This window comes from Strix aluco, chromosome 9 (genome assembly GCF_031877795.1).
Source record: "Strix aluco isolate bStrAlu1 chromosome 9, bStrAlu1.hap1, whole genome shotgun sequence".
NCBI classification, from domain to species: domain Eukaryota; kingdom Metazoa; phylum Chordata; class Aves; order Strigiformes; family Strigidae; genus Strix; species Strix aluco.
This window is the reverse complement of record NC_133939.1, coordinates 25,109,696-25,219,360: the sequence shown is the minus strand read 5'-3', so window position 1 is coordinate 25,219,360 and position 109,665 is coordinate 25,109,696. Positions and strand designations below refer to the sequence as shown.

At 40.4% G+C, this 109,665-nt stretch overlaps 1 protein-coding gene across 1 annotated transcript; it reads right to left on the bottom strand.

Moving 5' to 3' along the window:
• Positions 1-14,554: 14,554 nt before the first annotated feature.
• On the bottom strand, positions 14,555-95,866 carry SPATA16 (spermatogenesis associated 16). The gene is made up of 10 exons (XM_074834596.1): positions 95,279-95,866; positions 81,177-81,322; positions 69,504-69,593; positions 57,370-57,454; positions 44,163-44,310; positions 41,031-41,177; positions 40,680-40,792; positions 33,393-33,557; positions 28,837-28,920; positions 14,555-15,437 (listed from the first exon to the last, which is right to left on the bottom strand). The coding sequence occupies exons 1-10, from the start codon at positions 95,849-95,851 to the stop codon at positions 15,321-15,323; spliced, it is 1,668 nt and encodes a 555-aa protein (XP_074690697.1). The 5' UTR covers positions 95,852-95,866; the 3' UTR covers positions 14,555-15,320.
• Positions 95,867-109,665: the final 13,799 nt, after the last annotated feature.

Here is a 109,665-nt window from a genome sequence, read left to right as displayed (position 1 = left end):
TATCAGTAAAATTATAGGATCTGTTCTGCAACTCTTTAAGGAACAAACTGGGATAAAAAGGACATTTTTTTCTAACCTAACTCTTACCACTGTCCCATAGCCAGCACATATTCAGCATCCAGAAGATTCGTTTTCATTCAGAAAGACTGGAACTCTGAAGAGGAGGTCAAAAGATGATCTTTGTTTAAAACAATCTTCTCTCCTTGTAGGCTGTACAAAATCAAACAGTTCAATGAGCTCGTGCTCATTGCTACAAGAATTGTTACTCTTAACCATTATTCTAAATTGGTGCCTCATGAAATTGAAGAACAGCTATCAAAGGAAAGGGTCTTCTGTTGGGTGGGTGTTAGGTGGGGATGTCTCACTGTTCTGCTCCAAACTTTTAAGGATAATGCAGCTTTCTAGCAGCATGCTTCCTCGCTTCCCTTGTTAGTATGTGTATCATGAAGCTTTGGGTGGTAGTACTCCAAGAAGAAAACTCCTTTGAGTAGGTGTGCTATATGTACATTGCCATGGAGTTTATTTAAGTATGCCCTTCAACACTTTGAGAAAATTATGCATTGTGTTCCCAACCTATCTTTATTGAAATATGGAATAGCGCTCAGAAGTTTATACGATAAATATTGTTTAAGGAGCCTGTATAGTTAACAGGTGGTAGTTTGGAGGGAGTATATAGACTAAAGCTTCTACTGAGACAGGGTGATGTATAAGGAAGCAATAGTTTGCTTGCTTAAAAAAATTAGAAAAAAACCCACCGAGATATTAAAGAAACCAGCAGTTGGCCAAGAGATAGGACAAAGTCTGGGACACAGCTTGGAGCTGAACTCTTCCCCTTTTATTGATATCTGAATCATGTGAACTTCCTCATGGACCTTAGTCTGGGCTTGAGCAGTCCAGCCATTCATAAACCTATACCTAGAATTCATAAACATCCATTCACGGCAAGCTATTAAAGCATTTATGGACTAAGATGATTAATCTTTTATAGGTTTTTGTTCAAAGAGAAAAGGTGGAGAGATTACAGCTGCTTGAGAGCACCTGTTTGTGAATCTGTTGTAGATTCAACAGGACGGCTTGACCTGTGTGTTGCAGAAAAATAGTTGCTGTTTCAAAAATAGGAACTGAAAACTCCACTGTGAGATGGATGTTTACAACCTCTGAAAGCCAGCCATCAGAGACGAAACAGGGGCTAGCTTGAATGTACTTTAAAAACACAAAAGCTGTTGAGAGCTTAAAATGTTGGCTGAGTGCTCTATGCAGCTGACATTGGAAGGGTGAAGGCAAACTGGTGCCACGTTCTTTGCCTTGGGACTGGTGTTAAGTGCAGAGCCAGAAACCTGCTCTCTCCCATCACTAACGAAAGCTAAAATGGAAATGCGAACACCATGAAAACAAACTAATTAAACATCTAGTGAAATAGATGTAACTCTGTCAGACATTAGGCAAACAAAAGTCATTTTTAGGCAAGAACATTACCACTATTTAGGGCTGAATTTTCAGCTGGCACAGGGAATTCTGTCAGCCTCTATACAAATGCAACCATGCATTTGTATGCCTAATTTAGGCAGTTAGAAGTGCAATTACCACCCTACCTGCAAATTGTAATTAGTTTAAGCTGTCTTGGTGCCTTTATCAGCTGATCCATACGCTGACACTGACTTTAAGTATAGAGTCTAACTATAGTGGGAGCTACCCTCTGTTGTTGAAGCAAGTTATTATATATAAAAATGCATATATGTATGAAGTAGTGAAAAAAAAGTACTTTCAAAGAGATGTGAAGCATCCCTTTTATGTTTACTCTATGTAGGGAGGCCTAGTGCAGGTACTTTATATTGGTGAAATTAAGCAATTAAAGTTCTGATATTTATATTAATATGGGTAAAAAAAGAAGAACCACTATACCTCTCATTCCTCTTCTCCCTCCAGCACCTCAATTTCTTTGAGGGCTGAAGAAGGAGGAAGTGGCTTTTGGCCTAATGCTGGAAAGCCCAGCTTTGCTGCTCAGCTTACTAGGAACACTGTAGAGCCCATCCTGTTTTGGGTGAAGCAAGATCTGACACCAATCAAAGCTCAGAAGCAGGCAGTGTTCTGCCTCTCCCTCAGGCAGCTCAGGTTTCCTTGGCACCTGTGAAGATTGGGTAAAGGATGACTTTTTGCACTTCTCTTCCACCATCTCCTTCTCCATCCAGAGATAGAGGAAAGCACAACAGCCTGGTAAGCACACTATCAATTTATTAATGGATTCTTTAAAATAGGATTGACTGCAATATAAGTTGTATTACCTGAGCTCTTGGAGATTTTGTTTCATGTACAGTTAAAACCAGTAATGTTTGTTTGTTGGTGTTTGGAGATACTAACTACCCCTCATAAACACTCCACTTCTGTCTTAACCCAAACAGTCAGGAATTCATTGGCTGTGTTGGACTGTAAGCTCCTACATGCTTTCTGCTGCTGTGTGATGGCAAAGATGATATTTCAGTAGTTTCTCCAATGTTTCAGCCTGGAGGGAATGTAAATATAAGCATAAATGATTTTGAAAATGTGCCTTTTTTCTCTGTTTCAATGGCTCGTGCATTAGACTTGGTATGGCTGACAAATCGGCACTGATTGCTAATTAAAAAGCTGAATGTATTAAGGAGTTTCACACTTCCATTTCTTTCTCAGGTTGAAACCCTAGCTGTATGAGTGAGTGCTAGTGAAGCTCTAGTGGATACAGTCTAATTACTTGCCATTTTTGCTTTGACTTAACAGTTCATGAATTACAGTAACTCTGACTGACAGATCATTGCTGATTACTAATTAAATGGCAGAATTTGGTTTTGGGCACCTCCAGCTTTTACTCCCACCCGTCAAAAGTGACACTCCATATCTTAACAGAAAAAGTTTTCTCTCTGCTTGTTTGTTGATATGTAAAAGCTGATGGTCTCATCCCTCCAGAAAATTAAGGCACGTTTAACAACAGTGGTGGATAAATATGTTTCAAAAATAAAGTTACTGCAGTGTTGCTTATAAAGAGGCTTTGGAGAGAAACGTTCAAGGCAGTATAACAACTCGGTATGTTTCCTGGTGCTCTCGTTCTCTTATGGATCACCTCAACCCTCATTTAGTGAGCACAAAGAACAATAACATTTTTAGTCCTTTTTCTGTGGGAAGAGACAGTTCATTCACTGCCATAGGTACTCCCTAGGTCACCCAGACACTAGAACAAATGCAGGAATGGATTGTCTGTCTCTTTCTTTCTCTTCATTTGCCTTTTCTATTCAGCATACCAAGAATTTAATGTGGGTCTTGACAGGATTACTACTCTTCTAATCTGTCATATATTTTAATTTGTGATAGTGATCTGTAGAAATGAGCTGTTGAGGTTGGGAGTTGTTCTCGTGATGATGACGTCCCTCTAGTCCTGAACGGCGATGGGTAGAGTTATGGGCAGACGGTAAATGGTATAACTGATATAACTTTTCTCACTAAATACCCAGAAATACTCAGTTCAATTCCAGACTTTAAATCAAGAATAAAGGCTCATTAAAATTGCTACAGATCTTTTCAAATCAACACATTAAAGATAGTGCAGCCTGATAAAATTTTATTTGTGTTTATTTCATTGCAAATGTTACAAACACAAAGCAAAACTTTTATTCTAAAAAGAATGACTGCTCCTCTGAAAGGAAATTATGCTTCTCTAGTCTCTTTCAGTTTGTGAGCATGCCCCTAAGTGTGTGAATAGTTTGTAAAAATCCATCAGAGAGAATGCTCAAGAGCAAGGGTCAAAAGAAATGGTATGTTGCTTGAGATCCCATATATCAAAAAGCACAGTGTAAAAATCCTTGGCATATAGGTGATCTTAATGGTCCCTTCTGGACTTAAAGTGTATTACAGAGAGAAACCATGAAGTCATAATTTAAAACTTTATCTTTTCTTTGTTAGTAGTTCTTCCTGTCTGAATATCACTCTTCACCTTAAGCAAAATAGAGATTATATTATTGCTGTGAGATAATAAAAAAGACTCTTCATCACTGCAGTCAATACCCATCATAAATGTAAAATTTGGCATTCTAATGAGTAGCAGAAAGGTCCCTTTCTCTTCGCTCATACTGCTTTCATCTGAAGTATTTCATATCATTGCTACTAATGGCAACTCAGAGTAACGCATCTGTACAAAGACAATAACATGGCAGCATCTGAAAAACAAACTATCCCAAGTCATCATAACTGAACCAGCAGAGTAATGTTCAGAAAATATGAGCAAAAGCTCATGTGAAGTCTTGAAATTAGGTCTTTTGACTACGAGGCTTCAGAAAACATTTTCTGATACTTGCCTGTGTATTCATGATGGTGTGATCTTACAAAAAAAAAAAAAAAAAAAAGGAAGATTTTACAAAGATATGTGGAAACCCAGGGAAACAGGGCAGTTGCTTTCACCAGGCACTTCTGAAACTCCATCGAGACCTATTGTGCCTCATTTTCTACATGTGCCTGAGACATGTGAGAGCCGCCTGCCCTGGTATTCTTGGTGAATACTGAGATCAAGCTTTCTGCAGCTGACAGCCTACAGGATGCAAAAATTCCACCATTTCCTCTCTTTGAGTAGGAAATGAATGGAATGACTCAGCTCGCGTAGTTAGCGTGGCAAGTGTGACCTTTTGGAAGAAGACTACCGTATGGAGTTTTTTTCGCCTCTACTTTCTCCAGTTTTGCTTTACTCAAGAATGACCAGCTTCAAAGAAAAAGTTCACCACTGTAATTGAATATTCCCCATATTGAGAGGGGTAAAAATAAACATTCTTCTCAGTTTATTCACGCATAGACTAGAATCATCCAACTGTGACATCTGAAAGGAACTACATGATTATAATCTGAAATGAGAATAAAGTTCATCTTGTGCGATTTCTTATTTTTTCCCTGCAGACTTTGAAAGAGGAAAGAGATTGCAGAATCTTAATACCCATTAAAGCTCAAGAAAGCCAGGGCTGTGTACTCCTGTGTTAACCTTTTTACTATTCTGTTGGCTAATTGTCTGTCCGTTCCACCTTCTCCTCCCAGGTTAATGGGGTGGTTAACAGGGGAGGACAGGAATGCTTGGCCAATCACACTACAAAGCAAACTGAAAAGGTCAAAGCAATGTGCTGTATTATTCATGGACTATGCCTTGCCATGTTATCTTAGATCTCGTGTCTTCACGTGATGAATTGCTATAAGAACAAGAAACAGCCCAACGTGAAATTGGCTCCTGTGACAATGATTGTAGTTCAAATGGAAAAATGTAAAACTGTGGCCTGCTGTTGTACTGTCTTTTGAGATTAAAGATGTGTGATCACAACTAGCCACTGAATAAGCAACAGGTTACATTTGTATGACTTCTCAGCTGGGTTGTAAGTATAATACAGTTTATATCCATATAGATTCTTCTAATTTTAGCCATGGACTTTGTTTTGGAAGTACTGTGTGGTGCCTAATATCCCTCCTATGTCTTCTGTGTCAATCAACTCACGATTAGTTTATAGATTTCTTAATATGAGACTCCTTTTAAGTGGTGTTTTGTTTAGAAGTATTAATATGCTAATTCCTAAGAGGCCATCTAAAGTGCACTGTAAGGAAGTCCTTGTTCTCAGGAATTTGCAATCTGTATAGTCAAATTTGAAGGAAAACTTGATGTAACCATTCTTTTCTCCTTCACCTTTGATGTGAAACAGGTGGAGGGAGATACTTGCAGAGGCAGGAGTGTGACTGAGGTGCTCCAAATTATTTTCTGAGTACTGTCCCTCTTGTTGACTACAGAGGGAGATTAGCAACAGCAGACTACTGATTTAATTCCTGGCAGTGGATGCCATTAATGCATGTTCTCATTTAGTCCCTACATGAGTGCATCTCATCTTCTTTCTCTGGTGATGTGTTTAATTTAATACTTTTGCTGTAGACCCATTCTCCATCACTTTGAATCACAACCTTGTATTTTTCAAGTGTTTTTACCATACCCCTTTGACAGAAGAGACTTCACAAATAGTGAAAGTGAAAAATGCTCTTTAAGATCAACCACTGTCTGGCCTACCTTCTCTGAATTGTAATTAGTGTTGTAACCCAACAGTAAACACATACCTAACACCTGAAGGAGCTGACTCTGTTTGTGCTCGATGTCCCTTCCAGGGCTTAGTATGGAAGTTCTGGCATTTACAAGGAAACAAGGATTGCAACAGCAAGCAGAAGAGTTACGAGGCAGGCTTAGGGGAGAGGGTATTTATACCTTTTCTTTTTTCCCATTTCTTTAAATTGGTATAGTGTTCTTTGCTTTCATTGAGTGGTTTCAACTGACATCAGTTGCCTGAGGCCAGTGAACCTGGCTGTCAACAGATAAATCATTTTTGTGACAAAAAAATTATGTGATGGAGGGAAACAAACCCCCATCATTCATCTGGAAACTAGTCTTTGAAAGAGAAGTGACCTGAAAGTGTAACTCTTGGGGAGTGGTCTCAGATGTGTCCTTGTGTACAGGACTAAAATAGCCACAACAACCATGGGCCAGACTGTTTTTAATGTGCCCTTAACAGAAAGGAGGTTGTGGAATGAAGTCCAACTTGTAATAGTATTTCCTGAATGAGAGGAGTCATGGTATATGTCATCACCCTATAGGAATTGCCAGCTGAGAGGCCAGAGAATCATAACAGTCTGCAATTTCTTCAAAAGGCAAGCTAATTATTAATATATGTTTTAATTTTTGTAGGTAGTTCTATTGACTCTCATGCTTTAGAAACTATACTGCATGCAGCAAGCATCAGAAATCCTTCCCCCTCCTCCTCCTTCCCCATTGTCGAGCCAAAATGTATTATATTCATGGAGTAAAGTTGACTCTCAAAGAGTCCTGAATAAAATACTATGCAGATTTGGGCCTGGGAATGTATGTATTACAGATGGATATTTTTGGAAAAAGCAGTGCCCTTTTCCCTGACAGAAGCTCCTTTCGTGTTTGCTTTGTGTTGTTTCATAGCTGACTTCATCTCCTGACAACTGCTTTAGTCTGTGGCTTTCTGGAGGCTAAAGGGCACTGTAGCCAAGTGTTGGCCTAGATGTTTCTGACACCTTACAGATTGATTTGGGCTATGGCCTCTCTCTCTCAGTGATGTATTGATCTGCAGCATAAGACAGTTTCTGCCCTACCTGATACCTAAAAAGTGAAATGTCACATCTTGTCTCGGATCTGGGTGTCTCACAAAGCTCCACGATGAGACTGGTATGTCTTTCTCGGTGTGCTCAGATCAACTTGTTCATGTTGCACAGACGCCTCTTTTTCACTGGCAGTGTTGCTTTTCTGTTCCCAAAGATCACCTGTTTTCAGTGCACTTTATTATTTTTCATCATTCTAGGTAGAAATACCTGATTTTGCATTAAATATTGCAGAATTGTAAGCCAGCTTGCATCCAATTAAGAGTATTTGCTGAAGAGCCTCATGATTTACCAAACTGTGTGTTGACTGTGACTTGATGATCCGTGGGGAGCAGTCTTTCTGATTTAGTGTGTGTCTGCTTGTGGTGGTTTGACCTTGGCTAAATGCCAGGTACCCACCAAGTCGCTCTATCACTTCCCCCCCCTTCCCCTTTTTTTCTCAATAGGGCAAAGAAGGGAAAGAAAATAAGATAGGAAAACAAAACAACCCTTGTGGGTAAAACAACAGCAGTTTTAATATAAGCAAAGCGAAGCAAAGGTCCGCGCGCGGAAGCAAAAAAAAGAAAACAGATTTATTCTCTACTTCCCATTAACAGGCGATGTCGGGCCTTCTCAGGAAGCAGGGCTCTGATATGCGTAGCGGTTGCCTCGGAGGACCAAGGGTGACCCCACCCCCTTCCTCCTTTCTCCCAGCTTTATACTGAGCAGACGTCATATGGTATGGAATATCCCTTTGGTCAGTTCGGGTCAGCTGTCCTGGTTGTGTCCCCTCCCAAGATCTTGCCCACCCCGTCCCACTGTGGGGGGGGAAATGTCAGAAAGAGCCTTGGTGCTGTGTAAGCACTACTCAGCAGTAGCCACAACACCAGTGTGCTATCAACACCCTGCCAGCTCCCAGCATAAAACACAGCACCATGAGGGCTGCTACAGGGGAAAACCAATTCTGGCTCAGCCAGACCCGATACAGTCTCCACCCCTTATTCCATACCATTTACGTCATGCCCAGGTCCCACATAACACTCATTTATTCATTCCGTAAGCTTTCTTCACTCCTCTAGATGTTCAGTGACTTGGCTGCCATCTGTCAAGGTGGATGTTCAGGACAGGAGCAGTATGTTTGACTGTTGGACTCCAGCACCGGCTAGGTTTGGGTCATCATCGCATGTATCTGGTTCACTCTTCGTCGTTCCTACTTCCTCCATCACTTCCTGCAACATACAACTCAGCTCACAGATTATTTCCCCCCCAAGGTTAAATCTCCTTGAGGCACACACTGAGTAGCCCCATTCTCCCGCATTACCCACCAAGTACATCCAGGTCCCTGAGCAAAAACAATCCCACGAGTGGGCTTGCCTTTTCCCAAGGGAGGAGCAATCCACACTGCCTTCCCCAGCCATTTCCCTGTGTGTACTACAGGGACCTTATCTCCTCCCACAGTATGAAGGGGTTTTGTTTGGGCAGGACCAGGACGGTTAACAGATCCTCTGGTATTAATTAGCCAAGTGGCTTCTGCTAAATTTATATCCCAGTGTTTCCATCCCCCATTGTCCAATGCTCTCAACATAGTCTTCAACAGTCCATTGTATCTTTCAATCTTTCCAGACGCTTGTGGGTAATAAGGGATGTGATACACCCACTCAATGCCATGTTTCTTTGCCCAGGAGTTTATGAGATTATTTCGAAAATGGGTTCCATTGTCTGATTCGATTCTTTCAGGAGTACCATGTCGCCATAAAATTTGCCTTTCAAGACCTAAGATGGTATTTCGGGCAGTGGCATGATTTACAGGGTACGTCTCAAGCCAACCAGTAGTTGCTTCCACCATAGTGAGTATGTAGCGCTTGCCTTGGCGTGTTCGTGGCAATGGTCCAATATAGTCAATTTGCCAGGCCTCACCATATCGAAAACTCAGCCATCGCCCTCTGTTCCAGGGAGACTTTACTCGTGTGGCTCGCTTAATTGCAGCACATGTTTCGCATTCATGAGTGACCTGTGAGATGGCCTCCATGGTCAGGTCCACCCCTCGATCACGAGCCCATCTGTACGTTGCATCTCTCCCGAGATGCCCGGATGTTTCATGGGCCCATCGAGCTACAAATAGCTCACCCTTGCGCTCCCAGTCCAGGTCCAGCTGAGCTACTTCAATTTTAGCAGCCTTGTCTACTTGCTCATTGTTTTGATGTTCTTCGGTGGCACGGCTTTTGGGCACGTGGGCATCTACATGACGTACCTTTAGAGCCACGTTTTCCACTCGGGCAGCGATGTCCTGCCACAGTGCAGCAGCCCAGATGGGTTTACCTCTGCGCTGCCAATTGGTCTTCTTCCACTCCTGTAGCCACCCCCACAGAGCATTAGCCACCATCCAGGAGTCAGTGTAGAGATACAGTACTGGCCACTTTTCTCGTTCAGCAATCTTTAGGGCTAGTTGGATCGCTTTTACTTCTGCAAACTGACTTGACTCGCCCTCTCCTTCAGTGGCCTCAACGACTTGTCTTGTGGGGCTCCACACAGCAGCTTTCCACTTTCGATGGTTTCCTACCACACGACAGGATCCATCAGTAAACAAAGCATACCGCCTTTCATCTTCTGGTAATTCGTTATATGGTGGTGCTTCTTGGGCACGAGCCACCTCCTCAGGCAGTGCTCCAAAATCTCTACCTTCTGGCCAGTCCATGATCTCTTCCAGGATTCCTGGACGGTTGGGTTTTCCCAGTCGAGCTCGTTGCGTGATTAACGCTACCCATTTACTCCAGGTAGCACTGGTTGCATGGTGTGTAGAAGGGATGTTTCCTTTGAACATCCAATGTAGTACAGGCAATCGCGGTGCCAAGAGGAGCTGTGCTTCTGTACCAACAACTTCGGAAGCGGCTCGAATCCCCTCATATGCTGCCAGAATCTCCTTTTCAGTTGGAGTGTAGTGGGCTTCTGATCCTCGATATCCCCGGCTCCAAAATCCTAATGGTCGACCCCGAGTTTCACCTGCTACCTTCTGCCAGAGGCTCCATGTGAGGCCATGCTCCCCAGTTGATGTGTAAAGTACATTTTGCACATCTGGTCCTGTCCGAACAGGCCCAAGAGCTACCGCCCGAGCTATCTCCTGTTTGATGTGCTCAAAGGCTTGTTGTTGCTCAAGACCCCACTCAAAATTGTTCTTCTTTCGGGTTACTTGATAGAGAGGGCTCACCAGCTGACTGTAACCTGGAATGTGCATCCTCCAAAATCCCACAAGTCCTAAGAAAGCTTGTGTTTCCTTCTTGTTGGTCGGTGGAGACATAGCTGCTATCTTGTTGACAACCTCCATAGGCACATGGCGGCGTCCATCTTGCCATTTTATTCCCAAGAACTGAATCTCCTGTGCTGGTCCCTTGACCTTGCTTTTCTTTATGGCAAACCCAGCTCTCAGAAGAATCTCAATTACTTTTTGTCCTTTCTTGAACACTTCTTCTGCCTTGTTGCCCCACACAATGATGTCATCGATGTACTGTAGATGTTCAGGGGCATCACCCTTTTCCAGTGCAGTTTGAATTAGTCCATGACAAATAGTGGGGCTGTGCTTCCACCCCTGGGGTAGTCGATTCCAGGTATATTGGACACCCCTCCACGTGAAAGCAAACTGTGGCCTGCACTCTTCTGCCAAAGGAATTGAAAAGAATGCATTGGCGATGTCGATTGTGGCGTACCACTTGGCTGCCTTTGACTCTAGCTCATACTGGAGCTCTAACATATCTGGTACAGCAGCACTCAGTGGTGGCGTCACTTCGTTCAGGCCACGATAGTCTACTGTCAACCTCCACCCTCCGTCAGACTTTCGCACTGGCCATATTGGGCTATTAAAAGGCGAATGTGTCTTACTGATGACACCTTGGGTCTCCAGTTGACGGATCAGTTCTTGGATGGGAGCCAGAGAGTCTCGGTTCGTGCGATACTGCCGTCGGTGCACGGTCCTCATGGCAATTGGCACCTGTTGTTCTTTAACTCGCAACAGTCCTACAACAAAAGGATCTCCTGAGAGGCCAGGCAGATTAGACAACTGTTTGACCTTCTCTGTGTTCACACTGGCCACACCAAAAGCCCATCGGTATCCTTTTGGGTCTTTGAAATACCCCCTCTTGAGGTAGTCAATGCCCAAGATACAAGGGGCTTCTGGGCCAGTTACAATGGGATGTTTTTCCCACTTATCCCCGGTCAAGCTAACCTCGGCCTCCAGTACTGACAGTTCTTGACATCCGCCTGTCACTCCTGAGATCCAGATAGGTTCTGCCCCTCTATAACTTGATGGCATTAATGTACACTGTGCCCCGGTATCGATTAAAGCCTGGTACTTCTGTGGATTTGATGTGCCAGGCCATCGAATCCACACTGTCCAATACACCCGATCATCCCTTTCCTCCTCCTGGCTGGAGGCAGGGGCCCTCTATTCCTGTTCTTGGTCAGAGTATTCACTGTCTGACCCTTGCTGTGCCAGGCCGGAAACTCCTTCATCAGGGCCAAGGGAGGTGATCTCATTCTTCCTGTATCTGGGAGATCGCTGATTACTTTCTTGCGGTTTCACGCCAGCTACATTAACAACCTTCTTGGATGTTGTCTTCTTGGCAGGGGTCTTTCCTCGCAATTCATGTACACGAGCTTCCAATTTGAAGGTGGGTTGACCATCCCACTTCCTCATGTCCTCCCCCTGGTCACGCAGGAAGAACCAAAGTTCGCCACGTGTCATGCGCCTAGGTTTCCCTTTCCCTCTGACTGGGGTGGAAGAGAACCGATTTCTTGGGGTGCTCCTGACATCTAAGGCACTCGCCCGTAGAGATGAGGAGGTTCCAAGACTCTCTTCAAAGTTCTGAAGCCAGGAAGAGACTGCCTCCACAGTTGGCGTACATCTTAATCCTTCTCCCATATCCATTTCTGGATAGTACATCGCAGCCAAGCCCGCAGAATACGAGGATGGTGCACCTTTAATCACCTTCCTCCACATGGCCCGTGTGCACAGGACATCCTCTGGATTTTTAGGGGCTTCATCATTATTTGGATCACTATAGATGACTTCCAGCACTGCTAGTTCTCTCAGGTACTGGACACCTTCATCCGCAGTAGCCCACTTCCCTGGGGAGTTATCCGTAAGATCTTCCTTGAAAGGATATCTTGCTTTAACACTTGAAAGGAGCCGTCTCCACAGACTGCAAATTCCTGTTTCTTTTCCAATTCCCCTTTCAATTCCTCGATCTCTAGCAAGGGAACCCAGCTGTTGGGCTTCCTTACCTTCCAGCTGCTGAGCATCAGCCCCATTATCCCAGCATCGAAGCAGCCAGGCAGCAATCCGCTCACCCGGCTGGCGGCTATAGTCTTTCCGCAGATCTCGCAGTTCTGATGATGTCAGGGACCGGGTAGTTTCTGCCTCCTGTTTGAGTTCTGTTATTCCCTCTTCTGACCCCTTTGCTGAAGGACCCGCTTCTTCCTCCTCTTTTTCGTCCCTTATTAATCGAGGGTATGGACCTGTTGTTCTCCTTGTCCACTGTTTCTTTTTTACTACTGGGGCAATCTCTGCTGTTATTGTTTTTGTTTGAGTTCCCGTTTCCACCACAGTCCTTTGAGAGCACTGAACTGCAGCTCGATAAGCATAGGCCAGGCCCCAGTACAGCGCTAGGAGTTGCTGATTTTCATCGGGATAGACAAGGCACCCTTCTATCAGGTGTTGTGTCAGTTTTGCGGGGTTGCTTGCCTGTTCAGGGGTAAGATCCCAGGCTACAGGAGGTGATAACCGTCCTAGGAATCTGCCCAAATCCTTCCACTCCCCCTGCCACCCAGGGACAGGCCGCCTCAGGGCACATTTTGGTATTCTCTCACCCAAAATTTGCTTTCTCTTACACCAAAAACCTAACGAGCTCCACACAGCCCACAATAGGCGAATAGCATTAATGAACAGTATCAAAGAGCTAACATAAGGATTAATAAGTACTTCGGGAGCTTGCAGAATAAAACCACTCATGATGTTCCCAATTTCTTCCAGCATGTTCCCGAGCTTAGCAAAATAAAGATAAGCAGAGCAATAAACAAACCCGTGACCAGCACAAGAGCTTGTCGCTTACTAACTGCTATAGCTATAGCACAATTAATATAAAACTGCCGTTGTCCCGCCCCACGTTGGGCGCCAAAATAGACTGTGGTGGTTTGACCTTGGCTAAATGCCAGGTACCCACCAAGTCGCTCTATCACTTCCCCCCCCTTCCCCTTTTTTTCTCAATAGGGCAAAGAAGGGAAAGAAAATAAGATAGGAAAACAAAACAACCCTTGTGGGTAAAACAACAGCAGTTTTAATATAAGCAAAGCGAAGCAAAGGTCCGCGCGCGGAAGCAAAAAAAAGAAAACAGATTTATTCTCTACTTCCCATTAACAGGCGATGTCGGGCCTTCTCAGGAAGCAGGGCTCTGATATGCGTAGCGGTTGCCTCGGAGGACCAAGGGTGACCCCACCCCCTTCCTCCTTTCTCCCAGCTTTATACTGAGCAGACGTCATATGGTATGGAATATCCCTTTGGTCAGTTCGGGTCAGCTGTCCTGGTTGTGTCCCCTCCCAAGATCTTGCCCACCCCGTCCCACTGTGGGGGGGGAAATGTCAGAAAGAGCCTTGGTGCTGTGTAAGCACTACTCAGCAGTAGCCACAACACCAGTGTGCTATCAACACCCTGCCAGCTCCCAGCATAAAACACAGCACCATGAGGGCTGCTACAGGGGAAAACCAATTCTGGCTCAGCCAGACCCGATACACTGCTCATCAAAGATGGATGATTGCCACTATGTGTCATAAAACTTCATCTGACAAAACCAACTCCATAGCAAAATAATGCCATCTCCAAAGGGCAATAATTCTTTGCTTCTCTGTCCCACATGTTTAAGGAGCTCAGACTAGCTCAGATTTTCTCAAAAAGATTTCTTTATACTTATTCTGTTAACAATGAACAAAGGGCGATCAAAGCTTTTTTGCTAGTTCTTTCTTAGTTTTCAAAAATCTTTTATGAGAGCCTAGGAAGATGGTCTCTAGCAGCTAAAAATCTGTAGGATTTAGACTCCTATCTGTGATAAATAGATGATGGGAATTAAGTGGCTAAATACCTTTGAGGTCCTGGATTTTTAATTAAATCTTAGGGCTGGGGGGTGGATTTTTCCTTTCTATCTTTTTGTTTTAAAGTCACCCTTGAGTGAGAAAATATAATGAACTGAATGCTGTTTTCATAGGGTGAGGTTATTTTCTTACAAAGTAAACACAGTGAACAAAAAGGAGATGCAGCCTTAGAAGAGACTGCACACATCAGCTGGGGTTGCCTGTCAAACATCATCTGATAAGGTGATCTCTATTGAAAAGTAGGTGCGTTGCTTCGCTCACTGGTGACAGGTGTCAGGGGATTTGGGAGCCTGTGCTGCCACGAAGACCAAAGCGATGTAAGATGTGCCTACGCGACAAACTGCTGCCGTGGGAGCACAAATGTGTCACTGATCCTTAACCAACAGATTTGCACTGGAGAAGGCAGGTGCTGTTATTCTCTTTCCTGGAGTGTTTGTGCATTTTTAAAAAAACAATTACCATATAATGAGGGAAAAAATCACCCTTAGGGCACAGACGAGAGTGAAGGACTTCACACTCTTAACCATGGGGCAACAGCTGGGGTCCTTTATTTTTTCTTTCTTTTTTTGTAGTGTTGTGTTTCTTGCAGGATGCCAATTTTCATCTATAGATTGTACCAGTATCTGTAGTGTAAGGCATTAGATTGGAAAGAACGCAATATGAGGCTGAATTTTTCTTAGCTAAGGATGGAGGGATCTCTGTTTTCAGTGCTTCTTGGGTGATAATCAAGCCAGCAGGATTTTATAGAGTTTGGATGCAGAATATTCTCAGAGCAGAAAAATACAGGCCCCGTTTTGACTGGGTGTTACTATTTAAATAAACAAGACAATTTAAAATAAGCCTTTCATAGACTTTTTATCCAGCCCGTTAAGACTAATGAAGTACAGAAGTGTCTTGCTAAAGTTATTCCATAGTGAGGAGAAGGCTCATTAAGTGGAAAGGTGGCTTTTGTTGACCTGTCTATCAAATATCTACAGTGTTAATTTTCTCGTTTGCTGTGTGGCCATGTCTTTAATGCTGGTGAGGGACAGTTTTGTATTTCCTAGTCTCTAATGTTGTTGTGTACTTTGAGTACTCTTCATTTTTTCCTTCTTAGCTGCTCTCAGCCTTTTGTTCTTTAAGTAATTGTCTTCTACTTGGTATAAGTAGTCTTCAATTAGTCCAATCTGCAATTATAAAGAAGCGGTGTCAGAAGCATGTCCCTTCCCCTCTATAAAAACTTTAAAAACTTTTGCAATTAGTTTATTTCAAAACTAATTGTCATTAGAAAGAAAAATACATGAAGGCACCTCTCATACAATTGGCTGGAGTAGCAGTACCTGATTTCATAAATTTTTTTTTCCTCCTTTTCTATTTGGATTCAATTACTTTACTGCTGCGGAATAGACCTTTCATTGAAATCTGTACATTGAAAACAGGAATTTATCACAACTCTGTCTTTAAATGGCATTGAAAAACAGCCACTTTAAAAGGAAGGGATGATGAGGAAATTAATCTCAGGCAAGTTTTTCTTGATAAGGAAAGAGAACAGAGGCTTCTGGCATTTATACGCCAAAAATCAACACATGGAGAAAAATGAGTATTCCACATTGTTGTGGCAAGAACCATTTTTCTATTAAATCAAAATGAAGTTCTGAATAAATATGTTTTCCCATGAATATAATACACTAGTGAATACAGTAGAAGAATAGATGACTTCAGTCTCCCCCCCCAAAATAAAAATGTAATTATTCTAATAAAGAGTACGTTCAGATAGTCACATCTTCCTTGCAGGGGTGACTTCAAAACAACCAAAAATATAGATTAATAGTACTGTGTACAGGTATTCTGTAAATACCAGGCATTCATAATTTTATGGCTATGTCTCCCCATACCTTACCTTTATTCATAACCTTTGTCATCTTTTGCGATATGCAGCGTTTCTGTGAGGTGAAGATGAGAATCATCTCCCTTCACACTGAGTTATACTCAAGACCTAGACCCTATATAATGTGGGGATCTAAAGAATCAATCTTCCAATTGCATTTTAAGCTGAAATATTTTTTTTTTTTAAAAAGTCTGAATCTATCATCCTGACATGCATTCAGCGGAGCATTGCTTCTTTAGGCACAATACAGAACAGCTGACTGTGAATTAATCTGAGTGTGGCTTCCTATTGTATTTATTCATATATTGAGCTGTTACTAAAGTGCTCTTCAGCCCTGAAGTTGAAGCTGTGCTGTCTGCCCTGGCCATGGTTTGTGTTGGTGAGGGGTTTGCATGTGTGGGAGAGAGAAAAGGAGGCAAGCAGAAAAGTTTATGGACAATTACATCTGCCTCCCTGGGGTGTCGAGGGCACAGGGAGCGCGTTTGGGAGAGGAGCTCTGCTACCTCCTCCCCACGAAGCTTGCAGGGGTGACATTTTCAGCTGATGGACTTCACGTAGCACTGTGCATGATGCTATGGAAAAGAGTTTTCTACCATGCTGGTGAACCTTGATGGGCACTTGCTCATGGGCTTTTGCTCCTTTGTGGCAGAGAGGTCCGTTGCAACAGGAGCACGGGAAGGTTGGGGCTCTCTGAAGACAGCCTCACAGGCTGGCTCTGCTGTGACGTGCTCACCATATAAACATGCGGAGGATTAGAGAAAGGAGTCATTATGCTAGGCTCATTTTTAAGAAGCTGAAATAAAAGCTTAGGAAGTCATTGATCTGGCCAAAAACACACAGGAAGTCTCAGAAAGACTAATCACTTAGTGCCGAGCTCCAGTCCAGGGGCTTAGTCATATTAAAAACAACCACCAAACCCCCCAAACTCTTCTGCAACAGACCAAATTAAAATGTCTACATAACTTTCTTCTGTGGTTAGAAGTAATCTTTTCTATTTTGCTTGCGTTTGGATGAGCACAAAGGGTGTTAAGAAGAAGGGAAAAGGGTCCCAGGTGATGGGTAGGTTGTGGGATGAGGGCAAAGGGGGCACCAGAAAAGCCACAGTTTTTACAGCGGCTGCTTTAGGACCATCCCACAGTGGCTGCACTGCTGGTGATACCACCAGAAAGCCCCGGTGGAATGATGTTCCTACCTTGAACCATGGCTTGGCTGCTGTTGTGTGCTTTTCATATTTGTAGAATCCCTGTCAGCTCCAGCCCCCAAAATAAGTTGTAATATGGCATATCAGGGGTGGAAATAATAGTTGCTTACATAATTGCAATGTTACTGACACAGCTGATGAGCTGATGATGTTATTTGCACAGCAGTGATGGCATTCAGACCCTTGCTGACTTACAATTACACTGTATGCTCTGAGCCCTAGCATGATTTAAATTACCATACAAACACAATGAAAATACAGTCTCTTGACAAGATAAGGTGGGGGGGGGGGGGCGAGGAATGGCTTAAAAATCTCTTTTCAGTGGATGCAGTGTTCAGTAGTGCTTATTCATGGCTTTTTAGCTTGCACATTTCATTTTAAGAAAGTAAATTGGAAGCATTATGTTCTGCCTTTTTGCCTTGATTTAAAACCTCCTTGTGCCCGCTCTTCTGCTGTTGGACTGCGGTGAGCCACCTTCAGGGCTCTCATTGGGAAATGCAAATTTTGTAAATCAATAGCTTCACTTTTTTTTTTTTTTTTTTTTTCCCTCCCAATAACTGTTTAAATAAGAATCCATGTGGATGGGAGTAGGCAGAAAGACAGTTTGTAGCCAGCCCCAACATGATTAGTGTTAGACCAAGAGCTGTTGTAGGAAAATGGATTTTGGAAAAGACTTGTGACTTACTACCAAGCAGAGCAATAACTGGCTACAGACTGATGCTAATCCTGAATCCCAGGGTTATATAGCTGAACCCTGCAGCTACGATATAGGCTAAAGCAGCACTGAAGCCCAAGTAGAGAGCTCTGCAGGACCTGGTTCGCAGCAGAGCATTCGCTCCTGGTGTTGCCAGTGATTCACGGGAGTCATTTTCGGCCTGATCCCAACCCACACAGAGATCAACAACGTTGGGTCAGACCTTGGCACTATATGTACTTGGATTATGTTTCCCCACCTCTAACCCCCCCAGTCCACATCGTGTCCGTGTGTGCTACAGTCTGTGGCTGGGAGCTGGTCAGCAGCATCGCATTCCATCTGCAGGGGCTGTGCTCAGCTCTTGGTAGCTGAACTTGCTGCTTGACATCCTTGGAGTGAAGTCTCTTAAATACTCTCCTGAACATATGAAACCATGCTTCTCCCATCTACCCAGCTATACAGTGTCTTAATAGTCTTGTCTCAAGTGCCTGGTGACCTGAGAACTTATGAAGACAAATTGGGCTTCAACCTATTTTTAATCCTCCACTGCTATGACATTTTACTTTCAAGATATCCTGAGCGTTTGCCCCCCGTTACTCCCAGCAGTGCAGTGGCAGCATTTCTACTTTGGATCAATGTCTACAGCCCTGGCACAGCTCGAGGCTCCTCGGTGCACGACTGCCCATGTATTCAAGTTCCTCCCATTTCTTCCTCATTAGTTTCTGATTTCAGGCTGCCCCTGACCCTATTTCTTTCACTGGATTTTTCTCTCTCTATTTAGTCTGGCCCCTGTGATCAGCTGCAGGAAGCAGAAAAAAAAGGGAATGGACAGAATGAAGATCAAATGGAAAGAGGGAAGAAATAGAAACAAAAGATGCCTTTAAAGGAAATTACATGCTTATTCTACAGCATATCTGTGTGGTACCTATAGGTCCTTTGGGATCAAGCTAAGCAGAGAAGTGTAGGGGTCTGGGGACAGAAATTTGAAAATGAATCAGGTACTCAGTAGAGTTTATTTTGTGCTCTTTATGTTAATATTGCATTTATTTCACATTGTCCCAAAATTCTCCTTTGTGCTTCAAATTCTTGCATTGATAATATTTTGTGGAAATTGTTGATTTGGGGAGGGACAGAACAAAAAGCAAGGGAATTAACTTTGAGAAAACACCTAGGTTTATGCAAGAGTACAGATATGTACTGTTGGTGTTTCAACTGTCTGCCTTCAGTTTTACACCCATGTGTCCAGGAAGGTACCTGGGGAATCAGAGCAATGGGTTAATGCTGGGTCTGCTTGCCTGTGCTTAGGGGAATTAAGTTAGGACAGAGAGATCTCTAGGCTGGTAGCTGAATGAAAACAAGAAACAGGACAAGAAAAGCAAACTTGTTTGGCCCACCTGGAGGAAGTGACACTGTTTTTTAAGCCGGAGGAATGAATGGGAAGGACAAAACCTCTGTGTGTGCCCTCAGACCAAGAAGCTGCTGGCCTCGATGGCACAACCTTTGCTGTGTTGTTGAGACACCAGCACAGAGCTGCAGCACCGACAGGCCATGTCTCAAAAGTATTTCTGTTCTTTTATTCTTGGGGAAAATCAGCTGAATGAGTGAGGTTGTGTCTGCCTTTCCTCAGTGCCACACATCAAGGTGTTTTTATTCTGACATGGAGTGAGAAAGTGAAAAGCATAATTAGTGCACCAGAAGTACCTGGATGGACTGTAGGTCAATTAGTCTGCTCTGAATCCTGGTTCTGAGTTTGCTGGGAGAAGAAAATGATCTGTGGTCCATGTGGATACCGAGGTGATCACCTCATTCTTAACTGAAATGGTTTGCCATCATTCTCTAAGTTTGGGCAGAATCATGAACACATGGTTTTGGTGCACTTATCTAATGGAGTTTATGAAAACAGAGAGCAACAAGCAATGCAACAGGATTAGCTGGAGGGGTGAACCGCAGAGGGTCTAATCAGGTGAGGCAAAATATGTTTTCCCTTCGGTTTAGGATTTGATTTGGACCTACAGGAGTTTTTGAAAATGACATTATATAGATCCACACAAAGATAAGGAACAATACAGGCCTTGTTTGGAGCATGTAAAAATACTTCTAATCTCGCCCTTTTGTACATGTTGTCTGGTGATAGATAAAGGGGAGAGACTTGCTGCTGTGAGCATTCAGCCCTGCTCTCTGGATGCCATCCTGATTGATTCACTCGTGGTGTGGAGGGATATGTAAGCAGCACTTGCTGGCTGAGCTCAATTACAATCATCGAAAGATTTCAGTGTAAGGGACCTCTGGCGGTCATCTAGACCAACCTCCTCTTCAAAGCAGGGCTTCATGGGAAATTCACATCTCCTTTTCTGAAAAACTTACTGCATTTCTGGTTGCAGTAACTTGCCTGGATACATCTGGTTTTGCCCTGAAATACCACAATATAAGTATATTCTTTGCCCTTCCTATGCACTCATTGGGATAAGACATCCCACATACTGTTCCTAATTACATGATGTGTACCAACTACGATGGGGGAACACTGTGATACTATCCATCATTCAGCATGGTTTTGTCCAAGTCCTGATGGGCCACAGATGTCATGAAACTTGTCAACCTTTGCTGCAAGGGGGCTGTTCCAAGGAACAGATGTCCATGTTCAATGGCTTACTAACTGTAAGACAAAGGAAGCTTCGCAGCTTATCCAAAAATGGGGGAGCTATTCTCATCACAAGTTAACTTGAAAACACATGTGTCTTTCTTAAAAGATCAGCATGAATTTAAATACAAATGCAAAATGTCTGTTATAGTACCTGCTAAAGAGTTTAGAACAAAATGAGAAACAGCCAAGATCCCACAAGGACAAACTCCTGTAGGAAAATAACTTTGTTTAGAAAAAAATGTAGATGGATAAGCAGAAAGCAGACCCTGTAAACTGTAAAACTGTAAAAGTATGTCTTGCATGGGTGCATGTGTATGCATTCTCTATAATGCCTAAACATCCGAAATCCCAGTACAGATCAGGGGAGTCACTCTCAAATAAGAAACAGGTCCTTTTGAAAATATATGCAGGAGCTATAAATAACATGTAATGGCAAAAAGGATCTTCTGGCATACAGAATCTATTTTTATTACTTGAGAGCTATTAGTAATAGAAGGCAAATGAGCTGCCTTTAAACATGAAGTACCTCTCAACATTTTCTTTTGTCTCCCAGAGCTACTTGCTAAAGCACTCTTTGGAGTGAATATACCAAAGAAACAGTACTTGAAGGGTCTATGAGTAAGTAGGGATGGCTGTATAGAGCACAGAGGAAAAGCTTGAGAAAAGCTACTCATATTTTAATAAAAATTAAATCCCAGTCTGTACCTTCCATTAAGGTCAGTTAGAACAAAGGTTTCTCAGTATTGGGGGAAAAAAAAAAATCACGATTTTACTGTTTGTGTGTTAAGTGAAGAGCATTTGAGCTGCTATGGCTGCTTTTGGAAGGGGTTTGCAGAGTAACGCATGATCCGAAATGCCACGGGCAGGCCAGAGTCACTTCCCTACGTTTGTTTGGCAATGTAACCCCACTGACTGCACAACTCTGGCCCTGGACCCACCCACTTCTAGAAATGCTCATAGCTTCACATGCTGATGCCAAAGATAAATACGTTGTCCCTCATGCTCCATTTCTGTGTTTTCACATGCCTCGTTTGTACTCACTGCCTTTCTTTAAAGAAACAAGTCTGACAGACAGCTCCGTAGTGCATTTCCATTGTAAAGGAGTAAGTTCAGTGAAACACTGAAAGGCAGTGTTTGCCAGTAGGTTCTTAGCACTCTAACAAAGCTTCAATGCTAAAAGCAGATAGAAAAAAGAGTGTTTGTTGATGAGGAACTGAATAAGAATAATATTGATGCCAGTAATGAATTACATTTATTAACTACCTTACAACTCAGACAGTCCTTTTGGACTTTATAAGCTCTCTTGAAATCACTGTCCAGTGCAGTGTTTGCTATGAGCAGTCTTATTGACTCATGCTATTTTTCACAGCAGTAACAATACCTGGTAGCAAGTGTTTATAGGGCTGGAGACCTCCTCTGGTAGAGGGCAGCAGGTAAGCAGACTGCTCATTTATAACTGACAGCATGATTAGCAAGGGCTGGGGAAATGTTTATCTAAATCCTTACGTGGGGATTATTAATGTCCAGAATTGCCTGTGATTTAACTGCCAGGCAGCTACAACCAGCTACATTATTCCAATGTTTAGGACATTTACTGCTCAGTTGCTAGATTTGCTGTATTTAAAATTATTCCAGTGACTTATCATACCATATAGCTTGGTGGAATAGACCAAAGCCTTTCTCATCACAAAACACTAGTTCCCAATAGCATTAGCAGCGTTTTGTTGTAGCTGTGATGGCCTAAGCATTTATGGGTATAGATGATAACTGTTATTAGACCAACTGATTTAGCTGGAAAAAAACATGCTTTTACGTACAGAAACTTTCCTTCTGGTGTGGAACAGCAAACTTGAAACTTCCCAAGTCTGCTTCAGACTTGAATAAAACCTTGTATGCCCAAAAGCTCACTGTTTCTTAGTAGTGAGAATCTTTGTTTTTATATTGCAATACTGGTCTAGCTGTGATGCGGAGGTATAGCTGTTTAGTGTGTGGTCGCTAAATAGCTCAGCTTTATATTAAATGCTGGTGTCTGGAGGGTGGGAAACGGGTAGGATACAATTGCTTCTTCCACTGTAGCTGAGGGCTATGTAGACATCTTGCTGGGGCATCTTTTCTTCTCTTGTATGCAAGACACAAAGAACCAGAGACTCATGAGGGCAGAAATTGATTTTAGGGACCAGGAGTATTGATAACTGCTGAAATCCCACTGTCACCTCTCTCTTTCACAAAGAGCTCTGTGAATGCTGTCACACTTTTATTGTCCCTACAGTGGGGCTGAATTTATTAATGGCACTTTTTGGTTCCTACATTTCTTTTGTATTGCTTCAGATTCAGTGGGGCAGATCTCATTTTCTACTCGTGTACTCTCCTAACTTCCTCTGCCTGCTCTGAAAACTTCATTCAGTGCCAGGTTAGAAATCTGCCACAGTTACTTCCTGTCCCTCTCGAGGCTGTTGCTGATTCTGAGTTAATCCTTTCCAGAATGTCTTAATATGTTTTTTCTAATCTTAGCATGAAGCCAATCTTTGGTCAACTCGAACAAAAATTTTTGTAGTTTTACCTGGTTGCTCTGCTCTTAGTTTCCTTCATTCTCAGTCTGCCTGAATCAGTGCCACTAATACTATTTTCCTTTTGCATTTTCACTTTTCTGACTTCATTACACATTATATGTTACACATTAGACTTCCACTTCTGTTTCAGAAAATGTGCTTTCCCATCCCTTGCTTTCCCTTTTCACAATGGGTCCATGCGTTCATGAAACGTGTGGCTGCATCACAGTCCTCAGAAGAGAACAAACCAGGAACCAGTTTCCTTTTTATTAATTCAGGAATAGCCAAGTTTGAGTCAAAAGAGTGCACCAAAACGCAACAACTTTTGAAGCTTGTGTGCTTTGAGAACAAGTGCAGTTCCCGGTGGCTGTGGCATGGGCTTGGATGACTTTACAAGACGTTACAAAGTCACATACATCAAATAACTGTCGTACTAGCCAGAACAATACTATTCAGCAACACGTCCACTTTCCATCAACATACTATGAATCTACCTCCTTGCTCCTCTGGCTGACCAAAACCCTAGCAAGTGTATGGCCCTTTTCCATGGCTTGATTTTCAATTAAGAGATAATGTCAGTGGAAGAGCACAGTTCATCAGATAGTGTTCCCCTGCTGTTGCAGGAGGCAGAGATGTAGTAAACAGAGGTCAACTGCTGAAAATCTGTGTGCCTGACTAAAAGATTATATAATACTTTAGGCTAATTTTACTTCATTTCATATTCACATATATTAGTGCAGCTTTTGTTATATACTTATCCTTATGTAAGTTACATCTGTTCTTTTATTCACTCATCCATGTTTGCTCTGCTTTCAGATTTATGAAACAGGCATTCCACTGAGCTCAGCAAATGATGGGCATAATAACTTATCTAAATTGCAAAGTATGTGATGCCCTTGAGGTAAACTCAGATGTGAAGGTTTTATGAAGTGTCTCACATGTGGAAGCGTAGGAAAGTGTTTATTTGCCAACTCCTGTCTCTCCTTTGACTGTTCAAATGATGTTAAGAGGATCCTATGAAACTGCTATGAAAGCCTAGGGGCTAAATGGAGGAGAGAGTTAGAACTACATTATTATCTTCATAGGGGAAGCAGAGCCATACTGGCACTTGCACTTATATGGCTCTCCTCTCTTTGGATGTCAAAAGTTTCTGGTTGATAGGCTCTAAAGTATCTATTTATTTAACAAAATGCCTCTCACTGTAACAAGATTGTGAGCTTTATTAATGAATTTATTCTTATGGGATAGGGAAGTCATCTCTTTTTATTTCTTTTTCTCTTACAAGACTGCAGGAAACAAAGGCCCTATAAAGGAAAGGGGGAGCCTTCCTGCCATTTCATGTATCTGAGATACTCTAAACCCCAATGCCTCTGTGCAGCTGCTATAAAGTCCTGTAATGGCCATGCAGAGACCTGGTTCCCTGAGTTACTCAGGATCAAACTTTACTGCTAGTCCCGGGATTCATGTTCATGTCAGGTCTCAACAAAGAAGCTAGTCGATAATGGCCAGACCTCGCTATTATGGTAGTGTCCCCATCTGCTTAAGACCCAGTAGCTGGACCAAGTCTTGTGGGACTGAGCTGAATTATTAGATTAGTTCCCCTCAATCTATTTTGGAAGTTTCCTGTTCATTACTGCTGAGCCTTGTGCATCAGAGATCATTGATTAAACCACTGAGCTAAATCAGTTTTGTTAAAATAATAAATTGAAATCTAATTTGAATTGAGAAGAGAATTTACACTTTAAAATCCAGTAAGCAAAAATACATTTCTACCTCTGTTCACTGGTGAAGACTTAAGCCTCTTTAAAAGAGAGGGTTTGATGCTCTTTCCCATAATGTTTCCTATTGATGACTTTAGGTGGGCTTCCCATTCATAAGGGTGGCTTCAGAGAAGTCCATTCTCATGTAATGCTGATGGCGTGATATTTAAGTACCTTCACAACTCAAACTATAACACAATTTAGACAGAGACAATAATAATAAAAAAAAATTCCTAAGCCCTAGTATGATGTCTTGATTCCTCTGTAAACCCAGCAGTCTAGTCACCAGCAAGTTCTGTTTGGGAATTTCTGACAACTATAAAAGGAAGGGAGGAGGTAAAAATTTTTTTAGGAATGCCCATGTTCCTGAGGTAGACTGGGACTCAGTGCATCTGTTAATTGCTTGAAAGGTCTTAGACCCCAGGTGTCTGTTTCCCCACATCACTAATACAAAGCTCACATTTTATCCAGGGGACTGCAAGGAAAAGTGTCAGTAAAATCCTGAAGAATAGGGATTTTGGGAGACTGACCCAGCCTGTTTTTCCTGCCTCTGAGGCATTCTTCAGGGATATCTAGTACGTGGGTAAAGCCTCTGTAGAAGGATAGTTCTTAATCTCCCAAAGTAATCTAGGCTGCCCTGGGTCAGCTCTCCTTGGGACTGGAGAGTCCGTAGCCTGGTAAGACTGAGAAAGGTATCTTCTCTGCAGTGATGTTCTCTTTTCTCCAGCTAATTACGAGGTCATTTTTCATCTCTTTGTATTTAAAGCTTCCAAAAATAATTAGCCTATTTGATAAATCAGTTTGCTTAAAAACATAAATTTGTCAGTGAATTGGATGAGCAGCATAGCACCCAAAACACTTGAAGCTACACATATATTACTACTTTGTCAGTCCTGTGAATTCAAAATTGCCCAGATTAATTTCAAACTAATTTGATAAGCCCTCCACTGTGACAAAAGGAAAAGTGTTTGTGTGTCAGGCTTTGTGCCCTTCTATGTCAGATTTCAGCCTGAATGAATTTTTTATGGCTGACTCTAGAATATAAAACTCTGAAAACAGTGGTTTGTAATGGCAATTCTGACAGACCCTTTAACCATTTGGAAAATAGGCACTGCTATAATTCTGCTGCATTAGAGAAAATTTTTGAGTGCTTTCATTAGGTGCAACAGCTGTTTCTATTGCAAAAGCCAAACTTCATTGGTGGTAGTGTAGCTGTCAGCTTTCCAGAGTTTTGCGTTTATAGCTGATTCTATAAACTCCTTTATGTTCTTTTTCGCTTTCCAATATATGTAAATTAATTCAATAGCAAAAATACAAATAACTACCTTGTAACTAGATGTGTGTGAAGGTTCTTTGTAGGCTCCTACAATCAGTGTCATGTGATGAGCGTACTGAGAAATACGGAGCTTTTCAAAATAGTTCTAGCACAATTGACAGGCAGTAATCCACACCACATCAATTTTTAATCATCAGATTTAATCCTCCTTCTTAGTAATGTGTTTTGTAACCTAGCGTAACATTCTTAATTAGAGCTGATTTAAAAAAAACTCACTCCACAAACGAACAAAAAAATCGAACAAAAAAACTTCCAAGCTTCCCGAGTGTTTTCCTGTCTCCTCTATTTAAAGAGAATTTTTTCCTAAGAACATACTGAATATGCTGAAATTAAATTTTGGAAAAAAGTAAAGCAGAAAAGAAATATTTGATGATGCTTTTCATTTCTTTGCTCGGATATATATAGAAAAATATTCTTGTATTATGAAAGAAACAGTAAGTTCTGCTTGGAACAAGATACCTCAAAGCAAATAGTTATCTGAGTTGTCAAAAATGAAATGCAAAACTATGTTCAGAATGCAAACAAATTTTGAAGCACCAAATTTTAAAATGGCAGAGAGCAGATTTTCATGGATTCAGTAAATTTTATTCCCTAATACTGAATTATGCACAGATTTGTGTGGCATAATATGGGATACCAGTCCACTTTTAAATGTTAGCTTGATTTCTGTTAAGATTATACTGAAAGTAAATTATTCAAAGAAATATAAAGGATGTATGTACATACATACATATGAATACACTGAAAGAAGATACTTTATTTTACTGAATTTGTAATGAAATTTTAGCCACTGTCTGTTGAAATATGTGGAATCTTTTTGGTACCACCAACAAACTTCTAATGAGCCTTTAATAAATATTTAGGTATCTGTGTCTTGGTACTTGGTCTAACTTTTAGCTGCGATCCTTTCTCAGCAGCCTCTGAACTGTGGTCATTCAGAGTTGTGAAAATTGCACTGGTAATTCAAGCACCTAACTGTGGATTAAAATCCTGACTTTTGAAAAAACTTTGGAAAACTCTCTTTGATATTTAAGTCTATTATCTGAAAATGGGGAGGATAAGTGCTGGAGAAGTACAGAGAAAAGGTTAGTTGTAAATACATCATTAATGCTTTGCCTTCATCTAGTTATCAATGTTTACTAAATGTGGCAGGAAATATGTATGTAATTGTGTAAATATATATCATTCGTATCATACGTAGAGTTTGTATTGCAAAAGACTCTCATACGATCTGTAGGCAGGTGTGAGAGATTTAGAGACTATTCTGGCACAACATAAAAGTGGTATGAATATTTATCTTTTGTTTTGCCTCGCAAGCGTTTGAAAGAGATGAAACCTAGTCTGTCTATAATTTTGGGCATTTTGGTTACTTTCTGAAAGCATTCTGTACTTGGAAAACTTTATTAAGAGCCACTGATCTGACAGCTAACTGAGGCAATACTCAGACTTTCTCTCAGAGGAGATGCCTTCTGAAATTTTAATTCAAATCACTTGGAAATACAGACTCTGAAAATACCTTGACCCTCCACCCCTGTGATTTCTTTCAGACATCTCTGTCTTATTTGCTTATCCTGGTTACACTGACTCAGTGCAGCCAGGGTTTGGATTTTCAGTATCTTCCCTGAGATCTGTCTGTAAACTCTAAATCCCAAAGATGGACAATTTCAAGTCCCAACAGTGCAGAAATTCAAACCCTCTGTTCTCCAGCCTCCCACCACAGCTGCAGCCCAGAGCGAGTATGTGTCTGTCTGGGATCTGACAGAGTCATAAGACAGAGTAAGACCAATGCTTTGAACCATTAGTAACATTTTCCCTTCCTGGTGATGCATTGCTATCCTTTTCCTCAGAAGTGGTTGAATGTTGATGGTGTTGAATGCCCAGAGCTGTGATTTGCTCTGGTTTGAAAGACTTTATAAAAATGTAAGATACTCCTATTAAATCCCAGCCTGACCTATTATTCATTACATCGGGTCAGATTCATCTGTACAGAGAACCAATACAAGACTCCCTGTATTTCACAAATCCTTTAAGAATTAAATTGACCAGTTGCTGTGCAGAGACTCCAGAAAGGCATTTACATGTCTTTTACATCTCACATCACCAAAGCCTCATCTGAGCTCCACTAAGGGACCTAATTTGTTGAACTGAATTTTATTCCCTAACAACTCCCCCCCCCCCCCCCCCCAATTAGCACACTACCCCATATGACCAAGATGGAAGTAGAGTTATCAGCCAAAATAAAGCTATTCAGGGTTTTGGTGTTGTTTTTTTTTTTTTGTCAATTAGATAACCACATGATACTATTAACATGGACAAAGATCAGCCATAGGGGCTAAAGCAAATAATGAATATGTATTTGTGGCTAGTGCCTGAGCTCTAATAGAGTTCAAGGCACACAGTCAGGTTTCAAATGGCACCTACTTTCTTTTCTACCTTTTGAACAGATATGACTCAGGTGGACATTTACTCCCCAAGGAACAATATACTCTCCTGCCCTTTGCCGCAGGTTTTTACCTTCTGAATTTTATTCCACACACGTCCTTTATCACTACTTCTTCCTTCAAGGGTGTCCATGGCATCTGCCATTAGCGACTGCAGCTGTGGCACCAAGATAAAAATTATCAGTGTGGAATTCACACAGAAATAACTTCTCTAAATACACAGATTAAAACCTAATTAAAAAATCATTTGTACGCTGATGATTTTATTACTCATCTTTCACACAATGAGCACTGCCACCTCATCTTTGCTTCAGCCATTACACTGTATTATTGTGGATATAAAATACTTAACAATGGGAAAAAATCCTCCGGAAAATTTGTATTTAAACCTATACGTTTTAATGCAGTAAATGTTTATACTTAGTAAAGGAAGACTTGGGTTGTAAAGAATAAAGGCTCCATATTTCATTCTTTAGCTGTCTGGGATATTCTGTGTCGTACATGAATGCTTTTTAGTATTTTCTCCCAAGGCTAATGTATCATAATTTAAGGCAGCATGTAAAACCTCACAAGAGGACAACACTAAAGCTGAGATGTTTTTACTGTAGCTGGAAGTATCTAGCTCATTTTCTCTGCTTTTACTATCCTTTTTCTTTGGCAAACCCTTCCTTCTCCCCATCATTCAGCATAACAGAGCATAAAAACAAGGCTGACAATTTCTAGTGTAAACTATAAAAAGGAGCTGTAGGAAAATACTTGCTAATCAGTCCTTAGTGTTACAGGGAAGGCTAAAATTCAGGTTGGTTGCAGTATTGCCTCACTCCAGTACCCTTCCAGGTTAGTTATAGCATTGCCTCACCCTGCACCCTTCCCAAACACTTGAAAATGTTTCAGTTGCTCTTAATTCAGTAACAGAGAGATAGGGTTGGATCCAGGGTGTCCTCCCACGAGCAGCCATTAGCATCAGTGTTTAGGAACAAACTGGGAGAAACCTGTATTTAATACCTGTGATATTGGTGTGCTCTATTAGGTCTGTTCCAAAATGTTTAGTGGTTAAAGTGAACCCAAACAATAGTTTTTGGTGCTTTTCCCAAATTTGTTACTCATCGCAAGTAGTTGGACAGTATAAGCATAAGCATTCATAGAGAAATTGTCTCTTCTTTCTGTACGTAGATGGGCAGCAGTGTGAGTACATAAGGTGATGAAACGTAAACCATCAGGGTTTAGGTTCATCTGCGCAAGATATAAAAATGCTGCCTTGAGGTTCAAGGAGCAGATCTGTATTTCCTTGTGTTCACTTTTGCATTCAGGTATTTGAAGTTAAAATTCTTTGTCCCAACACTGGATAAAGGATGCAGGAATCTTCTTTTGATTCTCTAAATAAATTTGCTATGGTCGGTTCCAGCCTGCTTTCTCTGTGCTTGTGCAGCCATTAAGTTGAATCTTATTGGTCCCAACATTTGATGAAAACTTTTATTTTTTTTAAGTCATGCATCAGTATTCATGAAAAACAAAACTGCAAATTTCTGGCTCTGACTTTAATGTGAAAAGAGTCAAGAACCTGTCAGAAATTTTCCATCACAATACTTTTATGACAGATAATCTCCTTCTATGAATCCAGAATAGACACAGTCCAGAGATTAAGGGTATTAAGGGCAGAATGGGCAAAGCACAAATCCTACATCAAATCAGGCAAAGGAGGAACTGGTCAGGGGAAGGGGAGGATTTCTCCATCTCTTTTCTTGGAGTGATTCTCTCTGAAAAACTGGTTGAACAGCACCTACCAGGACTGGGACCAGGACCAGGGTCTGTCACCCCTAAGGGGTTGCTCTGACAGATCAACCAGGCTGGAGGTTTCACTGCTTTGGGTGAAAAGTTAAAACAAGAAACCTTTCCAATTAAAATTTCACTGATATTGGTACATGCCAGTGAAAAGCGTCCAGTGTGTGCTCTGGTTTTAATTTTTATCACCCAAAGTTTTTCACCAGCTCCATTGGCAGACAAAATGTGCATGCTACAAGAGTGGGCAGTTGGCAAACCACAGTAATTCTCCCAAAGCTGATTTTTTTTTTTTTTTTTTTTTGAAAATTCCCTCCAAGGAAAAATGTGGCATTTTTTAAAATATCTTGTCCTCATTTGATTTTAAATTGAAATAGATTTCTGCTTTTTTAACAAGCTTTCATCTTGATTTATGAGGTACAAATATGGTGACATTGAAATCATAAACCTTGGAAAGATTTTCTTCAGGGTTTTTCCCCACTTATATTACACTGTTCAAGCTAATTGAAATCTTTATTTTGCCAGGGTCTATGAATAAATACTGATCTAAAAAGGCCTCAGCTGAAGTTCTCTGTGCCATAGATTAGAACTCTATTTATTTAGTTACAGGAAGACATTTCCACAGAAGAGTTTATAACTGAAGTGCCTTTGGGATCCTTGCTGTATCAGTGTAAATTGCACTATTATAAATTCAGTGTGTTTTAAACTTTATACAACTTATACTGTATGTGATAATAAACATCTGGCATGTTTAGCATTTTCTAACTCACACAATTTAACTGCCTTCCTTGGTCATAAAGCCTTATCTCAGTTTTACCAATGTAAATTCGGAATGACCTCAGAGGAATTACTTTAAATCTTTATTAGTACAAGTGAGATTAGAATTTGGCCAGCTCAGTTTTCTTCATGGAAAAATTTAGCTATGTCTTAAAAACGTTGCTGAAGAGTGAGAAGCGCATGGGGTCAGCATGGGTGCTGTGATTCTGACCCCATGGACATGGTGGGGCTGCCTCCATAGCATCCACTGAGAGCCACTGAATCACACCAGTACAGCCCAGTCCTGCAAATGTTTCATGCTGCCTGGGCTCCAGTGAAATGAGGAGGATGACAGGGAGGCTGAGCATTCATTTGCTCCTTGGATGGTTTGGGCGTGCAGACCCAACGATGGGCAGCAATGTTCTGCTCTTGATGCACTCACGATGTGGTGGGGAAACGGTCCCTACTGGCGTAAGAGGAGCCTCTGCCATGTGGGCTGGTGCCACCAGGAAAGATAAAGCCCATTTATCACTCCCTGGTGAAGTCACTCTGCAAGTTCTTGCTTGCCGTCATGTGCCTTAAGACTGTGGTGTCTGAAGTTTACTAAAATATTTTAGCTGCAAAGCATCTGAGCCTCCATTTGCTCTCACAGACTAGATATATTTTACAGCAGGATGACAGAACAAAGAAAAATAAATGAATGCTGAATTAATACATTTTAATGCTCTGGGCAGGGTAGCTGGTAGAGATTCTCTGCCTTTATTCTTTTAAAAAACATTTTTACCTTGGGCTCAGTAAACAAAGCATATGTGTTTCGTTGAAAGATTTACAACCTGTCACTTCAAGTGCGGACCCTTGTCCTGCCCAGTCCTACCCCTAAGAGACTGAAGACCTTTGTCTTGGGTGGCCTAGAGCCTCCCCCAAAAAGCTTTCCAGGGAGGTCAGGCTTATGATTACTACATGACAAGATACAGACAACAGTGTAATAGCCTGTGCCTAACGTGTGATGTACTGAAAATATTGTACCCTGGAGAAAAACCTATCACCGAGATATCTACCAATAACTCAAGACCCTTTAGTCAGCCTTGAAACGTGGGCCTGCTGAAGTTTAATACTAGAAAACTTGCATCAAAAGGAGAATGTCTTTTAATAACACAGTTTCTTTGCAATGTCGTTTCCCCTTATCTCGAGCCCAGACTTCAAAGTCTGGCAACCACCTCCTGCAGTTGCAGGCCGCTGCTCATCTTCCCTAAAGCAAGCTGCTGTGAAGCTTTAATTCTACAGAGCTTAGGAGCTTTGCGGGACTGCAAACAAATGTCAAGGGACCAGCTTTGGGAAAACCAAGAGTTTTTAGTGAACTGAAGTTGGATCACCAAAATTGGACTGTATTTAAATGCAGAGACTGTGGAGGGACTTTTTTTTTTTTTTATTTTCCCCTAGAATTAAATGGTTAAATTTTGCATGTACGTGAGCTCCCTCCTCCCTCCCCTATCAGAAAACCCGACAGCCTCATGGAAGAATAACCATATGGTACTTTCTGATTGCAGCTTATTGATATACTATCAAGCTATTAATGACTCTGGTTTTGCAACAGCCCTTCTAGCATCACTGCCCTCATTTTACAGAGGGAAAACAAAAGCATAGCAGGTAGACGAGTTTGTTCAGAGACAGGGACCAAGTCATACATGGAACCAGGAAAGAAAATATTTTCTTTCCTTTCCTCCCTCTCCTCAGCTTTAACTAGATTTGGCCTGTTTTGCTGCAGGTGGCTTCTGATGTTAGATATCTTAAAGTAGCATGATCTGAATAATTGCAATCATTTTCCCAGACTGATCTGGGGAGGTTTGGGGGAAAAGAAGAGGTTTTAAAAATATGCCTACAGATGAGTCATGCTGGTTCTATAAAAGTCATCCTTGCAGGTGATTAGCACCTCCTCTGACAAGGCACTGCAGTAGGATTTTAAAACTACTTCAGGTCCGCACATTTGAAAAATTACTTCCAGAGCAAATTGCAGTGCAGTGCTCTGCCCCAGTCCTTCCCTCCCTGGCTCACTGCCTCTAAAGGCCAAAATAAGTATTAGAAATAAATACTTACCAGTTTGGCATCCTGCTGACTGACGTCCTGCAGGTAGGGAATCGTTGCTAGCTCAGCCATCGCTTGATTAATCACTTGGGACTGTTCCTCGACTCTCTGCAAACGGCCGAGGAAGCTGGCGTAATGCAACTTCTCTATCCCACGTGAACACGCACAGTGATTGTCCTGTTTTCTCAGCAAAAGCAAGTAGGTTAGAAGAGAGTCACAGAAAACACACTTATCCTTTGAGTCCTATGCCTTGAGGCTTGTCATATATTTGTAAAGGTAATACTATAAGCAATGTGGCATCCAGTGCCTTTAAGATAATGCTGCTGACGATCTTTATAGAGGGAAGAAAAAAAGACTTTCTTGCCACAATCTCTCTAGTAGTACTAGAAAAAATAAATATGTAGTCATAATATATGTGAAGGGGAGTCAGCAGATAACAAACATGAATGCAATTTTCTCATTTGGAAATGGCTTTTCCATAATCCCCTCTGTTAAATATCACCTGACTTTTATGGATTGCTTTTAAAGTTTCAGTGAAGAGGTTGAGGAAACTGTGCAGTGTGTCAGCTTATGGTTTGTTTGCAGACTAGGCAAATCCATAGTTTTCAAATATATAACCCTGAGGGACTGAAACCTGCAGAGGTGGTCTCTGATCACCCAGGCAGCTAGGCACATGGTAAATTTTAAGCATGTGAATATAGAAACTCAGCCAAATGCTTGCATAAAATCTCAGCACCTGCTGAAGTGTTTGATGGATGGCAGCCTTACCACCATATTTTCAAAAGTATTCTGATGCCAAAAATGCAAATAAGCACCCTAGTGAGATTTTCAAAAGCAATTTGGCCTAGATTCCTGACGAGATGTAGCCATTGCATATCTGAATGCTCAGCCCGTCAGAGTAAAATTTCCATTCATCTAATCAGGGTTTTGAATGTATTTAAGTGTTTGAAATTCCAAGAATTGGCATCAATTTTCAAAACCACTTCCAGTATTTTTAGCAGACCTTTGTTCCGGCGGTTACATATGTGGCATGCTGATGCTGCCATTTACATAAACTTCCAGGTAGGTGATTCCAGGTCCAATTGTATATTGAACAAGGTGAAGGGAAAGTTTTGAATGACACTTTTTTTTTTTTTCCCCCCAATAAATTGTGTCCCATTTTTAAAATGAACTTCTCTTGGCAAAGAATCTTGATCATTTGGTTTGATCTTGATCTTGGTTTTGCAGAAATTTGCATTAGGCAAGCATCTAGTGTTATCAAAATGATTATCAACATAGCTCTTGTATCAAGTCTAACAACATAATGACAATGCTGTTCTTGCTTTCGATATGTCTTACAAGAATAATAATGGAAAAAAAGCTTAGTTTTAACTCTAGAAAAATATAAATACCCCTTTTAATACAATACCTAATATAATTGTAAAATAGTCTGAAATAAAAGACCATGCACTAGAGAGCAACGGCAGGAATGAAGCTATAATCTGGGAGCTCCAGATATGAAAGCAACTGAAAAAGAAAGAGCTGAGCCAATGAACTGGTGTTTCCATTGGCTGAAGGAGAAAATCAAGCACTGCAGAGGGAAAAGGCGCTCTGGTCAGCAGTTCTCTGGAGTATTGCAGATAGCTCCAGTCAGCTGTGTTTGGAGAGGTTAATTTAAACCCAAGCATCATGGAGCAGAGAAGCCAGCACGGTAGGGGATACCTCTTTTGAGAGAAGTGTGGTTTGATTAGTCTATTAATGAAAATGCCAAGAGCTTATTATTCTTCTCAATAAACATATTGCAGGGCTAAATTCCAAAGAGCGCAAACAACTGAAAAGGGAAGGAGAGAGAAAAGACAACGATAACAGAAGGATCGTTGTGTATAAATAGGTACAAATAAGACTGGGGTGGCAATTAAGCTTCTTATAATTCAGGTTGAAGGTCTGCAGTGTGTTTCACCAAGAGTAGAAAAGGTAGAAGGCTTAACTAGTGAGGACCCACCTCTGTAGCCCCCTTCCCTACTACCACAACCCTGACTCACACAAACCCAACAGACTAGTTCGAAGATGGATTTCACTCAATTTATGAATAGGATATTAAGTGACACAAAGGTGTATAATAGCAGGTGGTTTGAGCTGAGGAGCCAGGAGAGCCCTTCCAGGCCTACCTTCTCATGAACTTCTGTTGACCCACCTCTAAGAAGGGAGACCAGGGCAACCTTCTTACAAACTATTTTTATCACTTGAAGAGTCCTTTTCTGAGGTCCTGACCTAGTAGTAGTAGGAGATATCAGCAAGAAAAAAAAATTTCTGTGATCTCCAGTACATGAAGCTATAAACGTGATACAGTGTAGTTAGCATGGCACTAAAGGAAGGAACAAATTGGAGCCCCATCTCCACCTGATCATTGACGTTTGAAAGCCAGATAGCTGTGTCCCCAGGTAGAGCTGTGAGCACTAAAATAAGGAGAAGCAATCAGTTAATGAGAGAGAAAGAGGGCTCTTATCATCATGAAATATTCTCACAACACTTTAGTTGCAGCAAAAGGTTTTTCCCTGCTATTCTTGAAATCCACCCAAAACCTTTTTGTGTAAGCACTAAGAAATGAGTATATTGAGTCATCAGTTAAGAAAGCAGGTAAAAATCCTCTCTCATCATGCTGTGTCTGTTGGGGGCTTCTCCAATGATTAAGAAAGTAAAGGCAAAAAGAAAACAATTTTTTCACTGCTTGACTCTCCAGAAAAATACGAGACCATGCCATGTAGCTATGGGAAACAAATTGGGCATCTGTGCCAACATGCACTCTGTGGACATAGCAATGCTATTTAAGTTTATAGTAGGTTGGAAGTAAATAAATAAATAACTGACAGTGGGGTTTTTTTGAAGGGATTAGAGGAGTTTGAACATTGTCGGAGGTGGCGTTTCAGTGACAGTGAAAAATGCAGAAAGAGAAAGTAAATAACTGCTGCTGGCAGGAGAAAAAATTCTACAGGGAGCTGAACCACATGATGAGAATTACATGAACTAGAGCAGAATTCAAGGCGCTACTAAGCTGCAGTAAAAAACATAATAAAGTGGCCAAGCAATCAGATAAAGATGAAACCAGCTCAGGTAGGTACAGTGAAGGTTAAGTAAAGAGCAAACTTAAATGAAGACTTCAGTGAAAAAGAGTTGGCTCCTTTAACAAAGAGAAGAGATACACATTTGAGGAATCAGGTAGCAAAGGAACCAACAAATGTAATATATGGAGTCACAGTTGCATCCTGGTTACAAATGCAGTAACATATGAAGACAATATATTATTAAATTATTACTTTCAGAATGGGCCTCACCCCTATTGTCTGGTATTCCAAGGAGAACTTAAAGAAAAAAGTGAAAATGATCAATTGATGGACTTTCTCCTGAGGACTTTATTCATAATGGGCAGTCTAGCCTGAGGTGGGTGTCCTCCCAAGAGACAGCTTTCCCCAGAAAACTTTTTGCTGCACAAATTCCCTTTAAACAAACAAACAAAAAAAAATGAAGGGGTGTTTATCCCCAGAGGTGTCTTTAAAGACCTTCCTTCTAGGAGAGAAATAAGGTCCTGATGCCCAAGGATCAGCCCTGTGACATCCTCATTCCTCTGACCTTGGGATGAAAAAGCACCTACAAAAAAAGCAGATCAGCCTGTTCTGGATGGAGTTTACCTGCTATTGCTAAATACCCAGCACTAACCACGAGTAAAGATAAGACAGGCTTTCATTGCAAAAAGGAGCTGGAGAGCACGTGAGAGGAGTGAATCATGTGTCCTTTCATGTATTGAGAATTTTGGGATGATACCCCCATTTTTTGCTTTTCTCTATACTCAAGAAAGGAGTCATCCCTTATGCAACTTCTATTTATAAATAAAGTTTAATTGCTGAGTGCTAAAGAAAAAGAAAAGCAAAGTGGTTGGTCAGCCTGGATTTAAAGCAGGATCTGTCATATCCAACACGTGTGGCATGTTTAACTATCAGCTTTAAGAGCACCACTTTGCAAAAGTCTGGAATGCCCCCCAGTAGTTCTTCTTTTCTATGGTGGAGTCTTTACCACAATTTTTCAGCTCAAAATCTGAATGAAGTTATGCCTTGCGAGCAGCTCTGTAGTGTATTGCAATAACAAGTGGAAAAAATCCATCATAATGTTTCTTTAATGCCCTTGGTATCCTCCAGAAAATGTGTATGCTGAAATCTGTATGTAGTAAACACTTTCCCTCTACTTAAAAAAATAGACAACAAAGCAGTGAGATCTGTAAATGTACGCATCATGCTGTGAATCATATGGTAAGTTTTGTTCACCTTTATAATATGAGGAGTCTAATAAGCCCCTCTAGCCACTGTTTCTCCTGTTAAGTAGCATCATCTGCCATTGACACGGGACTACAGCAGGAGAAAGGCAAATCTGGTGTGTACAAAGCAGCAGAAATCACCCCAGTGAAATCACTTGATAGAATAACCACTTGTCAGTGCTGGTAATCTTGGCTGGAATATGAGAGTTGAAGGTCTGAGTGATATATATTTTTTAAGGCAAATAAAATAACCTTTGTGTCATGGTATGTGTTTATGGCATTTCCCCACCAGCAGCAGATGATGCTGTGTGGGGACCAGACTGTGACATTCTTTTTCAGATGTTTCTTGCTTTACAATACACAAATGTCCCCTTGATTTAAATGGGACTGGCTGTTCTTTATGAAGAAGTGGGGCCAATAGAAAATGTTCCGCTTTTTTAATCTTTAACTGCACGTCTTACCAACAGTGGTGTGTGTATAAATCATATAATTAGGTTGTGTAGCTGCAAAACTGAGGTGGCAGAATTGACTTATATTAAGTGTTGCCATGGCTTAATAAGCTCTGCTTTAGCACTGAGATGTTTTGTCAGAAAAAATCTGATTAGGACAAGCATTTTGGATTGTATGCTTGCATCTGCAAATGAAGAAGAGGGCAAAAAAGTATGTTTGTTCTATTAAAAACCAAGTATATTCTTTTGTCTTCTCAAAGTAAGCTGTAAAGCTAGAGTCTGTATCTGAAGTTTGTCCTGTAGAAGCTTTTTATTTAGTTTGTGTGTGATGGAAATATGATGGAATCGTATTTCTAGCTTGAAGAAAATTTTGGAATACTTTCAAGGAAGCAAAAGTGGCCAAATCTCTGCCAGGTCCATAAAGAGATTTTAATCACCAGTAGCAGAGCAGTTCTGGCTCAGTGCCTATCTGTATTATCAGGTATAAATGGCTTTGTCATTTGCTTTTTGGGTCAGAGGTTCTGTCTTGCCTGGATCATTCAACGTTATGAAAAGTGAAGGAAAAGTGAATATGTTTTCACCGATAACGTATGTGGAATTGGCATCAGTTTATTCTAACTCAGTGATAATTTCTTCTACCTTGGGGCTTTGCTCCTGTCCATTAAAGCTCCCATACTGATGCCCTGGTGGCTGGTTCTAAATATATAGGTCCATGTTCAGACCTGTTATCCCATTCCTGCTGCTGCTGGAGGTGGCACTGGGCTAGACCTTGCCTGAACCACGGGGATGTTATGCTGACCTCCTTGAAGAAAAGGCGAGTTTGCTGCTGTCTTCAGTGGTGCTGGGATTTCACCCTATATTTTTGGGAGCCCTCTTCTGTTTCAGCAAGAATATTTAAATGTGTGAGGTGAGGTCTAGAGCTGGTAGAAAATATTACTGTATAGGAGTAGTGTAAATTCATACAGGTAGTGAGGACTGGCTTGAGCAATCCTAACACAGGCTTGAGCAAGCCTAACACACCAGTCTGCTCTCCTCTCTTACATGATGACTCTGTTTTCTTTTCCCTGTACCCTGGATACCAGACACTACGTATCTCTGCTTGAACTGTGTGGTCCCATTCCTCCAAATTAATTTCCAGAATAGGGTAGTTATATGGAATCCAAAAGATACCTGATTTCAAAGTTTTTTCTCTTCCTTATACTCTTTAAAGACTGAATAATGGCAACAGAGGAATCTCACCTCTAAAAGCTCTATGTTATACCCAAAGAGAGAATTGCGGGGTCAAAAAAAAAGTTTAAAAATTGGAGTTTTACTGGGGCTTCCAGGAAGACCAGGGTTTTATTCTGTTTCCAGCACCCAGCCAACTGTCTGTTAATACTTCTAGCTTCTTAAATGTTTGAAGTGCAATGCACATAGCAATAACAGATATTTCACATTCCTAGAGATGCCACTTCTATTAGCCTGCACATCAATAACTTGGGCTTTTGGTCATCTGAAGCCAAGAGCACATGGCTTCAGGAAAGAACTGGAAAGAAGCAGCAGTGTGTTTCCTCGGGGGTGTCTGCCCTCAGCCTGCTCCATCTGCCTCACACCGATGCAGATGCTTTATGAGCGCCCATTTTGGCGAAGCACTAAGCACCTTTACCTCCCACTAAGCATGTGAGTTCAAGCACTCACTGTTGTTTCAGCAGCTGCTCTCTGAGAGTAAAGGAGATATAGCTTCCCCAAATATCTAGCTAATGTTTCTTTCTTGCTAGGGGTTGCTAAGTAGCAGTTTTTGTCAACCTCCTATCTGGTATCAAAACCTAAGAATATAAATCCTGTGATTTGCTAAGACACCCCTGACGAGGAAATGGCTCTGATTCCTTCAACATACAGAAAACTAAAAAACCGTTATCGCTAGGGAAAAAGCGTTAACATTAGCATTTACAATCTGGGGAGGAGAGGCTTCTTCCACTTATTTTCAGGAGAATAATTTAAGAATTGCATTAAAACAGTCTAGTCTACATGCAAATTTGATTTTTGACCTTTTGTGCTAATCAAAAGCCATGGTGCTAAAAAGCTGTGTACATTATTGCAGAAAGTATGGAGCAGAATTAACTAATATACCTTCAATATGGTTGTAACAGATTTGAAGGTTATTTCACATACTTCACTACACAGGGATCGGGATCTAAATCACTAGAAATGCTTCAAGTAGCAATTATTAACTCTTGATGGAGATCCTGGTGATATGTGTAGTATACTATGGGTATCAAATATAGCGGGTAGTTTTGGTGGTTATGTGAAGTAGGGATATAATATAATAGGCCATAAAGATTTGAGAAAATTGCAAGCAAAGGGATTTTAAATAAACTGGGTACACTGTTAAATAATTAGGGCTACTTTAAAAAAGTATCTAAACCCCATTTGAACTCTGTTCCTAATGCATTTCACTGAGCATTTCTGGACACAGGAGGAGCATGTGCAAAATGAATTACCTACCAAAAACCACATGTCATTCACACATGTACAGGCTTCTGCCACCATACACACTACACGGCAGAAAGTGCATTTTATACTCACAGTTAATTTGGTGCTTCTTATAAAATCCATTACTGGCAGGATCTTTTTCCCAGTGCTATCCCAATATGTTTTTGTTTCTTCTTTCGTGAGAGGACTGAAAGGTGTTTTCCGGTCTAGGAAAGGAAATCACAAAGCCATATACTGTGTTTTTTATATATGTTTTCTGTAGAGTATCCAGCAAGATGACAGGTAAAGTGGAGGAGGAAAGAGGAGGATGGGGATAGCTGTCTGGACAGTCAAGGCTGCCAGCACAGAGAAATGGGTCCCAAGAAACCCCTCAAACCCTCTCATTTAGCAAGGATCATGGAGGTTACTTCTGAGCTATCCCAGCTATTAGGCAAGTTGGCGTACCTGAAAAGATTGGCAGTTTTCTGCTTGACAGCCTTTCCAAGATTTTTCCAATACGTTTGTTTCTGAAACCCAGAGTCAGTGAGTACTTCTGGGGAGGCAGAGACAGCCACTCAGTCGTCTGTGGCAAGATGTGAAGTCCATGAGGTTCTGGAATACAGAAATAAAAATAATTTCCACTGTCACATTTCAGTTATAAGAGATTTCCTTTTTTTTTTAGAAAAAAAAAAGGAATTCTAAGGAGGAGTGAAAAGTGATCTAGAAAGCTTGCCAAAACAAAGGTGGCTAAACCAACCCATCCAGCTATAACTGGGTTTTGAAATTCCAGACTTTGCAACCTTTTGCATCAACAGCTTAGATTTTGCTGATGCATTAGATAAACATGTTCTTTCCATTTAGGCACTTTGCAGTGCTGATCATCTAAAGCATTAATAACTCAACACTTCGGTAACATAACATCCTGATCTTTTAACTGCAAAGGAAGCTGTTTTATTGTTCCCTGAATTTGTGAGGTTTGATTTCCTACAGATTTGTGCATTTGCCATCACCACCACCATAATCCCAGGCTTCCTGCATGTCCCTTCTGATCCACCCAGCTGGCATGTGACAGCCTGTGCTGTAGCTTGTCCAGAGTTTGTAACTGCTTCTGCCAAAAAACCTGTGTATCCACTGAGTCGGTCTGCCCTGACCTCGTCGAGGACAGATGCTCAGAGCAATTGTATAAACCACCTTTGCTTAGGGAACCAGACCAGTTCTTTCCTCCCTCACCTTCCCCTGCAAAAAATAAACCTAGATTGAATGTCAGTGTCACTTTTCACAAAGGAGTGCTCTGTTTTCAGTGAGCTCTGCTTTTAAGATGCCAGGCTGTGCGATCACAGTGACAAATGGAGAACCCCACTCAGAGCTCTCTGGACTTACCCCTCTATAAATCAAAGCGAGTGGACCTGATATTTCCCTTGCAGCATATTCTGCTTCTGATGGATTCTCAATTTTTCAACAAACTGCATTGTACACTTGGATTTAAATGTGTATCTGCTCCTTTTCCTTGGCAATAAGGAAAACTTTGAAATCAGTTCAGTCCTTACACTCTAGCAGAACTTGGACAAAAATGGATGGATGATTGCTACAGAATAGGAAGGTTATTTAAAATAACATGTTCGTGAGACATCTGGTATTTCACACCCACTGTTAAAATGGGGCTTAGCTCATATTTTTAATTTCACCTATGTGAGATACAGGCCTCCGGGTTGAATGCTCAGTGGTACCACACTGACAATGAGCTAAACTTGTTTCTTGTGATTTTTCTTTTTGGTGGGCAGTGTGATTTTAGGTCAGATATGAATAGATAAGTTGAGTAACCCTTACTGCTTCGGTTGACTTCACCTAACACTGTTGTGAGTAATCTCAGCATCAAGTCTAGGAAAAAAGCTGTTTCTGCTCTGTCTGAGAGGGTTTCCAGTACAGAAGGGAGGGAGGTTGGAAGAGGTCCTGCCTGCGTGAGACCTCTCACACCACTGCACTCTCAAAACCCTGATACCCGTATTATTTTCTTTTGTCTATCTATCCCATTTAATTCCTAGAAACTTCAGCGATCCCAGAACCTGCACTCAGAGAAACTTGTGTAAAATTGAAGCAATTATTTAACCAATAGATTTTTATAAACAAACATATCTGAAGGCAGAACTGGCTCTATTAAATCCATTTTATAATTGACTAAAGTACTACAGGACTGAGATCTTTTACCCCCCCTTGTTTTTCTCCTTCTTCCTTTTCCTTATTGGGAGGAGTAAGAAAATGACTGGTGATACTTTCAGAGTCATTCAGTGATTTATGAACACAAGCTGAGTTTTGGTGCAACACTTGCACAGGTTTGCTCCTTACGTGCTCCTCTCACCCTTGCTGTAAATTGACGGGGTTATGTAAAATATGAATTTGTCTTCTTAAAAATCAGATTCTGGGAGTTTTATTTTATGCTCCTTTTAATGCTGATACTTTTGTCCCAGGAAATTGTCCACAAAGTCACATCAGCAAGTAAATGGTAGACAGGGATTTTACAGCCTCTGTGATAGATAAGTCCTCATTTTCCCTCTTTGAACAACCCCAAAGCTACTGCCAGAAGCCCAATACATGGATGGTCTGCAACTTGCAAACACAATCTAGTTTTATACTGGTTTCCTAAGCAAAACAAAAATGAACAAACCAAGTTTTCTTGTGTTAAATATTTGCACAGTTTTGTGGTAAACACTTGGTTTCCTAATTCCTATTTGTGTTTTTCAAATAGATTTGCTTTTCCTCCCCAAAGACGCAATGTGTATCCTTTGGCAGCCTTATTTATCTGCAGGATGCTGGAGCTCAGCGGTGGTGTGAGGACTAAGCCATCATCTCTGACCTGAGCATAACTCTGGCAGGGAGTGGGCAGCACCTCAGCCTTTTCGACCACCCTGCTGGAAGTGGCAGTGAGGGGTGAGCTACACATCTAGTTTGTGTGATGAAGATAGAGGCTTTCCAGAGTTCAACTTGAGCAATGTATTTTCCCCTTTATGTTTCTCAATCACGAACTCAAAGCCAAGTGTTATCAGGGTCAACTGTGTTCCAAGTCACCAGGTTAATGACAGTAAGAAATGACTTTTATCCCCCTGTCTCTCTTTTGCCAAAATGTCATGCCCATTCCTCTTGAAATAAGGCTGTGGTCACCAGAATTTAAGCATCTGTTTACTCCAGGAGATGCTATTTGAGTCCACTCTGCCAGGATCTGCAGGGATGAGCATTGGTGACCAATGGAAATCCATCGAGGTGGAATGAGCTTGGGTCTCACTGTCACCACAATACACTGAAAATCTACCTTTGAACAAAAGTTTAGTTGCAATAATGAAATTCAACAATGGAAACGTGGGGCTTCATGGATACAAATTGTCTATAGAGATTTGCAGTGTGAAGTCTTTACTTTGCCTAAGCACTGATTTGATTACCTAAATCATGTACAATCATAGATCAAATCTCAGAAGTTAATTTCCCCCCCCAGAACTGTAGAAATGTCTGGAGTTTAAGCCCCAGACTCTCTCAAACTCTCTTCAAGTCAGCCACACACATACAAGCAGTATACAGTGCTTAAGAGCATGTGAAATCTGCTGTTACCTGTATATATGTGCTCCACGTAATCAGGGTGCATTTTAGCAAACATGTCCTTTATCTTCTTTATTTTGTCAGCCTTGAGTTCTGTCACAAATGGTGTGTACATAACTGAAAAAGATACTTCTCTAGTGATGGCTTCTTCAATCATAGCCTAAAAAAGGCAAAGAAATGATACATTTCATGTCAGTTAACGGCTAGTTAAAAAAAAATATAAAGAAAAATAATTACTTTCTCAGATTATATTTTCCCTTTAATAATTGCACAGTCATGTAAAGATAACATATTTTGGTCCTGAATATTAATTAGAGGGGAATTTAAATTAGTTCCAGAAAACACTGCCTATCTATACTCAGAAAATCAATTTAATGGAGAAAGAACATTTGTAAACAGTTTTCAGTGCAGCGAGCCTATGTCTTCAATGAGGAGAAAAGTATTAGATAAATTATCTTTTAGATGAAAAGAAAAAAGGGATTCCATGCTCTCTGAAGGTCACATCTTTCATCTGAGGGTTTTATTCAGTCCTTGGGAGCTGGTTAAACAATACTAAGCATTCATATTACCCCTTGAGTTGGCATGAATCAGACACTGTGCCTATATGGAATATTAGTCTTAAAATATTGCATTTAAACACCATTTGCATTAAGAGTAAAATTCACTCCTGTGCAGAGGGCAACACGAAGCTTATGAACCTTGTCATCCCTTAAAAATGACTCAAATGATGCATTGTGCTGGTCTTATGCAGAGAGGTGGATTTCACACTCGGTGGACCCAAAGAACAGGTTGGTGCTGGAACTGCCAGGAGGAGCTACCAGCCTGGAAACAGCCTTGCTCAGTACCCTTATCGATCAGGGCAAGGGAGGTTGAGCTGCAGTTGAGCTGGGGTTTGGGAAAGACCATGTTCAGCACTGCTTTGGATGCATCTGTTGCTAACAAAGATTTTGTCTTCCTGATGTGGGTGGTCCTTTCTGGAAACTGGTGGAACAGCAAAGCTTCATTAATGTATCATGGAAAAAGTGTAAACATGGTTAAGAGAGACAATCTGAACACAAAGTTAATAGAGATGGTCAGAAAAGCATGAGAGGGAAACATACATATATTTTTAACAGGGTGTACGAATCTCCCAGATCACCTTATACACTGAAGTGATTCACAGAAGGTATTGTTATGGGAATAGCTTGGCATTTTATTGACATGTCCTCACTTCTGTTCTCCAGTCTATCCTCCACCTATGTAAAATTATCCAAGACATAGTGTGTCTCCGTGAGTCATTTGTTTAGCTGATGACTGCTCCCACCAACCCAGAATGGAAGGCTGAGAGTGCCAACTAGTTAAGTATCTATGTCCTTCTCTTTAATGGCTTTAGACAAGAGGTTCTCTGGTATGGTCTTATGTCAATTTATTTTCATCCTGTTTATTGGTATGGGGTGTGCAGAAATACCATAGATGTGCTATAATTATTTTGAGCAGATATTGGGACAGGCTGCCATACATGCACCCTGAGTGCTCTTATGCTGAATACTCTGCCTGGATGTTGAGGGTATCGCTGGGGATTTGTTTATGTTTTAGATTACTATATTTAAACAGCCCATTATCCTGCGTTTACTGGAATGGAAGCAGCCTGGAGTGGCCAGCATTTAGCCTTGGAAAATTAACAAGCTTCAAATGTGTGTAATAGTATCATGACCACCCGGGGCAGTAATAACTTTCCTCCCCGGTGAGGAGTTCCAGCTTTCCATGGGCACAGCCGTGTTATCCATGGTTAATGCCACAGATCTGGAGGTATCAGACCAGAAAATAGCAAGTGTGTCCTCCTGCCAAGAGCTTGGGGGCCCACAAATGGATCTGTGCCCGTTCCTCCCTGTAGGAATACTTACCAGTCTGCACTGATTTATAGGAAAGTGATTTTAGGATTTCATATTTCTATGGCCTTTAATTATCTTGTCGTTTAGGGCCCTTAGAGTATCAGCAGCAAAACAATGGTACCAATCTAGCTTTTCAATGAACATTTTAAAAAAAACGGAGGCCTACTTGTTCAAGTTTTATTGAATTTCATGTGTAAACATAGGCACAGAATTAGTTTATCCTTATTTTGTGTGAGATATTGGACATTCTGCTTATTTTCTATAGCTTGGCAGCCATTTCCTAGTCTGGATTAATATGAGCATGAGAATGTGGTTTTGGGTGTATCCATACACTTCAGATTTAAAATACATGGAGTAAGGCAGTGAGATGAAAATGTGAGCAGCTGGACCAGACAAGCTCTGTATTCTGCCTGCAAAGTTCACTTTTGGCTTTCTCATTCTCAAGAACAGTTCAAAGTCATGCCTATAATATCTCTGCATTGCCATGTACCCATGGCTACTCTGCACAGCATGCAAATAGTGACTAGCTCAGAGGGCAATAACGGTAAAATGTCAGCCAACAGGGAAAAGAATAGATCCGTAGTCTCTGGTCAATACTGCTACTGAAGGTATTATTATTACCCAAGAGCATTTTTTTTCCCCAAGCTACTGACCCTGGACATAGATGCTATTTGTTTTATTATCCTCTTGGATTTTTATGGGGTAAAGTCTTTAAGGATATAAAACTTCAGCCCATAAAAACTTTGGAGGAGAAAACTTTATACGATGAAATCCGTAAGGATTTCTCTGCCTAAGCCTTTATGCACTGAAGTCCATACCCATGGATGGATATCTGAGAACGTGTCCAGGAAACAGGGATGCCTACAGAACATCATCTGTCGTGCTGTACACTGTGCAGCTACTCAAGATATAGTCACACTGTGGAGAGGATTGCAGGAGCTCCAGTGGACCTTCAAAAGAGTCCTTGCAGAGAGGATAGGACAACTGTTTTTCCATTTGCATGTGTTTTGGTGTCTTTGCATCTGAAGGGTCCTTTCTGCAATGTCCGCTCAGATACATCAGGGAGGATGTGGAAGACATGTCAGGCTCTTTCATGAGTATGGAGGTAGCTGTTAAACTGATAAAGATGATAAAGAAAGATGATTTTTTTTTTTTTTTGCGTATCTTGCAAGTGAACTCTGCAGCAATATCTCATCACATGGTGCTACACTCCAGCTTTCAATTCCAGCAGTTAGAAAAAGTGAAGTTGAGATGACCTTAAACTATAAGAAAGAGCTCCTCTAGCAATGTACAATAATGTAAGGACTATGATTGACACAAGTTCACTGAATCTGGTGGTTTACCTCAGCAGTGGACAAAATCTATTGTTTCAGCAAGGATGGAAGAACTTGCTCAAGAAGAGGATGGAGAGTAATTTGATTATAGGGAAGATTTCTTTTTGTAGTTATGGGACTGACTCATGCTCTGCTATGTCAGGAGGTTTATATCCCTGTTTTGGATGTGTGGGGAATCAGAGAAAGTCTGCAGAGAAACCATCTGGAGACAAAGTGTCTCAAGGAGTATTTATATTGTCAGCACTTCTATTAATATACCAATTAATTCCTTCACGAAACACAAGCATTCACAAGGTTTAAGGGATGTACATTGCTATCATGACAATTAAAAAGGCAAAAGACATTCCTAAACAACAAACTTTGTTTTGATCAAGTGTTTAAACATATATTTGATCAAACACCACATACTCTTCTTCTCTGAGCACCTTGGCTCTACAATATCCTTGCATTCTACTGTATCTAGTAATATTACATTTCACAAACCTTTTAATAAAACTTAAACTTTAGCCTAAACACTCTTATACTGTCCCTTCAACACCCACTAAAATTCTGTTAAGAGCTCATAAAATGAATAGGTAGATGCACAAGAAACAAAGCTTTCCTGTGCCAACTTTTGATGGCAAATGATATAACTACTTCAATATTTTTATGAAGCTCTTGCCATTTTGGCTGCTTAGAGCAGACATAGAAGAAGAAAAATGGCACTGTAGCAGAATATTCTTCATAACAGTGACAGTAGCTTTCCCTGCTACAGTCCCTAACCTTAATCCTCTTTAACTACAGAAAGGTTTAATTTGGAAAATCCAATTATCTTGACATCTAGAATTAGCCAAAAATTTAGATATCTTTCTAGTGCCTTATCTTGGAGCTGCAGTGCACGCTCAGCCACTGTCTCATTTACAGTACAGCAGGAATTGATGCTTTTATTGATGATTTTTATTAATGTAATGATATCAGTCAGGGTAAAGCCATTAGCCTTTTCTATGAACTGCTTCCACTCTTAGGCTGGTAGTTAGAATTATGGGTGCACTGCGGTGCAACCTATGTGCTTTTCTCTATATCTTTCCAACCATAAAGAAGTATCTGGCAGCCCTGCCACTAAGCCTGTTGCTGTTGTGATATGAATATCTTCTCACCAGCATGATCTTCTTACATCATTTTTATTTTTTTTTTCTGTGGGAAAAATAAGTAGACAGAGTGCCAGAGCATATCCTTTTCTCAATATGTTTATGGTATGAATAAATCATGTATTGTACAGTAGATGAGAACTTTTTGCTTATCTGCCATGTAATGCCTCCCCATTAATGTAGGTCACATCAAATATCAGCTTATTTAGGTTCTTAAGTTATTAACGTATTTAAGTCTCTGCGAGTTATTTTGTATGCAGTATATTTTGAAAGCCGATTTGCAGAGCGCCACAGCGATAGATCCATGTATTCCGCTGACTTCTGAAAGGCAGAGTCAGATGCAGATGGGTTACCTTAGGCTTCAAGATCTGTTTGATGCTCTAATAAGTATCGCTTTATGTTTTTGGAGAAAAGAAATCCATGCTTTATATCCTTCCAAAGACATCACTATTCATTAAAGAAAAACCCCAGAATACATAGAGTATGGAAAAGGCTGGAGGCTGCTCTTGAAACTCTGTCCATGATGCCGGCAGGTCGGAAAGCAGGGACTGAGCACAAATGTGGAAATGCAATTCTAGTTTGGGGAAGATCTCTGCCCACAAGCCTGTCCTCTGGTCTCACAAACTCCTGTGCCTGGAGAGTGTCATGGGAGTCCTCAGCTCTTATATCACTTGTTACCAACTGAGGACCTTACCCTTTCATCTCAGCACAGGGGTAAATGGAAAGGATTTCAGTGTTTCTTTGCTATGGTGGAGTGACTCTGAGACCAGTGAAACAGAGGCTATATTTGCTTTGCAAGGCTGATCCAGAGCATTAACCAGAGCCCCTGTTACTGCTCAGATTATGGTTTGTTGCCATCGGTATCTACCGTGCATATCTGTACCAGGTGGCAGCTCTCACTCCAAGCATCCCTGCAGAGGTGGCTCCTGGCCTGGGCCACCTACCCCTGCCCCAGCTGGGGCCTCATGATACCCTGGGACACTGCGATGGGAGCAGAGCTGGTCCAGCAGAATGAGCTGGGCTCCCTTGGCTAGTCAGCGTAGTTGACGTGCTGTGCTTGTAGGCTCTGGGCCACCCAGCTACCTGCGGTGCAGATGTGCTTCCTTGGTGTGGTAACAGAGGCAGACAGAAATCTGCAGTGGGGTAGTGGATGCAAACATCAAAGAACCACCCCTGTGAATGGGCTGATTATCCTCTATGTGAAGCTATTGGCCAAAACCACAGCTTCTAACCAGTTTTGTTAATATTGCCCCTTTCTTAAAGATAAGAGAGTTTTCCTGGTGAGAGATACCCTAATTTCAATATGGCAATCCACTGTGACTGTTCTGAGTGGCAGGATGCCCTTCCAGTGCTGGGAGAAGCCTTTTGCAATCACAAGTCCTCAGCAGGTGTTGGGTCAGCTCCTCATGGCTCCTGCTATGTCAGGAGCAGGTCACAGTTTAAACAGCAGGGTTTTTTTGGTGGAAGCGGCTTATAAACTGTGCTTAGCTGAACAGCTTTGGTAGCGCGGACTCAGAGAGACATCTTAACTCAGACAGGCAGAGCTAAAGGTTGAGCAACGCTGAGTGCTTTACGGGACTGTAGTCAGAATCCACTGGCCAACACCTGGATGCTGCATCCATCTGGTGATTCAGACAAGTGCTTGAGGGAGAGGGAGTGACCCTGGCTAGGAAATGCTACTGGGAGAAATGTGGGATACTTGCTGTAGGGGGTTTTTAGGGCTTTTAGCCCAAAAAGAGAAAAAAAAAAAAAAAAAAGAAAAAAAAGAAAAAGGAAACTAAATTGCAGAAACTAACTGGAGGAGATGTCAGTCCTTCCTAGCACTGAGCTCAACATCTTTTGGGAACTTGACTTAAATGTGAAGAGATGAATCAGACAGCCAGAGTTGGTGACTGATGTGGTTAGCCTGTAAAATGGACAGCACTGTTCAAAGGGGCAGCAAAAAATCATGCCTGAGTCATTGCAATAGCAAACTACTTTATGTGGCTGAATGGTTGCTAATTTAGTAGAAGACAAGTTGACTGTATATAGAGATGTTTCTGAAAAGTGAGTTTATCTCTTTTTGTGTGATGTCCTCTGTAGTTCTTCCAGAGCAGATGTGCAGACGGAAAGCCACATAACCAGTAATGATCCTGGGAACAGCACAAACTCCTGCCTGTAGCTTCATCTCCCCAAAGAAAAGAGATGGTATACAAAGAAAGGGAAGGTAATAATGAATGTGTAACTTCTTAAGGACCTTTGCAACTCAAGGGAACAATAAGGGCCTGAGAACAGCACAAAATGGCTGGTTTCCTATGCTGATTTATCAGGTTTCTTTTGTAAATCTTAAAGCTCCGCTTTGAGACCCAGTAAAAGCCAGAATGAATTGAAAATTCTACTTGTGAAATATGCACATTACTTTTGAGCTGCCCTGTAGGGTTTTTTTAATGGTCTGAAGCTTTGCTGTCCAGGTTGTTCCTGTTGAACATCTTTGAGACATGATTTATGGGCCTCTGTTAACAGTTAAAACCCTAATTGGGTCGGTATTTTGCTTCATATTGGGATTTCAACAGCTACCAACTACAGCAAGGTATGTGTTGCCTGTTAAATTCAGCTGGTATTAAATAAATCCATCTTTCCTGAAATTAGAGACAATTAATCCATTTGTTTTAATAATTGTGACATTTAAACTAATAACTTATCTTAGCATGTAAATATAAGCATGATTCAAGCAACGATTACTCTATCATGAATGAACTGGTACCAGAAAAATAGAAGTAGCTAGAAAATATGTGGAGGCAGATATTATTAAAGAAGAAAGAATACAAGAAAAATGTTAAATTCCTTGGTTTTGTACATGTAGAATTGTTTCTGGAATGGAAATATCAGCAATAACAACAGCAATAAAAAGCTCCCAAATCAGTATCAACATGATAGAAACTCTCTGTTATGTTATTTTATTTGCCTTCTCAATCCAGTTTTCAATTACTCCATATTTTTACTAGTGTACCTGAGAGCGGAATGAAGCTGATTTTTTTCAGCTGAGAGTTATGTCTTACAAATAGTGTATTCCAAAGCCAGACTGGTCTGAATACCTAAAATGGCATACATAGGAAGAGACCCATTTTGCCCTGAAAAAGTGTTGATAATTAATTTTAACAAGTTGCTTCAGCCATGATGCAATGAGAACATAGGAAACCCCTGAACTGGACAGAAGCTGCACTGAGATCATCTGGATACCAGTGCAGTGTCTTAAGAATGAACTGATCTTCCCGCTTATGGGTCAAAATCTTTTTGTTCTTCTAATGTGCAGGGTGAGGAAAATCATTGCATCCCAATTTTCCACCACAAAATGAAAAGCTCAGTGCTTCAGGGCAAGTGTTTCCTTCGAAATGGCCATAGATACAGAAGAGGGAGGATTATGTATTGGTTTCTATGAAGGGGGATAAGAGAAATATTATCTCTTTTCTGACGTGAGAAAATTCAAAATTAATTCTTAAAGCAGCAACAAGCTCCACAGACCTCTGAGACAACATAGACTCGCGCATATTAGGCATATTCTGCCTGTACACGCAACAGTCATTGACCTCAATGGGATTTTCCCCCAGATTTGATTAAAGAAGGGACTTTTCTGCAGTGAAGTGTGGCACAGCGTGATCTGCTAAAATAGCCTCAAGAATTAATGAGAAATACATTTTCTCAGCGATATGGTGGCCAGGCTGCCCAGAGAGGCTGCCTGTCAGCTCCTATCAGTCATTCCATTAGGAGGATTGCAAAACATCCCTGCCGTTGCCAGCTTGGAAACGTCACGCTGCATAGCAGGACGCGGGTCAAGCGTGAGCATGCAGGACTGCTGATGGGCCTCGTCACCAGCTGAGACTGCGGAAGAGGTTTTGGCTACCAAGAGCTTTTTCCTTTTAACTTTCTTGCTTTTGATCGTCACTCCACAAGGTGTGAGATAAAGCTGAGCTCTAAAGGAGTTGACAGCGTTCATCGCTGCACCGTAGGTGTTCAGCCACCTTGCAGGGCTGGGTTATCATTTGCTTTATTGTGTGATGTGTGTATTGCTCTGTGCTTGCAGCAGCCCAGATTTTTGAAATGGAAATACCTGATGTTCATAACAGCTACGAGAGAGCAAAACAAATGTCTGAATACCCAAACCTCCATGTCAGCCAATGCCTGTACTACTGGAAGCTTTCTCTGTGACGTTGAGTTTAGCTGACAGAAATATTCTCAGAAACACAAGTTTGTGAGCTCTGTGCGCAGCAGTCACAGAGCCAGAATTTTCAATGTGCTAAGAGCATCTCTGTGATAGCTGCAATCTTGGCCAAAACACTGGGGCTGAACTGGAACTAAAGCTAAAAGCCCAGTTTACTCCAATGCAAATTAAAGGTCTCCATTTGAGCTGTAGCAAGTACACACTGGCTACCTGTAATTAAGGCTTTTGGTACAGATGGTCATGGAAGCATAGAAATATGAACCTACGAGTTTGAAATGCCTTCCTGGGGTTCTTTTAGTTTCTGCAACATATGTGTTGCTGGTGCAATGGCACTTAGTGTAAGACTTTGCCTAGATGGGTTTGACTTTGGATATAAATGCATAACGGATGCTAGAGCCAAACCTTTAGTATAAAATAGGCCACATGGTTTTCACAATGGAATAATAAAAGCAATTAAATTTGTAGCGTGCTAATGAGTTAAGCCTGAGATGTTTATAAATTAGGTAACAAAGGCACTTTATACTAAGTTGTCTGTGCCAGATATCGGTAAAATCAGGCTATGACTTTCAAGATATTTACAAAGTTCATGTTTGACAATGTTGGGCATTTTTGACATTGTAGTATAGGTGTGATATATTTTTACTCATGAAATGAAACATCCAGCTTATATTGCACAGTTTTTATCCAGTGGAAATATTTACAAAGGTGTGAGTAAAACTGGACAGTTTGGAGAGGGACTCTTTCTATGGGATGAAATATCTCAAGTCTATTGTTTGTTTTGCTATTACCAGCTGAGAAATTGCATTGCTGACAATAAATGCCAGGGAGCTTACCTGACTATAGTAATAAGTAAGTTTAAACTTTGCATTGCTGCTACCACTCTGAAGATATCTACCATTATACATTTAATAACTTTCACATTATTTTTTATTGTGATGAACTCTATTTAACTCACCTATTTTTAATCTAACAGCCAATATGCAAATCATCCAGTGCATATTCTGTAGTGGGTTATGAAAAAAAGCCTATCCATTTGATTATGTGTTAACTTGGCACGTATATTTTTAATCCATGGAATAAAATATTTGAATAGAGAAAAAGGCCCAACTTACTGAATAATATTATCCATTGCAAATTACTTTTTTCACCTCTCATCAGCATTATACCTTTATCTCAGAGTGGAATGGAAGGCGGGTATTAATATTCAAAACCAACACAGGGCATTAGATATTACTTATCACTGTACAGAAGATCCAGAAATAGATGATTTACTTTAAAGGGGATAATCAAAGAAAGCTAATCAAAAAGCTAATCAAAAAGAATATTTAAAGTTGCCTTGATCATGATCCATAGGTACATATATAGAGAGAAGATAACAAGTACTAAAGGGCCTTTAAGCGTTCAGAGATGAATGCATAATATAGATTGCTGGAAGTTTGGACCGGACAAGATCGATCCCAATTTGTAAACTGGGGGAGAAACAGGGGACAACCATGCAACAAATCACCTATTATATGAGTTATGGCAAAATATTCTTGTTATTAAACTGTTTAAATGGGGATTGGGTAACTTTCTCAAAACCAGTCTCTTCTTTCCTCTTTTGGCACCAATGCAGGAAGGTCAGGGTGCAATTCCGTGGTATTTTTATGCAGGAAGTCAGATAATTCATCAATATGAGCCCATCTGGCCTTAAAAATCTGACAGTACAAACCTTGCAGTATGCCTAAGAGGAGCTACACAGTCACATGGAACAGATTACTGCTGAAGAAGAAGAAATACTAAAAGTTAATAATGAGGAGGGGAGTGATTTGAGGATGTTTTAAGAAGAATTTTGAAGAAAGAGGGCTCCTGGCAGTTGATGTCAGGGGTAGAAGAAGTTCAAAGGAAAGTATAAAACCAAAATCAGGAGAAGAAAACCAAAGGAGATACAAGATAAAGACTGCTCTGAGCATGAGGAATATATCAGGAGAGAGAAAACAGTGATTTAGAAGTAGGATAAATAATAAAGAGCTTTGCAGTTGTGAATTAAGAGCCTGAATCTTTTGCAGTAAAGACATCATTGAAGGATTCGAGTGGTCTGTACAATGTTTTGAAGCCATGAAAGAAGTAGAAGAGAGGCTGTGGGGAGGAAAAGCCTCTTCCAGCAGTTAAAAGAATCATGAAAAGAAGAAACAACAGTAGTCAATGACACACCAGAAGATTATATCATGCCCCACTGATCAAAGCAGAGTGACGTATCTAATCTAAAAATCTTTCTTCAGAAAAGTAAAAAACAAACCGTCCTGTTCACCATCTATTCCCTTCCTCCTCAAAAAATTTTGCTCACGGTTGTGAGCCAACGTGAGCAAGTTCTGGGGCAGAGGAGTAGTTAGCAAGAAAAGCGTGCATCAATAGCTGTTGCTTTGGTTACAAAGGCACATGAGCATGTATAGTCGTGACAAGTTATTTTCAGCTTTACACCGTGAAAGAGGGAGAATATTAATAAAAAAGATTATGTTACCTCTGCTTGGTCTCTCTGTCGTGGAAAGTCCCAGTGCAGTGTCACATGCTACATCATCCTGCATAATTGTTGCTGTGTGCTCTAATGACATTGAAGTCACCCCTGATGCTGAGTGCACAGAACTCATCAGCTCGGGAAGGAAAAGGTAACTGGTGCTGGGGATATATCTTCATGAACAGCGTTTCTTAAGTGATAGCTATTAACTTGAGTGGGAGCAGTACTGGGCACCCAACTGCCTCTACTGCGTGTGTGTCAGCATATAGATACCGCTGAATCCTTAGCCTAGCCCACGCTAAGGCATACGCACAAAAGGCACAAAATTGCAGAGCAATCTCTGTCTCCCAGTGAAAATCAAGCATGGTGGGGGATCAAACAAATGGTTAGATCTCTACTGACATTTCAAAGCTTCTGCAGACAAAGATGACATCAATTCAAGTTCAGGAGAAAGGCAGAGAAGGAGTGGGAACGGGACACAAACAGCATGGTGGTGCCTCTTGGTGCTACAGGGGTCCAGAAAGGCCCACACATCAACTCTCCATCAGGAAGAGAAATGAACTGTGAGCTCTGGAGTGAAGCAGAGGTGAATGATTCCTACCACTACCAAAATCCTTTGGCCCTTGCTATCTAAAAGGTGATGGTAATAGCTGGAAGCGATTCAGTAGTCCCACTTCTGTTCTGGTTCATTCCACCTTAGTCCAACCACAGCTTCTGGTTTAGACTCTACAAGGAGGCACCGTGATGAATCTTGTCCTTCGTGCCACTTTTTCGGCCCCGTTACATAGCAAGACAGTCGGAACCCCTGGGGAAGAGGACAGCTATGACAGCTTCTCCTTTAAAGGTTTATTCTTTGAAGCTTCATGTCCATGACATCAAGAAGGGAAGTCAAAGGATGCCAGTGTTAAGAGACAAAAAAAGACATTCCATTCAAAGAAATGACCCCTTCATAAAACCTGTTTGTGAACTCAAGATTTTAAACGAGTCTGACCCACTGGGGGAAAAAATCAAACTGTTCTGTACAGAAGAAATTCTCTGCTGGAAAACATATAAGAAAGTTCACAGGCCCTGCAAACACTAGCCCAGTGGGTAATTCTCTGAATGAGATGCACTTTGCACTCACAGCAGTACTGAAATTCAGCAGCTCCCAGGACTGAGATTTATTCCATTTTACCAATAAGAATGCAACTAATAATAGTTTTAAAAAGGAAGAATTTACCGTGTAAGTGAAGATAAAAGACCAGATTATGATCTTTATTACTCTGGCTTATGTCACACATATTTTGCACAGATGTTGTCACAGAATAAGCCCAAAATAAACAGGATCAGAATCAGACTTCGAAATTTTATTGCAAGGGACATATATGGTTCTTAGCATAGTTAAATTCCCTGGACGGACAAGGAGGACCTGAGGGCCAGATCCACTCTGCAAGGCAGAAGGGTCTTCCACTGCCTGAGGCCCAAATGCTGCTCTCCCTCTGAAATGCACTTTGGTCCCACTGAAACCGGGGGGTGAAGGCTGGGAAACCACTGGCAGTGATAAGCTCCTGCAGCAATAAACTTCTCCCAGCAAAGGATCTAGCAACCATTCACTCCAAGTTTGTGAGAGCTCTCTTCAGAGCAGAAGGGGGAACCCTTAAACTTAAATTTGTGCTGATGTGGCTGAACAGCCACCTCAAATAAGTATCACTCAAGAGACGAGTCTCATTGAAGTCAATGGTCTACTCCCCACATAAGTCGTCTTTGTAGACTGGGGTCTTACCTAGCCATCCTTCACAGAGCACTTTAGACTCCTCTGAGACCATTCGTTACAGTCATTTTTTCCTCCCCTTCCGGTTGAAGAGTTTGGAAAGGTGTCAGAGGATTAGTATCATGCAAATTGCAAAAGGAAAGTGTCACTAAGGTAGGAAGTCTTTACAAAAAATAGCTTAGGGGACTATACAATATCCAGAATTAAATTTTACAGCAGTCCATAAAATTGAAGTATGAGCCAAGGGTTAACAACCTTGAATTTTGCCCTTAAAATTAGTCCAAGAAAATCTACTTCATTATAAATACGGTAGTACTATATAGTGTCCTGTTGATTGATATGCCCAAGAGCTACCTTTGTCGGCAGCCTTTTAAGCAGTAATCCTTCATTTTAGTCTTAATAGTGAGATGGGCACCTCCTTCCTCATTGGGCTGTCAATTTTTACCTGCCAATACAGTTTGATGAGCTTGCTTGTATGCTGCTCAGTGCCTCCTGTCAGACAGTACATATAGTCAGCAATCATGGCGCTCCTGATGACAAAAGCAGAATAAATGAGTGTACAGGGAGAGAAGGATGTATGTAGCAATATTTAAAGGAGGTAATATTAAAAGAGCGTAACATGAGGTTTGTATCCAAAGATTACACATAACTCTCAGTCTTTGTCCAACTTTAAGACAAGCCTTAGTAAATATTTTTAGCTAGTTAAACTATCTGCAAGCAAACAACCCTACATTTTTTTTTAACAGCTTTTCCATATTTTACTCTGAGCAAATATATAATGACTGCTATACAATATTTTAATCTGGATTTTCTTTTTTTGCTTTAAAGTATTTGTGGGTGAAATATATGTAAGTACTTTTCTTCTAGGACAGCAACATGTAGCTTGGCAGTCTGAGAATATCACTTGTCTATGGCAAACTCAGACATAGTTCACCTTTGATTAAACTATATCTTTAAAAAAAAACCCCCAAACTAAAAGAAATCAGCTATCTTGCTACCTAATTGAGTATGCTTTAGTACTCCCACTGTCTGTGACAATCATTGCATTACTCTTTCTAGACTGAGGGATATTAAAAAACTATTGTGAAATGGATATTAATGCAGAGTCTTAACAGACTTTAGAAAATCAGTTTGCTTTTATGGCTGTCTCTCCACACTGCTCTCTGTTTCCTTTCCTCTAGAGATTCCAAATCCAATTAAATGTGACTAGATGTAATTCCAAATTGTCACTTTAGTCAATTAAACATATAATAATCTTGTGTACCTAATTACTAGCACCAAAAGTTTATTTGTTGATGTAGTGCTATCAATGTGTACTTCTGCATGTTCCCCTTATCATTGCCTATATATTAATTGTGCTTTGACATTACTGTAAATTGAATTTGAAATTTCCCCCTAGTTAAAAGTGTCTCACAAACAGTAATCCCAATCCTGTTGTAATACCCTTTCAGAATGTACTTTCCAAGGCTGTATTATATTCTTAATGAGATATAACCAAAAATACACAGATTTAACAATAAACATTTCAAAGCAGGCCCAGTATCTGGGGGTAACATATTGTTACAAACAGGAACTAAATCTTCCCTTAGATGTTCTCATACAGCTCCCATTAATTTCACTGGGAGAAAAGCAATTCAGTAGGATCCATGGATTTCTGCATAAGGACTGGATTTATCCATAAGCTTTATCCAATGCTCTTTCAAATCATTGGCAAAAATCCTCTTGACTGCACTAAAACAAAGAGCAATTTCTAATTGAACATTGTTAGCCCAGCTGGCACAGGATGAACAAAGGCTAAAATCCTCATTGCCTCAGAAATCATTGGCAAAACTCTCATTGACTCTAAATGGTGCCAGGGTTTAATCCCAGGAATGACCTATGGATCCTGTGGATGAAGCAGAGAAGGTGAGCGAAGTATTCAGCTTTGCCTGCTTGACCTGGTGATGGTTTTGAGGAAAGACCTTCACTGTGTCCTGAGGTGCAAAAGGGAAATAACAATGTAGCTCAAAACTGAGGGGAATCTGTCAAGTTATTCTGTACCTTTGGTCTCCTGGAGGTGGTCTACAAAGCTTCCAGCTCCCCTGGCAATAGCTAGTCCCTAGCAGTGTATGTGAGCAGCGGTGACCTTGTCAGAAAGAGGGAACTTTCAATCTAAATTTAGAGGAATTCTCAAGCACTAAAGCCTTGTCCTTTCTGGAATCAAAGGACATTTGCAAGTGGCCATTTACAATTTGGGATCCTAAAGATATATCCTATAGATACATCGCTCCCCAACTGCTGTCATTTCAAAGATTAAAAGTGGCAAATCCTTAACCTCGAGCGTTACCCTGCTGCTGCAGGAGCACTGCCACGGGTCGAATGCAATCAGTTGATACAGAGACACCCGCAGCGTGCTTTGCCATCCCTATGTCAGGCCGCAGACTGGCAAAGCGAGGATCCATCCCACCCACAGCACAACACACCATCCAGTTTGTGACCTCCCACTCCCTGGTGGCAGCCGGCATGGCACTGCTTTCAAAAGTGGAGATGTGCGCAGAGCCCTGGACAAATCTGGAATCAGTTCTCAGAAAGTCACTTCATCTTTTTCTGTTTCTCAGCATCAGCTGTAAAATGCAGATGATAATATTTGACTGATTTACTTATTTGGTGTGCAAGTCCTCCTGGCGCAACCTTTTGCTAATTTTTCTCAGCGTGCTCAGCACAATGTCGCTCTGATCGTGGCAGAGGTCTCCAGGCATTGCTGTACTCCAGACAAGCGTCTTTCCTCTTTATTCTTCCTTCTTAATTTGTTCTTATTTAAATAATCAGAAGCACACTTACATTTCCAGCATTCGTGTTTAGTTTTTCAACATCTGCCTTTATCCCCGCTAGATTTCTCCCGTACTGCCATGCATTACATCAGGAATGGTGAGGCACATACATAAAACCCCTCCGAGCCTTTTGAGTACCTCCATCCCAATTTTACTCAGTTCCTCAGCCATCAGAGAGCACACACAGGTCAGGACTGATGCTTGCTACTGTGACCTCGGGGCTTATGAGAAACTTTAAAAAATTCCACTTTCAAAAGAAACAAAAGCATTAAGCATTAAGACCATGTGTATGGTCTGTGTCCAACCTCAAATGTGCCCAAGCCAAAGAATTTTCTTTGAAAGCCTCCAAGGCTCAATTCACAGAACCAAAGTGACAAACACAATAGGGAACCATGAATTTCCAGATGCAGGGACACAGGTGAAATTACACTGTCTGGTCACAGGGATGGGCACTGAAAAATATTTAGGGACCAAAACACTCAGAAACCAAAGGACTGAGTGAGATATTTGTGCCCATTAAAAGCCTGGCTACCATTGCAAATCATGAAGGCATAAAGCCCTGAGCTGGGTTCCTAACTCCCAGTAAGTACCTATCCATGTGGCCCATAGAAATCCAGGTAACAAGGACTTTCAGTAAGAGACTAAGCCTTTGAGACACTCTGAAATGAGAGTTAAGTGAAATATTATCCAAGGAGATACTATTTATGAAATTATTATTTAAGATCCTCAGCCAGTGGCCCAACTCATTAACTTCATTTTCTCCCTCCTTATCAAAGTAAAAGCCTATCACATGCACATGTCTCAAGACACCATACTTGCTTTTGGGTTTTTTTTGATGGTTTCATGTCTAACAGCATTTCAGCAAAGCTGACCAACCTTCCTTCAATGATACAGCTATCAGGAAGTTTTCTTCTTTATTTGGAGGGTCCTTCCTTATTTTAAAATAGACTCATTTGCAATATTCTTTTTCCACGGTACAGTGCAATGCTTCCATTTCCTTCAGTGTACTAATGAAGAAGAGAGAAATTTGCTTCCCCCAAACTGAGATGAAAATATTAAAAAATGGGGCATGGAACTCAAACTGTCTGAGTTTGAAGCTTCTCTCTTTATGTCTGATTAAATTGTCCAGGAACAGGTAAAGAATTTAGCTGAAATAGTCACTCTCACAGGTAACTCCACAATTCAGATTATTGTTGCCATTTCTGTTTGTATGTGTACATTAATCTCTTCTTGTTTGGGTCAGCCCAGTATTACTTACACTTTTACACTATTATACTAAATACTTTCTGTGTCTATTTTTAAAAAATGTTTGCAAATTAGTTACAGAACCAGCTGTAACCTTCTTTTCTACTTGCACATTGAAAACATTGATCCAATCTGCAGGCTGATAAAATACTAAATACAGGTCAACAGGGGAATCTGTAACGACCAAACTAGCCATCCATTGTGAACTATAGTTAATTTTATATGTAAAATTATAGGTGGAATGCAGCATACAAAAGTCTAGAACATACTGTAGTACTGCATTTTTATTAAAGGTTTATGGGGATAATATATATCTTGGGAATGAAGCTGAGCTGCTTCAGTGTTCACTTGAACTCCATGGATAAAAAGCAGCTCTATGGTGAGTAGAGTACAGCAGGGATGGCTGGGATTAACAGGGATTTGGGAAGAGCAGAAAGAAGAAGTCCTTGAAAGAAGAAATTTCCTGATACATTAACTGATATTCCCAGTAACGGAATGAGGGACCACTCCCTGCCCTGTTATGGTATCAGTATTGTACAGTAAATGTGATATGTGATGTTATCAGTTGGGATCAGCTGTTATATCCCTTGGAGATTTTGAACAATAACGTTGGCCAGCAACAGACCTCGCTCTGATTTGTAGAGTGACTACATAAGAGTTCAGCTTTGAACCCTCCTGAGCACAAGGAACATAAGGTACAAAAGAATGGGAAAATACCCCCCATTTAGACCACGTAATCCATTTTTCTGGATGAAATGCCAGCTTTTTTTTTTTTTTACAGTTTTTAAAGATAGTGGTATTAAACTCTAATGGTAAAGAACAAAGATACATGCATTCTCTCCCTACTTCTTACACAAGCACTTCATTGATATTCAGAAATATGGGCCTCATATTGACAGAGCCATCCACCAGTTTTGAGTTACTGATTTGACATAGTTAAAACATGCCTGAGTTTCAGGTGTGCAGCCCACCAAAGAGCTCTGATTGACATGAGACCTGAAGTAGTTCTGACAATACACCTTCAGAAACAACTTAGGGGATGTTGGAGAAGAAGTGACACTTCATTCTTTCAAAACAGGAGGCTTTACAGTCAAATGTTTTTTTTTTTTTTCCTAGTTGCTGGTTAGGGCCAGTATGACCTTCCATAACAACCAAACCCATCTGGGTTAACGTGGTAAGCCTGGATCCAAAGGTGTCTTGCAATATCTGCTCAATCTGGCCACTTGGTGGTGCAGAATAATAAGATATATTTCTATATGTGCCAGCAAAGAGCACACCACAGATCCTAAACTGTCTCCCTCAGCCCATCTCCAGACATGCATAGGACTTGTAATAAAAGAGTCAAAGGCAGCTTTTGCTGCATGACAGCTGCTGACACTAACAGCCCAGTGTACAGCCAAATCCTTTGCAGCAGCCACGCAGGTCTGTGACAAGAAAATGGATGTATGGGTATAAGAAATATGCAGAGTTTACTGGAATGCACCAAAGTGTTACATTTCCAAACAAGACAAGAAATTAGCATTGTTGCTAAATACTTGTGTGCTCATTTACCACTGTAAATACTAGAAAAAATATGAGAGCAATCCTCAAGGTCAGCTCCTTAAGCCTTGACTGCTCCCCTTGAGCTGCAAGAAAGGTAAGAAGCCCTGAAGGGGAGAGAAGGATTTCTTTGCAAATGGCAGAGCCTTAGAAATAATCACAGCCTATGCACATTAGAGTAACTTTCACTTTTCTATGCTATTCAGCCCCAATTGCTGCTAAGATCAGGAGGCTGATAAGTGGCAGAAAATTACCTTTGCTCCCTACTTCAAGTGATCTCACCTGGATCTGCAGTAAGTGGTACTGCAGGAAGGCCTTAGCCACTGCCATGTGATGTTAGTCCTGTGCAGACATGCTGTTCGGAAAGGGTAAGTATATCTCTATTTTTTCAGTTTAACAGGAACTTTAATATTGCTATTTAGATCAGCTCTGATATAGGCACCTGGGTATCTGAGATCTCTAATGCAGTAGTGCTGAGTCCGAGATACAAGATGCAAAATAAACTACTGCTCTCTTCTGGATGACCTTTCTTATTCTGAGATTAGAAAAGGAAAGTGATGTTTATAACTGGAATAAGTAGGAGGTAGTAATTTGAATGTAATTATCCTATTTGGAAAGTGAACAAAATAATAACAGTTAATTTTTAAACATTTCCATATATCCTAAATAAATGTCAACTCATTATTTTGATGTTATGGAGACACCTGGAAAGCATTAGATGATGAGAGATAAACAGAACTCCAGAATATTTGAGCAGGAATGAAATTACTAATGTCAGGATTTACCTATATGTACACTAGCCCCAAAATGGGGCAAAAACTTGTGTTATCTATGCATAGCACCTTGATGTTGCTGATTCCTGCAGAGGACTGGCTAAAACTTCCTTTTAAACATTTCACCAGTGAGCCTGAAATGCACTGGGAAGCTGCTATAAAGCTCTTCTGTCCTGCCAAAACCTTCCAGGTTGGTGGTGGGGTATGCTTGCTGTCTTTGCTGAAGTTTCTGGGTCATTAGTCCATTGTTAGAAAGCAGAAGCAAGCTTCCTGCAAGGAACATAGCACCTGTACTTAGAATACATTTATTATATTTATTATTATCTGTCCTATGGTTGCATGCAGGTAACAACTTTCTGCATTGTATTGAGATTGCTGTGCGGTGATAACAAATGTTTCTCATTTAGTGGCAACTGCCCTGTAAGGACATAGAAATTGCTTTACAAATGTGAGCTGAGCAATGCATGGGGAAAAGGCAAGTCTTTTAAAATGACAGGGGATGTTCAAGGAAACAGGTTGCTAAGCCCAGTGAGATCTTGGGCTCCCCGTGACCTGTCTGAAGCAAGCAGCAGTCCAAATGGATGTGCTGTGCAAATCCCAGGCGGTGTGGGAGAGCCCAGTGCCTGTGTTAGCTTCACGGCCGAGCCATCTGGAGAAGAGATGGGATAGCTGGGATGAACAAGCAATAGGACAAGAGGGAATGGCCTCAAGTTGTACCAGTGAAGTTTTAGAGTAGATATTGGGAAGCATTTCTTTCCAGAAGGGGTTGTTGGGCGTTGGAATGGGCTGCCCAGGGCAGTGGTGGAGTCCCCATCCCTGGAGGGGTTGAAGAGTCGGGTTGACCCAGCACTGAGGGATCTGGTGGAGTTGAGAACGGTCAGTGGGAGGTTAATGGTTGGACTGGAGGATCTTCAAGGTCTTTTCCAACCTGGATGACTCTGTGATTCTGTGAACTACTCGTACCAGAGAGGCAAGGAAACTTTCAGAGGTACGGGGTCCGAGCTTGTTCTCAAATCCAGCTGGTGCTGGCGCTGCTCTCTTGTACCTCTTTTGTTCCTCACGCTCCCTGGGTTAGAGACAGACCTTGTACTGTCAGCGTTCGGGTTTACTTCTGGCAGGGGGTGCGGACAAACGAGCAGTGAAGGCCGCCTCTGATGCGACCCTGTCTGAGGGAGCTGTTGTTTGACACTTAGGGCAATCTCAAGAGATAAAGAATAATGTGTGTGGCACAGAAATGAGGGCCGGTAATTTTAGACTAACATCATATGTTGGTGTCAAATTAAATAATAGGCTGTGTGGACTTTCCTTTGGGCTCTGACTGGTCCTGGCGCTTGTCAGAGCTGCTTTCCTAGATCCAATTTATGAAGCGCCCCTTTCACAGCGTCACTCCGGGGACGGCGGGGGTCACAAAACCCGCAGAAGCTCTCGGATCCCTCCGTGGGTGTGGAAAAACACATCCAGCGTCTTTCCTAGTCCCGGGCAACGTGACCGCCCTGTGCAATTCGCTCCCCAGCGGAGGGGGGGCTCCTGCTCCCCGCCATCGCGGAGCCGCACTGGGGCGGGCGGGGTGCGGCCCGCGGGGCTTCGCGGTCACGCGTGGGGCGGCTCCGCTCCCCCGCGGGGGCACCCAACGGGCCGCCCGGCGCTGCAGCCCCCCCGGGCTCTGACCCCCGACAGTTCCCGGAATAACGGTGTAAAAATCGCCCTCCCTGGCTGCGAGAGCTCCCCCCGTGTTGGCGAACCGCGGGGCCCAGAGACAGCTGAGAGTCAGCGCTGACGGGTGGGGTGGGGGGGTCGGTTGCTATGACAACATTTTTCTTTTTATAGAATTGGATTTTTTTTTGTTTATTTCAGTTTAGGAAAACTGAAACAATTAGGATAGAGAAAGAATGTGCACTTTTCTCTGTTTTTCCAAGAGAAAATCCAGGCGGGATGCAAAGGCGGGTGGCACAGATCCAGGTGTGTGCAAGTGGCCGTGAGCTGGTGGCTCCTTGAGCTTCTATCCCCAACCCCCATTATTTATAGAGCTTTCCTTAGTGCAACTGTGTACTTTGTAGAATAAAACCCAGTATACAAATTTATATATATATATATAAAACCCCAAATTATTCACCTAGATTTCTCACACTACATTTTCAAGTCTGACTACAAGGGGACACAGACCTGAACTCTTACAGAGGGCCGACGTTTACTACTTGCAGACCTAGTTTGCTTTTCAGCTGATGGGATTATCTAGGTTATTTTTTTTTTTAATAGGAATGTCAAAAAGCTGAGTCAGCCATACCACCGCTATTAAGATCCTAAAACTTCTTCCTCCTTAAGGATTTCTTACCCCTACTCTATGCAGTCAGATGAATATGAGTTGTTTGTTCTGGCAGAGGGACAGACAGTCTGTTTTCCCCTACATGTATACAACTAATTTCAAGTCACCAGTGTTCTAGCTGGTGATAAAAGAGCTATCTTAAGCTTTTCACAGAACACAGTGACACTGTTAAATCAGCACAGCATTTTGATTAGCAGAAAGATGAGAGCCATACAGCTTAATGAGAAAAATGGGCAAAATCCCTTCTGTACTTAAAACTCCAGTTTCAAAGCAAATAGGTGGCCATATTTTTCATTGTTACAAATTTTCACCTTACTACTGATTCAAGGCTATTCAGTGTCAGCAATAGCCTACACTATTTGAGTAAAGAAGAAAAACTGCTTTTAGGCCTTATTGCTCATCTGGTTAGAGCTTCTCCTGCAGACGCGTAACAGGCAGCTGTGGGGTCACAGCCCATGGCCTTGGTGACTTGAAGGACACAGAGGCTCTGATAACTCTTCCTTCAGGAGCTTTGAGGCTTACCCTTGGGTGCATGTTCCTTTTCTAGCACTCTGGTCCTTGAAAGCAGAAGCCAGTGGTTTGTCTGCTCCGTCCTTAGAGATAATAAGGATCTCCGAGGTTCTTCTGCGGCTTACACGTTCCCTTGCATGTACATGTCTCTTATCTCATCCTTCCCCAAAGTAGCAGCCCTTATATTGCCAGGAAGGCTGAGTTTGCCTTGGCCTTCTCTGAGAGCATTTTCTCAGTTTTGGGACAGAAGTGAGCCCAGGACCCTTTCCTGAACTTTCCATTCTGGTTATTAAGTGATCTTTTGATCATCTGTGACAGTGTGTCCTTTGTCAGGGTACTTCCAGTAGCTGCTATGGAGGCTGATCCTAAGCCTAAATGCCTTCTAATGCCTAAAACTTCCTGGTAACTTCCAGACTAAATTTATATGTAATACATTTATGCCCATTTGTTCAAGGGCCAAGATGGTCTTTCAAGTGAAATAGGTTTTCTCCCTCCTGAGGTTTAAATCTTTACTGTGTTTGTCAAGAGCAGTCTTCTCACATTAGAGATACCAATAGAAGAGAAATATATTTACTAGCTGACATCTTAGTGAAAGTGGTTGCAGCACTTTGGAATTCATCGTTTGCAGATGCTGTGACCCCACAGTGGTGTTTCTAGGATTGCTTTACAATGCCAAGTGGCCTTAGGCTGCACTCCATGTGGTGGCATCCTATCACAGTGCTATCCCGAAGGAATTGCTATGCAGCTGGCAAAAATCACAAAGCAATGCAGATATGGGCATATCAGACTCCTTACATTAATTCAGACGTCCTTGCATTTAGACTGCTTCATGTGCTTATTCTCCTGATACTGGGCTGTGCTAGTGAAAATTACACACAGAGGAACTTGAGAGATGCTTAAATTATAGTTGACCCCACTCTAACCTATGACTTTCTCCGAACCGAAGAATTCAGTCTGGTATGTCCTTGGAGACAAAATCTCAGGGGATCTCAGCTTGATAGGTAGGCTGGTTAAATGTGATTATCCATGCTGCTTGTGCCAAGCAGGACTGTTCCCAACCAGCCATTCCTGTTCACATACCCATACAGTTTTCTGGGTGTATTTAACAGACTATGCAATAACTTAAAAATCACACGAGGGGATGGAAAGGCAAGAGGTACTTAAAAGCAGAAAAAGGAATAGAGTGACCTTGTTCTCATGCAAAAAGCAAGCAGAAATAAATGATGGCTTATGCTAACAGAAATCAAGTTTGTATTTCCAGAAACTGCAACTGAGTATCTGTATGCCATGGTCTGGCTGTAAGGAGCAGAGTACATTCTGCACCATTAGTGGCGTTTGACTAGACCAGTGACTCCAGTGAGGTGACAGAAGAAGTGCTAAGCTTAGTTTAACACAATCTGCAGAAGCAGCTCTGCACAGTTGCTATAACACTATGTTAAACTAGGCTAAACTCTGAATACTGCTATAGTCACTGCTTTTGGAACCACTCTGGATTCAGTCTGTCAGAATGTTCTTCTCCTTTACAAAATACGTAATCTCATTTAAAATCATCTAGTTTCCTGAAAGCTACTCAATGTGGGGGAAAAAGGCCAACAGAGTTCCCTCTTGCCTGCTGGTGTAGTAAACATACTGATTGCCTATCTACAGTAACACCGACCACAATTTTTTTTATTTTTGAAATCATGTTTATGAACACCTTCTTGATTCATAATGACTTTTTAAATATGGGCATGTATATGTATTGCTTCTTAGGAAAGATCAGTTTCTGAGAGTGTATTTTTTTAACTCATTATTGTTTTATCTCCAACCTGACTTCACGGGGAAAGCCCACCCCCCTTCCCCCCCAACACCCCAAACAATTCCTCTTGTATCACTTCACTGTTGGGAAACTAGTGAATTTCGGGGTTTGGAAGTATCCTGAGCAGGATTCCCCACCTGTCACATAGCAACATACTCTCCTAACACAACTCTAAAATGTCTGGCTGATCAGTGGACCTCAACTGTTGATGATTCAGTAGATGACAATTTCTCTCAGAATCAAGACCCCAACAAGATTTTAGGATGAAGAGATTGTTATCAGTGAAATATAAAAGAAGAGCTGGGAACTGTCACAGCATTTAATTGTTTTTCAACAAAATTTTTCACTTTCTTAGTTTGAAACAGCTTTGTTTAAAAAGTGAGCTGTGTTTTTTTGTTTTTGTTTGTGTTTTGTTTTGTTTTTTAAAGGGAGCGGCTGGGTTTATGGTCAAGTGAAATACTCCAGGTTTATCTGAAGTCATATTTCTAAAGAAATTTGGAAAAACTGTTTCCTTGCCTTGGAGAACTGATTTCTTCTTCCTGTCCTGACCTGTGAAAGCTAGTGGAGATTACTTTGACATAATTTCAACGTGTTTCCTGCAGAAAGAAAAGTGCTTGTCCTGGAGTTTTTGGCTGAAGTCCAGCACAGAAAATTGAAGTTCATCTTCCCAAATCCTCTCTGCAACTCTGCTTGGATAAAGCCTTCTTCCACTCCCTGTACAAACTGTTTTGCTGCTATTTTAATAGCTTCAGAGCTCTACCACTAGCATCCATCTTAAATGATGAGCAAAGTGACCCTTTCAGTCTCTTGCCTAATTCACACTGACTGTTCTGCCATTAGTTAGCTAATGATTTGTGAAATATTTTGTGATATACCTTGTGGTCTTCAGCTGAACAGTCCTCTCTAAGCATTAGTAATAACAGTGATACATACCAAGTCACCATTGCATTTCCTCATGCATTTCTTTCATTTAAGCACGTTAAGTGGTTAAAGACTTCTCCTGCATGTCGAAACTTTTAGTTTTTGGCAGCATTAATGCAACCATACAAGCAGAGCTTACTCTTGTAGGCTTTCCTCCTGCCAGCAGTTCCCATTCACACCAGCAATCTCATCAGCTGCACACAGGCTAAATTTTGCAGCATACCACAGTGTACCCTGAGGTCTTGATTATTTTTTTTCTTTTTCTTTTTTTCTTTTTTTCCATTTTTTCCCCACCCCTGCACACCTGAGCTTCTGCCTAGGGTTACAGGGAAACCAGGGAGTGGAAAATGCTTGTGTGCATGTAGCTTTTCTCCCAGTATAGCCCTGGGACCTGATCAGGGCTCACCCCTGTGCCCAAAAACAAGTAAATGTTCCTACATGCATTAGCCTAACTGCAACTAGGGGCATAATTGGGATTATTCATGTTACACCAACTGGGAGGATTGGAGCTCTGCGGCATGTGAGATCATATACACAAAGCCAACGCAAAGCTCCCACTGATTTTGGAAAAGCTTGGATGTAACATGATGTCCTTACTACTGAGAGCTGGAATGAAAGAGATGTAGAGAAACCATTAGAAATCCATGAGCACCAGAGTACCTTGCAGCTTCGGAGTATCTCTCTAAGAACCTAAATGCAGCAGCCTGGCGCAGGTGATTCCGGAAATAGGCTGGGTTCAGAATAATGCTCCTTTAAAAGATAAGAGAGATGGACAACTTTAAATTTCTAATTCTTAAATCATTAAAAGCTACTAATCAAACTGTGATTAAGACACACACTGTATACACTTATATATTATATAACTCAACACTGTATGTCTCAAATGTAATATGAACTATTACTTTCTCTGACAGATGTGATATATGAATAAGCATTATTAAAATTTTTATTGAGGTTATATTATAAATGCAGTTTCATTGGGGTTTTGTGCACTGTCCTAGAAAAAAGCTCCTGTGGCAATATTCTATATTGCCTTTAGCTTGTAGATAATATAAGCAAAAATGCTACAGTACAACTTCTTGTTAACCCCTAGCTCCACAAACATGAGTGGCAGTTGTCTGACCCATCTACCTGGAAAAACTGTGCATCTAGAATGTGTTTTAATGTTAACTTAAAAGATTTTGAAATACTTTCTGTACAAGTGATAGGTGCTACGTGGGTGGACCTTGGCATGTTTCTTAGACCCTTAACTGATGCAATTCCAGGTGTAACAAATTACAGGCTTTAAGTCAATATCAGAAAAAGGATAAAAATAGTGTAAGCTAAGCAATTAGATTGGCAGGCAGAGTAGACTTCTGATGTGAGCAGGAGGAGGGCAAGAGTGACAGCTCCTTCTACATCTAGTTAGTTCCATTTGTGAGATCTCCAGTAAGTGACTGGCTTCTCTGGTCAGCGCTTCTCCTCATGTTTGGAGAAAAGGTACATATAGCGTGTTCTAGGATGCAAAGATTAATATTTGTCATTACATACATGTTTTACAATGTATTTAATGTTAGTTTACGGCATCAACAAAGAGGTTAACACTATATTCTGTTACAAAGAAAACCTGCAAATTCTTTTGTTTCCTCATTCAAAGTTTTGAGTATCATGTTAGCATTAAAAACTACTGCTCTTGTACTTTCAGTCTACTAATAACCACAGAACTAATCCTCTTCATAACCAAACAATTTATTAAAGTTTATTCATTGTCTTGAAACACATTCAGATATAAATTCACATTTATGGAAATACCCAGTGCATTTGAGAAGACCAATAACTGCCTTTTCTGTATGTATTCAGCTCTCAGGGACCCTATGTCTGTGGCTTTCAGAAGGAGCTTTCAAAATAAGTTAAAACCCAAAAGTATCTCCAAGATGCCATAGACTGGTGAATCAAATTAACTCTGTGGGCAGGCACTTCCTCCAAGGTACACAGAAGGCGGCCTAAAGCTCTGAATGGTTACATCTATATTTGCAAGTAATTAGATATATAAGGAGTGAATCAGCAGATCAGAGAAGCTAACATTGAGGCGCCTACATCTATATTGTAGACAGCTTGGCTTTTATTTCGGATTAGACTTACTCTGTTCCCTTAAACAAAACGTCCCTGTGCATGTTGCTCAAAGCTCCCTTGAAGGTCAGCCGTTGATTTGGATTCCTGTGCCTTCATTACGTGCTACTTGCATTTTGTGCACAGCTCATAGAGAACGTGCAGGTAGTTTTCTCTGAAATTATTCTAGTTTGTGAGTGCCAAAATTGGCCTGTGAATAGTCTAGCATGCAGAAGATGGAGAAAATCGGGTAAAGCGCACCACAATCTCACTATTGCACCAAACTAAAACACTAAGGTAGATGTAACCAGCGACACTTCTCTTCTGGCACAGTAAAGCTTTACTTGTATGAGCAGAGCTGCTCTGTGCTCTGGAGGTGCAGGTCTGCTGAAGACCATCCTAAGGTGGTGGTATAGGAACTAGGAAGCATCTCAGAACTATGCTTTCCCAGTCTAACATTTGAAAAAAATGCTCAGAAAACTGTATTGAGAGAAAGCTTTACCCTGCAGGAGCTACCTCTCTGGGAAGAAGGTGTGGGGGAAAAGCAGTGAAAAATGATATCACATAACTTAAGGCATTACTGGAGGAAGTGCAGACATTAGTGACTGGGGGCATATCTAAAAACTGAACTAAAATACAGTGTATGAAACAGCATGGGATGTTAAAAATTAGTTGCTCTTAGTGAGGGGAATGAATCATTCTTATCAGTAAGGAAAAGATGCTGCCAACAGCAAACACTGCAGTTCTCAGCCAAACAAGGTTCAGATCTGAAGTTTAGACAATACTGATGGTCACCAAAACTTAATTTAACCAAAACGAAATCATCAAAACATCAAATACTATCAGCATTTAATGATTTGACCAAAACAGTAATACCTTAAGCAGATGACAACTGGTACTTCTGCAAGCTATTTTAAAGGAGGTTATTGCTGCTGTAAACTGTAGTCAACAGCTGATAATAGTAATATTGATTTCCCCCCCCCCCCCCAACCTCCAAGTTATCAGTTCTACCACAGCCAAGCAATAGCACTATGAGGGGAAAAAATTAAAAAATCAATAATTCCCTGGTAGTTAGCAACACATTTTCTGTAAGTCTTTGAGCAGGATGTGCTGCGATAGGCCTGTAATAAATATAGAACTGTGGCAGATTTTCATAGAATTAGGTATCAGCTTTCCATTTTCCATCTTGATTTTTTGCTAGTCTCAAAAAGATCAACTGCTTCTCTCGATCTATAAATTCTATACTGAAAAATATTATAGCACGCCCTAATAGCTTGAGCAAATATCAGAAAGCTACCTTTGACTCCTGGCAGTTTGGTTTGATGTTGCTAGGCTCTCTGTAGCATATACACTAGAAATAATTTCTGCTATATTACTACTCTACCCAAAAGTAGCCCTTTGCTGTGCTGATGCAGCTCCAGTTTAGTAGTCTGTGTGCAGAGCAGTGTTAATTTAATGCCAGGTGTGCACTAAAACTGCGCAGAGCTACCCCCTTGGCTTTTAAATCTGACTCTGATGTGTTTCAGGTTATTTTAGTAAAAAGGAAAAAAAAAAACCTGAATGAAAATAGGAAGCAAAGGAATCATACAAACAAAGGTTAAGAGGAAAACCCTAATTCCAGGAAGTTCTACTTCACATAGGAGCAGATGGGGGACCCATCTGGCCAGGCAGAAATGTGCCAGGCTGTGCATACTGAGAACAAGTCCATGCTCCAAGATCCACCTCCAGCCATGAGCAGTCTTGATACTAGGCTGGTTAATCCAGTAATTAATTAGGAGAGATGTGTTTCAAGAGGGAGGCTTGAAAGAAGAATTAGAAAGGGAAGAAGGTGGTGGACACACCGGCTGCAACACAGTCTGGACAATCTCTGTATGTGGGGATTCATGCCATGAGCAGAAGCATCGGTCCTCTGGTCTTTTTACTCATGTGCCTCTCATGGGAGCTTCAGGTAGAAAAAGTAGTTTCGACAGGAAATGTCTGAAAACGGATAGCTCTTATTTTGCACAGAGGAAACTTCTAATCCACAAAACTGCAAATAAAGTCACTACATCTGAAGATTAAAACTTGTGTTCTTGCCAGGTTTTGCCCTCATCTGTCAAATGACTAGGCTAAAGTAAACTTGAAATAGATTTTCATTTATTTTTCATCTTCACTGTAATCCAAAGACTGCCCTGTTAAAAGCCTTTCGTAAATCATTTGGTCAGTTTTTCTCAACAAAACAGTCCTTAAGTAATGCCGTATATCAGCCTCTTTTTTGACATTTTCATTTTTTCATCTTGACATCTTCTCTTAAAAATAATACAGTGTTTGTCCTATTATCTTTTTTTCAGACTGTGAGGAGGGGGGAAGAAGTCATCAACTCTCTCCCCATCATAGCAATTGGAGTATGCGAATCAAAAATGCACACGTTAGTCTGTGGGTTTCTCTCCAAGTTTTTCTTTCAGTCTTAATGCCCAGTGTCAAGAAACTCGGATTGCTACATCAAAACTGGCTGCTAGAAATCACATTGCCTGTTCTCTAAGGTGCACATTCTCTATCAGATTCCTTCCCAAATGCAACGGGGATTTAACTCTAATCTGACTGACAAGAAAAAGTGCCGCTGCTACTATCCACCACATCATTTGTGTTCGGCCTTTGTAGGCCACGAAAAACTCAATGAGATGGTTCTATAGATGAAACAAGTGAAAAAATGCACTTTACCACTACAGCAGATAAAGTCCTTTTTTTTTTTTTTTTTGCTAGTACTGTGAGTAAAAGCTAGTTTGTTCGTAGAGGTGCATGCAGTTATTTCTTTATTTAGAGCGGCAGAAGCTTTTTCTTTTTCTTAGGTGTCCATGCTTTCCTGTGATACAGTGTGGTCTTCTGTACAAATATGTTTTTATTGTCAATTATAATTACTCAATTAGAGAGGAATTAGGTGATTTATCAGAAGTGAAAATTCAGTGCTAAAGTAATATGTGCCTCTGTGCAGAGCAATGTAAGGCTTGCATGGGTAGGTATGGCAGGGTGCTGTGCTGGCACGTCCACGTGTTGCTGGTATGGAGTGACTCTACAGATGTAGTTGCTGAGGTGTTCTTCACAACTTTAAACATAATGTCGGTGCAAGTACTGTGTCAACTAGTATTCGGCAGAACCATGTTGCTACAGACATACTGTGTGTTCTCTTCAGTGAATAATGTCAATCAGTACAGCTGATGATCCAGCCCCAATATATTTACAGATGAACCTGACAAATCTTGTACAATTATATTGAACCTCCACTTTCTTCCTTTTCCTTGTTTCATCTATATGGCAAGTAGCTTATTATCTGCAGTGTAGTACTAGTCTTACATCTGTTTGAGTCTGCCATGCTCCGTTCTGTGATCCTAAGGGCTGGTTTAAGAGTTCGACTCTAGTAGAGGTAGTCAAAATCCCGAAACTCAAATTCCTGAACCCTGTGGTAGCCAGAAATCAACCTCAACATATTTTCCTGAAATTTTTATGTGCTGCTATGTTATGATCTTATTTAAGTTTTACTTGAGGACCTCATGGCTGTGTTTGCTTGTAGCCAACTTTGTATGCTAAACCACTACTCCTCCCAGTGCTGTTGTAGGGAACGAATAGGGATGTGTCTTGGATACACAAAAGCTTGCAGGCTTCCTTGCTCTGTGTGAGTTTACCAAAGCTGACATCCTGAAGAGGAAAAAAAAAAACCCTCCCTGTTTCAACAAGCTGGTGGAAATATTTGGTAGGCTTGTGAAAGCAGGCATGCAGAAGCACTTTGTCCCAGAGGACAAGAGGGCATGGTTTCAATGCTAGTGGGCATTAATAATTAAAGGGAGAAGGAGGGTGTCTCTGATGAGGAGAGCCACCTGAAGGGCCATGTGAGGGAGGCAGGGCCTTTCTCCCAAGCTTGGCTTGGTGGCTGGCCAGGTTCAGACCCATTGGTCCGTGGGGAGTTTCCTTTCTATTGCCACCCCATGCCTGGCTGTGACTGTGCCCACCCTGCCCTGCACTTGGGGATCTTTTTTCCTGTCTTGAGTGCTCTGATCCCTGAGGGAAGGAGTACCCTTCCCTCCCTGCCCTGGCCACTCTTTTTAAAGAAGTGACATGCAAAAGTAGGTAACTTCTGTGTTACAGAGAAAAAAAGCCGGAGGACAAGGAGGTCAGGACCACTTGGTAGATGTAGCTACAAGACTAGCTGTACTGAATACTGCTTGTCAAGGCAAATCCAGCAGAGTTCAGAATGGGTCTCTTTGTAATCTGATAAATCATTAGGAATCTCTTCTAATATAGTCGTCATCACTGAGCCAAATAAACAACTGCAAACAGAGACAGAAAAGCTTCTATCAAACTTAGGTGGATCAAGGAACAGGACAAAATCCTCTTACACTGAAGTAGGACACCCGATGTCTTTGTGCAGTTGGATTTTTTGTACAACCAATCAGAAATAAATGCAGTTATAGCATCTATGGGCAAGGGCCTTCAGTGCACAGAAGAAACCATCTCATGAAGTTTTCATATCTAAACAGACAGGAAGGGAGGAAGTGTGGGTTCCCAAAAAAGGTTTCACACAACGCCTTTTCTCTGTCAGTAAAGTGAAATATAACTGCTATGCTAAAAGATTTTGCAGCAGCAATTTGCTTTGAATTGCAAGCATAAGACAAATGTGCTGTACAGGTCTCGATTCCTCAGCTGTGAAGGTGGTAAAAAGGAGAATGTTCTCTGGTCCAGAACAAAAAGATATTTAGAAAGATCTTGTTTCAAAGCACCCAAAACGTCTTAACACAAGTGGAGATACTCTGCATTCCCTGTCTTGTTTGCATGATGTACTGCCCACTCACTTTCCAGCTGTACAAGTACCACTTTCTTGACCACCAAATTTTCTGATGCCATTAGGACTGTTGTTATGTATCTCAGCTCTTGTAAAACAGTTCAGTGTTGCTAGACTTTTCCTTCTACAATGAACTGTATTTCTTCCAGGGCATGCCTTTTTTTTTTTTTTTTCTTTTTTTTCTCTCCAAATATGCCTTTCCTTAATAGGATCCCACCACATGTTGTGTAGATAAATGTTTTTGCAATGTAGCATCATCAAAGTCAAGGGGAATATAGCCTTTGACCTCAATGGAGGAACTCTCAGCCTGTAAAATAGGAATTATGTCACTGATATATCAACCTGGAAATAACATATGATTCAGAGCTGAGAATCAGAATACAGAGAAAATGCTTCTCATGTAAAAAGTAATAAAAAGTTGAAGTACATAGAAATATTTGAAATGCTGCATGAGAAGGAATTATTTTTTTAAAGGTACTTCTGGTTTATATTATCCAGAGCATCTCAATGGAATAGCTTTGTATTAATAATATCTCATCTATTATGTATATTGCAATATGCCTAACAATTGCTGAAGTAATTAGGTGCTGCTATGTCTTCTCTTTCTTTTTCTTCCTTTTCTGAGCAGGTAGAGATTAGGAGACTAGTTTACAACAAAGTATACATTACACTACAGAATTCCCACAGATTAGCAGCATCAGCATTATGTTTCTCATTTTTCTACTTTTACCTAAAAATCTGTGCTACTCTTGAGCTCTTCTTCTATTCTCTCTCTATTTTAATGCCCACTGACTGCACTGTATCATAGCATCATTGCATTATTTATTTTTGATTGTTTAATATTTCACCAGAATTCTATTCTTCAACTTACTTTAATATAGTCCTGTTTTAAAGATGCAAAATAAGGAAGATAGAGAATGAAGAAGTAGATGAATTTTGAATTTTTAGTTTGAAAGTTCTGAATTAATCTGGATTAAAGAGTCCTGACTTATCCTGTCTATAATACACTGACCAAGTTTTGAGATGCCTTTTTGTCTGACAGATATTGCATAAAGCTTGATCATTAATAATTATTTTAAACCTTTTGTAAGTATTTGAAAAGTCACTGGGAAAAATGCAGAGGATTTAGAATTAAATCTGTGAGGCTTCAGCTGTTTTAGATTTTTTCCCCACTGTGCCTCCATAAGAGATTCCCTCTGTTAAGTCATCACTAAAGCAATCGTGTACTACTTAACAGAGGTGCTATTTTCTACTTCATGTGTCTCCCTATGAATTGTGCAAGAGGCATTAGAGAGCCTTGCCTTCCACCAAACACATAAAAAGGCATAGCAGAAAAAGCTTTACTGATTTATAACATTCTCTATGCATTGCTTTTCTGGGAGGGAGGGAGAGAATTGGCAGCGGGTCATGCTGTGGAGCAGAGTCTGCAAGGACACAGGAAAATCTTTGCTAACCCCCAAAGATTTTGAATAGCTCTGTACAGCAGTCCTCATTATCATTAACACATTTTTCAGGCATTACTTAGAGATAATGTTAAAGAAACATGCCACAATGTCTCATTCCTCTTCCTCCCCTCGGCTCTTTATGTCCACAATTTCCAGCTTGAGGGAAGGAGGGCAGGGAGCGAAGCCCAGGAATGCTCTAGGAGGAGGCAGGTCACAAACATCCTTCCAGATGGCACTTCCCACTGCACCTCCCACCCCCAGCTGCGGGTTTCCTGGGGTCTGATGGCAATCCCACTGGGAAGAGGTGTGACTTTTCACCTATGATGGGCAGCCTCGTTCCCCTGCTGAGGAGCTTATTTCCAGAGGAGTCCTATGGCACCAGCAGCCATACTACAGCTGGGAAGGGAGTGATCAAAAGTAGGCAGAAATGAAACAGAATGGTTTTTGTCACTTGCCAGGTAGGTGACATGAACCTCTTCCACGTTTTCTAGTACTTGATCCATGTACAGGATCCCTACAAACAGCAGTCTGTGTTTAGGCAACTGGATCAAGCCATGTGTCTGTCATTCTTCAAATCTTGTGTGCTGTGAGGACCATAGCAGCTGAGAAAGTGTAAGTGCAGTGGCAAAAAGCATATTTCTAACTTATAATATTTCTAGGTTCTGTATTATTCTCCCGTGTGCAAACATCAAGTCACATGGTGTCAATGCAGATTTATTTTAGCTTGCTTGGAGGAAAAAAGCAAAATAAACAAAGGAACTGTAAGGGGACATAGAGTCTCATCAAGAAAGTTGAGTACATCGTGTTTTGAAGGATCCTCCATCTTCAATTGTCATGGAGTTCAGCATCGTTCTCTCCAATTTCAAACAAAATTGAATCTTAACAGTTGCTGAGCTGTGTATGTGATGCACTGTGGGCTGTTTTTCCACATGTGACTGCAGCTTTATGGATTTCTCTGTTGGGCCTGGCCCTCTGAAGAACAGGCATAATTGGGGGACTGCTCTGCTGAAATGCTATGCTCTGCTTCAAGATTGTTTTCATTTGGGGCAAAAATTCAACCACTGACATTATTAGGCTGAGCAACATAAGGCCTAAGTACTAATCTGAGGTTTCTTAGTCAGTTCTTGACTTCTCAGACCTTCACTGTTTTGCCATCTGCTGTAATTGAAAATTGCCTTCTGCAACCAAAGGGAAAATCTAATTTCTCAGCAAGCCATATGGGGTTATTAAGATCATTAAACCCTGGTATGCCATAATGCCTGGGCCAAAAGGACCACAGGGCATGTAAGTATTGTGTGATTCATTTTATAGTTTCAGGCTGCAAGTTAGGAATTATTTTGATGGCTATCTTAAGATGAAAAGTGGTGGTCAAGTAGGTTACTGCAGATGTTGCTTGGTGAGGTCAATCCATGGCATGTTTGTTCAGAGCTGTGACAGATGAGAAGTGGTTTTAATAGTGTTTGATCACAAAGGGTAAATCTTTTGTATCAGCCTGACAAATGATCAGTACCCAGCCAGTGTCTTCAATTGTGCCCGTGATGCTAAAGGAAGCCTTAAATTTTGATATTAAGAAACCAAAGAATACAATTTCCACTTTTCAGGAGGACCCAGAATTGGCTTCTCATACAGCGTCTAAAGTTGATGATATAAATGGTACTCCCTTTCATTTCTTAAGAATGCAAAAGCTATTCCTCTGCAGATGCCTGTTCTTGAAAACTTTAAAACTGAGCTGCTGGAATTTTTCTCTATTTTCTCTGTTTCTCTAGTTGTGATATTTTGTAAGATTTCTTCCTAGCAAAATTCACTTCTATATATTTGATACAACTATGTGTGAGATTATTAAAGCTGATTTTTGGCTAATAAGGCTTCAGAAATGAATGCAGGAGCTGTGAAATTTACATGAAATTAAAGAAAGAATAGTTCAGTAAATGCAAATAAATGCAGAAATGAATATTTTAATTTGGATTCATGATTAATGCCAAAGGATTACCAGCAAACCATTACAATGTGGTGATGACATAAAAACTCAATGGGAATCAAAATTCTGTATGCATTAGTTAACTGATGACAGTAAGCTATTTTTAGAAGGAGAAGTCACAGTAATTTATTTCTTCTTTTTGAAAAATATACCTATTGATTATATTTCAAGTTTTGTCTTTATGATAATTATGTCTCAGAATATTTTATAGTGGTATACTATTGTATCAGTTCCTGCATTTTACAATGTGACAACTATGGTCAGTAGATTTATTCCTATTCAATGAATTATATTGAAAATAGGCATTACTGATTGCCACTTTTCTTTGTGCTATATAACTAAAGGAGTTAAGAACAAATAGTTACATGTAAGAAAGAAAAGTGAAGACTTTTTCCCTCCTTCAGTTTTCCAGTGATCTCAATCTGACTGCGTGTATTTTCTCTGTAGGTCATGGGTTTCTGTAGTTGTGGTTTCTGTTTTAAGATAACTGAAATCAAAGCATGTCTGAAGAGGCTTTAGTTTCTGTAGCACTGGGGTCAATACAGCTTACTATTTTGAAATCAAAATAATTTAAAGGAGGTAAAGAAACGTATTTCCTGTTCTAGTTATATTTATACTGTCCAAATAGCTTCCTTATTTTAGTGTTCTTGGACATCACAGTTATAATGAGAGTGATCATTACCATTTTTACACAAGTTGGGAATCCAGTCAAACTTTGTATATATTTTTTCTTTTCTAACATTGTCTTTGAGAAGCCATGAAAAAATGTGGTTGTTTTTCAGTTTGCATGAGGAGTACTTTTTTTTGATTTTTGTTATTGTTGGGTTGTTTGGTTTTTGTTAACAGGAGTCTCACAGTCCTCCCCACTTCCTGTGCTTTGGCTCCCCTAACAGAATACTCCACCTGAGGGAATACAGGTTGTGTCCCTGCTAGATGTGCACTTGGAGTGCACCTAATGTTCTCTAACCACTCATGGGCATTCAGGCTGTCAACCCAGAAGGGTACTTGGAATGAGTCTGAAGGATGCACCCCCACAATGTGTGTAGGCTCCAGGTAGGCATAGCTTTATAGACACAAAAAGCTTAGGAAAAGGGTGGGGATGAGTGGGGATGGGAGATGAAGACCTCATCATTAAGTCAGGATTCTCACACTTCCTGTGGCGTTGCATATAGCTAAAAGAACCTGCTGCCATGACAGTGCCACATTTCTATACCAACACATTATTCTTCACCACTGTCTCTTGTGCATTAGGCATAAGCATGTGCCTTCTCTTGTGTTGTAACTACTCTTTTGAAGTTATATTCATTTGAGATGTTTGTATGAAAAAATCCGCACCCTGCACTAATTGCAGTGTCCATCTTAATACATCTCATACAAGGGAAAAAACAAACGGAGACTTCAATGATGAAGTGTTGCTGGCAGAACATGCATGTGCTTAACAGAAACTATGTTTAAAGGCAACACAAAATCCAAAAAACCCCAGCAAAATCCCAACTCATCTGAAACTAATGGAAATTTCATTTCCACCATGTGCAAGTTTTGTTTCTGGGTTCTTTATGCATTGCTGGTGGTGCTGGTCTTTGATGTGGATCACAGGTGAGCCCATGAGGAATTATGTAATGAAAATAATTTTAAATCTTCCCTGACTTAATCTGGCTTGAAAAAGATCAAGAGCTTATAATATCATTACTGTCATATAAGGCTGAGCATGTTTATATTCGTCTAGTTTCAATCTTAAGGGTGACCTGAACTGTGTACGTGACTCACCTGCAATATCCTTACCTACTGCATTATCAAAGCAGTAGGTGTATACATGGCTATTGTGGCTTAATGTCTCAAATGTTGAGAATTAGTCCAATCTAAACATCAGTACCATGTGTAAGTTGTATTTTATAGATTCCTCTTTTCTTATTATTAGACTGATTCTTCCTGCACAAGATTTATTCGTAGTCTTTGTTTAATTTTTGATTTCAGTCTCAGCAGTGTATCTAATCAATATTTATTTTTACCTGTGTGAATGATTCAGAGCATCATCAGGCTTCTTCAGTTTTAAGTAGCAGGTTACAAGCTTTGTCTCAATAAAACTGGCAATACTGGAAATATCTTCTGGAGATGACTTAAGGGGATTGTCTATAGCAGCACCTTTACTGCAAATCTGTACAAGAAACAAAAACATTATTTACTAATATTATAATACACCTTTTGTTAGGGACAAATGCTTTTTGTAACTGATAAATAGAGAAAACTGACTTCTAAGTAAAATACACCCTGAATTTAGTTAAAGTTAGCACTACAAAAATCAGCACAAATACATGTTGAACATAATATAAAATGCAGTGTCATCTTCCTGGAAGGGATAGTCAAGAAAGCAGGTAATAAGCTAAAAACTAAAAAGCACTTTTAGGAAAGAAACTATATTTTCCCCCATTTTCTAAAAATAAAGGCTCAACTTCAGGCTCCCCAAATCCATGGCTGTCTTCAGATCGAGGTCGAAGGAGGAGTCTCAAACACAACTATTTACTTATTTCAGTAAGCCAATGGTGAACTCTGCCTTAGGCTCTGCTGCCTTTGTCCTATGGGTAAGAAAGAGGGTGATACAAGGCAAGGAAACCAGAAACTCTCTCCCTCATTTAATGGGAGCATTTGCTACAGAAAGTAAAAAGGATGAGATCAGCCATCTTTCTCATCTTCCTGAGTTGTATAGAATTTATCAGAGAGAAACATCATATTTTCTGTTTAAAAAATACTCTTTTCCTGATAGATAAATCACCTGCTGTTCATCACAGCCAGTGGCTTTCTCATTAAATAATGTTCTATTTAATAATGTGCATCATTAGAATTAGATAACCCACAACTCCTTAAAGTTTCAGAGAGTCCTCAGCTCTGGCAGATATGCAGCACTAGGCAGGACCACCTTCAGTCCTCAAACCTTTGTTTTATTAATCTACAGGCAACCTGATTCTGTAACACTGAAAAGTAGTAAAAATTAGCTTTTAGTTCTTAAGAAAATTCAGCTGTAAACAAACAGATTTAGTCTAGAGCCTTGTCTTTAAGGACAATAACCATATAGTGCTACTCATGACAATGCAATTGAATGTCCTTTGCTTGGATAAACATCCCTAATAAGATTGTTTAGTGTGCAATGACTTCATCTAAGTGGCTTCACTGTGAATTAGCTTTAAAAGTAGATTTCTAATAAAGGTTAACTAATTAATATTTATCTAGGCTGTGTGCTTAAATTCTTGGATCACACTGAGACTAGTGCTGAGGACCCTTACAGAACTGATATGCAACTGCAGCCTAATGTGGATGAATGTAGCCTCTATTTTAAATGGGGTATAACGAAGGGACCCTCACTTAAGTCCAGTTTTGCCAGTCACCAAAGCTTTGAAATGGAAGGAGGAGGATCTAGCCTGTTTGTCCAACTTCTCATCACTAATAAGTTTAGTTAGAATAACTAGTTTCTTTTGCCTACATAGTTAAAATTCTATGGTTGATCTTTAGGAGGTGCAATGTCAACTCAGCAGTTTGAGATCTCTTTAGAAGCTTAAATCTGTCAAGAAAAAAAGCTCTTCTGTCTATGCATCATTTTCTTCCTGTGTGTGATCCTTAAAAGCAAGAAGGATTATAGACCACATCCACACTTAGCACCTACAAAGCTAACCCTGTCTTTAAGATTTCTGTGCATTGGTTAGAGATCAGCTCAATTTTTACAGGCAACAAGGGTCATTCAAGGAAGTGTCCCCCTAGCTTGGGTGTGATAAATAATTTTTCTTTCACATCCCTTCTCTGCTGAGCAAAGTTACACAGTGTATATAATAACACCCATACATTTAAGATTTTCTATCATCTTGTTATCAGTAGAAGTTATAAATCAGAAAATTCATCACTTTTAACTTTGCTCATGGTACCGTATATATCTGTTGAAGTGTCTCTCTGGATAAGACATGCTATATGTAACTAAAAGACCCAGAGAATTATGTTCACATCAGTGAACATAAAAGTATCATCAAGTTTTTCTGTAATAACACTTTTGAGCTGAATTGGCCATGCTGTGACCTCTGTTAAATTTATGGGAATGAGAGATTTGAGGTTACTCCCTGGACTTTCAAGTTCTTGAATGATTGGGAGAAGAAAAGAATCATTTAGGGATCCCTTTAGTATAAAGTGCTGCAATTCAGTTTCCTCCAGTCTTATGGCTTGTATGAAGAGTTATGTTTAGACCTGTGTAACCTCGCAGTTATCTTTGACAAAATCCAAGACATGAGTCTCTGTAAACCACATCTGAACAGATAAGGATTCAGAAAATATGTTTAAATACAGTGAAGATTGGGTTCTGCCAGGTCTTCTCTAAGACATCTCAATGTAAGAGGTCAAAGAAACGAGTAATAGCTCAATCTTTAATCTCACAGAATCTGAATAATATGTCAGAATAACAGTGCCTGTGTACGTGACCATCTAGGTTGTATACTTTTTAGGTCCCAAACTCTCCTGATTTTGGTGTAGCATCTCTGCAGTGGATCAATGCATTTGAGATAGACCCCTCCACAGTAATTCTATACAAACAACAGTGACATGCACCAAAGTTTCAACTTAATTTTACAGAAATGGCTCCTTCTGTACTAAGCAGAAGAGTTATGAATATACAAAATAGTCCTAGTGTCTGGTATTAGTGAGGTGCACAATTAAATGTACTCTCTGGTATAAGGGACTTCTTTGGTAGCAACATAGACACCACTGGAAAAAGTTTCTGTTGGGCAAAGCACCTCAGTGCACCCTGAAAATCACATCATCCATTTTCCAAGCTCTAATGGAGATCATACCTTTTGTGTGTGGTTCTTCACCCTTTATTATATTTTGCTGTCCTTTCTGATAAAAGGATTTGGCTGTGCAGCAGGAGAAGGACTGTTTCCTTGCATTGTCCTGTCTGCCACTGAATATTGAGTCTGACGGATCATTTCTGGGGGGTGAGGCAAAGACAGTGGCAGAAAGCATCTGAGAAAGCTCAACTGGGGAAGTTCCCAGGGGAGGAGGTAGGAAGGAAGGAGATAGTGAGCTGGGATTTTGCAGCACAGGTGAGGATGTGGAGGAGAGCTGTAGAAAGTCTCACTCTGACTTTCAGAGGGGAAGAGGAAAAAGAAAATTTCCTAGGGATCCAAAGGAGCCTCTGTAGATACAGATTGTTGTAACTTTGGGAAACCCTGCTGGACTGAGAGCAAGTGAAGAAGAAAGGCTGTACCATGCACAGACATAATGAGCAGGGAGGAGATTTGTTTGCAATTTTCTTGTTTCACCCAGCAGAACTGAGTTTTCTTTATCTTGCTGTAGTCTGCAGTCCAATAACACTACCTTTGAAGATCAAAAGGGCTGTTGGTGTTTTTGGAATGCTTTAAGTAAAAGGTAAAAGCAGCTCCATCTCACTCCTCTGAATACCTTAAGGTCTTGTCACAAGGACATACAAATATAGATGTGGGCTTGGAGAGGCAGTTACATTTTGTACCATTGAGGGTTTCTTCTTCCAGAGCTATGTTACAGAATTTTATTTTAATTCCAAACTGGGAAATTTGAGGGTACGCCTTACTTTGAGCTGTTGGTCTGCAGAAATATTGCCACTATCTTAAAAGGTTATAGTGGCTATGAAATTGAAGGAAACAACTGAAACATTTGAAGCTTTACAGCCAATCTGGGGTTAAAAACCTGCAATGTATAATTTTATGTCCTTTACCATAGCTAGCAAATCTAATTTTCAGAATTAGCCTACCTGAGAGTACCTCTATCAGTAGATAGGAATATTTTTCTGGAAATAATATTTCATTAAAAAATTTCTGCCAAAGAATATTTATATTCTCATAGGGGCCCTTGTTACAACTGGAGGCCATCGTGCAGGTTTTGCATACATGCATCCTTTAGAAGAATGCTGAATTATCCCATTCAATGAGTCACCAAGTATATAAACGTAATGTAAGGAATGAAAACGTTACCTGCAATTTTTGTACTAGTGGTGAACTGACACTAATTATGTTATACTTTCACTGATAAAGGAGGTTTCACTTGCAATGTGTAGGATCCTATAAATATATTGCTGAAACCACAGTCATATAAATGCTTGTGATAAAGTACTTTGTCAAAGGTCACAGAACAAGTCTGTGACACTGTGAACTTAGCATAGATCTTGTGGTGGTATTAAGGCTTTAATTTTGTCAGTAGCAAGCAAGGAAATTTTATGAGTAAAGACCTCCCAGGCATTAGCTAGTAAGAAAAAGAGGAAAAGATCCCCCCATACCCACTATGGCTTTGGTAGAAGACCAGTGGAAAAGCTGATCATTAATGTAGCTTCCTAGTTAGCATATGTGTAGCTGGAAGAAGAAAATTAGAGCCCTGGTGATCTGTGTGTTGATGTGTTAGAACTGTTTTCACTGAAAACAAAGTGAAAGATTCAAGTGTAAGAAACTGGCAATGGTAACAGTTTACTAATCACTAGGATAGGTTTGGTGTATGTTGAATTCAGGAATATGGTTCGCCTTAAAGAAAAAGATGCCCAATAGATATCCATCTAAGTGTGTGGATATGATACATATTTGATAGCAAATTTAGCTTGGGAAAACAAGTAAGTTTGGTCAAATGTTGTGTGGCAACAAAATTCTTTAGCAATTTCCATGAGATCACTGATGCCTCTGCCAGACTGAAAGGGTTAGGAGTTAGTTTGAATTGAGCAATAACCTGCTAGCCTTGCTGGAGCCGATTGCTTTGCTTTGGATTTTTTTTTTTTTTTTTTTTTTTTTTTTGTTAGCAGAGAAATGTTTTAATCATGCCTCTTCTTTTAAAGATAACTTTGTGGTTTTCCCTAGAGAGATTTTTAGAGTGGCTAATCAGAGGGACAAACCTGAAAAGGCAAGAAATATTTAACTACTGACTTTTCTTCTGACTAGCCAACAGTCCTAGCCAGATGCCTTCACTTCAGAGCCATCCAAGTAATCAGCCTGGTAACGTCACTGCATTGCACATCAGGCACCTGGCAAGTTGAACACCAACTGCATCCCAGAAAATGTCTGCTAAGGAAGGCTACTTCTGAAAATAACTTTCAAAACCTGATAGGAAGCCTCACACAGGGCTGAAAACAAACTGCTTTTTGTATATTGCACTGTAATCCAGTCCTTGCAACTATTAGGCACTATCAAAAATACGGCAGGAAACCAGCATAACAAAGAACCGGTTAACAGCGGTTTTGTCTCAGTAGAGAGAAAAAAAAAAAAGTCAGTATGGAGAATAAAAAGAGAGAGGATTTTCTCTCAATGATATGATTTCATGCAGCATAACTTTCCAGCTTCTATTCAAAGTCATACTGACATCTTGGTATGCAATTTCAGTCAGCAGAGCAGGAATTGTATATAAAACCCCTGTCTTTATTGTTAATGAGATTTGTGTAAATAACTTGCTAGAAAACATATTGGAAATATATAATTCACTACTAAATATGAATACAGGTGTCAGGTAAGAAGAACTAAATTTACAAGGCTTCCTGAAATGTGCTCTGCGATGGGTAATTCAAATAATATGTACGTATGATATTTTTGTCATATTAGCTGTGCTGTGCAGAGTTAGCACTGGATTCTGTTAACAGTAATATGTGTGCAGGACACATTTGCTATCTTGGGCATATTATTGGTTACACAGTACTGGCTGAGAACCAAATATACCTCAGATATGCTGTTATGACAAATGATCCCTATTTATATTCAGAAAACCACTGTTTGTCAGAAAAACATGGATCTGGTGAGTATTGACTTTACCAGATGAGCTTACTAGCCTGATTGCCCTCACGGTGGGGTCTGGTGGGGTGGGATTCAGCCTGCTCTCCCCATATTTCCATTGGGTTTATCTTAAGGCCTATCTATGTCTTGGCTTAAATTCCTTCTTTGGCTACAACCAGCCTTTTTGCAGGAACCAGAGGTACGTGGAAGGGATTTGGTGATCAGGTGGGGCAGAATGTTAGAGAAGTTCAAACCTAAATTTTATGCTCCCCAAAGGCCTTGCATATCTGTCAATGTTTTGGCCTTTTTTGGAGACCTCACTGCAAAAATGAGATTTCAAGTGCCCACCAAATTCAGAGGATATAGCAGTTTAGTTTGTGCTCATTTCTAGGTGGATGCTGCTTTATAAAAATAAACTTGACGTGAATCTTTCCCTCCCACAGAAGCTAACGATGTTCCCTGCAGCACTCCTAAGCCTAAGTCATTCCTGTTTATTGGCCCAACTTCAGATAAAGGCTTTACCTCCCCCCAGTGCAAACTTAGGGGTCTTTCTCATATTGTAAATAATTGCTTTGGAAGTATTAAATCAGGAACAAAGGTTTTAGAAAAATATCATCTGTTTGACTTCAGCTTAATCTGTGTGTTGCACTATAAATCTGTGCCTCTCATTACCAATCCCTATTTTATGGAGTGTTCCCGTTATCAGTACTGCCAGGGTGAGAGGAGTAGTCACAGTAGCAAAAAAAAAACAACAACCCCAGAGCTCTCCAATGAAACATATATTGTGGGATCAATATACTACAATAGTTTCCAAGGAACTTTATATTCTGTACAACATACTGAAATCTTTATAGATTGCCTTTGTAATACAAAATTTGTCAGTCCTCCACTGTGAGACCATCCAAGATCAAACCAAACCAAGGATGGTGTAAATATTCCATGTGAAAACCAAACAATCAGACAAAAGTCAAAACTGCTACCAGTACCTCCTCTTGATAGGATTGTAGTTCAAAATGCCTATTGGACTTTGAAGCAGGAGCATCAGTCTGTTGATAGTGTTCACAGGAGGAGCTGGCCAAAATGAATGTTTTTTTGGAGGGAACTGTCAGCTGGTGTGATGTGACTATATTGTAGCAAGATTTTGAGAGCTGTCATGATTGCTTGGAAAAAGCAATATAATTTCAGGCCAACTAATTTAATCCCTTTGATGCCAAGAGATTTGCTAGTGCTAAGTCCAAACACCAGAGATATCTCACCAGCACTTTTATTAAGGCAAACTATGTGAAAGGTTCACTTCATTTTGAGGGACAGGATTATTAGGGAAAAGCAATAATTTGCTGAAGCCTTATTTTCATTTTCTGGATATGACATTACAGTTAGCTGCAAGGCCAGCTCTCCCCTCTCTCCTCACCTCAGGATGGTGTGGATTTGGTAAACTCCACCAAGAATCCCTTCAGCAGTATTGTCAGCATTAGAAACACAGAACATATCCATGCCTCAGGAATAAACAGAAATAAAGCTCTTCCCTAAAGTAACCTAACCAGAATTCATTCCCCACTACTTTTTATTGTTTGGTTCACCTCTGTAAAGCTTTTCAGCATTTATATTCATTTTACACTGTCAAAAGCTGAACAAGAGTAAGATAACAAATGGTTCTGGTAGCAGCTGTCACCACCTACTGTCTGTGTATGCCTGTGTGAATCTCTAAATGGAAATAAAGTACTTTAATAACACATTTTCTCTAAACTGTCCTCATGGATAAAGTTACTCTCAAATCAGTCCATGAACACTTTCCAATTCAGTGCCCACTTCAGCCTGCATCTCTCTCTCCTCTTCAGAGTCTATGTTGGTATGCAGCAGTATGATTTAAAGACATTTTGGATAGAAAATACTTTAACAGCACACCTTCTGTGACTGCTGCTTGCCTGCATTAGCTGCTTTTGGTGTTTGAACCTTCTCCTAACTTGCCTAATTTTCTTGCCATAAATTAAGCTGATTGTCCATTGCATTCTTGTGCTGTGCTGACTCTAGCCTGAAAGTGCCCAAAGCCACAAATTAAACACGAATTGCTCTGCCCTCCCTGTTCCAGTGTGATACCTTCCAGGAGCAGATGGCAGCTGGGAGGATAAATACCTCCAATTTCTTAGGGCCTGAACATAAAAGAAACTCCACTTTGAGGCGGGCTCTAAGGCACTGTTTTACATTGAGAGAGGTGAGGTAGCGTCACACCTTTGTGTTTATCTGTCTTGGGTATTGCAATGGCTATGCTATATGCGGGGAGCTGTGGGGTTCAAGGACCTAAAGATTTTTAGCTGTCCAGCTTTCAGAGAAGCCCTTTATGGATCCAGTCAGCAGCGACATGCCCTAAGCCATGCATGATGTGGACTGTTGAGCAGAAGTCTGAGCCCATGTCTTTCAAGATGGGCTACTGCCTCCTCCAAGGCTGTCTCAAGTCTTCATTTTTTTTTTTTCTCTTTTTTCCTCTTATTTTTTTTCTTTTCCTTGTGTTACCTACTGAGGAATCTTCTACATGGACCTTGTCTTCATTTTTCAGTGACTGTAAAACGTGAGTTGCATGTGTTTAGGTCAATGAGGCTTTTGATTGTAAGTGACAAGTGGTAGGTGACTATTATTTTTAATCAAATGTACTGCTTAACATTTACCAAGTATGGAGAAAATATTTGGTGCTTTTGAGCACCTGTCACCTCCAGGTAAATAATTTAATAGCATGTGAGGAAGCCAATTAGAGTTAATTAGAAATTGACTGATCTGCTTTGGCACCAAAATGATTAGAAAATATGGCCTTGTCCTTTCTGGAATAGGGATTTTGCTCTTGTTCACACACAAGTGAGGACATACATTGTTTTATGGTCAACACATAGTAGTCCTTTGAGGAGAAAAGTACTTTATAAGCCAGATATGTAACAGCAGTTCAGGCAAGAAGAACCAGGGCACAAATCCTTATAGACAGATAGCTGTGCAGTTCCTCAGCTTTATTTCATGGTGATGGGCATGCTGGAAATGTCTAGGAGATTAATAGATTCAAATTCAGTGATCAAGAAATAGGAGCATGTCCAAATGGATCATTATAACAGATTCCCACTCTATCCCACAAGCCAGATTTGAGCCATCTGTAAGCTTCGTATTCCTGGTCTAAAATCTTCTGCAGCCATAAAAGACAATAAGTATCAGTAGAAAAAAAAAATCAATTTCTCGGCTTTGCAGCCTAAAAATATAGTGATGTGACTATAGGGAGAGAAAAATTGCTGATTATCAGGGCCTTTTTTTTTTTTTTTTTTTTTTCCAGCAAGTTAACTGAGTAGGCCATATTTAGGCAGCTACTTTGTTATTAGAGGTTAAAAGAATATTTCTAGAGAGTAAAGTCAGCATCTAACATGCAGGCTTTGGGGGATCAGTGACCGTCATCTTTGATGTTCTCTGTCTAAGACCTAGTGTACTCCCAGGAAGTTTCTAGAGTACCTGTGCTGATGATAAAGATAGATAATTTATAAGTCTGATTTTTAGCTCCAGAAAGTTGATGCTAAAAATAAATATTTAGCTGTTCACACGCTCTCCCTTGAGGACTTTCATGGTGTTAAACTGTGTCTAGTCCTTGTGCAATTCTTCTTGGTGAGAGGGGATAGAGAAGAACTCTATAAAGTCCCACTTTCTACCCCTTTCATTCCAGTGGATCACCAGGAATTCCAGTTTCTGTGCTCCGTAAAGCAAGGGACTACATATTGTTATACATTGATCACTTCTTGGACCTCAAGATCCACCTGCAAAAAGAGACAATGTTGGGGAGGAAGGGTGGGCAGAAATGTGGCCGTGCCCTAGTCTTTCTGGAGCAGCTAGTACTGATCCAATGGTCACAACAGGGAGCACATCCAAAGATCCTAATCCTGCGGTGCTCCTGGGACTGCCCTTGCAGCAATGCCTCTAAGAAAGCTGCCTGTGCTTTTCTAATGTGCTCGACCAGTGGATAGACTACTTAAGATGAACCTCTTTTCACATAGGTATTTATATAGGAAATACTAATTTTTTGCTTCTTATATTATGAAATTGATGGAAGGTTTGGTTGAACCATGCTGCCTAACTCTATATTGGTATGTAATTATGTCCACAAGGCACCAGTGCCACAGCCACTTTCAAAATATTTGCTTTTTGCAGATATTGTTGCCTGAAAGAGAGCACATGGTCTTGACAAAGCCTTCTCTGCAAGCAGTGAATCACAAGGCAATGAGCCACAGCAAAGGTTAATCTAAAAACTCAAGGTGCACAAAAAAGATGGCACTAATGTTTATCTCCATGCCATAGGAACGGTGCCCATAATAGCCATCTGTGGAAAATGGAGATATTCCAGCTTGTGGAAGGCACCACAACAGCACTCTGGTGAATTAATCACATGCTGTTTGAGGCCTTCACCTCACACGCGGGATGCATTTCATGTCTTTGAGATATTCTACGCCAAAAGCTGTGTGCTGAGATACTGTGGGCTTCTTTCTGTGCACAGCAGTCATGAACCTTTCTCATTTATTTTTTAATCACAGGGGAGGATTATTTTCAGAACAACAGGGCCTGAAATTTAAATGTGTGCAGGTTTTAAACAGGCTGATGTTTCTGAAGTCTTTTACGCTCTCTGATACTAGGAGATTAGTTTGAGACAAGATCTTTCGATCCTCATAAAAGTTTAATGTTATTTTGTAGCTAAGCTGTTAATAATTGGCTATGGATTTTATAGATATACGTACATGGTTTCCACTGAGATTTTAAGCTAAAGAGTGATTTCTCATACCCTTCATATCCCAGTCCAGATGTTCAAGTCCTATTTCCTTACATTCCAACAGATGGATGCCAAAAATTTAGGGAAATTTACAGTGTTTCTCAATGTAGTATATATAATATAGTGTATTATTGAGCTAGGAGGTAGAAGAGCGAAGACTATTGCCCCAATTTCTTCAGCTATTTTCCTCACTAGCAACAGAAAGTGCTTAATTCTTAAGCTCTAATGGTGAGAGTTCTCCAAGGGAGCATTATTTTTTCCTCTCCCAGGCCAACTATAATGCAGCTGACTAACGCTAAGTCCCTCCTGATTAATTTAATGGTAGCTAAATAGTGCAGAAATAGTGAGAAGCCACCATTTCTTCTCCTGATAACACTGCCTTCCTGATGTCTGCTGTAATCAGCAGCATGCTGTCCAACATATAAAAGTCTCTAAATTATACAAGCATTTCAATTTTCCTTTCTGACTAATAATTTTCTTTTTTTTTTTTTCCCCAAATCCAGTAATTTCAGTGCTAGACTTTCAGTACTGCCTGTTATTTGCATATCTGAAAAACAACATGATCTAGAGAAGAGCCAAGAAAGGTATGATATTTGCAATATGTAAGGTGACACTAACTTTAGTGATACTATTCAAATTTAATGCTATGCACACACTTTTCCAGATCAGGGTGTCCAACTCAAAATGTTGTAATGTCAGACTAAAGCTTTGATTTTCTTAAATCTGAAAAATGTCTGTAAACATTCTGCACCAGAAACCATAACTTTGAATTTCCAGACCTTTGAGCTTGTAATATATACCCTGTGTCTCTTCACCCATATGAAATGCAGAGGAATTTTTGTAGTTCTTCAAAAAATGATGGACAAAACAACCACAGTTCCAATATATTAGCAGCTTAAATTTTCCGATTTTCTCTGCATCATCTCCAATTTGTCTATATCTGAAGAAACAGACAAATTGGAGATGATGAGAAAAAAAGCAACAAAAATGATGCAGAGATTTAGAAAACATGACCTGGGAGAAGATACCAAGATGATTGAATTTATTTCATTTAGGAAAGACTGAAAAGAGATATGCTAAGAGGTTGCAAGTACAAAGAGAATAGGGTGGTTAATTGATCTTCAAGTCAAATAAGAATTTATGTGCTATTTTGCAGCATGGAAGATGTGGAAAAACTTTCTATCAGCCAGCTGATATAGATGAGAAATCCCTCTTAATGGAGATTTTTAGAAATGGAGTACAGTAGTGTCTTTCAGGGATATTCTGGTTTTTGCTTCTGAGGTGAGCTGGATTAAGAGACTGCTGAGAGACCCAGCCCTACAGTTCTGTGATTTCCCAGTCACTCTGTCCACAATCCCAGGAGGGAATTATTTAATCTCTACTTATTCTTTCACTAGGATGTCTATTAGCTAGCCTTTCCATTTCCTCTTAGGAGCAGAAAAATTCTCCTTTCCTCTCAAGTGACAAGTGTTTTTGTCCCCATCAAAGCTCATTTCTGAATGTGTGCATGTGGGGAGGAAATTCTAAAAAGGATGACACTTTCAAATTTTACTCACTCCCTGCTATAATATTTTTTGTTTTAAAATAAAATGCCTTCAGTATTGTAGAAAAAAATATGAAGAGGACATTTGCTTGTCAACTGCAAACCTCTTATGTTTTACAAATGCTTTTGAATTAAGTTTGGCAGTGCAGCACTGAAACAAGTGTAGTTGGACCCTTTTTCAGGATGTCAAGTGCATATCTGAAGTGATTGGGGTCAATGTGGAGATAAAACATCAGAGTCCAGAAAGTCCAGCTTGCAAGTCCTCTATTCTAATCACCAACCTTATTCCTGTAAAATAGAAAGTGTGTCTCTTTTTTTAAATTTTATTTGAGAAGCAGACACTAGCCTTTAAAATCCTTACAGCTACTAAGAATGATTTTTTTGCATCATGTATGATAGAAAAAGTCAAGCCCTCATCTGCACAGTAAATGTTAGCAGCTGGGTTAATTGTGAGGATATAGGGCATCTTTCAACTATGCTCTTGGAGATACCGTTTTCAAAATGCTCTAATGCTACCTCTTTGAAAGAAGCCTTTGCCTGTAGAGTGCTACTATTTAACAGGTTTAACATTACTAAAAATTGAGAGGCTGATGCCATTATTAAATTTCATTCTGCACACAAGCAAACAGTTTATCATAGTCTGTTCCCAGCAATTGTAATCCAATTTTTGTTATCTTACATTGTTTAAAAAAGAGAGAGAAAGATACTGTACATCAATCTGATAAAAATGTTTAAATAACTGGTGCTTTTTTGTGATTATGTCGGTTTTATAGCAGCATTATGGAAACACGACAGGGTAACTAAAATCTGATTACGTCTAAGTCCTTGCCCATTATGTGATTATTATGAACCATGACTTCTACTGGCACATTATAAATTACATGGTCATAATACAAGGGATTTCCAATATAATTAACTGAGATTAGCAGCACTAGAGAAATCTGGGAATAATGATACAACTTTGAACAATCAGTTTTACTGTAAATGCTGCTAGCTCTGGCTTCCAGGAAACAGGAGGCTGGTGGATGTAACCGTGACCTACCTGCTGGGGTTTCCTATGCCTCCTTTCTCTTCCCTCCCCACCATGAAATTAATTGCAACCTTGCCAGAGTGTTAGAAACTCCCTCTTTAACTCTTTTCTTTTCATATTATACTGATAAAACTCAAGGCTGGCTAAGATTTCAAAAACGTCAAAGGTCTTTAGATACCTCCTTTTGGGGAGACTCAGCCTGAAACTAGAAAAGGCTCTGCTTTTGAAAACACAGAAATAACTACTTATTGAAGAACAGATCTGTTTAAGACAGCTCAAGTTTGAGCACTTAAAGGCAGAAAGTCATGAAAATCACAGATTAGTTTCAAAGATCATAGTCGAGGTCATATTATTTCTTTAGTATCTCAGGCAGACAAGAAGTCTTTCCACAAAAACTGAGATTTTTGGACTCTTAGCTGCCAAAGAGAAAGCCATCTGTGTCCAGAGGGGGTTGCTCACTACTGGACCTGTCCTTTCTCATGCAAAAAGAAAAGGATTTCTACACAGATCTGGCTTTAGAGAAAAATGGGAAACAGAGTACATATTAGAAATGTAGGGGAAAAAAGACTAAAACAGACCTTTTGTTTTAATGAAAGGATTAAATATTTCACCCAGTAGTTTATGGACAGCTGGGGTACAGTGGGAACTCCCCTGATTATTGAGATATCATTTGTCCCCGATAGAGCTGGGAACAGAGAGGAGCATTTTTTTTTCACTCTGTGGGACTTAAATTTCCTCCATACATAAACACAGTTGAAGACTTAGAGAAAAATACAAAATTACCTGAGATTTTTTTGTTCAGTCCAGTGCCACTCTCCTCCTATGATTTATTTATAGATCTTAATTTTCAGATTTCACGTGAAATTGCATCTCAGGATTTTTATTAAACCATGCACACCCCAGGTTTGTGCTCCTTGTTCACTTTGATATTATTACACCCAGTCAGTACAATGACAACCTTTCATTTACTTTGCTATGGTGATTGTACTTCTTTAACCACATACCTGCAGTGCTGTAGAGAACTGCTCCACAGCTGCTGCGTGGTTGTTCTGCCTGTAGCAAGCGCTGGCTTTCTGGAGGGTCATCAGAAGCTGTTTGTCAATGTGAGGCAAAGCGCTGCCATTAGCTGCGCTCAGAGCATCTGCTTTTTCAGAATCACCATGCACCGATTGTGTGCTTGTAGACACCATAGGCTCAGCAAACTCGAAGGAAATATCCTCCTCATCAGTGTAGACCAACTCCATTTCTATGTCCATTAGACTTTGCAGAGGTATATGAGACAGAGGTGTTGGGATTAACTGATTGCCAGTCTCTAACGTTGTTTCTTCTTTTTTCACAGCTAGTTTTTCACTGTTTTCTGATTTCCGTTTACGGCTTGCTCTGTCTATATTATTATTATTTTTTTCCTTCTTTTTCTCTGCCATTTTGATTCTCTCCATTGTATTTTCTGCTGCTCTATTCCCGAGGTGTTTTTTGACCATTTGCAGTGCTTCTGGAATATCATTCAATTTGTTTGCTGCTACATTTGACTCCTTACTACTACACATTTGCTGAAAGGTTTCATTCCTGCCATACATGCTTATGAGATTTTTTTTGGAAGTCAGTGTTGCTTTCTGATGCTGTGACTTGAGCAAAGGAAGAGTCCTAGAAGAAAATGTAGAAAAGTCAATAATACTCAAACGTTGCAAAACCAAAAAAAGCATGCAAATCATTTCTCCACTAGTCATACTGTAGGCACCATTATGAGAGAAAACTCTTCAATAGTTAGTACATAGAGTTTTTCTTTTTCCTGTGTAAAAGTTTAAGGCCACTTAAAATATTTTTAATAACACTTGATAATGGATGTTTGTTTATGTAAAGTAATGCCACTGTACCAGTTTGTTATAGTTCCAGTATGAAGGGAAAATATGGCTTTTAATCAAAAGAAAAACAATGAAAACCCTGTGACTGATTGACTCACGTTGTATGTTGTTATGGGGTGCAAAAAAATCAGTACAGCCTGATTTTTGAGAGCTGGTAAGCACAGTGACTGAGGTCAGAGAGGGGTGTTTAAAAATCAGGCAGAGTGGATGTATTCCAACAGGGCACAAGCTCAAAGTGGGGTCACGGCTTCAGGTGCATTTGAGCAAAATTCAGATCTGGATTTCGGTTTCAAAGCCATTTCTTATTGAACTGTCTGCAAAGTACACTGGAGTGTTGCTGCTAAGAAGCAACCCTCCCCTAGCAGTTAACAGCCTAATTCTCAGTTCAGGGAACCAGTAGTGGATTCAAACTGGTACAAGGTGCAGAATCAAGTTCTGTAAGGCTCTTCTCCACACCAGTTCCTATACAATAGGAAAGGTGACTTGATCTGCATTGTAGACTCATAATTGTGCTAAGATTCAAAGGAAATTTTAATTTGCCTCTGCTGATTTCAGAGTGAAAAGGTGGAAGGCACAGGTAATTATCTTCTCAGTTTTTCCATCAATTATGAAAAGTTTAATTGTAAACAGCTTTAATGATGATCATCTTTCAGAATGGTTTGTTAAGCATAAGAACTCAGCCTTTAACCTTGTGATATTGTTCAACAGACCTCCATACGTTTAACACCAGTTTAATGTACTTAACTACAGAAACAGATTACACAAAGGAAAGACACATAATAAATGCATTTGTGTTCAGCCAGAAACAGATTTTAAACAATAAGCAACTTCTTGAGTTTTAGTGAGGGCCCTACAGTATGAACTACTGCACTGGTAAAAGTTGCCAGAATGTGTCCTGGATGCTGTGGTATGGCGAACCTTTACTCCTTAGGGCAATGGGCAGAAATTTATAGTAAGGGGTAAAGGGAAGAGGCGAAGGCATTTTAGGCCGCGTGCGAAGTTGATACTGAATTTTAGTGTAAATAGGGTTTCAAAACTTTATCATGTATTTCCCCCTTCCCTGGCTAAGCCAGATTGCAGCCAGGACAGACACCAGCCCTGAAGCAGGGAACTTCTTGATTTTGACATTTGTTCACAATCTCCAGGCTGAAAACTTTACTGTAGCAGAACTGCCTGTGGAGAAGCTCATTCCTCTTTCCATGACTGCAAGAGAAGGAGCGAGAGGTGAGGGGATAATTGTGTGATTTAAGGTAATTTCAGCAGACTTTTTTCCGCAATGTGCTGAGCAATCACAACTCCTACTGAGTTCAATGGGGATGGAAAACGACTGGCCCTTCCCAGATAGTGCTCCGCACTTGTCAGAATAGAGCTCAAAGGAATCATATTTATAGCAAGCTATTTTGAATGGCAGCAGTAAAGCAGCTGGAAAAGGCTAATGTACTTGCATCTGGCAGCAATTTTACCTGTTTGTAAGACATTCAATCCCTTTTTAAAACAAACCATAGCATAGCCTAAAGATTGGAAGCCACATTTTTCAGTGCTGGCTTCAGTACTAGGTAATTTAGGAAATTATGATTTATCTTCACTGTGCAGTGGAGCAGAGATACTCCAGCCAGCCTCAGCATCAGCTGAGGGGATGAGCATGATGATCTTGGTGCCATGTCATGCCAACATAACAGTCACATATGGCACCTGCGATGGACCTCCATGTGGTCCTGCAGTATATGGCTATACCATGTTCTGGAGGGGGACCACAGGACTTTCACAGCCCCTTGGGTGGGCTGTTCATTGAAGGTCCTATAGAACTCTGGAAAATGAGATTTAACTGTCTACATCAGATACAAGTTTGCAGGAATTTTCCTCTGAGCAGCCATATAGAACTGAGGAGCCCTCAAGGAGAATTAGTGGACTCTTCTCCTCACCAGAAAGCTAACAAAGTCAAAGCCCTATATCTGATGGGGGGTTGATATCAGTGTGAATGGGAAATTGGCTGAACCAAACTGTTTGTTGTGAGACTGTCTTAAGAATTCTAAAATTACCATGGAATAAAAAAAAAAACAGAGCACAAACTGTGAAATACAGACCAAGAATTCTTTAATCACTTACAGACATTTCTCTGGTGGACCAGCACCTGAAATGAACTTTGCTGTATCAAGTGGATTTATACTGCTCCTATTGTATTTTTAGTTATTCAAGCTGATTAACATGACATGACTTTGGGTTGTGCAATGGAAGCATGTTATAACTCAGGCAGGCTCACTTTAATCACTGCCTCAATAAAAAAACACTTCCAGGGAAAAGCTTTTAGAAAATCATTATCTTTGTCAGTTAAGTATTTTTCTGAGACTTTGGTTAAAATGTCTGTTTTTTATTTTGGAAGCGTTTACTGTAAAATGCTTCTAATGAATCACTATGCAGGGGAATATAGACAGACAATTTAGCGCTATAGTCAGAAGGAAACTAGACTTGTGAGCTCTCAGGAATGATCTTCCTGATCAGTCATAAACAAGTTCAGTTTTCTGCATATTTGAGGGTTAATCTTTGCTAGATGCCTGTCCATGGCACCACCAGCTACTCCAGCTAAGTATTTTGTCGGTCTATCGATAAGGAAGCTACGTCTCTTCAACTGGAGAGGCTTACATTAAAAAAAATATAAATGCAAAAGGAATATAAGATCATTTATCTTTTAAAATCTTCTGGGTTTGTCTGTTGATTTCCTAATATATCTAAGAAAGCCTTCTTGGGGAGAGTGGCCTGCCTATTAGATAGTGTAAACTTCCTTATGTGCATAATCTTATGAACCCTATTACTTATGCTTTTTGTTCTGTATCTAGTTTGATTCTGCTTTCAACACCTTCTCCTATTATCTCACATCAGATTAGAGAAGAACCTGCTGATAAATCACACTGGCACTTCAGCTGGCACCTCGTTGTTAGATTCTCCTCTAGTTCTTTGATGAGCCCTTTTTTCTTCAGAATTTAAACTTTGATTTCAACCAAAAAAGCTTTTGCCCTTACAGTTATGAAGTAAAACCTTTCTAAACACCAAAGACTGCAGTGCTACCTTCCTGAATCTGCATATAGCAAGGCCAAACCACTGGGCTACATTCAGCATTGATTTAAGTGGAGGGACAGAAGAGAGATATTTCTTCTAGTAATTCTCAGAGGGGATTAAGCTGCCTGGAAACTGGACCATTATATTGCTGTTACCAGCTCTTTGGGGCATGAATTCTGTGGGGCTACACTTCAGGAAAAGATAAAAATTTCAGTAAAATCATTCAAGTCATTGTTTCTGAGGATCACAGTTGCTTTTTATGGCAGACGTTGTGCAGGAAGAAGCAAATTCAAGGGGAGATTTCAGCCCAGAGAGATCTCCAAACAATAAGCTACAGTGTCCTAGCTATTGAATGGCAGAGCACGGCTTCAGGTGAGGAACAAGTAGTGCTCCAGCTTACTGACTCCCCACTGTTGGCCTGTAGATCATACCCTTGCACGTCTTGGTGGTCTAGGGTGACAGTACAGCAGCTAGAAAGCAGAAAAGGGACTCCACAATCATGTTTCTTGCTCTGAAGCAGGTTCCTTACACTGACTATTTGACAGCAGTTCAAGCGGACCCATGATCTGACACTGAACACACCCCATAAATGCCTTGATAAAATTCAGAGGCAAATTAGGCATCAGATCTGGAGACAGCAATAATTTTCCCTCCCCCCACTCTGATCAGAACTGGCAGAGATTTCTGTTGTCACTGTTTTGTTTTATTTTCACTTCCTCTGCAGCATAAGGTACAAGCTGCCTCATTCAGGATGGTCTGGCTGTACCTCATCTGCTGTCCCAGAAGCTCTAGTCATTAGTGGTCCATCTGTATTTTGTGCTCTCTGCTGTGAATGTTCAATGCTGCACAATTTCTAGAGGATAACATCACATTTTTCAGCCAGAGCATGACTGTATCTGCAACACATGTGCATTTTTGCAAAGATACTCCATCTGTCTTTTGGTGAGCTCACTTGTGTACCGGCAACCATGTAGTTGTGTTAGCCTGACACCCCACCCAGGCTAACTCACCCTACATATAATGACAACTGCCATATTAATATACTACTTAGACAGTGATGGAACTTCTCCAGCAAGTTATAGAAACTGAACTCTTTCATCTATAATAATCTTTTTCTCCCAGAAGGCCTTTTGAAATCACAGGGCAGTCATCTGCTACAGTTCATTTCAGTGCAAATGTTGGAACAGGCAAAATTGCATCCAAAACTATGGAGCAAGTATAAGAAAATGATACCACTGGTACTTGTACAAGTGTTATCCCACTTCTTCAATGTCCTCTAGTACAGACAGAGAAATATAGTACTATAACAAAACACATCCAAAGCCCCACAACAGATAGGTCATTAGCTGCCCTCCTCTATAATAATTTCACTTATATTGAATTTCAGATATCCTGATCCATCTCTAAGGTGAGGATGCTCCAGTTTTATCACTTAAAAATGAAGCAAGATTTATCTGTGTTAGATTTACAGACAGACTTTCTGAATGAGCATGTGCACTGACAACAGCTATGCTGAGATCTGAACTGGAGATTTTTCCAGTCCATCTTTCAGCAGGATGACTTTTTAAGCACTTCCTTTACTGCTGAATACCACAAAGGCTCAGACAATCTATTGATGACGAAGGTCAGCACCTTCTTAGCAGCCCATAAAGTGAGTCTCTCACAATCAGGTTTCAGACTTTTTAAGATTCTAGCCATTTCTTTAGGCAATGAAGCAACCTAGTTCTTTTATCTTGCTATTTTTATTGTTTGAAAGCCTGAGTCACATCTGATCTTTTTTATTTTTAGTTTTCTTTTGGGAAAAAAACCCAAACCCTTAATGTATCTTTTTTTTGTTCAGTACTCTTATTTCTTTGTGATAGACATAAGTAATGGCTCATTCAGTGCAAATTCAGAACTCCTTACATTTTTCTTGCTGTGATAAGGGCACACTTGCCATTATTACAGCTGCATTGTCCACATTGCTGCAGTAAAGGTTTTGTCAGCACTTCCACTCTAAACATTATTTTCATTCACTGTATTTAACCTGTTTATAAAAATAATAATAATGAATTGGGCTCTGGGCTGAAATTTGGCAAGGGTAATTGTAGTTTTTGTAGTAGTTTGCAGGGATTTAACCATATTATCCTAATTGCTCTTTGAGGCTGAAACTCACATATTAATTGTTTATGTGGTGCTGAGTACAACAAAGCACTAATCTCATTAGGCTATAGACATAAAAGAAATATTAAACTGTATTAATAATTACTGTTCACAGCTATCAGATAGCTAGTTCACTAGGCACTCATGCAAAGACAGTAAGCTTAGGCTTACTGTTCTTCAAAGTAACACAACTCTAATTCTTTCTATTACTCACAATAGCTTATGGAAGTTAACTAAAATTGAACGTAAATGTGACAGAAACAGATGTAAGAAACAAATCCTGGTTAAAATAACATGTCTTTAAGGATAATGTACAAAAAGAAATAGGAAATACAATTAAAATAATCAAGAGAAGTTTTCACAAGATATGTTAATAATGTGGTTGTCATTCCCTTCTTGAACAGTGCTTAAATGCAGGAAAGAAAGGATGGCATGAAGATCACTATCACGTGTCCAGAAATCCAGGAGTCTTCTATGAAATAGTTGGGCATTGACTGAGCAAAAAAGGAAAATAGATCTCTATTCTTGCCAGCATTGGATAGCCTTGAATAGTAATGGGTCTTGCTTCCTCTCCCGCCTGAATCTTTTCCCTTTTTCATTCTTTGTCTGTCTTATTCCTGCTTGCTCTTCTTGAAGTAAGGATATAGACAGCCATGGTCCTGTAGAGCTAGCTTGAGTGATTTAAGAGGCTGCTTCTCCCAGCTGGTCAATACTACCCTTCCCTTCTACTGCTGCAACTGCTAGTATGTTTCTGTGCAAATTAAAACAGCTTAGGGTAAACAGATTCACAGAATTACCTGGACTGTGAGCTAATCCATTTTATTAGGCAGTGAAACAGGCTGGAAATATACGCCATGAGCTAGGAGTACCCAATATGTCAGCCATGGGAGAGGCGAGAAAGACAGGTGGGTAGGCAAAACTGGGAAATTTCAGCTTTTTCTGTCTTCTCCAGCAAAAGCCCATCATATGTATTTATCTGGTTTGTTCACTTAGCCAAGACTGAATGCTTTGGCACATGGCTGCCAATCTATAACCAGCATTAAGGCAATTTTTTAAAGCTTTACAGCAGCATCTTAAAAGGTTATAGTACTCACTGAAATGGGTGAGCCAATCTCACAAGGCAGCTAAAGAAAAGTTCTTAGTATTTTCCATTTCTTTGGGGCTTCATCCCCTGCCTTTATTTTAAAACTTTATATTATTGGGTATCACAGCATATCTCAAGACAGTGAGGCAAAGCAGAGAAAAGAAGCATCAGTAATCACAACCTGGAAGAAGGAAAAGGAAGATTCAGTACATAGTGAAGGCTCAGTATATGTGGTTGGTAACTAGTGTGACTAAGGAAAAATGAAGAGAGAGAAACTGAGGCTGTTTTCTGCATATGTTTTTTAGGCACTGTGTAACTGTCTTCCTTACACTCCCTCCTAGTGAAATACTTCCTCTAGAAGTGTGGGAGAAAAATACTGAGAGACAAAAGAGACAGCAGGGAAAGCATTTCAGCTCTGCGTAATGATGTCATCCTATTAGCACAAAGCCCCACATTGTCAATTAGGAAAAAAAGGTCAACACTGTGTCTGACAGGGATGTGAAGCCTGGCCAGCCTTCCTCGACTGGATTCAGCAGCTCAGCACTGCGGGAGCAGAGCAGTTCATTTTCATAGCTAAAGTGCCACTGAGAGGAAAGAGGGAGAGAAAACGGAAATTTTAAAATGGTAAAGGTTTCTACAGCAGGATCCTGAAAAGTGGAGTTGTGAGAACAAATAATTCCTCTGTGTGAGGAACAAGGATGTATGTGTGTGCCTAAGGTATAAACAGACCAGTGAGTTTAGGGTAATCCCTAAATGAAAAGGAATGCAAAGATTGGTCCTACAACTGAGACGTGCTGAAAAAGCTTGAGATTTTTTTTTGTTTTGGTACTGCAATATTTCCTAATTCTGTTGGGAAGACAAGAAAGCAATTTTTGAAGAGATTACAAAGCAAACGTCCAAGTGTCCTACTTGCTCTCATTCTGAAGGAGATGAAGAACTATTGATTTTCTGAAAAGATTGCTTTGAAATGGTGGGAGCTGAGTACTTGTAAAGAATGAGTGCAGAGGGGCAAAGTTTGGTTTAGGAGGGTTGCTGCAGACTGTGCTGTGGGCTTGATTAGATCTGCCAACATGCTATTAAGAGGTCTGCATCTCAGAACTGCTCTGGGCAGCCCTGCCTTCAGGATAAGGCAGGGATTCAATGAGAGCTCACAGTACTGAGAGCGCTCTCTTTCACTTCACAAAATAATCATATTGCTATAGCACCAGGCCCTAGGAAAGCCCAAACCTAAAGGAGATGTTAGCAGACCTATAACGACTTCCATTACCTATTGTGCAGTACACAAAACATATCAGCCATCAGATCCAAAGCAAAGAAGGTGCCTGACACCTTGCAGGGTACTTAGATCAAACACAGCAAGAGAGATGTGGCTGAGGATATGGATCCTTTTCTTGTTCTAGCTATACCACACAAACAGGTTATCATGATGGAACCCAACCCTAGTTGCTGTTCCTCACCCCAGGACAGGTGTTCCCTTACAGTCCCCTCATTTCTGCTCATTAACTCATGTTAATTGAAAAGAGATGTGTGTAGATAAGAGCTACCATTTTAGCCGTTGGTGTTTCTGTTCACCAAATGCAAAACTCCACTGATACTCCCTGTGTTGTTTTATAAGGTAAAAAATTAGCTGCAACATCCCAGCTCCTAACTAGGACGACCCCATCTGAACAGACAACTGTTGTAACAATCCTTCCTTTTGGTTACACTATGTAACTAGAAGGAAGCTGGGGTGTACAGAAACTTGGCAAACCAGTGCTAGAGCTTTGTAAGTCACTAATTTTATTGGACACTTAGTAAAAAAATCTTTCTTTGTATGCCTAGTTCTTTGCTCTAGTAATAACACAAAAAGACTCCCCAAATCAAAGTCAAACAAAAGGAGCGACAGGGAGAAAAGGAAGACATGGCAATGGGAAGAAGTTAGCAAGTAGGACCCTGAGAAACTAAGAAAAGGTTTAAAAAGGCTATTATATCAAGATGCAAAGCAAGTTTTAGTGGACTGAGGGGCTATCTTCCTTCTGAATGTCCTTCCATATTGCTCCGCTTCCCCGCAGGGGGAATGTCCCTAGATAGAAGGCATTAACTGGAATTCCTTTTTCTCGTCTTTTATTGTTGTGGCTTTTATTTCTTTGGTGCTATTGTTCTTTATGACTGTTGTATCTGATTTTCAATGTAAGAGCAATAAATGGAAGAAAAAGTGTAAAAACAGTAGAATACAATGCAGGGTGAGGGAAGGGAGCAGACAGTGGGTGCTGACAAGTCCCTCCTGCTCTTCTTGTAATAAGTATGCTCTTGCAGCAAGGGTCCATGGAGACCACAGCCTAAATGAGAAATGGAAAGTCTTAAAGACCTAGTCCAGATCTTCCATTGGTATAAATTAACACTGATCTGTCCCAAAGATTTTAGCAAGTCTGGAAAGATGGAAGCTGATGAACCTTTTGACTACAAACGGGTTCCTATGATCAGAAATTCATCTTTGCAAAGAAGACCATGCAAACAATATACTTCTATACCTCAGCAAACAAAAATAAGTTCTCTTTTGCCAAGTTAGCTACTGAATTTCTATGACCCCAGCACTACAATTTGTCTTGAAGCTTCTGTTCAAGTGACCCTTAAAGGCAGTATTGAAATTCTTCTGCTTGGGTTATGGAGGCTAATAAAGAGTTTGATAACTGGTGGGAGGGCACTGAAGCATTCATGCATATGGAATCATATGCACATCTATAACCTGAGATTTTTCTGATGTCGTGAAAAGAAATGCAGAATTACTGGTGCTTAATTCTCTCAAACTTTCAGAGCTGTTTCTGGACTCGGGTATCCCTGCAGTGAGTGATGGTTAAACAGGTCATTTATAAAAAAAAACCAAACAGGGTGGAAAGGTTTGTTTCCAAACCAACAAGGCCTTTTATTTACCTTCAATAAGCTGTCTTAACAATTGCTGTTCATTGAAGGCAAGGACTAACCTGAAACCTAGAGCTGGTTTTATTGAGTAGATTATATATACAGCAGTGAAAACTGTAGGATGCACAGGAGCAAAAAGAGGGAGAAACTTCTGGTGGCAATAAGACCTGTTGCAATAGCCAAAGCATCATCATCAGGGACTAATCTGGCTTGGAGTCTGCTTGATTAAAAATAAGAGACAATAATTTTCTTATGGGTCCACAATTCAATTGAATAACTTGGTTTGTTATCTAATACTACTTTGTCATACAGAATGATCTGTATGTTGAAAGCCCTGTTCAGGCATAAACTAATTAATTTTCATGGCAGGAGCAGTCTTGTGAAGTGCTGTGCTTCTACAATGTAAGAGAAATTGAGGAAGCACAATAACTCACAGGGTGAGGCTGAATTTCCCATTAGATATGTAATTAAATATTATGAGTCCCACTGGGATGCAGAGACGTTAAGCAGAGATATTAAATGAGTTAGCAATAGCTGTGCATCGGTCCCTCTTTGGCTCCTGATTCAGAGCAGAATGGTGGCAGCTATCATTGACCCATCCTCTAGACTCCTCTTCATCCCACCACTACGGTTGCCTTATATTAACGGTATACCTCCAAGGGATTTCATCTTAGATACAGTATTTCTGCAGTAATGCTAGACAGAATGAGACAAAATTCAGGGGTCAGAATATATGATAAAGCATTTGGATACTTTATATATCCACCTCATTTCACTAGCTGCTTTAGCAAATACTGAAGTTATGCTTATTCCATTTCTCACAGTGTGAAATAATGAACTTTAAATATTCCTAGGCAAAAAATGCCTGGGAGGAAGGAAAAAGAGAGAATAGAAAGATAAAATCTTATGTGACACCAGGTGAAGCACATATCAGTAATTTGGGGGTTATATTAATTAAAACGATATTTTAATACTTTCTGAAGTCATCATTACAAACATAGAAAACTTAGAGTTAGGGTTTCTGGAGGCTTTTTAACCCGTGTATTACAATTACACATTTCACCCTAATTGCTCTGTAATTTGACGTGCCACGGTTTAATAGTGGCAGCTGAAGCAAATCCACTAACAACTGAGAGCTGAAGCATGCACAGATGAGAGCTCCTGACAGGTAGAGCTTCAATTCAGCAACTTTGTACAGGCAATAGAGCTGTAACATAAAAGTTAGCAGGAAAGAAAAGGTTGTGAAAAAGGACTGGCTGATATAGCTTAGATTAACATTCAAGGCAGTTCTTTTGCTTTGACAGCTTTTAGTTTCTTAGTATGGCTTCTGGTTTTAATTTCTTCTTTTAGCTTGGTGTCTTCATTTTCCAGTGAAGAAATTGCCTGTTGTGCAATTATTTTAATCTCTGCGAACGTTTATTACCTCTGTTGCATTATTTTTGTCAATATGAATTTTAACCTTGAAGTACTACAAGAACAGTAGGGAAATTTTTCTTCCTTCCCCTGATAAATAGAAAGGTACATGGCACAAGTTCTATAGGTACAAATTTCCCATTCAGGATGTGCGAGCGAACCTGGTCTTTGACATGATTATATGCAAGACACAAATCTGTAAGAGCAGTGAAAACCAACGGAAATCCAGTGGCCATTGTAAGCCACGGAAAAAACAACAAAAAAATCTGATCCAGAGGTTGATTCTAACATGGTTTTGTTCATTTTATTAAATGTGTGGATGGTTCTTGCCTTTATTTCCTATAAACCACACTGGGACTGGAGCCAATGCTGTCACAGACTAATGCTGATTCTGTAGCCCATGCTTTTGTAACCTCTAAGTTATACTACTTTAATGTTTTATTTTATGACCTTCCTGAGAAAATTCTGCAAAGCTCCAATGGATGCAAGGTATTGCAACCTGAATATTAACTTGTAATAAGGTGACCGAACATGTTACATCTGTTGAAAGAGAACTATATCAGTTCCTTTTATGTAGTTGATTTGGCCAGGAAGTGTTTGGTATGGCTACACCTAGGATGCAAAGATCATGATATGAACTTTGCCATTAGTAGAGATCTTCCAAGGGTGTTCTCTTAGCTCTGAAATTTAGATTTAAAGAGGAGCAGGGGTTTACAATTGCTTTTGTGTCCTGAATACAGGTCACTTTTGGCCAGTGACCAAATCTATTGAATTAACAGGCTACTGTATATTCAGATTTGGGAAGTGAATGATGTTGCTTTGCTGCTTTGGGTCATCTGTTATTGTAATCTCCCTGGGAACTGTTCTTCTGAAGGTTTTACAAGGTGGCTATAAAAGACCGAGTGATGTGATTTATTCATGTTGGTTTTAAGTTATGCGTAAAACTTTGTTTTTACCTAGTACCGACCTGTCTATGAAAGAAATAAAAAGAACAAAGGTGTCAGTTAACCTCCCAAGACTTGAGGGTTAGGAATTGGGGTGAGGATGGTGGCAAATCCCTTTGGGATTACCAAAATCTGAGTTTACCCAGGGCTCAGCACTCTGCTGCTGCAATTCATTCCTGTCACCCTCTGTATGTCATGAAAAGGGAAGCATAAGGGTGGGTGCTGGACTTGCACCTTCCTCCAAAACTCTCTGCAAGTCACATGACAAGCATTTTGAGGCAGTAGCCCATGAGTTCAGCTCCTGCCCAGTGCCAAGTCTTTTTAAATCCCAGAAGCATAAAGATGCTCCTGTATACGTAACTGTAAAGTATCTTTCCTCCTTTTTGATGCTGTTTTCTTCTTGGCTGTTACTGTCTTAATGTTGACCAACCCTGAACTGTTCATTTAAAAAAACCCAGCATTTGCTGCTGTCAGAGTGACTCTGGTTTGCAGAAGACAGTAAATTCCAGGTTTTTCATTTGTGAGGCTAAGTAAAGCCATTAAAGTTTTAACCCTCAGTTATTCCCAGCAAGGCATCATTTCAGAGGATGCTGGAATTGAGCTAATAAATAAGGGAAAAAAACCACCACAACAGAAAGCTAAAGGCGGGGACTTTGAGCAGGGCCTGCTTTGCATCCTGGCTTCTGTGAATTCTTGCTGCAGCTGCTCTTGCAGCTGCATTATTTTCAACATCACTCCGAGCAGTGCTATGTAATAGCCTCGTTACAGAGGGACTAAACAGCTAACAGAATCCTAAAATCTTCAGACTTTTTATAAAATTTACATTCTGAAATACCATATTTAAGCTATTTTTCAATGTTGGAATTTAAATGGGCACAATTAGAGTTGATTTTTATTTTGTTTTTCAACTGGTAGTTATTACATTGAGCAAGTATTCCTTGTGGTCACGGTCCTGCAAACACACACATGCAGCATCTTAATTTTATAGGAGTGAGTAGTCTCGCAGCGTCGCATAACATTAGACATGCAAACAAGCAGTTACAGAGCTAGGGCTTATATTTATAATGAAGAATTGAGGAATGCAGCAAAACATTTTACATTGAATTTCCTGCATATTCTTTCAAAACAGCAATGATACGTGGAGTTTCCTCGTTGTTGGCCTGCCTTACCATTTCAGTCAGTTGGTAAAAGCCCTAATGATTTTGTTAGAGCAAAGATAAACCAATGCAAAACACTTTAAAGGACTCACTTTTACATGTGTCCAGAGATTGCCCATAAAATTTGTCAGTGGTCACATTTGAATACTATTACCACAGCATTTCATCTATATTTCCTAAATGGTTTTGCAAGCTTAGGTGTGGATATCCTGGCAATACCACCAATTTGCACAGATATAAATAATGACCTTTTAAGGAGTAGGCACCATAAAGTGAATGTAGCTAATAAAAAACTTCATTCATTGATTCTAATGTAATGAATTACAGTATTATAATTCCTGAAAACAGTGCAAGTGCAAAATGAGCAGTATGGCCACCCTGAAATACAACAGACCTCATCGTATGCTGCTTACAACTCAGCTTCTAGAAGGTATGCAGTTAGATGACATTCTCAGTGTTGTTTTAAAATAATTTCTCTAGCCCACATGGCTGCAGGAAAAAGCTTGGAAATGTAACTCAAGTATCATGTAAAGGCTCGGGAAATAAAAGGAAAGAAGTCAAAGAATGTCTTTGTAAAAAAAAAAAACAAACCCAAAACATTTTTATTTAGTTAGATGTTCTCGGTTGCCTGCCTGAGGATGTTTAATGTTTAAGGTTAGCAATATTGAATGACAGAGGGAGGTTTTTATTGGTTAGGTACTGTAATAAGAGCATTTTTTTTTTTTTTTCATTCTAATTATACTTTACATGCATCTTTCTGGTGTGGGCAGATCATGTGATTTCTGTGCCTCATGGAGCTAATAAGACTTCACTGCTTTTCAGTGCTGCATGGATCAA

Excerpts from the sequence above, each read along its gene's own strand:
- SPATA16 (XM_074834596.1), bottom strand. The coding sequence starts at position 95,851 with ATGTATGGCAGGAATGAAACCTTTCAGCAAATGTGTAGTAGTAAGGAG. Across the intron at positions 57,455-69,503 it reads AGATACTCCGAAGCTGCAAG|GAGCGCCATGATTGCTGACT; the intron begins GTACTCTGGTGC and ends TTTTGTCATCAG. Across the intron at positions 40,793-41,030 it reads AAAACTGCCAATCTTTTCAG|ACCGGAAAACACCTTTCAGT; the intron begins GTACGCCAACTT and ends TTCCTTTCCTAG.